Raw genomic sequence first — 105000 nt, 5'->3', positions numbered from 1 at the left:
AAAACTCAATTCTAATCTCAGCAGCTGTGGTTTTACTAAATTACTCTCTTTGCTCTTTAGAAAATTTGTCTGCCTGACAGAATACCAAGCCTTACAAAATATGGACCCAGCTGAGATGACTACACAAATTCAAACTTTAAATCAAAAAGTAGAATTACTAGCTGATGGCCTTAATACCTTGAAGGCCGAGAATGTTGCTCTTAAAGCCTATATTAAAGATTATCTTGAAACTAAAATACATTCACCTGAGCCACAGGTTAGCCTGCCAGAAAAATTCTATGGAGACAGGGCACACTATAGAGATTTTAAGAACGCATGTCTCCTGCTCTTTACATTAAAACCTCAGTCTTATCCTAACGATAGGACTAGAGTTTTAACTATCATTTCTTTCCTTAGAGGGGAACCACGTAGCTGGGCTAATAGTTTTTTTGAGACTAATGAAGCTATACTCAACTCATTGGATCAGTTCCTCCTAGCTATGGGTCAACTCTATGAAGACCCCTTCAAACAACAAACTGCAGAGACCGCACTCAGGGCTTTGAAACAAAAGAAAAGGGTAGTCGAAGACTACATTACAGATTTCAAGAGGTGGGCGAAAGATTCCGAGTGGAACAATTTATCTTTGAGGAATCAGTTCCGTCTGGGTCTTTCAGACGCCGTTAAGGATGAGTTGTCCCGCACGGAGATTCCTCCCACTTTAGAGGAGTTAATTAAACTTAGTATTACTATTGATAGAAGGTTAAGGGAAAGACAACATGAAAGAGCATACCCTGAAACTTATACTAAGAAAAGTACTAGTTGTAATCGAACAACTTCCTCTAACAAATCAAACATTGAACCCATGGAGATTGGATTCATCAAAGGCCCTCTAAGCCCCCAAGAAAAAATCAGACGAAGAGAGAATAACCTGTGTCTCTATTGTGCCTCAAATGAACATTCTGTTAAAGATTGTCCAGTCCTGCTGAAAATTAAGGGTGAGTCAAGTAACTCTACTGTGTGTTGCAGCATTTATGATAAAAAAACATTCTACTGTAAACACTCAATTTCTTTTCAGTGGGATCATCATCGCCTCAACGTACCCGCAATAATTGATTCGGGAGCTACAGCTTCCTACATAGATAAGGACTTTACACTTGTCAATAAAATTCCACTTGTGCACAAAAAATGTCCTGTATTATTAAGGGGTATAGATGGGAGGCCCATATCTTCAGGTTTAGTAGAATATCAAACAATCCCACTGTTAATGGTAACCCCTGAACATCATAGGGAGTACTTATCATTCGATGTCATAGCCTCACCTGTATCTCCAGTCATTTTAGGCTTAAATTGGTTATCTCTACATAATCCACATATTAATTGGTCAAACATGGCTCTCACTTTTGAGTCCAACTATTGCAATACTACATGTTTTCCAATGAACATCATGCTCGCTTCTGCTATACAGTCTGATATACAACTACCTGAACAGTATAGAGATTTTGCTGATGTATTCAGCAAAAGTGAATCAGAGAATCTACCTCCCCACAGGAAATACGACTGCCCTATTGAGTTAGTACCAGGAGCTGAGATACCTTATGGGCATATATTCCCATTATCCAATCCCGAACTTACTCATTTAAAAGTTTATCTTGAGGAAAACTTAAGAAAAGGATTTATTCGCCCCTCCACTTCACCAGCAGGAGCTGGCATATTTTTTGTTAAAAACAAAGACGGTTCTCTACGTCCTATAGTAGACTACAGACAGCTAAATAAAGTAACTGTAAAAAATCGATACCCCTTACCTCTAATCCCCGAACTAATTGAAAGATTAGAAGGGGCTAAATATTTCACCAAATTAGATCTGAGGGGAGCTTATAACCTAATTCGTATAAGAAGTGGAGATGAGTGGCTCACGGCTTTTCGTACACGCTACGGCTTGTACGAATATACCGTGATGCCATTCGGGCTATGTAATGCCCCTGCCACGTTTCAGCATTTAATCAATGATCTTTTCAGAGACTTTCTAGATGTTTTCCTTGTCATTTATCTGGATGACATCTTGATCTATTCAAAAACTTTGCCTGAACACATTCTACACGTGAGACAGGTACTATCTAGATTGAGAAGTAACTCCCTCTATGCTAAACCTGAGAAATGCATCTTTAATACACAAAGCATAAACTTCTTAGGTTATGTAATAACATCCACTGGAATCCACATGGAGGAATCTAAAATTCAGGCCATTCTTGATTGGCCTCCTCCCAAAAACAAAAAAGATGTGCAAAGGTTCCTCGGGTTTGCGAATTTTTACCGTAAATTTATAAAGAACTACTCAAACATATCAAAACCTTTAACTTCATTAACAAAAAATAACACACCCTTTATATGGAATGATGACAAACAAAAGGTTTTTGATATGCTTAAACATCGGTTTACAACTGCACCGATTTTGAGGTTTCCTAATCCTGACTTGCCTTATGTATTAGAGGTGGATGCTTCGGACGTAGCCGTAGGAGCAGTTCTCTCCCAAAGAACAGGCATCAATCAACCTCTACACCCTGTAGCCTTCTTTTCTCGCAGTCTATCCAGTTCGGAACAAAACTACCCTATTGGAGATAAGGAGCTTCTCGCCATTAAAATGTCGTTGGAACATTGGCGCCACTTACTGGAAGGCACCTCAATTCCCACCGTCATATACACGGATCATAGGAACCTACAATACCTGAAAACCACCAGAACACTCTCAGCAAGACAGGTACGCTGGAACCTTTTCTTCTCTAGGTTTAACTACCAGATCGTCTACCGACCAGCAAACAAAAACCATAAGGCTGATGCTCTATCAAGATTACCAATGCACATCCGATCTGAGACTCCCAGAAACACTGTTATTCCTCTCGAGAACTTTGTATCTTTCATTATTGATACTAATTCTCATCTCTCCCGTGAACAAACAATGGATACATCAAAACCAATCTCCCAGTTACAGAAAAAACCTGACGGCTTCTTCTACTTTCAGGACAAATTGTACATTCCCCCTACTCTCAGACAGATTGTACTTCAATCCTCACATGATTCTTTATTCGCAGGACACCCAGGTGTCAAGAAAACACAGGAACTTGTCACGCGTTCTTATTGGTGGCCAAGAATCAGTCAGGATGTTAAAGACTATGTTCTCACCTGTGCAGATTGTACTATTTCCAAAAAGGATAAACATCCACCTTATGGACTTTTGACTCCGCTACCTACTCCCAGTAGACCTTGGCTTGAGATAGCTCTAGATTTTATCGTAGATCTCCCAAATTCAAAAAACAATACAACCATTCTTGTTGTAGTTGATCTTTTTAGCAAGATGTCACATTTCATTCCTTACCATAAACTCCCTTCTGCCTCTGAAACCATTCAACTACTCATTTCTCACGTCTTTAAACATCATGGTCTCCCAAACACCATGCTTACTGACAGAGGTTCCCAATTCACTAGTAAACTTTGGAGTGAATTCTGCAAGGCCTTCTCCATCGACAAACGCCTCAGCACTGCTTATCATCCTCAGACTAACGGCCAGACAGAAAGGTCAAACCAATGGCTTGAGCAATTCCTTAGAACTTATTGCTCTTCACAACCACTTCATTGGTCAGATCATCTTCCTTACGCAGAGTTCTGCTTTAATAACACTATTCACTCTAGCACCAAACAAACTCCATTCTACGTGAACTACGGTTTTCATCCCAGATTTCAGATACTTCCAGACAACCGAAGTAATTCCCCTAACATCTCTGATCTCTCAAATCTTATTGCCTCCAATTTCGCAACTGTTAAAGCAGCAATAGAAGATGCAAAAAGATCTCAGAAATATTACTACGATAAGAAAAGATTGCCTTCTCCACCTTACTCAATTGGTGACTTAGTCTGGTTGTCAACTAGAAATCTAAAATTGAACACTCCCTGTCGAAAATTTACTCCACTATTCATCGGACCTTACCCTGTGATACACATCATCAATCCTAATGCTGTTCGTCTTAAATTACCTGAGTCTATGAAAGTACATCCTACCTTCCATGTCTCTCTGTTGAAACCCTATAGAGCCCTCAGGAACTCTGCCTCCGCTGATTTCATCCCAGATGTAGTAGTGGACCCTAACACGGAGTATGAAGTACATTCCATCCTTGACTCAAGACTTCATCGTGGTAATCTCCAATATCTGATACATTGGAAGGGTTATACACCAGATGATGATTCTTGGGAGCCTGCAGGTAACATCTCCGCTCCTAGATTGGTTAACCTGTTCCATCGAAGGAACCCTGACCGTCCCAGTCCTTGAGCCCCGGAGTTGCTCCTTGAAGGGGGGATTCTGTCAGGATTGTGTGCAGGACTCTCTTTTCCTTAGTGTTATCTAACCACTGTACATTTAAGACAACTTTACATTCACTTCCTGTTCCCTATAAAAGACCATCAGCCCTTTAGTTCATTGCTTGGTATTGAAGCTGTTACACATTTCTAAGCTTACTCTGCAATCCATCCAAGTCTGTGTACGTATTTTGCTAACTTGCTAGGAGCTGCTACAGTTAACATCATTCCGGCCGGATCTATTGGATTCATTCGCGGTGACGTCACACGCCAACTACACGGACTGACCGGTACACATCAGCTCTCTATATCACGGAATACCGCAAACCGGACTGCAAGAACCTCTGTATCTAATATTATAGACAACCACTTCTCTACAGGTATCTTCACTCACTGTCATAATTATAACCAGACTCTAAGTGACTTTAAAACGGATACTCTCATTTAAATTATCAACCTGAATGTTTGGTTCCTAAAATTGATTCAGTTTACCTATCCAGTTATATCTATTGCATATTATCCATGTGATTCCTCATAACACTTTCAGGCATTATTATCCTCATTAGCATCTTATGATTTTTTCCTCTTTTCCATATTTGCAGTTATTTTATTTTTTCTGCTGCACTCTGGTTTCTGAGTTAACGACCTTGCTGCAAATTCAGTGTTTATTCACATGTGGCAGAATCAGGGTTTGTTAATTCAAACTAACCATATATCAAATTGCTTAGTAGTTATTGTGGGACACACTTCGCTTACAAGTAGCACTTGTGTTTATCAGTTACTCCTAAGCTACAAAACTCAATTCTAATCTCAGCAGCTGTGGTTTTACTAAATTACTCTCTTTGCTCTTTAGAAAATTTGTCTGCCTGACAGTTAGTTACCACATTTGGCCAAATGGGACCAGCCCAGGTACCACGAGCTTGTAAGTGAGTGCTGGACTTTCTCTGTGTGCTTTATATATATTAAAACACAGGAGAGCACTCTCAGTTTACAGCTGAACTGCCAGGGTGCTAGTACAGGATAAACAGAAATAACAAAAACTTGCACTCGCTGGTCTTTTAAACACACTCTTTTTACTGTGAAAATAAAGTGACGTTTCGGGGACAAAATATCCCCTTCCTCAGACACAGTGTAATGGCATCTCATACAATATATAGAGCAAACAAACATATATAGTCTTACCATTAGTAAGGTTGGCGCAAACCTTAACTAGCACTGGCACATTATAACGAGTGACCCTACCCTTCCATTTAACAAGTGGCACCACCCTAGAGTGGGATATGAAAGAAATAAAAATCTTAAAGATGCCCTAATGATCACGGACCCTTCTCATTGCTATACTCAACCAAATTGGTTACAATGTAACAAGAAAAATGGTTTCTATAGGTGCGCTGGGTGCACGACCTGCAGCGCTATGATACCGGGCCCGAAGTTTGGCCATCCTTACACTAATAGGAGGTTTCAGATCAGACATTTCATCACGTGCACTACCACTCACGTGGTGTATCTTAATTTTTGTTGTGGTCGTTTTTATGTCGGGAAAACCACTGACGATGCCCGGACAATATTCGCCAACCATAGGTCAGCCATCAGGACGGCCCTAAAGAAAAAGACCAGTGATCAGCCTGTGGCAAGGCATTTCCTTGAGGCCGGCCATACAGTTAATGACCTTAGATTTGTTCTAATTGACCATATCTCTCCGCTGAGACAAGGAGGTGACTGCAACAAGATTCTTCTCCAAACTGAAGCGAGATGGATACACCGTTTAAATACGGTGCAACTCAATGGACTGAATACAGTCGTTGACTGGCATTGCTTTCTTTAATGAGTTGCTCTTGATCCATGTTTCTAAGATGGGAGCTACCTTCTGTTTTTTCTACCCACATGAGAGCCACTTTCTATTTCCAGTAAATTGGATATGTATACTGGGTAATCACGGGAAATCCATCATTGTGGTTTTGACTTGTGCCTTTTTGCTTTTTATAATGATAGGGTGTATTGCACCTTTAGGGCGACCCTTATTATTTGACACCTATGCCTATCGGTATTGCATTAACTTGAGGTTGTTCTTTAGGTTGTTCTATAAGTTTGCTACTGGTTGTTCTGGGTTTTCTATGATAGTATGTTATGTGAGATTAGTCCTTTGCCACTTTTGAGTCTAGTGTATTGGTTGGCTATTGTGGTTGTCAACATGTTTTGCACATTTTCTTCCCCATGGGCCACTATTAGATAACTAGCTCTAGCAAATTTCTCCCCCTGACAGGCTTTTAAATGGAGTTTTGTGTGTCTTAAATGTAATACAATTATAGGGTTGTTAGCGCACTTTGAAGTTTCTGCATATGATTTTCATGATTACCTGAGCCGATAGCCCTTCTCACGAGTAACATAAGTTAAAGATTTCCCTGACTAGTCATTTCTAGTTATAGTGTGCTTGATATATACAATTATTTTATTATACCGATGACATAATTTTGGCCACCTTTTACATCTAAGCCATCTCAATCTTGTTCTTTATGTGATTGAATACATTAGGCAATTTTCCAACTCAGGTTTCAATGTAACAGGCTGGGTACATATATGTAATACTCTGTTTTTGTAGTTTTGTGTAAAGAAGGATTGTGTAAGGTCGTAGCACCGTTTTATATGGTGTTTACATTTCGGGTCACCATGGTAACGTATATCCTATTGTCCTGGTGTTTCCCATTCTGCGCTCCTCCCCTGTACTTCTGGGTTTTTGGCCCCGGTGGAGTTTAGTTTGCGGTGTGCACAATAACAAACAAGGGACATGCTGTCAGTTTGACCCACATCATCAGGTAGCTATATAGGATTATTTTTTAGGATATGTTAGTGGAACAGTGTCTTTCAGTGCCTTAATATGGAGTACGGCTAATGCTGATCCATTACTACGTTACAACATAGGTATCTGCAGGTTTTGCTTGTAACCTTTGAATATGTAAGCTTTAAACATTTTAGTGATTGCCTTATATATGAAATTATGGTTCCATGTTGCTGTTTGGTTACTATAATTTCACTGATTATTTTCACAAAGTCGTTGTATACATTGTCCAGACATGCTAACATTATGATCACTGTTTGTTTATTATTGTCACAAGGTTGTTGACTCCATTTTTAGCGTTTTTTTGGTCTTAATTGGGGGGGAGGGGTTTACTGTGTTTGTTTACTCTATATATTGTATGAGATGCCATTACACTGTGTCTGAGGAAGGGGATATTTTGTCCCTGAAACATCACTATATTTTCATAGTAAAAAAAGTGTGTTTAAAAGACCAGCGAGTTTTTGTTATTTATATATATATATATATATATATATATATATATATATATATATATATATATATATATATATATACATACAATATATATGTATATATATATATATATATATATATATATATATATACACAGTGTATATAGGGTATATACTGTATATTATGATATCCTGATCCCTTGTTACTAGTACTGTAATTGCAGGGAAATGGAACACTAATATATTTTATATTGTGAGGTCGGGTTACCATAGTATTGATGTTCAAGAAATCCGACGTCAGATGGAAGCATTAACACAACATTAACTTTCACCTACATGAAAAGAGCGACTGCATGCAATGCGCAAAATATTTCAATGGTAACCTGGAACAAAAATGGACCCGTAAACTACTTTTAGCTGTTGGCCACTTCAGTAGCTTACGGCTCCATTTTTTTACGGCTCAACGGAAGCAAGCCCTTTGTTCATCCCAGACCCAGTAAAGTTTCCCTTTCTAGGGAGCTATGGGAGATATTTTGCAACCCGCAGGGACAGAACTTTTTTAATAGAATTCCCTAAGAGCTGCCCCTACCACTGTCTGCATGGTTTTTCACCTCTGCAAAAGTTTTAGAATCGGTTTAGAAGATTACATTTTGCCTGAAAATAAAGAAAAATAAGGTTTCATGGGAAACATCTGAATTCTAAACAAGAAATGGTATTACTCATTTGGAAAATACAGAAATGTTCTTACCTTTTTGGAAGAGAAGACAAATATATATTCCTGAGGAGAGAAATTCAAATAACGTTCAGCAATGAGACAAAAGGTCAAACTGGTGAATAACAAAATAAAAAAAAAATAGAAGATTATATTGCTAAAAAATTGATTCAACTAGTAATAATAGTAGGTTTTACAACTGAGGTCAAACTCACAGGCCTGTAGTTACACCTTCCTCCCTACACTCATTTTTTTATAGTGATTAAACCAGGGGCACCCAAATATTTTTGTATGGAGGTCTGGTCCCAATGGCAAGTAATTTTGCATTATAATTATACTAATTGTAAAGATAGCACATCAAAATAAAAGGACAATCACATTTTAGTTCAAATTACAAAGAAAACTACTTACCTATTATACCTATTATACATTTAATCCAATAATCTTCTAAAATTTAAATTTGATGCAAATACACATGCTTTTTATTTCAATATAAGAAATAACATGGACTATATAAAAAAACCTTCATAGGCCAGATGGGGCCAACATGGCACAATTCGGATACCCTGGATTAAACAGATCAGTTAATGTGGTGTAGCTAGTACAGACTAAAGTTTCCTTAAAACTCTTGGATGAATATTATCTGGACCCACAGACATCCAATTTTAAAAAAAAACTTTTTAAAAATCCTATAGCATCACAATTTTAAAATAGAAAACCCTGAAATATAAGAAGATTTATTTACATTTTTAGTTACATGTTGCACTGTTGCCAACATTTGAAAACATTTTCAAGGACACTTTGCAGCAGAGTCACGCCCATTTACATTTTGCATATGTCTGCCCACTCCAGTCCATTCCAAAACAAGCACATAAAATACTAGAAGTATAATTTAGCCTTACTGATTTCTTAAAGTGATAGGAAAGTCAAAATTAAACTGTAACCCCTTAACCCAAAAATAATATATATATATACTTCATGGAGTACTTTGCCTGTCGTACTGCATGACATATATATACATTAGAGCTGCCGGAAGCTCCAGCAGTCTCGGCTGTTAAGTTCCTGAGCTCCAGGCATCTATCGGTGCTCTGGTTCCAGATGAAGGAAGATGCCAGATTGTTACATAAGGTGACACTGTGTGTGTCACAGACTCTAATGATCATCTGCTGGTGCTGGCAGGAGGTGTGGGAGGGAAGCCAGGAGGCGGGTAGGTCAGTCCAGCAGCAGAGGATGAATGGAGGGGGAGGGAGTGGGATGGCCCTACACTGCAGCAAAGACATAAAATAAAGGAAGAGGGAGGGATGTGGAGCTACACTACAGAAAAAAGTGGGGTGGGAGGGCCCTAACTAAAGATTGCCGGAGGGGGGATGTGTGGGACCACTACACTACAGAAGTGTGTTTTATAGGTACTGGAAGGCAGCTGGGAGGGTTAGAGAGCTATTTGGGGGATCAGGGGGGTGGGATGATTGAGAAGGAACACTATACTACAGAAAAAAAATATATTAAAAAAATAATAATAATATTAATAATAATAATTAAAAAAAGAAAAACCTAAACTGCATACTGGAAGACTGTCTGCTAGTACCTAAGATGGTGGTGACCAGTGGGAGGTGAGGGAGGGAAGATAACTGTTTGGGAGTTATCAGGGGGTGGGAAGTGTCAGGTGGAAGGGTAATCTCTACACTAAAGCTAAAATTAACCTTACAAGTTACCTGATTAACCCCATCACTGCCGGGAATAGAAGTCCAGCGCACAGCTGGAATTAGCAGCCTTCTTATTACCAAAAAGCAATGGCTAAGCCATATATGTCTGCTATTTCTGAACAACGAGGATCCCAGAGAAGCTAATACAACAATTTGTGTCATGATTGCACAAGCCATATTTAAATAATTTCAGTGAGAAACCCAAAGTTTGTGAAAAAGTTAACATTTTTTTTTATATAATCTCATTTGGCGGTTAAAAGATGGCATGAAATATATAAAAATGGGCCAAGATCAATACCTTGGGTTGTCTACATAAAAAAATATATAGGTTTGACAGGTAAATAAAAAAAAACAAGGCTCTATTTCTGTTTAAATGGAGTGATAGCAAAAATGCTAAAAAATGTCCAATATTTTTCTCATTCATCATTCATGATACAGCTAGGTTGTGTATTTTTTTAAATTCACTTATATTATGAAATTTAGTTTGTTCTCTTACCTCCTTTACTCTTAAGAACATAACTGACATAGGAAGAATAACTTTACTGCAAGTACCAAAATAAGCAAGTAAAGGTTAAATTATTAACCCTTCAGCATCTGTATAGCAGGACACCACAAAGCACCCTAGTTTATATATACAGCATGAAATTAGACAGTGATATTACCTCAACTTGTTTACAGACATCCCAACCTGCAAAAACTCATTTCAGGGAGGTCGCTTCACCCGCTACTGCGCAACCTCCCCTCCCTCCCAGTTATATATTGGGCACTTTGAAATCCTAAGTAAGATACAGACTTATCATTAAAGTAGCTTCCCACTAAAGTCACATTAAAAAAAGTAGCTTTATTGCACAATCACATACAACAAACCTATTTCTCAGTGATTGTATGCTTGTTGAATGCTTAAATATTTTATAATACGAAGTTTAATTACGTGCAGTAAATAAGGTAGTATTTGTGTTTTATTTTATTAAAATCAGTGGGGGCTTTTTGGTTACTGATGCATGCTTTGAGGATTCTATAACGTCCCAGCAACTAAAGGGATTCCTTAAAGAAACACTTTTCTGGATTTGGGCCACATTGGATCATGGTACTTGGAGTTTCAGGGAAATTGCAATCCATTTGCTGGCATCAGGGAGCTGCTATTACAATCAGGGAGAAGAATATATGTAAATATACTGAGGATTTGTTTGTTTGTATGTTCTCTGAATACCAGCTCCTGCCCACAAAGAAACTGATGTCTTAAGCCCATGCTAAGCAAAGCCTCAGTGAATAAATGGGGGAAATTACACATGTTCTGAATTGTGCAACACTATTGAGATGTCTTGCTCCATCACACTTTGCATTCTACTCACGTAGGTATTGTATATCACATCTCATTTACCCACCTGGCACCTGTCTACACACTGCTAACCTTTAACAGAAGATCACAGTTCAGATTTCTATTTTTTTTTAAATACAATAAGCAATGAGATTGGTAAAGACAATAGATTAAAAAGCCACGGAGACCTCTGTGGTCGGAGTACTGTGCTGCACACAATATTATTAAACTAAACACAGGCTGAACTCAACATGGGGCAGATTTAATAGACAGGGGAAGGAAGCCAAGAAAATAAGCGTCTTTCCCAGGAAAAACGGGACAGTTGGCAACTATTCATGTTGAAGCAAAGCTCTAAAAAAAAGAGTAGATTTAAATTTAAACATTTAAAAGCTTTTTTTTTTCAAGCAGGTTCTAAATGAAAATGTAAGAATCATCAAAAAGCTTATTAGAGACAGCATAGTGGCCATTTTCAGGCCTTAAGGTGATGCTATTACATAATACACTTAAGGAAGTGCTAGAATATTTCCATACTAAACATATACAATACTTCTAAATTTTAGACCTTTTAATATCAATTTATTCTGTAACGCTTACAAATTTTGAAACTGCTGAGTAAGAGGAGACTCTTGATCGTGAGCGAATTTTGCCTTCCATAGATTAAAGAGGTGCAACCTTCCTGCTCCATTAATCTTCAAAGATAATCCATATAGAGTCTTAAATTGGGCTTAAAAAGGAGTGCAGGAAAAAGTAATATGTGATCTCATTTGGCTCACCTACCCCAGTACTTAAAACATTTACTATAAGAATAGGGTAGTGGACTAACAATGTTGTTTTTTTTTTTTAAATCCAGCTTTATTTATACCCTGTTGTAATTAACTATAACCAGAAACAGCCAAGAACCCCATTTTAAAAACAATTGATCAAAGCTGGTTTAAACATTTTAAACAGTTGCCACCCTGAAGCAGATAATGAATAAAACACATTTCTATATCTAAATTTTATATTTCTAACTAACATGCAAATAAAAAAACTTTAATCAACAGTTGTTTAATTGTGCTATATGAGTTATGCAAAATATGCAGGTGTGTATGGGCACCTTTACTTTAAAGGGACACAAAAATCTTTTTTTTTTTTTATTATTATTTCATGATTCAGATAGAGCATGTGATTTTAAACAAATTTCCAATTTACTTCTATTATCTAATTTGTTTTGTTCTCTTGATAGCCTTTATTGAAAAGGATACCTAGGTAGACTCAGGAGCTGCTGATTGGTGTCTGCGCATATATGTCTCATCTTATTGGCTCACACAGTGCATTCAGCTATCTCCCAGTAGTTCACTGCTGCTTCTTATACAAAGGATACCCAGAGAATGAAGTAAATTATATAATAGAAGTACATTGGAAAGTTGTTTAAAATTGAATTCTTTATCGGAATCATGAAATAAATATTTTGGGTTTCATGTTCCTAAGTACCAATATCGGGCCAGATTACAAGTGGCACCACCAGAATTAAACATTTAATGTGCATGCGTTAGAACGCATATTACAAATTGAAAGTAATTTTTTTGTGCACAAGCAAAAGCCGACACGTGCTAACTTCAGGACTTAGGATATCGTGACCACGCTAAGTTCTTTTCCCCATAGACATCAATGGAGAACACAAACTGGAAAAAAAAAACTCTTATTGCTCGTGCGCTATTTTTAAATATATATTTCTATACATATATATGATTAATTGTTAGCATTATATATATATATATATATATATATATATATATATATATATATATATATATATATATATATATATATATATATATATATAGGTATATACATATATATATAGGGATTTCTATTTAAAAATGCATAGGACATTTTATCCTGTATAAATAAAAAATATTTTACTTGTTTTCAGGTATTTGAGTAGAAAGGGCTCCAAAGTATATATACTTATGTATTTATATATATATATATATATATATATATATATATATATATATATATATACACACACACACACACGACTATATACTCATAGAAACATAAATACACATGTATACACATATACACATATGTATATGAATACATTTTATTAAATAGTGTATCTATGAGTGTAACACTTTATTTTAATGTATTTATGTTCAAGGGGGAGGGCATTGGGGGGCAATTCCCACACAAATGAAATGCTGTGCCCCCTCAAAAAATATTGATATGATCATACGCTTTAAAAATAATAAATAAAATAATGAATTGTTATGTAATGCTGCATGCTGGAATTGGAAGTTAGAGACTTTTTGGACTTGTCTTTAACCCTATTAATTTTACCTAACTATCGTGAGTTACTAATTTTCTTAAACAATAGTCCTTGATAAGAATATGATTGTATCATATAAATATAAGTCTATAAATGGCTAGCGGCTTCTAGCGACACCTCAAAAGTGCACTGTGATCTTAGGCCGGTCCTAAGATCACAGTGCACTTTTGAGGTGTTGCTAGAAGGCGGTAGCCATTTATAGACTTATATTTATATGATACAATCATATTCTTATAGGTTCACAGTATATAGGTTGTATTAAGTAGCCTGGTATCCGTTAGTTATTGCGAAACAGGTATAGCTAAATCTAATCTTTAAATTTACTAGTACCTGAAAACCTAGTATCCTCACTGCTATTGCAAACAAAGGGGTTAATTGCATTGGGGGGTTTGGGGTGCATGGCTGTTTAGGGGACATGATTGAGATTTGAGAATAGGTTTAAGGGTTTTGGATCATGGTGATTAAGGGGTGAATTGTTTTTAAGGAGCTATTGCACTGGGGGTCTCAAGTTTAATGGCTCCTTTTTAGTGCACTGCATAGGATTTAGACTTCATTCTTTTACCTAGTGATTACGCACATATTCTCCAAATGCTAATAGTGGGGGATATGTAGGTCTGCTCTTATTTTGACTCTCATACATGCTTTGTAAATGTATGCCCCCTTGTGAAAAAAAAATGCCCCTCCCCCATTTTATTCGTTCTGGAGTCGACCCTTTTTATGTATAATGCATTTATGTTGTGTTTTAGGCAACTTATTTTTAACCCTAACCCTTTACATGAGGTCTTCAGTCACGCTAACCTGACGTGCAAATTTAGTTTGTGCTCCTGCGGTTGCATATACTTTCAACTTGTAATATGCACGCAAGTTAACGCAAGCGCAATATTTTAATGTTTGTTTAGTTTATGTTCATAATATTTTACAGTGGGTTTCAATGGGCCCTGGTATTGTTTAGTGACTATATAGAAGTTGCCATGGTAAAACTACAAAACAAATTGGTTTAATTAGACCAGCTTCCTCTCCAAGTCTGTATGCTGTAAGTGTGTATGTTGTAAGTGTGTATGCTGTAAGTCTGTATGCTGTAAATCTGTATGCTGTAAGTCTGTATGCTGTAAGTATGTATGGTGTAAGTCTGTATGCTGTAAGTCTGTATGCTGTAAGTCTGTATGCTGTAAGTATGTATGCTGTAAGTCTGTATGCTGTAAATCTGTATGCTGTAAGTCTGTATGCTGTAAGTATGTATGCTGTAAGTCTGTATGCTGTAAATCTGTATGCTGTAAGTCTGTATGCTGTAAGTATGTATGGTGTAAGTCTGTATGCTGTAAGTCTGTATGCTGTAAGTCTGTATGCTGTAAGTATGTATGGTGTAAGTCTGTATGCTGTAAGTCTGTATGCTGTAAGTATGTATGGTGTAAGTCTGTATGCTGTAAGTCTGTATGCTGTAAGTATGTATGGTGTAAGTCTGTATGCTGTAAGTCTGTATGCTGTAAGTCTGTATGCTGTAAGTATGTATGCTGTAAATCTGTATGCTGTAAGTATGTATGCTGTAAGTCAGTATGCTGTAAATCTGTATGCTGTAAGTCTGTATGATGTAAGTCTGTATGCTGTAAGTATGTATGCTGTAAGTCTGTATGCTGTAAGTCTGTATGCTGTAAGTATGTATGCTGTAAGTCTGTATGCTGTAAGTCAGTATGCTGTAAATCTGTATGCTGTAAGTCTGTATGCTGTAAGTCTGTATGCTGTAAATCTGTATGCTGTAAATCTGTATGCTGTAAGTCTGTATGCTGTAAATCTGTATGCTGTAAGTCTGTATGCTGTAAGTCTGTATGGTGTAAATCTGTATGGTGTAAGTCTGTATGCTGTAAGTCTGTATGCTGTAAATCTGTATGCTGTAAGTCTGTATTCTGTAAATCTGTATGCTGTAAATCTGTATGCTGTAAGTCTGTATGCTGTAAATCTGTATGCTGTAAGTCTGTATGCTGTAAGTCTGTATGCTGTAAGTCTGTATGGTGTAAATCTGTATGCTCTAAATCTGTATGCTGTAAATCTGTATGCTGTAAGTCTGTATGCTGTAAGTCTGTATGCTGTAAATTTGTATGCTGTAAGTCTGTATGCTGTAAATCTGTATGCTGTAAATCTGTATGCTGTAAATCTGTATGCTGTAAATCTGTATGCTGTAAGTCTGTATGCTGTCACAGGGCGCCAATATTATTTAAATCCAGCACTTCTACTGAACTGCCCTGAAAAAAATCTGTCACAGTTGAATGAAATGACTCACTGATAAATAATATTTTTTTCTTTTGCCAAAGGATTGTTATATTATGCAAAGAGAAGAACGAGAACATACAATATATGGCAATTAAAAAAACATCACAGAGCAGAGATGACAAAAAAGTTTTTTCTTATATTTCTAGTTTGTTTTAGATAGATTTATTTTTTTTTCCATTTGACAACATTTTAAGTTTTTAAACAAAGAATAACAAGATACGGGAAATATACAAGTAATCTTTTTGCAATTGAAATTTGCAGTGTTTGTTAAAAACTGTATGTAATAAAGATATTACTCAAATTTTTTACCCAGTCATCTAGTTTTTGTTTTGGACACTAGAGACTTTGCTCATATAAATTGGAGACAGAACAAATTCTAACAGTTCTGTTTGGGTGGCTGGAAATAAGCATTTCTCTCATATTACATCAACCTGGGTCCAATTCTTTAAAGCTCTCTTTTGGCAAAATAACCTATTAAATTCTGTCTACACTACTAGCTTCCTCACACAATTCTAGAAATAATCATTTTGCTACCTCTATCAATGTCTCAATGATCTAAAGCTCTCTGCTCTAAAGCGATTATCTTTGAGGCCTCAGGACTAGAGATCCCAAAAAGAATTTTAGAAAGGCAAATGTTTGGTTGAGAGCTGTTTGAAGGAGATACATATATATTATAATATATATATATATATATATATAGCTTCCAAAGATATTGCAAGATTCCTCTCCATGCTGGAGAGTTTTTGATCTTCAGGTCCAAAGGGCCCGATAATCTAGAGTGCTCTACATTGGCAAGATTATCTAAGAAGTCTTGTCAGTAATGTAAGGTCCATCAAAAATTTTAGCTTGAGAGATGTTTATCTACCTATATTATGTTCTGGATGGGAAGGAGAGACACATACATTACAATATAATGCTCACGCCCCCCAAAAAATATTATTTTTTTGTGATTTCATTCCCTGCATTTATGGATGTGCTGAACAGCACAGTACAACATAGCACTGCATGATATAAGGGTTCTAATGCATTTATACTTTGTATTTAAATTTATTTTAGTCTTCAGATTTTTGTCCTGTAAGTTTTACCAAACTTTCTACTTTCTATTTTGTGTTTTTAAAGTATCAGTGTATTTACAAATGTGATTTGTTCTCATTCTGACAGTATTTTGAATATTGCTGTGTATGTTTAACAATGATCTTACTTGTACTTATTCTATGCAAAATGAGCCTGACAGTTTCAGGTAGTTTGCGAGACTGGTGTATTTCTTGGGCTGTACAAGGAAGTTCCTTGGGTGTGCCTGAAACACTCTCTTAGACTTTATTGTATTCTCTAAGCTTTTTACACCTGCATATCCCACTGATTTATCTTGCCAGTTGTATACAGGTGAGGGTTTCTCAAAATTTACAATACACTTATTTAACTGACATAAAAGTAATGTGTTCTAAACTAGAAACAAATACAAGTTCAACCACAGTGAATTCATTTTAGTTTCATTTGTGTTTGCTTCAATCTGAGACTATGGGGCCGATTTCCCATCTTTCGGACAGACATGATACGCTGTAGCGATCATGTCCGACCGACATTGCTGAATGCCAACAGCATAAGTTGACGGCATTTAACATTGCACAAGCAGTTCTGGTGTCAATCAACCCGATCATATCCGATCGGGTTGATTACTGTCCGCAGCCTCAGAGGCGGCAGACTAGTTAAGGAGCAGATGTCTTAAGACCGCAGGTTCTTAACTCCTGTATCCGGCGAGCCTGAAGGCTTGTGCAGAAACAGGGCGATTAGACATAATATGGCTGATAATAAATCGGCCCCTATGCATCATAGCCAGTTCACCCTCGCAAATTACTTTCTATGGGAGGCAGCTCACATCTCTGGGACTTTCAGGTTCCTTAGAGAATTCTGTGATGTTAACCCCTGTGAGTTGATTCCTCTCCAAGCTGGAAAGTCTTTTGGAATAGGACCCTTGGACAGAGGATTACACCATCTATGCTTTACTAAGCCTATATTTCTGACCTATATTTAAAGAATGTATTTTGTCTTTCCAATATGTCTTTTCCCACTTGTGGTAATGGACTACTACGGGAAAACAGTAGAAAGAGAACAGTACAATTTTAACAATAACCTCATTTAGAAGTTCTTGAAGGATTAAAAACTTTATACAAGCTTATATATTTAAGAATGTCTATGCATGTGTTTTTCTATTTGCAATACCTACCACACAGTGTTAAGCAGTTTGAAAAATGTTTCCTAATGGTCTTAGATAGCTTTAGTTTTGGAAAAAGGCTAATTTCCCTGTATAAGCCCATGCAAATACTCATTGGTAAGACTGGAATATAGCCCAGTGTATGTCAAAGGAGTTGTTAAAAATGAGACCGACAAAGATGCATTAAAGGTTGCAAGATCTGGGATCTAGGAGTCCTTAGACAGTGGCATTCCTTTTTCAATGTATTATAAAAAGTGGCTTTATTAGGGTTGTCACTTTGACCTTGTTTTTCCCAGACAGCTATGATTTGCACATGCTGCAATTAGGAGGAACATGAGTACCTCTGATAGACTGCACTATTCATATTCCTCCCTTCAAACCCTGCAGCATGTGTAACTTATAGGAAAACATGACCAAAGTGAGAACTCAACATCTCTGCAGTTTCCCTGTAAACACAAATGAACTCTACAAAAGCAACAACTCAAAACTGCAAAGTTTAAAATGGCTGAGTTGCTTTTCAAATCTCTCAGTTTGAAGCAAATACAAATCATAATGATATATTGTTAGCACACTTTAATATACATTTTTTTTGTCGCTTTAGCCCGTTTGTCCTGTATTTTGAGACAGCTTTGCAAGCATAATAATAGCAGTATAGATTTGCAAAGTCTTTTAAAAAATTAAAGTGCTAATCATTACTCTGAGATTTGCAAGAAAACTTCAGCAATGTCAAATGAGCTCCATTTATTAAATGTTAGGCAGACATTTCTGTGAGGGGACAGCATTCACTGTCTGCATTTAACATTGCATAAGCATTTTCGGCCACTAGCAGGGGCTGTCAATCATCCTGACCGTATCGGATCAAGATTATTTTAATCCGCCACCTTTTTTTAAGAACGCTGCTTCTTACCTCTCATTTCAGGCTCACCTGACATGACGAGACTCCGAAACAGCAACCACTGCTTGGTTAATGGAGCCCAACGTCTAAAGTAAATAAATACTGCATTTCTATTGGAAACGAGTTTAAGCAATGGCACTACACTCAGACACACTCCCCAGTATTTCTATAGTGGTCAATAGTGTTTCATTAATGTGAAATCAATCTGTACTATTAGGGGGAGGGGTGCTACCGCACAGCAATAGCATACATACAAAAAGTGGGGGAAAAACATAAACGATTAAAAGCCTAGGATAAAGTAGTCTTGCATATAATACAGTCTATACAAGACTACTTTATCCTAGGCTTTTAATCGTTTATGTTTTTCCCCCTTTTTTCCCCCTTCTCCAATTATTTTAGTCAAATAAATAAAAGTTAAGTTTTACACTCTGGAAGTAAACGCTGTATATGAGGTTAAGACAGTGAGTGCTAAAACCGCATTCTTTTGTGGAAGTGACTCTATCACCTCCACTTTTTGTATGTAAAATACTGCATTTCTGTCTCCTTATACAGAAATGTACAGAAAATCATTGAGTGAGATACAAGGCTTTAAATGTAAACCTTTACTTTTTTGATTACTTGCAGACCTGACAGATCTCACATTTGCAGTTCTTAGTGAAAAAGTTTTAATGAATCCAGACAAGAGTCATTATAGTGCACCTTGGTCCTTAGAGGCAGAGTTGTTAAACATGCCTTTGTCATTATTAATGCTTTGCTTCCACGAGAGACTGAGCCCTTAAATATATCAATATAGTAGTAAACATTTTTAATTTGACCCAGTAAATATAAAACATTGCCAGGGCGGCATTGTTACCCAAGGCAGTACTGTCCTTTATACGTATATTATAAACAACTCATTACACATAACCAGCTTTTTATTATAATCTGTAAAGGGAAGTACCAGATAATGTAGGATATATTTTGCTTTACTGCAAATCTATTACAGGTGTATTTTAAGTTGAAAGTATTTACTAAAAAAACAGCTGGTTTAATTGCAGCCATTCAGACCTATAAAAAAACATTGTTTAGGTGGGATGTCTTATTCTTTAATCTTATGGCTTTTTAAATTAAAAGCATGTGGCAAATACAATGTAGTTTTACACTGATTAGCTATCCTCCTCTCTGATCTGTTTTTCATCACCCACGTGAAGTCATTGTATATAGATTGCAGGGTTAACCCTTTCACAGCTACTGCAACAGAAAACAGGTTACATTGATGACATGGGGGTCACTCTGCCTGCAAAGTAAGTGCAGCAAACAGACTTCCTAATTTTCTCGCCGAGCGACCCAATTGCTCAAATTAAACTACCTCATAGGTTATTGAAAGTTAAATATTACAGAACCAACATTTCAGCCTCTAAAAGCATGCCTATGTATTTTATAAATGTCATAGACCATATCAGATGAGATGAGGATAATATTAATGCAAAATAGTCAAGTAATTGATATTTCCAGCAAACTCTCACAAATTATTACTGTTCATTCCCAATGATGTCAATGGAAATTTTCAGAACATTATAGTTTTTATATTCAGTTTTTACGAATTTGTATGTATGCAAATATTTGGTGGTTTTACTGAAACAAAGGTAAAGTTGTCACCCTTTCAGTTTTTCAGAGGTTGTCTTGATTGTCTTTTATTTCCTGGGGGCCTCCTAGCTGAAGAACTAGTTATGGGATAAGGTACAATTTGTGGGGGTTGTTCACTCTCTTTCATTTCTTGTCGAATTTCACGAAGGGTATCCCCAGGATTGTTGAGCAGGCGCTGGAAGAAGCTCTCACGTGTAACTGGTTTCTCTTGGCATCGGAAAGTCAGAGCTATACCCATCTGGGACTTCATCTCCCTAGAGAAACCATCTGAGGTGCCATCAAAGCATCGCCCAATAGCAATTTCTTTTGCAAGATGTGGGTTCTGATCAGTTACAGTATAGATACCATAGTTATGTCCTAGAGGATCAACAGGAGCCAGCATACTAAATGAACCAGTATCATTTCCTATTGCAAGTGGAGGGTGGCGAGCAAGATACTCTTTTAGGAGGCTGTTGACCTCTGCAACACGGCAACTGCCTTGTGGAGCTACTACAACTAGAGTACGATCAACTAAATTCTGATCATAAAGCATCCCACTGCACTTGAACTCCAGGCAAGCTGCAGATGTGCTTTCCACTTGCAAGTCTCTTACCGTCCTGATGTCCCTCAAGCCATACAGATGACCAGTAGTCCTTGGGTGGCTCCCTCCAATATTGCGGGACCGGACCATGTAATCTTGTGGACCCTGAATCCTCACCTTCATGTAGCAGGCTCGGAATTCTTGAGGGTTAGGCCACCAGGAAAGGTACCCACCAATCCATGAAGTTAAGTCAGACTCATCAAAAGGAACAACATTGTATTCATATTTGTCTTCTTCCACCCGATAGAATCGAAAATGGTTGTCTGAGACTGGTGCTTCTTCACATCCACGAAGGTTTCTATATGAATAAATAGGACCTCTTGTCTCCTCAAAATTGTTTGAGTTTGGCTTTGCAAGATTAACTTTGAAGGCTGTCTTTTTATACGCTGAGTCTTCATGGTCAGTCCTTTCATACCCCAGCTTGGATAAATAGGGTTGAGAAACACCAATAACATTGGGATTCAGTTTAGGTGAAGATGGTGCAGCTTCAAGTTCCTCTCCACCCATTATGGCAGTGACATATGCAGTATAAGCATCTGGTCTCTGAGCATCACAGAAAGCTGGGAGACAAGCCCCATTCCGTCCAGTGATCACACTGTCAAATCGACCCCAAGCTCTTGGGTTAGATGAGAATCCTGGCATAGGCTCTAGGTTTATCAAGGTTATAACAACCCCTTCTAGCTGTTCATTAGGTATAAATTTGTCATTCATATAGGCTCTAACTTTAACAAAACACCGTCTATTTTCAGGCACATCCAAGTTGAACAGACGTCTCTCTTTTATCTCCAGCTGACCAATCAAAAATGTCCTCTCCTCCCTCCTTTTTCTCCGGCTCTCTCTTGCTACTTGGAAATTACTTTCTTCTTCCCAGAGACCAGTCTTTGGGTTCAAGGACCAGAGCTTCATTTCTTTAAGGTGCTTTGGCATCTTAACTTGCTCTGCATTGAGATGTACTTCAACTTTTCCAATCTGGAGCGGGACATTGGTTGCTTCTTCTTTAAAGTCCACTGCAAACATCCCATATGTCCTCAATGGGGATATATCTCCATCTCTGCTTACAAAATTAAGGTCACTTGAGGCTGCAGATGCAGTGCTAATATTCCTTGGATCAAGAAAGGTAACACTTGCCTTAACAGTACCTTTGTAGGATTCACCATTGCTTCTGGTGAAAGAGTTAGGTGATATGACCAGTTCCCCAATAGGGTCTTCTTTCTCTACACTTCCAAGAGAAAGTATATTGGTCAAAGTCGAATCTAGATTTACTGGGTCACTTTTTCTCATCACCTTAACATCTTGGTATACATTACTACCTTTTGAGTCAAAGGGAAATACTTTGATAGTCTCCACAAACTTGTCTTGAGGATCCACAAAAGTGACCACAAACCTTTCTGTGCCAATTGGAACTTCTATTGTAAACTCCCCCTTGTATCCAGTGAAGCCCATGTTCTCCCTGTTCACCAGGATCTGACCAAAACGTAATGGTTCCCCAGTATCATATGTTGTGACTCTTCCTCTTACCAACACCTTAGGCTGAACACATTGACTACAGTTGCAGTCTGACACCACCATGATGGGCAGCATGTATCCAGCGCATTTAACCTCTTTCAATTCCATCCGATTTACTCCACAGCAGTAATCTACTTTATCTTTGCATAGAAGATCTGAGCTCAAGTGGCCAATGCATCTTGTGTTAGGACACTTGCCAGCATTGTAATAGAAAGAACCAGTTTTGGACTGATAGCAGTCTGTGGGAAGTTTAATAAGGTGTTCCTGGGGTAACTTTTCACAACTGGCTTCTCCTTTACCTGTAATAAAAGAAAAATAACTATGATTAATACATTAAATCACAAACTTTGAAGGATGACATAATAGTGTTGTGAGGATTATGATATATATAAAAAGTTTATTTATATTGATTGAAATGCAACAGACTTCACATAGAATGTAATTATACAATCTCACCTATGACAGTCAGTTTGGTCAAAGAAGACTTGATAGTTCCTAGTCCATTACTGGCTTTGCATTGGTATGTCCCTGAGTGGGCTGGATGAATATTTCGTAAGATTAACTGTTTGTTGTATTTAAGTGTCTGTTTGTCCAGTAGTGTCCCATTGTGATACCTGCAGGGGAAATATCAGATCATTCAAGATGTGATGGAATGGCTGCAGTTGCAAATATAACAGCGATAAATAAGTAAATCATTTTATTTAATAGAATTATGATCCTACAAGTAAATGTCACAAAAATGGCAGAACTAAAAGGTGAGCATAGAAGAGTTCAACTCAATATGATTCCTATGTGTATAAAAAAGGGTTAAATACCTGAAAAGGACAACTATTATGAGTTAAAAATAATCACCTAGATTACGAGTTTTGCGTTAACAGGGGTGCGGTGCTAACGAGCAGTTTATGATCACAGCTCACTTACGGACAGCGCTGGTATTACGGGTTTTTACAAACCCGGCGTTAGAGGCAGAAAAGTGAGCGGAGAGCAAAATTTAGCTCCACATCTCACCTCAATACCAGCGCTGCTTACCGTAGCGGTGAGCTGGCTAAACGTGCGTGTGCACGATTTCCCCAAAGGAATCAATGGGGGAGAGCCGCCTGAAAAAAAACCTAACACCTGCAAAAAAGCAGCGTAAAGCTCCTAACGCAGCCCCATTGATTCCTATGGGGAAATAAAAGTTATGTCTACACCTAACACCCTAATATGAACCCCGAATCTAAACACCACTAATCTTACACTTATTAACCCCTAATCTGCCGCCCCTAATATGCTGCTCTAGACACCGCCGCCACCTACATTATATGTATTAACCCCTAATCTGCTGCCCCCAACATCGCCGAACCCTACATTTTATTTATTAACCCCTAAACTGCCGCCACCTACCTACACTTATTAACCCCTAATCTGCCGCCCCCAACGTCGCCGCCACTTTAATAATGTTGTTAACCCCTAAACCTAAGTTTAACCCTAACACTAACCCCCCCCCTAACTTAAATATAATTTAAATAAATCTAAATAAAATTACTATAATTAACTAAATTATTCATATTTAAAACTAAATACTTACCTATAAAATAAACCCTAAGATAGCTACAATATAACTAAGAGTTACATTGTAGCTAGCCTAGGGTTTATTTTTATTTTACAGGCAACCTAAGTTACAATAACACCTAACACTACACTACAATTAAATTAATTCCCTAAATTAACTACAATTAAATACAATAAAATTAAATTATCTAAAGTACGAAAACAAACACTAAATCACTGAAAATAATAAAATAATTACAAGTTTTTTAAACTAATTACACCTAATCTAGTCCCCCTAATAAAATAAAAAAGCCCCCCAAAATAATAAAAAGCCCTACCCTATATTAAATTACAAATAGCCCTTAAAAGGGCCTTTTGCAGGGCATTGCCCCAAAGTAATCAGCTCTTTTACCTGTAAAAAAAAGTACAATACCCCCCCAACATTAAATCCCACCACCCACACACCCAACCCTACTCTAAAACCCACCCAATCTCCCCTTAATAAAACCTAACACTAACCCCTTGAAGACACCCTACCTTGAGAAGTCTTCACCCGTCTGGAGGACCACTTCGCCCGGCTTCGTTGAGGACTTTGGCCCGGTTGGGTGAAGACTTCTCAAGATAGGGTGATCTTAAAGGGGTTAGTGTTAGGTTTTATTAAGGGGGGATTGGGTGGGTTTTAGAGTAGGGTTGGGTGTGTGGGTGGTGGGTTTTAATGTTGGGGGGTATTGTACTTTTCTTACAGGTAAAAGAGCTGATTACTTTGGGGCAATGCCCCGCAAAAGGCCCTTTTAAGGGCTATTTGTAATTTAGTATAGGGTAGGGCTTTTTATTATTTTGGGGGGCTTTTTTATTTTATTAGGGGGATTAGATTAGGTGTAATTAGTTTAAAAAACTTGTAATTATTTTATTATTTTCTGTAATTTAGTGGGGGGGTTTCGTACTTTAGATAATTTTATTTAATTGTATTGAATCGTAGTTAATTTAGGGAATTAATTTAATTGTAGTGTAGTGTTAGGTGTTATTGTAACTTAGGTTAGGTTTTATTTTACAGGTAAATTTGTCTTTATTTTAATTAGGTAGCTATTAAATAGTTAATAACTATTTAATAACTATTCTACCTAGTTAAAATAAATACAAAATGTCCTGTAAAATAAAAATAAATCCTGAGCTAGCTACAATGTAACTATTAGTTATATTGTAGCTATCCTAGGGTTTATTTTATAGGTAAGTATTTAGTTTTAAATAGGAATAATTTAGTTAATTATAGTAATTGTATTTAGATTTATTTTAATTAAATTTAAGTTAGGGGGGGTTAGGGTTAGACTTAGGTTTAAAGGTTAAGAACTTTAATATAGTGGCGGCGACGTTGGGGGCAGCAGATTAGGGGTTAATAAATGTAGGTAGGTGGCGGCAATGTTAGGGACGGCAGATTAGGGGTTAATAAAATGTAACTAATGTTTCCGAGGCGGGCGTGTGGCGGTTTAGGGGTTAATATATTTATTATAGTGGCGGCGATGTCCGTTCAGCAGAATAGGGGTTAAATATTTATTATAGTGTTTGCGATGTGGGGGGCCTCGGTTTAGGGGTTAATAGGTAGTTTATGGGTGTTAGTGTACTTTTTAGCACTTTAGTTAAAGGTTTTATACTACGGCGTTAGATCATAAAACTCTTAACTACTGACTTTTAAATGCGGTACCAGGAATTTTCATCACAGTGCTCTTTGCTCTCACCAGTAATACTTTGTAGGAGCTGGGTTGCCTGTAGCTTCACAACACATTGTAACCTTCTGTCCTACTCTTCGGATCTTGGAGTATGGATGCTGCACCATATATGGCTTTTCTGCGAAAGAAAGGCAAAGTCAATATAAACATTTAAAGGAACATAAAAGTGGAAAAAGAAAATGCTCTAATATGTTAGAGCAAATGAATTAAACATCTAGCTAAAGTCAGATTCAGGGTAGAAATGAACAACTGGGAGCTAAATACATCTGGTGAGCCAATGACAAGAAACAAATTTGTGTAGCTACAAATCACAAGCTATCTCCCAGTAGTGTATTGATATGCACATATGCTTTTCAACAAGGGATACCAAAAGAACAAAGTAAATTTGTTAACAGAAGTGAATTTAAAAGTGTCATAAAACTGCATGCTCTATCTGAATCCTAAAAGTTTAATTTTAACTTTCATGTTTCTTTATCTTCAGGATGAAAATATACAAGTAGGTTAAAAGAGTTAATAACTCTATAGCTAGTTTTACATTGCCCTTATAAAAAGAAAACAGTAATAGTTAAATGTAAGTGGATATTTGTAACCTTCATATGCAGATGGCTGTAACCAGTGGCGTCACTAGGGGGTGCGGGGGGTGCGGGCCGCACCTGGGTGACACCCTCCAGGGGGTGACACCAAAAAATTTTTTTTTTTTTTTTTAAATTTTATTGAAATTCAAAGAAATACAATGTTGAGATGCATAGATTATTTTATTAGAGGCTGGCATTTGTGAACATTAGTGGGACTGGGGAAGTTGTAGACACACAATTTTTTTGCCCCTTGAGCCAGTGCTGCAATTTCAACAAATAGTTTTCCCGGCTGCTTTTGCTTGTTTGTACTTTGCTCCTCCCCTGCCCAATTTCACTATGAATGTTGTGGGTGTGCCGTGGGGCTTGCAAAGTTGCGCTGCTAGCCTAAACCTGCCTGCCTATCTGTGCTCACTGCTCAGTGACATGCGACCCAGGGCTGTGCACTGACAGACTTGGAACAGAGTCAGAGAGCAGAATTTTCATAGTTTGCGCACCTAAACCTTTTCTTCAGTGATTTATTTTAGAGTGCTCTGTTTATCTTTCATTTGATGTTCTGCTGAGCCAGGGAGCAGCTCTAGGCATGAGCTTCATAATTAATGCAGTGCAGTTTACATATTTTGTATGTGTGTGTCTGAGTTTTTGTTTGTCTCAGTGTTTTTGTGTGTCTCAGTGTTTTTGTGTGTGTGTCTGAGTGTGTTTCCGAGTGTTTGTGTGTGCATCTGAGTATGTTTTTAAGTGTGTCTAAGTGTTTGTATGTGTGTTTGCCTGTGTTTTTGTGTGTGTCTGCTTTCTGGGGGGGGGGGGGTGACACCATGACTTACCGCACCGGGTGACACCAACCCTAGTGACACCACTGGCTGTAACTAGCAGAACATAGGATTTATAAAACAGTTCTTAGAGGTTTCAAGCTTCAAGAAACCATTTAAAGAATGTTCTGAGAAGCTTCCAGAATCATCATCACTGTCACTTTCAAATGAAGCAAAAAAATCCCAGCTTTATAGCAAAGCGTTATTTAGTGGGTTAAAAAAAAGGAAGAAAAAGAAATTTGGGGTTTTCAAATAAAACATGTTCACACTCTTATGCTATAAAATGCAACTGACTTCACAAACTTTAGAGGATACGATAGTTGAAAAATGACATGATTTAATTTGTTAGAGAATGTAATTGTTACACTACTGGCCATACAACTATACAGGGAGTGCAGAATTATTAAGCAAATGAGTATTTTGACCACATCCTCCTCTTTATGCATGTTGCCTTACTCCAAGCTGTATAGGCTCGAAAGCCTACTACCAATTAAGCATATTAGGCGATGTGCATCTCTGTAATGAGAAGGGGTGTGGTCTAATGACATCAACACCCTATATCAGGTGTGCATAATTATTAGGCAACTTCCTTTCCTTTGGCAAAATGGGTCAAAAGAAGGACTTGACAGGCTCAGAAAAGTCAAAAATAGTGAGATATCTTGCAGAGGGATGCAGCACTCTTAAAATTGCAAAGCTTCTGAAGCGTGATCATCGAACAATCAAGCGTTTCATTCAAAATAGTCAACAGGGTCGCAAGAAGCGTGTGGAAAAACCAAGGCGCAAAATAACTGCCCATGAACTGAGAAAAGTCAAGCGTGCAGCTGCCAAGATGCCACTTGCCACCAGTTTGGCCATATTTCAGAGCTGCAACATCACTGGAGTGCCCAAAAGCACAAGGTGTGCAATACTCAGAGACATGGCCAAGGTAAGAAAGGCTGAAAGACCACCACCACTGAACAAGACACACAAGCTGAAACGTCAAGACTGGGCCAAGAAATATCTCAAGACTGATTTTTCTAAGGTTTTATGGACTGATAAAATGAGAGTGAGTCTTGATGGGCCAGATGGATGGGCCCGTGGCTGGATTGGTAAAGGGCAGAGAGCTCCAGTCCGACTCAGACGCCAGCAAGGTGGAGGTGGAGTACTGGTTTGGGCTGGTATCATCAAAGATGAGCTTGTGGGGCCTTTTCGGGTTGAGGATGGAGTCAAGCTCAACTCCCAGTCCTACTGCCAGTTTCTGGAAGACACCTTCTTCAAGCAGTGGTACAGGAAGAAGTCTGCATCCTTCAAGAAAAACATGATTTTCATGCAGGACAATGCTCCATCACACGCGTCCAAGTACTCCACAGCGTGGCTGGCAAGAAAGGGCATAAAAGAAGAAAATCTAATGACATGGCCTCCTTGTTCACCTGATCTGAACCCCATTGAGAACCTGTGGTCCATCATCAAATGTGAGATTTACAAGGAGGGAAAACAGTATACCTCTCTGAACAGTGTCTGGGAGGCTGTGGTTGCTGCTGCACGCAATGTTGATGGTGAACAGATCAAAACACTGACAGAATCCATGGATGGCAGGCTTTTGAGTGTCCTTGCAAAGAAAGGTGGCTATATTGGTCACTGATTTGTTTTTGTTTTGTTTTTGAATGTCAGAAATGTATATTTGTGAATGTTGAGATGTTATATTGGTTTCACTGGTAAAAATAAATAATTGAAATGGGTATATATTTGTTTTTTGCTAAGTTGCCTAATAATTATGCACAGTAATAGTCACCTGCACACACAGATATCCCCCTAAAATAGCTATAACTAAAAACAAACTAAAAACTACTTCCAAAACTATTCAGCTTTGATATTAATGAGTTTTTTGGGTTCATTGAGAACATGGTTGTTGTTCAATAATAACATTAATCCTCAAAAATACAACTTGCCTAATAATTCTGCACTCCCTGTATGGCTAAGTTTCCATTGATGTGGCAAATTGTGAAGACTCTTGATAAAAACATTTATCTCCATTAAAGTCTATGTAGAATGTTTACGATACCACTGGTTTCCACCTCAATTGGGAGTCACAGATAGGGTTGCCACCTCAGCCATGTTATCCTGAAAACTTATGAGTTATAGATGCTGCAGGTGCAGGGTGTGCAGGTAGGAACATGAATTTCAGCCCTGGAAAGCACAAACATAGTGACACTGAACAGCACTATTCATGTTCCTCTCTGCACACCCTGCACTGCAGCATGTATAACTCATAAGTGTCCAAGAAAATATGGCTAAGGTGCAACCCTAGTTACAGAGCACTGCAAATCCCAAGCAACAAACAGCTGATGAGCAAATCAGCAGCAGCAGAAGTAGTTGCAAGACACTAACAAAACCTAGCTGTGTTTAACTGTAATGTTTGAGGCCCAATGGGGCCGTATACACCAGTTTCTGCGCAAGCCTTCAGGCTCGCTGGAAACAGGAGTTAAGAAGCAGCGCTCTTAAGACCGCTGCTCCTTAACTCGTCCGCCACCTCTGCAAGGGGCGACATTGCACAAGCATTTCTTGTGAAATGCTTGTGCAATGATAAATTTATTATTAAATTTATTGATGTGGGACGGACATGATCCGCTGCTGCACTTTTATAAATCGGCCCCCATGTGTTTAGCTTACTGCATTGCTACATATTCATCAAAGGACAACACAAGAATGATGATAATAGAAGTAAATCGGAAAGTTGTTTTAAACTGTATGCGCTATCTCACTGGTTTTCACACCTGTCCTCAGACCTCCCTAACAGGCCAGATTTTGAGGATATCTGAACTGGGGCACAGGTGATATAGTCAGCTGATTAATAAACATTGTTATCTTACCTGCTCTCATCCAAGGTAATACAGAAAACCTAGCCTGTTAGGGAGGCCTGAGGACAGGTTTAAAACCAGTGCTCGATCTGAGTCATGAAAGACAATTTTTGGGTTTCATGTACTTTAATTTCATGCCAGACAATGTACTACTCCTACTATCTAATACATGGAGCACTAACCACAAGATTTATAAAAAGCTAAACTATGGGTAATTTTCTAGATGGAATGTCTGATGTATGGAGTGACCTGTATAGTTTAAAAGTGAGCTATAGGGGCCGATTTATGAAAGTGCGAGCGGACATGATATGATGTAGCCGCTGTCAGCATTTATCATTGCACAAGCAGTTCCTGTGAACTGCTTGTGCAATGCCGCCCTCTGCAGATTTGCGGCCAAGTCGACCGCTAGCAGGGGGGTCAATCAGCCACCTCAGCCATGTTTTCCTTGACACTTATGAGTTACACATGCTGCAGGGTGTGCAGGGAGGAACATTTATTGTGTTTCTGCACAACACTATTCATATCCCTCCCTGCACACCCTGCAGCATGTATAACTTATAAGTGTTCTGTATTTTAAGGGACAGGTGGCAACCCTACTTCAGCTCAACAGAGTAAGTGCTCTCAAAGCTGTTATGCTTCATCTACTATTTTTATTATCATATGATCTTGTGGGAGTTCATCAGAATCTCACAAGATTTAGGAGTAAACTTTGTTAAAGTGAGGAGGGAAAAGTGACTGTGCTGCACATGCCAGATGCATGCTCCCTTGCAATTCCCGGAACTAGCATCATGATTGGGTGTTTAATGTCTCTTTACAATCGGATTTGTCCACTGAGGAAATTTTGTGGTAAAATATCTTCCTTTTTTTACAAAGAGGTGTTCATGTAACATTTTCTAGTCTGCTTTTTACAGATATTCTGCATCATTTTCAAGTGATTGAGCATTTGAATAAAATCCCTTTAAAACAAAAGCCACACAAACAGTCAGGATATATAATTTGGATGAGGACATTTTTTTTTCTTTTGAAGAGGTCACGTGGGTTGATATAAATAGATTCCATTATTAGAAAAATCAGAATAGAAAGTGCTTCATGTGTGAAAAGTGATTATCCTGCGTAAAGAAGAGGAAATTTATATTACATAATTCCTTCCCTGCTTAGCTAAGCTTGAAATATGAATGAAATCAGGATAAAACGCTGAATGCATCTGGGTGGAATTTAATCAGGAATTTACTTAGTATCTAGTAAAAGTAAAATGACAAATCAACAATATGTTGTGCTATTTTATATTTATTTCAGTGGTTGTACAGATGGAAATCAAAATATTGGACCGAAAGGAGCAGCCTCAATCGATATATAGATTTTGTTTATATGTGTTAAAGCAATATAAGGCATTGTTAATAACACTGTACAGCATAGGCATCCATAGAAATGTTCCCTGGGGCAGGGGAACTTTGGAATTGAAAGAGTGAATCATCTGAGTGGTTTTGTATATATTGCGGGTAAAGTAAAAAATTGGGTAATCCTGGCATTAACCGGATAAACATGACATTACCCAAGCGACTATGGGTAAAGCCGATGTAACATGAACATTTTTCTCAGAGTGCATTTAGTCCCTGCATCAAACATATATACAATGCACTTTAATTCACACATCTCCACTATCTTTATTGCCTCCGCCCCTTGTAAACCTCATTCCCAAAGGTTCATTTGGGGTGAATGCTAGAGGACGCCTTCCTTGAACCCCCCAGGCAGAGGCAAAACAAATAGTGTAGATGGGGGAATTACATTACATCGGGCTTTACCCACAGCCACTTAGTAATGTCAGGTATACCCGGATGATCCTAGGATTACCTGGATTTGGGGGATGTGGGTGTTTACTGTCTCTTACCCCTCTCTAGATACCCATGCTGTACAAATACCTTGTGCAAAAGAACAAAAATGATACACACTTCCCAATACACTGTGTATACTATAACATATATTGTAAATTTCCTGACTGTGTTCATTCCTCCATTTACTCACAATAATAAAACGCCCAGGTTAGAGAGACTTATCTGTGGATCTATTTGATTCTTTCCAACTTTTAGGAGAGTGGAACATTTCCTTAAATCTCTATGACTTACCTTGTCTTTTTAAAATAGCTTCAATATAAGACAATTTGGAGCCATTTTTTGTGTTCTGCAAAGTTACTGATGAGAAACCATCCATGTGTACAGTGAGATTGATGTGTCCATCTGCACATATCCCTGGTATTCTGAATTGGCCATATGTATCAGAAGTTCCCAGAAGCTTTTCTTTCAGGAACACCTTTGCGTTGGGCAGCACAGATCCATATGAACTAAGGACTTTGCCAAGAAGGATATGACTGGCACAGGTACATGCACTGCAGGCACGGATGGCATTGGCTGTGGTACATAACTGATGGCAGCCTGGAAGAGATAGCAGGGACATTTCAATACGTATGACACAATTGTACTTTAATGGTGGAAACACAAGTATAGAAAACATAAAAAAGTAGTGACAAATAAGCTAGTATACTATTCCCATCCTAAGTATAGACAAAATGTGTGCAATTGTAACAATCACATATCACACAACTACTTCTGGTGGTCAGTTAAAGGGTTCTGAAGCATCCTGGTCAATATTGTAGCAGAGAAAATGCCCAATGGGTCAGCAGCCCTGAATTCTGTCACTCACACCTTAAAGCTATATGTTCAGTTCTCTTCTTTGCTCTCTAACTATTTCTACCAATACTGTGTGGTCCAGTGTCATATTTACTTTTTTTTGTGCTGTCCTAGGTACTGGAATATCTACTCATAATAATGAGCCACATTTGTCAGCACAACCAAATTATAATATATAGAAACTGCAGTGTACATCTAGGGGTAGATTTAAAAAGCAGTGGATGCTGCAATCTACCCCCGTAGTTTCCAGATCACTGGAACCAGGCGTCAAGAAGCAGCGGTCATGAGACCGCTGCTCCTTAACTCGTCCGCCACCTCTGAGGCGGCACACAGCAATCAGCCCGATCCAATATGATTGGGTTGATTGACACCGCCTGCTAACGGCCGATTGACCGGGGGAGGCATTGCACAAGCATTTCACTAGAAATGCTTGTGCAATGATAAATCATGTCCGCCAGCACAATGATAATTCAGCCCCCTAGGGTCCAATCTATTTTGCTTTCAAATTATATATAGCAAATGTGAGCTGTTCAAGAGGAGATCAGTGGTACCTTTCCTAAGTGTCAAAGTGTGAGTTCAACATTATGGGGCCGATTTATCATGGCCAAATACATCTGTTTCCGTGTGCGCCTTCAGGCTCGACAGAAACAGGAGTTAAGAAGCAGCGGTCTTAAGACCGATGCTCCTTAACCCGTATGCCTCTTCGAAGGCGGCAGACATCAAGACGCTCGAACGCATACGATCGGGTTGATTGACACCCCCTGCTAGCGGCAGATTGGCTGCGAATCTGCAGGGAGCGACATTGCACAAGCAGTTTACCAGAACTGCTTGTGCAATGATAAATGCCGACAGCGTATGCTGTCAGCATTTATCGATGTCTGGCGCACATGATCACTAGTGACTACAGTGGATCATGTCCGCCAGACACATGATAAATCGGCCCCTATGACAAAACTAACAGCTAGAGAAAATGTATGTTTCTATACTTTTTTTTAATGCCTGTGAGGTTTTTCACTACACATTTATAAATTCATAGGCGATCTGCTTGTACACATACACACACGTCCTGTTAATTTTAAAGCAAACTGCTTTAATATAACCTTTTTTCATGCAAAAAAATTATAATCATGTGTTAAATATTGCTCTTTCATTTGCCTGTTAGACATTTTTAATGTACTGTGCCTTTAAGCATCGATACTATGCAAAATGTGTAACAATGTTTCTGCACATACACCATGTAATGTTTTATGTTTTTCTAATTAATCAAGAGTTAGCATTTTGTATACTTATCAGGATATGCTCACATTAGCATTCAGCAATGCAGTAGTAATCACCCAGCTACATGCATTTAAAGGGACAGTCTAGTCAAAATTAAAGAACCATTATAGTCATTTCCAAGCAAATCGTTTTTCAAAAGTTCATTATTGTCATAAATGTTCCCCCATATACATGTATTAAATGTTATTTACATTTTCAAAGATATTTACTTTACAAATATTAATTGCTTCCACTGCCCATAAAAATCTGAAATTTCAGATCCAATAACTTGAGTCGGACGACCGACATGTAGGGTCAGAGCCTGCACAGTTAATTGTGTATACAGCTCCACTGCCCCTCTCCTAAGAAATGTAGGCTGCAGCGTTACAGCAACCTGTCACTCTACAGATGATCCGGCCCTCTTTGCGTGTTCATGAGTGAACGCATTTGCAATAGTTGCTATTGCAACAATTGTAGCGTCCTGAGAATGCTGATAATGTTCTGCATAAAAGTTATATGGCAAATTTTATTACATCAAATATACACTAATATTTCTTGATTCGTCGCAGTGACTGTACGTAAAAGCTGTATATAAAATCATTTTAAAAGATAGCTAAACCAATGTTTTACTTACTATTACTATTTGCTGGACTGCTGCAATTTATTTTCATTAAAACCAATGTATTACTTATATTTGTTTTGTAATATTGGAGTAATTATGTCTTTATTAGTCTTCTGGTAAAACAATATCCCTCTATTTTTTCTGTATTGTCATACTTTTTTGCATGATGACAATTATTAACTCTACATCCGAAAATGCTTCACACTATAAAGATTTTTTTCCCCAACTTGACAAAGGGTTAAAATCATTTTGCCTAGACTGACACGCTAGCAGAGCTGATATAAACGTTGCTAAGGGATACCAGTTCCTCTGCTAGCGTGTCAGTTAGAAACCCCTCTGTTTCAGTGTCAGCGTGCTAGGCAATGCGGCTTGGACATGAGAAAAGACAAAAACACCCATTTCTGGGGCGTTTAGGAAAACCTCCATGTGGGACTATTTTACAATAATAAATGTAAGATTTCTATAATGAAATATACTTGTTTTTAAGAAAAAAATATGAAATAATGTTAAATGCACTTTAAGTAATTTAAACATATACAGCATGAGGACGCTTATTATGGACCTTTAAACTTCCATGATTCAGATACAGTTTACAATTTTAAACAACTTTCCAATTTACTTTTATCATCAAATGTGTGTTGTTCTCTTTGTATTCTTTGTGGAAAGCTAAACCTAGATAGGCTAATATGCTTATTTCTAAGCCGTTGAACTGCCTCTTATCTCAGTGCATTTTGACAGTTTTTTACACTGAATGGAGCTTGATGCCCCTGTTTCCGCACGAGCCTTCAGGCTCGCCGGAAACAGCAGTTATGAAGCAGCGGTCTTTAGACTGCTGCTCCACAACTTCTCTGCCTGCTCTGAGACTGCGGACATCAATTCGCCCGATCCTATACGATCGGGCTGATTGACACCCCCTGAATCTGCAGGGGGCGGCATTGCACAAGCAGTTGACTAGAACTACTACATCGTATTATGTCCGTTCGCACTGTCATAAATCTGCCCCTTAGACGGACGGCTAAAATGCAAGTCTGTCAGAAGCAGTGAGTAAAGGGGGCAGTCTGCAGAGTCTTAGATACAAGGTAATCACAGGGGTAAAAAGGTGTATTACTATAACCGTGTTAGTTATGCAAAACTAGGGAATGGGTAATAAATGGATTATCTATCTTTTTAAACAATAACAATTCTGGAGTAGACTGTCCCTTTAATATTTTTTTTTTAAAGTTTTGTGTCAATCATGTAAACATTGACTTAACATAAATATCTATAGTATCTTTTTGTTTTTCAGTTGCTGACTGAAATTCAAACCTCAGAGCTCAACTCAACACTTGACAGTACAGTTAAAGGGACATCTATCACGATTCAGATAGAGCATACAGTTGTAAACAACTTTCCAATTGACTTCATTACCACATTTTCTATATTTTCCTGTTATTTGTTGTAAAGAAGGGATGCAAGCTCAGGAGTGTGCACGTGTCTGCAGCACTATATGGCAGCAGCTTTGCAACAATTTTATACATTAGCGCTAGATGGCAGCACTATTTCCTGTCATGCAGTGCTTCAGGCATTGGGGGGTAGTTATCAAGCCGTCAACCTCAAATACGCTGCAATTCCGCAGCGTATTTGTGGCGAGGCTGATTCGCCTTAGTTATCAAAGGCTAGAGACCGGCAAAAGTAGAATTCTGTGACGTAAGCTTCGATCCGCCGGACTCAGTCCGACACAGATCGATTCTTACGTCACTCCAGATGTTCCGCACACAAGTGCGGCACAATCTGACTACTTTTGCTAGTTATCAAAAAACTAGCAGGTACGCTCGGCACTTTTCCGGCCCAGCGTACCTGGTTTTCAATCCGCCGCCCTGGAGGCGGCGGATCCCATAGGAATCAATGGGAGTCTGACCGTAGCGAAAGTTCATGTTCACTGCTGCCAGACATCCCATTGATTCCTATGGGAGCTGTCTACACCTAACACCCTAACATGTACCCCGAGTCTAAACACCCCTAATCTGCCCCCCCTACACCGCCGCAACTAAATAAAGTTATTACCCCCTAAACCGCCGCTCCTCCCGGAGCCCACCGCAAGCTACTCTATACATATTAACCCCTAAACCGCTGCTCCCTTACCACGCCGCAACTCTTAAAAATGTATTAACCCCTAAACCACCGCTCCTAGACCCCGCCGCAACTCTTATAAATGTATTAACCCCTAAACCGCCGCTCCTAGACCCCGCCGCAACTCTTATAAATGTATTAACACCTAAACCGCTGCTCCCGGACACCGCCGCAACCTACATTATACCTAGTAACCCCTATCCTGCCCCCCCTATACCACCGCCCTCTATAATAAAGTTATTAACCCCTATCCTGCTGATCCCACACCTCGCCGCAACTAAATAAATAGTTTAACCCCTAAACCGCCGCTCCCGGACCCCGCCGCAACCTATATTAATCTTATTAACCCCTAATCTGCCCCCCCTACACCGTCGCCACCTATAATAAATTTATTAACCCCTATCCTGCCCCCCACTACATCGCCGCCACTGTAATAAATTTATTAACCCCTAAACCTAAGTCTAACACTACCCCTAACACCCCGCTAACTTAAATATTAATTAAATAAATCTAAATAATATTTCTCTTATTAACTAAATTAATCCTATTTAAAACTAAATACTTACCTTTAAAATAAACCCTAATATAGCTACAATATAAATAATAATTATATTGTAGCTATCTTAGGATTTATTTTTATTTTACAGGCAAATTTCAATTTATTTTAACTAGGTACAATAGCTATTAAATAGTTATTAACTATTTAATAGCTACCTAGCTAAAATAAAGAGAACTTTACCTGTAAAATAAATCCTAACCTAAGTTACAATTACACCTAACACTACACTATACTTAAATAAATTATTCCTATTTAAAACTAAATACTTACCTGTAAAATAAACCCTAAGATAGCTACAAAGTAATTAATAATTACATTGTAGCTATTTTAGGATTTATATTTATTTTACAGGTAACTTTGTATTTATTTTAGCTAGTTAGAATAGTTATTAAATAGTTATTAACTATTTAATAACTACCTAGCTAAAAGATATACAAAATTACCTGTAAAATAAATCCTAACCTAAGTTACAATTAAACCTAACACTACACTATCATTAACTAAATTAAATAAATTAAATACAAATAACTACAATTAAATACAATTACATAAACTAACTAAAGTACAAAAAATAAAAAAAGCTAAGTTACAAAAAATAAAAAAATAGGTTACAAACATTTAAAAAATATTACAACAATTTTAAGCTAATTACACCTAATCTAAGCCCCCTAATAAAATAACAAAGCCCCCCAAAATAAAAAAATTCCCTACCCTATTCTACATTAAAAAAGTTCAAAGCTCTTTTACCTTACCAGCCCTTAAAAGGGCCTTTTGTGGGGCATGCCCCAAAGAAAACTGCTCTTTTGCCTGTAAAAGAAAAATACAACCCCCCCAACATTAAAACCCACCACCCACATACCCCTAATCTAACCCAAACCCCCCTTAAAATAACCTAACACTAATCCCCTGAAGATCATCCTACCTTGAGTCGTCTTCACTCAGTCGAGCCACCGATGGAACTGAAGAGGAGATCCGGAGCGGCAGAAGTGATCCTCCAAGGGGCGCTGAAGAAATCTTCCATCCGATGAAGTGATCCTCCAGGCGGCGCTGAAGAAGTCTTCCATCCGGGCGATGTCATCTTCCAAGCGGCGCTGAAGAAGTCTTCTATCCGGGCGATGTCATCTTCCAAGCGGCGCTGAAGAAGTCTTCTATCCGGGCGATGTCATCTTCCAAGCGGGATCTTCAATCTTCATCCCGCCGACGTGGAACATCCTTCTTTCCCGACGGACTACCGACGAATGAAAGCTCCTTTAAGGGACGTCATCCAAGATGGCGTCCCTTCAATTCCGATTGGCTGATAGGATTCTATCAGCCAATCGGAATTAAGGTAGGAAAAATCTGATTGGCTGATTGAATCAGCCAATCAGATTGAAGTTCAATCCGATTGGCTGATCCAATCAGCCAATCAGATTGAGCTTGCATTCTATTGGCTGATCTGGTCGGAATTAAGGTAGGAAAAATCTGATTGGCTGATTGAATCAGCCAATCAGATTGAACTTCAATCCGATTGGCTGATCCAATCAGCCAATCAGATTGAGCTTGCATTCTATTGGCTGATCCGGTCAGCCAATAGAATGCGAGCTCAATCTGATTGGCTGATTCAATCAGCCAATCAGATTTTTCCTACCTTAATTCCGATTGGCTGATAGAATCCTATCAGCCAATCGGAATTGAAGGGACGCCATCTTGGATGACGTCCCTTAAAGGAGCCTTCATTCGTCGGTAGTCCGTCGGGAAAGAAGGATGTTCCGCGTCGGCGGGATGAAGATTGAAGATTGAAGACCCCGCTTGGAAGATGACATCGCCCGGATAGAAGACTTCTTCAGCGCCGCTTGGAAGATGACATCGCCCGGATAGAAGACTTCTTCAGCGTCGCTTGGAAGATGACATCGCCCGGATAGAAGACTTCTTCAGTGCCGCTTGGAAGATGACATCGCCCGGATGGAAGACTTCTTCAGCGCCACTTGGAAGATGACATCGCCCGGATGGAAGACTTCTTCAGCGCCGCCTGGAGGATCACTTCATCGGATGGAAGATTTCTTCAGCGCCCCTTGGAGGATCACTTCTGCCGCTCCGGATCTCCTCTTCAGTTCCATCGGTGGCTCGACTGAGTGAAGACGACTCAAGGTAGGATGATCTTCAGGGGATTAGTGTTAGGTTATTTTAAGGGGGGTTTGGGTTAGATTAGGGGTATGTGGGTGGTGGGTTTTAATGTTGGGGGGATTGTATTTTTCTTTTACAGGCAAAAGAGCAGTTTTCTTTGGGGCATGCCCCACAAAAGGCCCTTTTAAGGGCTAGTAAGGTAAAAGAGCTTTGAACTTTTTTAATGTAGAATAGGGTAGGGAATTTTTTTATTTTGGGGGGCTTTGTTATTTTATTAGGGGGCTTAGATTAGGTGTAATTAGCTTAAAATTGTTGTAATATGTTTTAAATGTTTATAACCTATTTTTTTATTTTTTGTAACTTAGCTTTTTTTATTTTTTGTACTTTAGTTAGTTTATGTAATTGTATTTAATTGTAGTTATTTGTATTTAATTTATTTAATTTATTTAATGATAGTGTAGTGCTAGGTTTAATTGTAACTTAGGTTAGGATTTATTTTACAGGTAATTTTGTATTTCTTTTAGCTAGGTAGTTATTAAATAGTTAATAACTATTTAATAACTATTCTAACTAGCTAAAATAAATACAAAGTTACCTGTAAAATAAATATAAATCCTACAGTAGCTACAATGTAATTTTATTTTAAAGGTAAGTTTTTAGTTTTAAATAGGAATAATTTATTTAAGTATAGTGTAGTGTTAGGTGTAATTGTAACTTAGGTTAGGATTTATTTTACAGGTAAATTTCTCTTTATTTTAGCTAGGTAGCTATTAAATAGTTAATAACTATTTAATAGCTATTGTACCTAGTTAAAATAAATTGAAAGTTACCTATAAAATAAAAATAAATCCTAAGATAGCTACAATATAATTATTATTTATATTGTAGCTATATTAGGGTTAATTTTAAAGGTAAGTATTTAGTTTTAAATATGATTAATTTAGTTAATAATAGAAATATTATTTAGATTTATTTAATTAATATTTAAGTAAGGGGGGTGTTAGGGTTAGTGTTAGACTTATGTTTAGGGGTTAATAAATTTATTACAGTGGCGGCGGTGTAGTGGGGGGCAGGATAGGGGTTAATAAATGTATTATAGGTGGCGACGGTGTAGGGGGGGCAGATTAGGGGTTAATAAATTTAATATAGGTTGCGGCAGGGTCCGGGAGCGGCGGTTTAGGGGTTAAACTATTTATTTAGTTGCGGCGAGGTGCGGGATCAGCAGGATAGGGGTTAATAACTTTATTATAGAGGGCGACGGTATAGGGGGGGCAGGATAGGGGTTACTAGGTATAATGTAGGTTGCGGCGGTGTCCGGGAGCAGCGGTTTAGGGGTTAATACATTTATAAGAGTTGCGGCGGGGTCTAGGAGCGGCGGTTTAGGGGTTAATACATTTATAAGAGTTGCGGCGGGGTCTAGGAGCGGCGGTTTAGGGGTTAGTAACTTTATTGATTTGCAGGGGCTCCTGGGGCGCCAGTATAGGGGGTAGAACAGTGTAGTTTAGTGTGGGTGCTTAGTGAAAGGCTAGCAATAAAGCTGTGAAAAAGCCGAAGAGCAGCGAGATCGGATGAGTGATAACTATCACAGTCCGCTGCTCATCGCCCCGTACTTGGTGCGCGGCTTTTTGACAGATTTATTGATAACTTAGGCATATTTTTTCAGGTCCGCGCCGGCGAAGGTAGGCGAGCTTAGGCGGGCGTATTGAACCGGCGAAGGCAGGAAAGTTGACACATTGATAAGTACCCCTCATTATCTCTTTAACAAAGAATAACATCAGAAAGAAGCAAAGTTGATAATAGAAGTCAATGGGAAGCTTTTTTTAAATTGTATTCTCTATCTGAATAATGAAAGAAACATTTTGGGTTTCATGTCCCTTTAAGAAATGTTTAGATCTAGTATATGCAGCCTATGGATATGAGGGAATATCTGATGCCCTAAGCACATGCTTTGTGGACTTGGCATAAATATCCCACTCCCTAAATCATAAAACGAAACATAAAAGTCAAAATGTAACTTTCATGATTCAGATAGAGCATACAATATATATATATATATATATATATATATATATATATATATATATATATATATATATATATATATATACAGTATCCCACAAAAGTGAGTACACCTCTCACATTTTTGCAAATATTTTATTATATCTTTTCATGTGACAACACTGAAGAAATGACACTTTGCTACAATGTAAAGTAGTGAGTGTATAGCCTGTATAACAGTGTAAATTTGCTGTCCCCTCAAAATAACTCAACACACAGCCATTAATGTCTAAACCGTTGGCAACAAAAGTGAGTACACCCCTAAGTTTAAATGTCCAAATTGGGCCCAAATAGCCGTTTTCCCTCCCCGGTGTCATATGACTTGTTAGTGTTACAAGGTCTCAGGTGTGAATGGGGAGCAGGTGTGTTAAATTTGGTGTTATCGCTCTCACACTCTCTCATACTGGTCACTGGAAGTTCAGCGTGGCACCTCATGGCAAAGAACTCTCTGAGGATCTGAAAAAAAGAATTGTTGCTCTACATAAAGATGGCCTATTCTATAAAAAGATTGGCAAGACCCTGAAACTGAGCTGCAGCATGATGGGCAAGACCGTACAGCGGTTTCACAGGACAGGTTCCACTTAGAACAGGCCTCGCCATGGTCGACCAAAGAAGTTGAGTGCACGTGCTCAGCGTCATATCCAGAGGTTGTCTTTGGGAAATAGACATATGAGTGCTGCCAGCATTGCTGCAGAGGTTAAAGGGGTGGGGGTCAACCTGTCAGTGCTCAGACCATATGTTGCACACTGCATCAAATTGGTCTGCATGGCTGTCATCCCAGAAGGAAGCCTCTTCTAAAGATGATGCACAAGAAAGCCTGCAGTTTGCTGAAGACAAGCAGACTAAGGACATGGATTACTGGAACCATGTTCTGTGGTCTGATGAGACCAAGATAAACTTATTTGGTTCAAATGGTGTCAAGCATGTGTGGCGGCTACCAGGTGAGGAATACAAAGACAAGTGTGTCTTGCCTACAGTCAAGCATGGTGGTGGGAGTGTCATGGTCTGGGCCTGCATGAGTGCTGCCGGCACTGGGGAGCTACAGTTCATTGAGGGAACCATAAATGCCAACATGTACTGTGACATACTGAAGCAGAGCATGATCCCTTCCCTTCGGAGACTTGGCCACAGGACAGTATTCCAACATGATAATGACCCCAAACACACCTCCAAGACGACCACTGCCTTGCTAAAGAAGCTGAGGGAAAAGGTGATGGACTGGCTAAGCATGTCTCCAGACCTAAACCCTATTGAGCATCTGTGGGACATCCTCAAACGGAAGGTGGGGGAGCGCAAAGTCTCTAACATCCACCAGCTCTGTGATGTCATCATGGAGGAGTGGAAGAGAACTCCAGTGGCAACCTGTGAAGCTCTGGTGAACTCCATGCCCAAGAGTGTTAAGGTAGTGCTGGAAAATAATGGTGGCCACACAAAATATTGACATTTTGTGCCCAATTTGGACATTTCCACTTAGGGGTGTACTCACTTTTGTTGCCAATGGTTTAGACATTAATGGCTGTGTGTTGAGGAGTTTTGAGGGGCAGCAAATTTACACTTATACAGGCTGTACACTCACTACTTTATATTGTAGCAAAGTGTCATTTCTTCAGTGTTGTCACATGAAAAGATATAATAAAATATTTTAAATTAATTTGATAAATTATCAAATTGTGCACAGTGATATTATGTGCACACTATCTGAGGTACCAGCTCATATTGAGTATGTGCAAGCATCCACAGTGTGTGTATATATATATATATATATATATATATATATATATATATATATATATATATATATATATATATATATATATATATATATATATATATATAAGTCTGTGATTGGCTGGTGGCTGTCACATGACACTGTGTCAGGAAAGGGAAATGAAACTGTGAAATTTGTCTGAAAACAAATCTGTCTCCTTTGAAATTCAGGGTGTTACTGCATTGTATTTTTATTATGCATTTTTGTAAAATGGTCCTTTAAATAATAATTATTTTTTATCCTTTATCTGATTAGTTAATTTTTTTTAGTCATACTTGGAATGTGTAAATAAATAACACAGTTATGGGATTCTCTATACAGAGTCTCTGATTATCTGTAACAACAACAAAATCACATGGTATTTTTGTTATAAGAAATCATACTAACTTCACTTTCTACTCACGCTATCCAACCTCCAGATATTAGCACACCCTAGAATTTGAGCACAAAATTAAAATCCCTATTGATTTCAGTTGTGTGATGTTAGCACACAATAGCGCTAATATATTTGTGCTCCACTAGCCCTACAATCTAGCCCAGGAAAAATCTACACTTAATTGTTGAATTTGCTTCCTCTGATAAAGTTAAATTTAATTGTTGCTTTTATTATTTCTGGTATAAAAAGTTTAAGTATGTTGACTCCCTTTGGTCCAAGGTTATATGTTTCATACATCCATAAAAAACAGATATTTTCTTACATTGTTTCGGCTACTTATGGTGCTGCCGCCAGACATATGCATGCTCCTAAGCTCATCTCAGTGTAAGGGATTTGGACATTTTTCATTATTACATGCACAAATAATTAATCAGTTAATGCATTAGCAATGTGATTTTAGGGAAAATATTGACTTAATTTCAATTTAAACATGATTTTCTTATAAATGACAATAACACCTTAATTTTTCAAGACTACATAATCTTAATGTACATGTTTCTCAATGTCCAATACACTCTGGGAGCATAAAAATACAAGCCACATATGTGTTTGTGTATATATATATATATATATATATATATATATATATATATATATATATATATATATATATATAAAAAATTATATATATATATATATATATATATATATACACACACACACACAATTATATTATACATATATTTATACACATACGCACATATATATACAATCACATACACAGTAACACACACATATATGTGTGTGTGTATGTGTATATATATATATATATATATATATATATATATATATATATATTATTATTATATAATATACCAAGATAATGAAGCAAAATTGATGACAGAAGTAAATTGGAAAGTTGTTTTAAAAAGTTTAATCTATCTGAATTATGAAAGAAAAAAAATGGGTTTCATGTTCCTTTAATAAGTGTCAATACGGCCTTACTGATAAGATTCAAACTAGAACTTTGACACTAAAGAACAGTGTCTAACCATACGGAGCCTGTCCCACAATTGGAAGGTTTTCGATATTGGAGAGCAGTTTTGTCACAACGGAACTGGCCATATGTAATGTTAAGGTGGCTATAACCTTTTAGCAACTTAGAGTGATTTTAACTCGTGGGAGAAGTCCCAAAAAGTTGATCATTTTAGTGTGGTTTTTAATGTGATTTTCAATTTTGCTTTCATCTTATTGTTATTTGTATTTTAGTATGAGATCTGTCTGAATGAATTGTATATATTGCCTGAAATAGTTAATACTAATTAGTCAAATTTAAATTTTGACTAGACTGTCCCTATAATCATTTAAGATGACAAGGTGCTCATCATCTGTTTTCCCCATAGAATGCAGATGCTGTCATCATGCTGTTCTTCTGCTTTTCCACTTTCAACCCCCTAAGTCTCAGCACTCGTAAGTGCTAGAAACCCCAAGACCAATCAATTCTACCAATTAAAAGAAAAGCGCCTAATCTATCAAATGTACTGTACAATACATATGCCTCAATCGCAATCTATCAGGAGCCACATCTATAGCTGTTTTTCGGGGCAAAAAGGCTACATTTCAATTTGGTGTGATCACAATAGAATAGACCAATTGCTAGAAAAAAAATCCTATTTACCCTATTGAGCTGAAAAATGTTCAGCTACCACAATAGGTTTTCGGCTCACTTTTCAAACTTAGGTTAGCTTATCGAATTCAGCAACTCAAGGCACTTGTTAAGTCCATGAAAGGGCTATTAAGGCACCTGGTATTGATTCATTAAAGCTCTGTTCATCTCTATTAGAGAGGCTGCATACAGTCAACGGGGTACACGTTTTTATATATATATATATATATATATATATATATATATATATATATATATATATATATATATATAGGCACATAAATATATGTAAATGTGATTACTATGTGAAATATATAACAGATAACGGAATCAACAGGAAAACTCACTTCAGGACACCTACATCTACAAATAGTGTGATTTCATAATTTGATTGTTTTTCTTTCTTACACTGTCGTGAAAGAAAACCAGGGTTTTTTGTCAGCAAAAAAAAAAAAAATCTGTAGAAGATATGTAAAGATCAAATGACAAAAAAACATTCTTATTTTAAATTGGGTACTTTTTATGAGGGTTTTTGTGTCTATTAAATCTCTAAGATCTTGGGCCCGATCCGATATGCATCGTCGCCCGCAAAAGCCGGCGACGCTGAAATTTGCGCTTGTTTGGTATCCTATATACGGCGTAACCTAGAAGTTACGCTCGTATATTTCTGCCTTCGCCCGTAGTTTTTTGGGCCATAGGCAGGTATACCAAACCAGCGCAGTTTGGTATCCAATATACAGCGTAAGGACTTACGTGGCGAAAATGGAGAAATCTTACTCCATTTTCACCTCGCCACAAAATGCAGCCGTAGTAAGCCTTACGCTGTCTATTGGAGCCCCGTAACTCCCTAAACTACCTGCTAAATGTCTATCTACCTGTCAACCGCGATCCCCCGCCGCAATCCCTAATAAAGTATTTAACCCCTAAACCGCCACACACGGACCCCGCTGCCACCTACAATAAAAGTATAACCCCCTAATGTGATCCCCCTACACCGTCGCCAGCTACATTACATACCCCCTAATGTGAGTCCCCTACACCGCCGCCATCTATCTTACCTACCCCCTAAAGTGAGCCCCTACCCCACCGCCATCTATCTTACCTACCCCCTAAAGTGAGCCCCCTACCCCGCCGCCATCTACCTTACCTACCCCCTAAAGTGAGCCCCTACCCCGCCGCCATCTATCTTACCTACCCCCTAAAGTGAGCCCCCTACACCGCCGCCAGCTATATTAACTATATTAACCCTAATTATATTGGCTGAACCAATCAGCCAATCGGATTGAACTTGAATCTGATTGGCTGATTCAATCAGCCAATCAGATTTTTCTACCTTAATTCCGATTGGCTGATAGAATCCTATCAGCCAATCGGAATTCGACGGACGCCATCTTGGATGACGCCATTTAAAGGTACCTCATTCATCTGGAAGTCGTTGTGCCAGATGGATGCTCCGTGGCGGAGGAGCGAAGAAAGAAGATTGAAGATGCCGCTTTGCTTGAAGACATCGCCGGATGGAAGAAGACATCGCCGGATGGAAGAAGACTTCACTGCCGCTTGATTGAAGACATCGCCGGATGGAAGAAGACTTCACTGCCGCTTGATTGAAGACATCGCCCTGTATGGAAGAAGACTTCACTGCCGCTTGATTGGACATCGCCCGGATGGGATGAAGAGTTTGGCCCGGCTGGGTGAAGACAAGGTAGGGAGATCTTCAGGGGGGTAGTGTTAGGTTTTTTAAGGGGGGTTTGGGTGGGTTTATAATAGGGGTATGTGGGTGGTGGGTTGTAATGTTGGGGGGTGGTACTGTGTTTTTCTTTTACAGGCAAAAGAGCAGAATTCTTTGGGGCATGCCCCGCAAAAGGCCCTTTTAAGGGCTGGTAAGGTAAAAGAGCTTTGAACTTTTTTAATTTATAATAGGGTAGGGAATTTTTTTTATTTTGGGGGGCTTTATTATTTTATTAGGGGGCTTAGAATAGGTGTAATTAGCTTAAAAATCTTGTAATCTTTTTTTTATTTTTTGTAATTTAGTGTTTGTTTTTTTGTAATTTAGTTTAGATTATTTTATTGTATTTTAGTTTAGATATTTGTAGTTTATTTAATTTAGTGATAGTGTAGGTTTATTTGTAATTTAGGTTAGGATTTATTTTACAGGTCAATTGGTAATTATTTTAACTAGGTAGCTATTAAATAGTTATTAACTATTTAATAGCTATTGTACCTAGTTAAAATAAATACCAAGTTACCTGTAAAATAAATATAAACCCTAAAATAGCTACAATGTAATTATTAATTACATTGTAGCTATCTTAGGGTTTATTTTATAGGTAAGTATTTAGATTTAAATAGGAATATTTTAATTAATAATATTAATATTAATTAGATTTATTTTAATAAGAATTTAGTTAGGGATGTTAGAGTTAGATATGGTTATTATACTTTATATATATATATATATATATATATATATATATATATATATATATATATATATATATATATATATATAATATAATAACTATATTAACTATATTAACCCTAATATAATTAGGGTTAATATAGTTAATATAGCTGGCGGCGGTGTAGGGGGATTAAATTAGGGGTTAATATTTTTAAAATAGATGGCGGCGGGGTAGGGGCTCACTTTAGGGGGTTGGTAAGATAGATGGCGGCAGGGTAGGGGGCTCACTTTAGGGGGTAGGTAAGATAGATGGCGGCGGGGTAGGGGGCTCACTTTAGGGGGTAGGTAAGATAGATGGTGGCGAGGTAGGGGCTCACATTAGGGGTAGGTAAGATAGATGGCGGCGGGGTAGGGACTCACTTTAGGCGGTAGGTAAGATAGATGGCGGCGGGGTAGGGGGCTCACTTTAGGGGGTAGGTAAGATAGATGGCGGCGGGGTAGGGGGCTCACTTTAGGGGGTAGGTAAGATAGATGGCGGCGGGGTAGGGGCTCACTTTAGGGGGTAGGTAAGATAGATGGCGGCGGGGTAGGGGGCTCACTTTAGGGGGTAGGTAAGATAGATGGCGGCGGAGTAGGGGCTCACTTTAGGGGGTAGGTAAGATAGATGGCGGCGGGGTAGGGGGCTCACTTTAGGGGGTAGGTAAGATAGATGGCGGCGGGGTAGGGGGCTCACTTTAGGGGGTAGGTAAGATAGATGGTGGCGGGGTAGGGGGCTCACTTTAGGGGGTAGGTAAAATAGATGGCGGCGGGGTAGGGGGCTCACTTTAGGGGGTAGGTAAGATAGATGGCGGCGGGGTAGGGGGCTCACTTTAGGGGGTAGGTAAGATAGATGGCGGCGGGGTAGGGGGGTCACTTTAGGGGGTAGGTAAGATAGATGGCGGCGGGGTAGGGGGCTCACTTTAGGGGGTAGGTAAGATAGATGGCGGCGGGGTAGGGGCTCACATTAGGGGGTTATAGATTTAATATAGCTGGCGGCGGGGTCCAGGAGCGGCGGTTTAGGGGTTAATACATATTTTATTGTTAGGATAGTGAGGGGGGATAGCAGATAGAGGGTTAGACGTGTCGGCTATGTTTGGGAGGCGTGTTAGACAGTACGGGTGATTTTATAACTTTAGTCAGGTTTTGTAGGCGCCGGCAGTTTCTAAAGTGCCGTAAGTCACTGGCGACTCCAGAAATTTGTACTTACGCAGATTTCTGGACATCGCTGGTTTGTGAGACTTATGGCACTTTAGCCTCTGACGGCGCCGTATATAGGATAGCTCGAGTTGCGAGCTGAAACTGCGGGCGGCGGGGGTTCCCTCGCTTGCATCGCAAACTACAATCTTTATCGGATCGTGCCCCTTATCTAGATATTACCTGGGTGTTCACTAGACCTTCAATTTTTAGTCAAAAAAGTGACCATTTCCAAGCATGATTTGTACCTTCACATGATGCACTTCCACACTTCTGAGCTTGGAATGGACTTCCTGAACAAGGAACGTGTTTGCTGATACAGATTCTGCTCCTAACCTTCTTTCCACCGCCACAGGTTTTGGTGCAAGTGCTCCAAGAGCCCCAGTTAGACCATTTGCCTTCCACTTTACCTTGGGTAGAGAAAAATACAAAAATTAACTCATAACAGATAGGGCCTATATATTCAATTTCTACATGAAAATATCCCATGTGTGTCTCACCAGCATAGTCTACTAGCTGTAGAATGTTTTAAATCATACATTTAAAAATGCAAGAATCATATATATTCTAATGTGTTTTTCTCATATTGGGCCAGATTAAAAGTGGAGCATTTTTTAACGCTTCAGCTCGAACGTTAAAGGGACACTAAACCCAAACATTTTCTATCATGATTCAGGTAGAGGATACAATTTTAATCAATATTCCATTTTACTTCTATCTAATTTGCTTCATTCTTTAGATATCCTTTGTTGAAGAAATAGCAATGCATATGGGTGAGCCAATCACATGAGGCATCTATGTGCAGCCACTAATCAGCAACTACTAGATATGCTTTTCAGCAAAGGATATCACGAGAATTAAGCAAATAAGATAATAGATGTAAATTAGAAAGTTGTTTCAAATTACATGTTCTTTCTAAATCATGAAAGAGAAATGTGGGCTTTATGTCCCTTTAATGTCCCTTTAACTGTGCTATAAGTAAGCTTTCTTTCATATAGGTGGCGAGAGTCCACACGCTAGTTACTGATGGGATATACATTCCTACCAGGAGGGGGCAAAGTTTCCCAAACCTCAAATGTCTATAAATACACCTCCCACCTCACTCATGCCTCAGTTTTTCAAACTCCCTTAGGAGATGGTGAAGCATGATGTGCTTGATTTCTTCAGTGAACAGTGCTTCTAAGCATATTGAGGCCCAGTTCCTCTCTAAGTGCAGTGTTTGTCTGAGGGATGTGAAGGGAGTAATGCCTGATAATACCATGTTTTCACCTATGGGAAAGCTTTTCTTAAGGCTCTCTGTAAATCGGTCAAAGGGATTAATCTGCTGCCTCCCTTTATAGATTGACATTATACTCTTGTACCATTACCTCTGCTGATATGTTTCAGTACTGGTTTGGCTGTCTGCTATATATATGTGATGGGTGTCTTACACAGTAAGTATATACTTTTATTATATAAGACACTCTCAGCTATGGATTGGGCACTTTTTAAGTAAAGTTGTTACCTATTGTTTGTATACATGCCTTGAGTCAGTAATTTAGTGCTCTTTTTTAGCAACTTTATTCGGTGGCTAAATATTTGTCAAGGTTGGTAGAGTCTGTGAAACATACAGGGTGTTTTTTGGAGCTAGTAATTTATTTATAAATTAGGATGCTAAGTATTATATTAGTCTCACGGAATGTTGATAATCACATGTTTATGCAGTATAATAGAAGTATCCACTATGCTTTATTTAGGTAAATTTTGTTTTTTAGTGTATACAAACTGAATTCTTACTTGTTTTTGGTTTTTTTGGCCTTGCAACAAGAGCAACAAGATGCTTTTTATGACATCATAATTTTGTGCAAATTTGCCGTTATAAGCTCTACCCCCAGCTCATTCAGTGCTCTCAGAAAATGCTTAGAGAGCTTTCATGCAGCATTGTTTTATGAATCAGTTTTCTTTTTTATAAATATTTGCTCTTTTTCCCATTCTCTCAAACCTGTTATATATATCATATATAGGAGCATAGATACAAATTTGTAAAATTAATTTATTTTTTCATTTTTTTTTTTTTTCATTTATGTCTTAAACTGAACCTGCCTCTGATGTTACCATAGGATTTGAGCTGCCTGAACACGTATCTACCAAAGCTTAGTGTGTTTGTTGTAAAAAAGGTGATCTAAATTCTTCAGCTCAATTATGTGGCTCTTGTTTTGACAAATTGTTAAATTCTGATAATATATCTATGAGTGCAAATGCATCCCATCTCAGTCTAATGTACATGGCATTCCTGCAGAAATTAAAGATGTTATTGCTGCAGCTATAGAGAAGGCAATGACTTCGATTCCGCCTTCAAATAAATGTAAAAGGGTTTTGCAAATTTGCAATATTTTCCTAAACCTAGTGAATTAAGTTCTGACCTTCAGCATACTGATTTATCCTCTACTGATGGGGTTTCCTCTGATTCAGAGGATGCCACATCAGAGGCAGATATATACAAATCTTTTTTATTTAAGATAGAATATATTTGTTCTTTCTTAAAGGAAGTTTTGTTTATCTTGGGTATTGAGGACTCTAAACCTCCTGATGATAAAGCTAGTAATGTCTACATTCTGTATTTAAGACCACTGTTATTACTCCTGAAGTATTTCCTATTTCAGGTGCTATCTCTAATGTGATTATGGTCTAAGCCTGGTACCTCTTTTAACCCTTCTTCTAGGTTTAAGAAATTGTATCCTTTAAATGTAGCCAATTTAGAACTTTGGGTTCCTAAAGTTGATGGGGCAATTTCCACTCTTGCCAAATGTACTACTATTCCTATGGAAGACAGTACTTCTTTTAAGGATCCTTTAAATAGGAAGCTTGAATCTTATCTAAGAAGGGCATATTTACATACTGGCTATATTTTTAGACATGTTATATCTATGGCTGATGTTGCTGCTGCTTTTACTTTTTTGTTGGACAGTTTAGCACAGCAGTTGTCTTCAGATTCTGAATTATCTAACATTATTCTTTTACTTCAACATGAAAATCATTTTATTTGTGGTGCGATATTTGATGTTATGAAGATTAATGTCAAATCCATGTCTTTAGCTATTCTAACTAGAAGAGCTTTATGGCTTAAATATTGGAATGCTGACATGATGCCTAAAACTAGATTATTATCTCTCTCTTTTCAAGGTAAAAATCTTAACCAAATCCTGCCCCTAAACCTACATGAAGGTGTGGCTCTCAAGCCAGTTCTTCTGGTAGGGGGCAGACTAAGCTATTTCAAAGAGATTGGACAGACTCTGTCCAAAATCAGTGGATTCAGAATATAATTTATCAGGGGTATTGAAAAGGATTTAGAATAAGACCTCCCTTGGGAAGATTCTTTTTTTACCCATGGTACTAGTTCAATCTTTTCATTTAGCAGAATCTCACACAAAACAACTTCTGTTGTTTCTTCGAAGACATGGTTGGAGGCTCAATATACCAAAGAGTTTCTTGATTCCTCAGACAAAAGTCACCTTTTTAGGTTTCCAGACAGTGGCGGCTGGTGACTTTTGAAGATGGGGGAGCACTAGCCCCGCCCCTCAGATGGCCCCGCCCATTTTATTGTGTGTGTATGTGTATATATATATATATATATACATATATATATATATATATATATATATACATACACACACATACATACATACACACACACACACTATGCCAGTTACCTTAACACATTCTTGTACAAGGTGAGGGCAGTGTGTTATGTGTATTACTGTGTGTTGTATGTACATAACTAACCTGAAAGACAAGAGCACCACATACACACATACACCCTGCAGTTACTATATATATATATATATATATATATATATATATATATATATATATATATATATACTGGGTACTTGAGTCCTGTCACTGGGGCAGTATAAGGACTTTATAAATATATATATATATATATATATATATATATATATATATATATATATATATATATATATATATATATATATATGTCCTTATACTGCCCCAGTGACAGGACTCAAGTACCCAGTATATATATATATATACACCCAGAGACAAGCAGAATACACTTTTTAATAATGTTTAATACACACACTGTCTGACACTAAAGTAAAGGGGCATTTAATTTATATAGGTATCATTGTTATACCTACTATAAGGGGATCCACTGACATACATACATAGAGATACACACATACATACATACATAGTTACACAGAGATGCACAAACTTATACATACACAGAGATACACACATACATTCATGCAGAGATACACACACACAGATAGGCACCAACACATGCACACAGGCACACACAGATATAAGCAGACATACACTTATATATGCAGGGACAGTCACATGCATGGTAATATTATTTTTACAATACTCTTGGGACTTTTTCTTATTCTAAACTTGAGTTCCAGTCCAGCTCATTTAAATGTTCATAACATACAGCAGTGGTAGTGTATTAATAATCTGAGCTGAGGCTGAGCTAACCTTCTTTGTGCCACAGTACATACAGTATATTAAGTATTTTAGAGCATAAAACTTTAGCAACTAACTCACAGACTGACCTCTATCACATAGTTGCTGCTTCAAGTGCCGTGCAGAAGACAGAGTTGTAAATTTAAACTGGAGCTGTCCTCTCCCTCATGACCTCCTGCCCTGCAGCATGCATAGGAAAACACTGATTCACAATTTAACCCCATGGCTACCAAAAAGGGCTGCAATACACTGCTTAGGAATAAACTGCAGTCCTTTCTGGCAGCCAGGGAGTTAAATTGTGTTCAGCATGTTACGGAGTCTTTTTTTCTATTAGGTATTGGTAATTCAAATGTCAAGGGTGAAGTGTTTACCGGGTGGGTCCCACATTTAAGTACATGATCACAACACTTTCCCTGACAGGCTCAGAAATGATCCGTCAGGTAGGAGGAAGAGACAGACTTAGTAGAACAACAACAAGTAAGGGGACGCAGCACATATTCCACAGCACAGCCATGACTTACCTCCTTCCTTCCTTCCACTTTCTGCATTTGCCGACAGAGCGCTCATACCCCCAGCTCTCCACAGCACACTTGAGCGCGCTCCCGCCCCTCACCTTAAAAAAGTTACAGCTTCAGCCAAGCGTCATCACTCACAGTCACGTGATGATGCTCTACTTTGTCACTGGCTGCTGCCTTTCTCTGTGAATAACACCTCCCACAGATCGCACAGTCTGAAGTGTGCGATACACAAAGTATAGGGATGGGGAGGCTGGGAGCTGCGCAGGCTGCAAATTTAAGATGCGCATAGCACACTGCCATATATCTAGCTACCGCACGTGCGGTTAGTGTATAAATGATAGAATAAAAAATAAAAATAAATTTTTTTCCTTCTTAAACAAACTGTTTGAATTTTTTGGGGGACAAAAAAAATATATAATTTTTACAGTAGGGGGCTATTGGAAAAATTATATTTTTTTTCTTCTGTTTTTTCTTTCTATCTTCTGGGCTTCTTCTGGGCTTCTGAGGGGGGCACGTGCGATTGTGCTCAAATGGAGGAGCCTCCACTGTTTCCAGATAAATTCAGTGTCCATGACTCTATCCCTAACAGTAAAGAGATGTTTGATATTGGTTTCAGCTTGTCTAAACCTTCAGTCTCTATCATTTCCTTCAGTGGCTATGTGCATGGAAGTTTTAGGTCTCATGATTGCACCATCGGACGCGATCCCTTTTGCTCGTTTTCATATGAGACCTCTACAGCTTTGCATGTTGCACCAATGGTGCAGGGATTATACTCAGATATCACAACTGATATACTTAAATCCCAACATTCAACTCTCTCTGACTTGGTGGTTAAACCATCACCTTATTGTTCAAGGGGCCTCATTTGTTCATCCTACCTATGTATTTATGAATAAATAGAACATATTCTGCTATGTGAAGAACATTGGAATGTGAAATATTCATATTTCCATGTCGGGTTAGCACACTTGAAAATATGTGATAGTGTTTGCGAGGGAATTGGGTTTTTGCCCCATTGACTTCTATGGTGGAATACGTTATCCCTTGCGATATTGTAAATTCAGCTTTTTTACACTTGGGAGCGAAAACTGTTTACTTTCAACTCATAATACAAATGCAACCGACGCATGCAAAAACCATAATTTAAGGAAAAGGAAATACACCACGGATGGGCCATCCACCCGCCCCCTGCTGCTGCTCCCACCCACGAACGAGTGGCCTTCTATACATTGGTGGGTAAAAAAGGGTATTGCAGTGATGCCTCAATATCGATAGCGCTTCCAGCGCTTCAAACCCCAGAGGACGTGTCAGGCACGTCCTTGGTCATTAACTGACACCCAAATGAGGACATGCCTGACACGTCCTTGGTCATTAAGGGGTTAAAATGAATATTGCATAAATATGATTTTACATGTTTTCATCTACTTAACAACAACGGGCTCCATTTCCCTTCTTTATATGTCTATATATGTGTACATATGTATTTATGTGTTTATATGTGTATATATGTCTGTAAATACACATATAAATATAAAAATACATATGTACACATATACAGACAGATATGATGTATATGTATGTATCTCTTATTCTGACCTTTTTTTCTAACACCTATTTGATCCCTTATAACTTTTTTGTGCAAATTTTTATTTTTTTTATTAGATGATGTCATTATGAGTGTAACTATACTATGAAATGTATTTTTGATGCGTTTTGTGCAACTTTTTTGTTTCGCAAAACAGTTAACCAAAGCTCTGAGGATGCAGTAATCATTCTAGTGGAAATCACGATTATCGCTCGAGCGTAACTCCACTTGTAATCTGGCCCATAATCAGGGCTTAATTTAAGAAGTGAGTGCAAATAAGGTGCTCTTATTGTAAATTATTTGTCTCTATATCATATATTTTCTAACAATTTGAGCCGTAAAGTGATGTGTAAAGACCTTATCCTGTAAATGAAGTATTATGTATTAATACATATTTTTGTGTAGGTAAGGAATGTGTTTAATCCCCACAATCCTCAGTGCCTGGATAACAAGTGGAATGAAAAGAACCTGAATAACCCTCTGGGTAATGGGCCTCAATGAAAACCTTATAATGAACTAGATTACAAGTGGAGGGCTAATTTATTGCATGCCAGAAAATGGCAAATTTGCCCGTTTGCTGGCGTGCGATAAATAATCAGCCATTACAAATGGTTGGTTATTGCTATCGCAATCTCGCGGTAGCAATTATCACTTATAAAATCTGGTTAATTTTATAAATGTGCCCCAAATGCCCTCAAAATACAGTTGTAGCAATTGTAGCAATTTTTTTTAATAAAAAAACCACACTGGGCAGTTTTTGGGGGCTAAAGTTGGAGGGTGTGGGGTGTTAGAAAAAAGACGGCACTGAAAAGTGCCTTTACATTGCGGTCTATGGGAACTGTGTGTTCCCATTAAATATATATGTGTATGCTTATATACATATATATTTATATACACATATTATCACAAAATATATATTTATATAGTCATATATATTTACAATCTTCTGCCATCCCTGCACTACTTACCCCCTTCACTGCACTAGTTCTCATGCCGTGTCTCACAGCATGAGAACAAGGGTCCCATAGAAGCCTACGGAAGCACGCTCTATTAAGAGCATAGCTTTCTAGCAATGTGAATGTGATGTCATGTTCGTATTGCAGGCCACTTCAAATACCAGCGCGCAATTGCTTTCGCTAGTATTACAAGTGGGTCACAAATATCGCATTTACGAAAGCACAATTTTGTGCTCCACTCGTAATCTGGCCCACTATTTTACTAAATGAACTGTAGAGCACACATGAGTTCACTATACTCTCATCTCAAGTAGGACTTGAGATTCAGAGGAATGAGAAACCTATTACAGCAGACATAAAGAATCTGAAGGTTTAGAGAGGAGGTCAAGTGACTAGAAGCATAACTTAATCAAGGAAACACTGTTGAACTGTGACAGCTAAAGATCATGTTCTCATAAACCAAAACTGGAGCAATAACAAGATATTCATTTGAAAGGGGAGTGGGCTTTGTAAATGCAAACAGGTACCATATATATTACTGTCTCATATGGAGATAAGGGGATCCTCACAAGCACAACCAATTCGTTTTCAAATGTCAATCATAACTGTCCGGTGAAACACCTAGGAGACTAACCATCTTAGGCCTCAGGATACAATGTAGAAAAGGAGAAGGTGGCTCACGGTATGCAGGCTATGCTTTTATTAGGAAGAGCAACGTTGTGGTGCACCTGCCCCTGTCTCATACACTAATATTAATGTTTGTCAATTAGCAATATCCAAAACACTAGTTCCATATAAAAGTCTGTGTTTGATGAAAGATTTTGCAGATTGAACATTGGTTAACTAAATAAACAATGTAAATGAATATGAGGTAATGTAAAGGAGAAATACATTTTTTTATTATGTAAACATATGGATCCAACAAGACCTAAACAATAAATTCAATGTATTATATTTTTGTATCTGTTACTTCTTATATAGTTTCATTTGATACAGTTTTTTTTACTGGTGTCTTGTTCCTTTATAAATATAGCACTGCAGTTTTATACTATTATAATAGTTAAAGGGACAGTAAACAACTTGAGATTTGTGTAAAAAATGTTTAGCTTTATGTAATGAAACGCAATATATTCTCATTAATAATTCTACCCTCTTTTTCATGAAATTTAGCTCTAAAAGTTGTGGAACTTGAAATGTATCTGCTGTCTCGTCAAGGCTAACCCTGCTACACACATGCACCTAATTGGCTTTAATTGAATGCATCTGCTGTCTTTTCAAGGCTAACCCTGCTACACAAATTCACCTTTAATTGATAACAACTGAAAAACAAAGCATTTTATACTAACATTGCAAGATCTCAACAAAGCTAATAATCTTGTGTCGACTATGTTTATCTCAGGGTTTATAGCACTGAGAATTTACCTGTGTCTATACGAGGTTGCTCACCTTTGCATAGGCTCGAGTTGCAAATCCTTCTCTCTGTGGCCTCTCCTACACATTTTTGGAGGTTGTGAATAACCAGAGGCTGGGCATTAATGCAGGAGCGCTGCCTGATCTGTATCGCTCTAGATCCACAGCCAGTCTGAGAGCAGGAACTCCATGTTGACCAATGGGCCCAATACACTTGATCTGTAATTTTATGTAAGTCATATACTAGAATTGTGTTTTGTCCAATATCACTATGTACCACTGTGATTATAATGCAAGATATATTAATAAAACATTGTCACTCTTCATAAATATTTACCCACTTATTGCTATGGTCAACCATTTTCAACTGTAGTTATAGCTATCTTACTGCCAGAATATCTTCAAAATGTTATATGTTCATGGCAGATGTATAGTGTAATGAGAAATATATACACACATTTATAATCTCTGATGTAAAGAAGAGATAACATAGAAGTATATGTTGTAGGTGTGCAAAAAAACAAAGACAATAAAAAAACATTGACAAGATCTTTGGACTCCAAAAATAATTAGCTAAACTGCAGTTTAAAACGTGCTCCTGTATTGTTTTGGTAATTGTGCAATACAGATAGAAAGATCAAACATTTTCAGTGATGCAAATTATAAGATCCATCACAGATACTGGGCAGATTGACTGTGTATGTACCTTACCCCTGTATCCAATGGAAAAAGCTTGGAATGGGGGATGGGGTAGTATTTAAAATGAGAAATAACTTTATAATCAGTTTTGTAATGGTGTTGAAATATATTTCTAATAATCAGGTCCAGCAGGTACAGTGGCACCAGGGCCCAGGTGTGGGTGGGCATAAAGAAGCCAGTCTATACATAGATGTGTGCCTATGTGGTTATTATCTGTGTATAGATACTCATATTATTAACTGCACAGCATACTCATCACAAATTCTCTTAAAATTGCATGTGCTATCTGAACCATGCAAGTTTAATTTTGACTGCCATGTCTTTAAGTTATTTAACTTTGTTTTAATGCATTTTCCTTTATTTGCCTATGACTGAGCCACATACAAATACAACTTAAAATTCAAAATAGCATTTCATTTAAACCAAATCTAAGCTCTGACTCTGCATCACTGTTATTACAGACATCACTTACCCAGTGGGCACTGAAATCTGACATGGTAGTTTGAACAGGTTCTCCCACCCTTCTGCTCCCTGTTAATGCACCAAAAGCCTTTCTCTGGGCTGGAATGAACAATCTCCTTTGTGTCCTCTGGGGCTACCCATTCAGTTGTTCTTGCCTCAATGGCAATCGGCCTTGCACACAAGCGATCACGATAATAAAATCGAACAGCTTCTATGGTCTCATAGTCACCTTCTCCACCTGGGTGGTCGACATTAAACCACGATGTCCACTCAGTTGCACCTGAAAGTGTAGTACACAAGCAAGAGTGTTGGCAAATTAAACCCCAAAAATAAAGAAATAGTGTGAAGGGGTAGCAACAAAGTGGAAGTGGTGGCTGAAAGGGGAAGTGTGAAGGAAGGGAGCCTTTAAATAGGATGGTGGGAGCGGAAGCTGTCAGAATTTATTGAGCAGGAAAATGGAGAATCCCTTCCACTCTTATTGATTGGCTGTTGCAGCGGTGGTGAGGTTCTACCATTGGGCGTGACTTTAAATTCAGGTCAAGCTGGTACCTCCCTGTGTATGGGGAGAGAATCATCCCTGGTGGGTGTGGCTGACTCATAGCCAGTGGAAGGCACATGATGTTTTGGGGAGCAAGCACTTTTGGAAAGTAGAAGTTATATTTGTGGTTAATGTGTTTAATGTTGACAAATGTTTAATACATTTGAGCTTCAGCATTTACACCCCATCATACTTTCTGTGTGTTATTTCTAAGTAAATACATAATGTAGGGTCGTATCAAAATAAGCGGCCCTAGTGTTAGTCCAAAAAGGCAACCACCTAAGGCCTCACTCATGATGGGGTCTCACAGAGGGGCATAAATAAATGTGCTTTTTTTATTTATTTTGTATTGCTTTGGGATATTACTGTTAGTATAGTAGCCCTGCCTATAAATCTTCTCCTGGAACAGCTGGATATTCTAACCCTCATAGCCTCTTACACAACTGCAAGTTCTCTGGCTGTCAAGTGTAGACTCTTCACTTCCCTCCACCTTTTGCCTGCCCCTATGTGGTTCTGTCAGATTACGCATATTTAGCAGGCAGACATAGGCAGCAATAGACATGTAAAAGGTAAAGAGGGGCTGTATTTTAAGCATTTTAACCCTTGCAACCAGAGGTGATACGCTGCTATTAACATTTCTTATATTTTCTCTCTTCCTTCTCTCACATTCTCCCCTCTCATCCTCTTCTTTATTTATTCTTTTCTCTCTCACTCCCCTCTTTTCTTTCTTTCCTTCTTCTCTCTTTCCTCTATTGCCCCTCCTTTGTCTCTCTCTCTCTCCACTCTTTTTCTTATCTTTTTTACTAACTTCACTTTCTTCCCTCTACATTCTCTTACTACTTCTAATCTCTTCTCTTTCTTCTCTGTTCTCAATCTCTCTCCCCCTCCTCTCGTTTCAATCTCCCACTCACCTTTCTCCCATTCTCAATCCTCTCTCTTCCTCCTTCCTCTTCTCTCATCTCTCACTCCATTTTCTCTTCTGACTATTTCTCATTCCCTCTCTCCCCCTCTCTTCTTTTATTTTTCTTTCTACTCTCTGCATTCTCTCCTCTAGACTCTACTCTGTCTCTTGCTGTCCTTGCTCTTACTTTTCTTTTCCCTGCTATCTCTCCTCTTTGTCTCTCACACTCTCTCTCTCCCTTCTCTATCCACTCTCTATTCAATCTTTTCCTTCTATAACCATTTTCTTTATTCTCTTTCCACTGTTTTTTTTCCCTCTTCTTAACACTCTCTTCTCTCTCCTCTTTTTCTCTCTATCTATTTCCTTTCTTTCTCTCTCCTTTCTCTTTTTCATTATTTTTGAGAAATAAGTTACAATGGAAGACCAAAACATGAATTATTATCTAAAAATTAAAGAAAAGTATTGTACACAACCAGGTATACAGTACTTGATAGGTAATAAAAATTAAACATAAAAGAAGACTCACATATGAATTCTGCCTAAGGCCTCACCAACTCTAGAGCTGCCTCTGGTCTAAAAATCAAAATCAAACCTTATAGTAATATCACATAAGAACAAACCAAACACTAAGGGGGGCCTAGCTATCAAGCTCTGTACGGAGCTTGAGGCCCCGTGTTTCTGGCGAGCCTGCAGGCTCGCCAGAAACACCTGTTATGAAGCAGCGGTCTAAAGACCGCTGCTCCATAACCCTGTCCGTCTGCTCTGCTCCGCCTGCTCTGCTGGTGCAATGCTGAATACGGAGAGCGTATTGCTCTCCGTATTCAGCGATGTCTGTCGGACCTGATCCGCACTGTCAGATCAGGTCCAACAGACATTTGTTAAATATGCCTCTAAGCATCTACATTCTAAATATATAAATAAAATATTCAGAAATATGGATATTGATCCAATGTTAAGGCAGTTAAATATTCTTCCTAAGATCCAAGTTCAGGCTGCTCCTAGGATGACAGTCTTTATAACTCACTGTAGAAAAATCTTGTAAAAATATTTTAGATTGTAAAAAAATAAATAAAAACAGGGTTACCACAAGCATAATCCAATTTCAACAATATGTATAGTTAAGTCAGCAAAAGAGTGGTATATTATAAAATATGCAGAAAGCAGCAGAATCACCTGCAGTTCAAATAGTAGCATTTTATCATTGAGTAAATGAATGCATATATGTTGTTGCTATGAATGAATGCAGTATAGACATTTTATTTTACAATAACTCCAATTAGGATGTTAGAGTAAAATTTACAGAGGCCTTTAAAAATATTAATTTAATATATTGGTTAACGTTTATTGTGTTTACTTGTAACAGGAGACTAAACTGGTTTTGAAGCACACTGCACAATAGTGATATACAGATAACAGGCAAATACACAGAATAAGATGACAAACCTGTTAAATCTAGATTTAAGAGTGTTTTTAAGCTCTTTCTAGTAGCATCTTGTCCCATAAGGTTGTGCGGTTTTGTCACATTTTTCCTTTGTGCTCCAACTGTAATAAAATAGAAAATGTTAAATACTTGCCCATTTTTTGACATTCAGCAAAATAAGCATGAAGTCTAAATCATAATTTGCTAGGATACTCTTCACTATTACACGTCTGTTTTTTATATCAGTGACCTTTTGCATTATCTTATATAACATATTTATATATGGAAGAAGTACTCTTGCTAAAAGTATCCTGAATAATTTCTAGAAAACTAGCTTGGTTTGATGGTGCCAGAGATCTTTTTGGAATAATTGGTTTATTCATCTAAAAACCTAAAGCACCTTAATCACCTCAATGTGTGACAAATTACCTGCTCATCTGATGACTTTTGACCAACATGTCATCCAGATACGTTGCTACTTACATAACCTGTGAGCTAATCTTTACTAGATGACATGCTTAAATCATGGAAAATATTACTGGAGCAGTTGGCAAGAAGCAACCCAAAGGGAACAGCCATAAACTGGAAATGAAAAGTGTCCACTGCAAAGCAGAGAAATTTGTAATTATCAGATGTATAGAAACATGAAGTCAAATGTACTAGGTTACAGGGATTCTAAGAAAGAAAAAACCTTGGATGAAGTAGACTGATAAAATCTATTGTGTGTCACTTTGTTCTAGAGCAGTGTTTTTCAACCAGTGTGCCGTGGCACACTAGTGTGCCGTGAGAGATCCTCAGGTGTGCCGCGGCAGACTGACAACAGTGTGGCATATTTTTTAAATTTTGCTTGTTTTTTTACTCTGGGCTGTTTTTTTATTTTGAGTGAGATGATGACTGAGGATAACTGCAGAGGCAGCTCGCCTCCCCGACCCGTGTTCACACTTGGAAGGAACCCCCACAACACGTGCCTAGTGCCGGCTCTACACGCAGCACCACGCAACACTTCAATCCCTCATGCATGCTGGCGCAGCTTTGCTCCTCCTCCAGAACAGCATACCATGCTCCACATATAATCTTGTGCTCCACAGATTTTTCCCAGTTTGCGGGGGGTAGGGGGGGTGGACTTTTCCCAGTGTGGGGGTGTCCCTATTTCAAATTTTGAAATATTGGGAGGTATGTGACAGGCTCATCAGGCATCATTTACAACCATGACATATTGACATTCATTCACAGACAATCATTATGATTGTGAATGAATGTCAATATGTCACGTATAGTTTGTAGGAGGCATGGCAGTACAGTGTGTGTGTGTATATATATATATATATATATATATATATATATATATATATATATATATATATATATATATATATATATATAGCAGAGACACACTGTTGCAAAACTGTGTATATGAGCCATAAGAAATGTAATCACTTAACCTTTTAGCTGTGTGCAACTCAAACAGTCTGTTGTTTTACAAATGGGTTTATAATCTCACATGTATTGTTGCCACAACATGATTAATTGCAGGAATTAAATTGTTACAAAGTTCTTACTTATGACACTCTTGTTTCCAGGTACACATAGAGTCTTAGCTGTATATATATTCAGCTGGGTGAGTTTTACATATACACTGTTAGGTATTATGTTTCTCCTTTGTAGGTATATATATGTTCAGATAACCTCCAAAAATTCCAGTGTTCCAGTATATTATATTGTATCACAAGTAGATAGCATGAAAATATATTGGTGGTATCGAACTAACTTTGTGTGATTGTAAAAACATCAACCCAGGTTACTCACGGTTATCCGGCCCCACTATGCGGGATGTTGGAAAGTGTTCAGGCACTCCTCCTTCTCACCAGATAGCCGTTATCCAGTACAGAACCTGTAGCTTAGAAATCTCTGCGGTGTATCTCACACATCAAAAGGAATCCAGCAATACCACAATGGCGAAAAATAAGCAATCATAGACCGAGCTGAATCATCAACTGTGTATTTATTGTCACATCAAGGAAAACAAAGGTTCCACCACTCCACACACATCAGCTACATCCAACGCGTTTCCTGCTGCTAAACAGCACTTCGTCAGGGATACTCACAGCTGTCTGATTACACCTTTTATTCGGCTCACCACTCATTCCCAAAATTTAAAGGTATACTACCGCTTATACATTTAGCGGCATATTAGTAACCTATAGGCCATTCAATCAGGTGCATCAATATCACATTCCAATATATATAAAATAACAAGCATAAATTTATATGTTACGAGTACATTGTATCTAAAAATATAGTTAGACAATTAACACATTATGGTGGGAAAACCAGCTAGTACTATACAAATAAAATAATTTTGCTGCATCAACATTTTGTATACTACTAAGCTATTTCAGAGGTCACAATATAAGGGCATATTTCCAATATAGATATGAACATGCACTCAGGACTCAGCCACAAAATGATAATTTATTAAGGTACAGTGAATAACCTCTAGTTGTAATTGCACTTAAAATAACCTACCACTTTTGTTTATAGATGGTTTTATTTACATATTAATCCTCCTAGGGAAAAACTAGAATGCTACTACCTACTGATTACATCTCAGTTACCTATGTATAGTTTTACATCTGAATTTTCATTTATGCCCAAAGGACTCCCTGTTTTTAAGGTATAGATCCAGTACACTTCTCTCCTATTTAGCGTCTGAGATCTATTGCCACCTGTATTCAGTTTGGGCACATGATCAATACCTTGAAATGAAAATAAAGTATTGATGTATTTTAATTCACTTTTATCAAAATTATCATTTCTCCTGTGCTGAGCAAAGTGTTTCGCCACTGGTGTCTTCGGCACTTCAGTCTCAAGAGACAACAAATGCTCTCTCACTCTATCCTTGAGCATACGTGTCGTTCTACCAGTGTACTGAAAAAAACAAAGTTTGCAAGTGATAAGATACACTATGTATCTGGAATTACAGTTAAGGTGATGGTTCACCATGTATACATTACCTGTTACTGTAGAGTTGAAAGTATCACTCCTAACAAGGTATTTACATGATTTGCATGGTGTGCCACCACATCTATAATTCCCATTTTTCTTTTTTAACCACATCCTATCATCCTTTTTCTCTTTGATGGAAAAATTTCGTTTAAGACTATTCTCTATAGTTTCTGCTTTCCTTGATACACATCTAATCCCTTTATCTATGACTGTCTTTAGTTTAGGATCATTTTTTAATAGTGGGCTAAATTTCTGAATAATTTTACAAATTTCTGAATATTGCCTACTATATTTAGTAGAGAAAGTTAATTTATCTATATTTCCTGAAATTTTGTCTTGTTTACTTTTATCCTGCAATAAAGATTTCCTATCCATAGCCTTAACTTCTTCCATAGTTATTTCTAGATCTCTTTTCTTATAACCCCTATCCATCAGTCTATTCTTTAAGATGTTTGCTTGGACAGAATAGTTTTCTTCACTACTACAATTACGTTTTAAACGCATAAACTGGCCTTTTGGAATTCCCTTTTTCACACTATAGGGATGGCCAGAATCTGCTCTAAGTATGGTATTGCCTGATGTTTTCTTTCTGAATATTTCTGTTGTAATACATCCTTTACTTGTATCTCCTTTTATTGTCAAGTCTAGATAGTCAACACTGCTCTCTGAACAAAAAAATGTAAACCTCAAATTGTTATTGTTGTCATTTAGATATCCCATAAACTGTTCTATAGTTGAATCACCACTTTTCCAAACTATTTGCAAATCATCTATAAATCTAGTATAGAATAGAATACGATTTTGAAAAGGATTACTAGTAGTAAATATTTTCTTCAGTTCAAAATATCCAAGATATAAGTTAGCATACAAGGGGGCGAATTTCGCCCCCATCGCCGTACCCTGACATTGTACATAAAAGCAGCCCTCAAATAGAAAATAGTTGTGGGTTAAAAGAAATTGAACAATGTCTACAATATAATCAATAAAGCAAGTCTCAAAGTTAGTATACATATGTAACATTTCATTAAGTGCATTAAGTCCCTCTCTATGCGGTATACAAGAATATAACGATTCTACATCTATAGTCAAGAACATAGATTCACTATCCCATCCTAGATCTTCCACCTTACGTAGTAGATGTTTCGTATCCCTTAGGTAACCTGGTAAACTTTTTACTATGGGCTGTAGAAATTCATCAATCCATCTCCCTAGATTTTCTCCTATGGTTCCTATGGTGGAAATTATAGGCCTCCCTGGCGGTCTTAATGCACATTTATGAACTTTGGGGAGATGTTTAAATACAGTTACTGTAGGACTCTCATTTATTAAACATTCTGCCTGTGCTTGTGTCAAATATCCATGGTGAACACCTTCATCTAGCAACATTTTTAGCTCATTATTAAAACGCTCTGTAGGGTTATATGTCAATTTATGATATGTATTTACATCTGATAGTTGCCTTTCAGCTTCCAATACATATGCTTCCCTATCTTGTACCACAATAGTGCCACCCTTGTCAGATTTAGAAACTACTATATTAGTATTGTCCCTAATTTCTTTTAGTGCTTTTCTTTCCTGGTGAGACAAATTATCCCTTTTATTCTTTTTTGTGTATATCTCTTTTACTTTTGTGTTATAAAGTTGTGTCAATTCTTCTTCCACCACTGCGTGAAATACCTCAATTAAATCCCCTCTTGCATGTATAGGATAGAAACTACTTGTATGTCCTATCTTTTGTGTAGAGCTTGGAATGCTTAAATTATTAGGATCATATCTCAAGCTTTCACTACTTAAGATCCTTAAACTATTGGTATCTTCCATTTATGATAGTGAGATAGTGGATACGGGTACTGTTGTGAGTAACATAATGAGCACAGATATAGATTCACTTACATTTAATGAATTGTGTGATACCAATAGTTTAAGGATCTTAAGTAGTGAAAGCTTGAGATATGATCCTAATAATTTAAGCATTCCAAGCTCTACACAAAAGATAGGACATACAAGTAGTTTCTATCCTATACATGCAAGAGGGGATTTAATTGAGGTATTTCACGCAGTGGTGGAAGAAGAATTGACACAACTTTATAACACAAAAGTAAAAGAGATATACACAAAAAAGAATAAAAGGGATAATTTGTCTCACCAGGAAAGAAAAGCACTAAAAGAAATTAGGGACAATACTAATATAGTAGTTTCTAAATCTGACAAGGGTGGCACTATTGTGGTACAAGATAGGGAAGCATATGTATTGGAAGCTGAAAGGCAACTATCAGATGTAAATACATATCATAAATTGACATATAACCCTACAGAGCGTTTTAATAATGAGCTAAAAATGTTGCTAGATGAAGGTGTTCACCATGGATATTTGACACAAGCACAGGCAGAATGTTTAATAAATGAGAGTCCTACAGTAACTGTATTTAAACATCTCCCCAAAGTTCATAAATGTGCATTAAGACCGCCAGGGAGGCCTATAATTTCCACCATAGGAACCATAGGAGAAAATCTAGGGAGATGGATTGATGAATTTCTACAGCCCATAGTAAAAAGTTTACCAGGTTACCTAAGGGATACGAAACATCTACTACGTAAGGTGGAAGATCTAGGATGGGATAGTGAATCTATGTTCTTGACTATAGATGTAGAATCGTTATATTCTTGTATACCGCATAGAGAGGGACTTAATGCACTTAATGAAATGTTACATATGTATACTAACTTTGAGACTTGCTTTATTGATTATATTGTAGACATTGTTCAATTTCTTTTAACCCACAACTATTTTCTATTTGAGGGCTGCTTTTATGTACAATGTCAGGGTACGGCGATGGGGGCGAAATTCGCCCCCTCGTATGCTAACTTATATCTTGGATATTTTGAACTGAAGAAAATATTTACTACTAGTAATCCTTTTCAAAATCGTATTCTATTCTATACTAGATTTATAGATGATTTGCTAATAGTTTGGAAAAGTGGTGATTCAACTATAGAACAGTTTATGGGATATCTAAATGACAACAATAACAATTTGAGGTTTACATTTTTTTGTTCAGAGAGCAGTGTTGACTATCTAGACTTGACAATAAAAGGAGATACAAGTAAAGGATGTATTACAACAGAAATATTCAGAAAGAAAACATCAGGCAATACCATACTTAGAGCAGATTCTGGCCATCCCTATAGTGTGAAAAAGGGAAATCCAAAAGGCCAGTTTATGCGTTTAAAACGTAATTGTAGTAGTGAAGAAAACTATTCTGTCCAAGCAAACATCTTAAAGAATAGACTGATGGATAGGGGTTATAAGAAAAGAGATCTATAAATAACTATGGAAGAAGTTAAGGCTATGGATAGGAAATCTTTATTGCAGGATAAAAGTAAACAAGACAAAATTTCAGGAAATATAGATAAATTAACTTTCTCTACTAAATATAGTAGGCAATATTCAGAAATTTGTAAAATTATTCAGAAATTTAGCCCACTATTAAAAAATGATCCTAAACTAAAGACAGTCATAGATAAAGGGATTAGATGTGTATCAAGGAAAGCAGAAACTAGAGAATAGTCTTAAACGAAATTTTTCCATCAAAGAGAAAAAGGATGATAGGATGTGGTTAAAAAAGAAAAATGGGAATTATAGATGTGGTGGCACACCATGCAAATCATGTAAATACCTTGTTAGGAGTGATACTTTCAACTCTACAGTAACAGGTAATGTATACATGGTGAACCATCACCTTAACTGTAATTCCAGATACATAGTGTATCTTATCACTTGCAAACTTTGTTTTTTTCAGTACACTGGTAGAACGACACGTATGCTCAAGGATAGAGTGAGAGAGCATTTGTTGTCTCTTGAGACAGAAGTGCCGAAGACACCAGTGGCGAAACACTTTGCTCAGCACAGGAGAAATGATAATTTTGATAAAAGTGAATTAAAATACATCAATACTTTATTTTCATTTCAAGGTATTGATCATGTGCCCAAACTGAATACAGGTGGCAATAGATCTCAGACGCTAAATAGGAGAGAAGTGTACTGGATCTATACCTTAAAAACAGGGAGTCCTTTGGGCATAAATGAAAATTCAGATGTAAAACTATACATAGGTAACTGAGATGTAATCAGTAGGTAGTAGCATTCTAGTTTTTCCCTAGGAGGATTAATATGTAAATAAAACCATCTATAAACAAAAGTGGTAGGTTATTTTAAGTGCAATTACAACTAGAGGTTATTCACTGTACCTTAATAAATTATCATTTTGTGGCTGAGTCCTGAGTGCATGTTCATATCTATATTGGAAATATGCCCTTATATTGTGACCTCTGAAATAGCTTAGTAGTATACAAAATGTTGATGCAGCAAAATTATTTTATTTGTATAGTACTAGCTGGTTTTCCCACCATAATGTGTTAATTGTCTAACTATATTTTTAGATACAATGTACTCGTAACATATAAATTTATGCTTGTTATTTTATATATATTGGAATGTGATATTGATGCACCTGATTGAATGGCCTATAGGTTACTAATATGCCGCTAAATGTATAAGCGGTAGTATACCTTTAAATTTTGGGAATGAGTGGTGAGCCGAATAAAAGGTGTAATCAGACAGCTGTGAGTATCCCTGACGAAGTGCTGTTTAGCAGCAGGAAACGCGTTGGATGTAGCTGATGTGTGTGGAGTGGTGGAACCTTTGTTTTCCTTGATGTGACAATAAATACACAGTGATGATTCAGCTCGGTCTATGATTGCTTATTTTTCGCCATTGTGGTATTGCTATATATATATATATATATATATATATATATATATATATATATATATATATATATATATATATATATGCGGTATTAGGCTACAATGTGTGATTTTGTAAAATTTTGGGATGGTGGTGTGCCGCAGGATTTTTAAATGTAAAAAAGTGTGCCACGGCAAAAAATAGGTTGAAGATCACTGTTCTAGAGAAACAATTCTGTGCAAGAAGGCTTTTCCTAAAGAGAAGGACTGTTAGGTAACAGATTAGAGACCTGGGGGGATATTTATCAAAGCCTCAACTATGCTGCATTCGCCGGCACCAATACGCTCGCCTAACATCGCTGCCGCGGACCTGAATACGATCTCCATATTTATTAAAAAAAGCCGGCAAAAAGACGCGCACCAAGTACGGGGCGATAAGCATCAAACTGTTGTTAACTAACAGTCATTGAATTCGCGTCTATTTGGCTTTTTAACAACTTTATTTATAGCCTGTCATTAAATGCCGCCACTATATTATATAAATGTTTAACCCCTATCCCGCCGCTAACGGACCCCACCGCAACCTAAATAAAGTTATTAACCCCTATCCCGCCACTTCCGGACCCCGCCGCAACCGAAATAAATTTATTAACCCCTATCCCACCACTCCCGGACCCGGCCGCAACCTAAATAAAGTTATTAGACCCTAAACCTCTGGCCTCCCACATCACCACCACTAACTAAACATATTAACCCCTAAACTGCCAGCCCCCCACATCGCCATAAACTAAACTAAATTAAGCTATTAACCCCTAAACCTAACAACCTGCTAACTTTAAATTAAAATTACAACATCCCTATCTTAATATAAACTTAAACTTTCCTGTAGAATTAAAATAAACTATTTTTAAACTATTATTAAACCTACCCTAACTATTATACTACAATTAAATTAAACTACCAATTAAATTAACTAAATGACATATTAAAAAAACTTACTCAAATTATTTAAATCTACTATTAAAAATTATTAAAAATTACTAAATTACCAAAAAAATAAACGCTAAATTACAAAAAATAAAAAAACACTAAATTATGAAAAATAAAAAAACACATTATCAAAAATAAAAAAGAATTACACCTAATCTAATAGCCCTATCAAAATAAAAAATAAAAATAAAAAGCCCCCCCCCCCAAATAAAAACCCCTAGCCTACAATAAACTACCAATGGCCCTTAAAAGGACCTTTTGCGGGACATTGCCCCAAAGAAATCAGCTCTTTTACCTGTAAAAAAAAAATACAAACACCCCCCAACAATAAAACCCACCACCCAACCCCCCCAAATAAAAACCCTATCTAAAATAACCTAAGTTCCCCATTGCCTTGAAAAGGGCATTTGTATAGACATTGCCCTCAAAAGGACATTTAGCTCTTTTACCTGCCCAGACCCTAATCTAAAAATAAAACCCACCCCCAAAAATCTTAAATAAACCTAACACTAACCCCCGACGATCCACTTACAGTACTTGAAGTCCCGCTTGAAGGATCCATCCAGCCGGAGAAGTCATCATTCAGGCGGCAAGAAGTCTTCATTCAGGCAACATCTTCTATCTTCATCCAGCCGGCGAAGTCTTCATCCAGACAGCATCTTCTATCTTCATCCATCCAGCGTAGAGCGGGTCCATCCTGAAGACATCCAGATGGCGTCCCTTGCATTCCTATTAGCTGAAAGATTTTAATCAGCCAATAAGATTAGAGCTACTAAAATCCTATTGGCTGTTCCAATCAGCCAATAGGATTTGAGCAGCTCTCATCCTATTGGCTGTTCCAATCAGCCAATAGGATTGAGCTCTCATCCTATTGGCTGATTGGAACAGCCAATAGGATGAGAGCTGCTCAAATCCTATTGGCTGATTGGAACAGCCAATAGGATTTTAGCAGCTCTAATCCTATTGGCTGAATGAAATCTTTTAGCCAGTAGGAATGCAAGGGACGCCATCTTGGATGATGTCACTTGCATTCAAGTTCCAGTTTTAAGGCGGCGACCGTATTGAAGAGGAGCTCCACGCCGGATGTCTTCAGGATGGACCCGCTCCGTGCCGGATGGATGAAGATAGAAGATACCGTCTGGATGAAGACTTTGCCGGCTGTATGAAGATAGAAGAGGACGCCTGGATGAAGACTTCTTGCTGCCTGGATGATGACTTCTCTGGCTGGATGGATCCTTCAAGCGAGACTTCAAGAACTGTAAGTGGATCGTCGGGGGTTAGTGTTAGGTTTATTTAAGGGATTTTTGGGTGGGTTTTATTTTTAGATTAGGGTCTGGACAGTTAAAAGAGCTAAATGCCCTTTTAAGGGCAATGCCCATACAAATACCCTTTTCAGAGCAATGGGGAGCTTAGATTATTTTAGATAGGGTTTTTATTTGGGGGGTTGATTGGTTGGGTGGTGGGTTTTATTGTTGGGGGGTGTTTGTATTTTTTTTACAGGTAAAAGAGCTGATTTCTTTGGGGCAATGCCCCACAAAAGGCCCTTTTAAGGGCCATTGGTAATTTATTGTAGGCTAGGGGTTTTTTTTTATTTTGGGGAAGGGCTTTTTTATTTTGATAGGGCTAATAGATTAGGTGTAATTCTTTTTTTATTTTTGATAATGCGTTTTTTTTCTCGTAATTTAGTGTTTTTTATTTTATGGAACTTAGCGGGTTTTTTGTGTGGTAATTTAGTAATTTGTAATAATGTTTAATTGTATATTTAAATAATGTTAGTAGGGTTAGAGTTTTTTAACATGTACTTTAGTTTATTTATTTGGTAGTTTAATTTAATTGTAGTATAATAGTTAGGGTAGGTTAATTAATAGTTTAAAAATAGTTTATTTTAATTCTACAGGTAAGTTTAAATTTATATTAAGATAGGGATGTTGTAATTTTAATTAAAAGTTAGCGGTTTGTTAGGTTTAGGAGTTAATTGCTTAATTTAGTTTATGGCGATGTGGGGGGCTGGCGGTTTAGGGGTTAATAGGTTTAGTTAGTGGTAGTGATGTGGGAGGCCAGAGGTTTAGGGGTTAATACGTTTATTTAGTGGCGGCGTGGTCCGGGAGTGGCAGGATAGGGGTTAATAAATTTATTTTGGTTGCGGTGGGGTCCAGGGAGCGGTGGAATAGTGGTTAATAACATTATGTAGGTGGCGGCGATGTCAGGGCGGCAGATTAGGGGTGTTTAGACTGGGGGATTATGTTAGGGTGTTAGGTGTAAACGTAACTTGTTTTCAACCATATAAATCAATGGGATATCTGGCAGCATCGAACATAAGCTTTCACTGCTTTCAGACTCCCATTGATTTCTATGGCATTCACAGCCTCCAGGGTGGCGGATTGAAAACCAGGTACGCTGGACCAGAATAGCCGCGAGCGTACCTGTTAGAAAGTTGATAACTTTGAAAAAGTGTCAGATAGAGCCAAATGTGTATTTGGAACATCTTTAATGACGTAAGCATCGATCTGCGTTGGATTGAGACCGGCAGATCGTATGTTACGTCACAAATTTCAACTTTCATTCAGAGAGTGTAGTCTTTTTGGACTTGAGTTTGTGTTTTAATGGCAATGGAGGAATTGACAGTTCTACCCACTTCAAAACCGTGGATAGTAACAGTTACTTAGATTTCTCTAGCAATCATTACTATCCTTGGAAAAGGAATGTCTCATATGGGCAATTTAAAAGAATAAGGAGAAATTGTAGTTTATTAACAGACTATGACAGACAGAGCCTTATTCTCAAAGAAAGATTCAAGGAAAAACACTATCCTATGGAACTTATTGAATCCAGTTACCAAAGAGCTAGAAATGAAAGAAGGGAAAATTATTTTGTCCAGAAAAAGGACAATAAACAAACACAATTAGGAGCTGACAAACCAATGGAGATTAGATTTATAACACAATTTAATAGTAATCATAGGGAAATTAAAAATATATTTCAGAAGCACTGGAGAATTCTTAAGAGAGATCCCATTCTTAATGATTTGATTGGTGATGGTCCATCTATAGTATATAAAAGGGCACCTACCCTGAAAAATATTTTAGCACCCAGTAAGGTTGTTAGACATCAAACCAATAAGACCTGTAAAATCGCGAATAAATCAAATAAGAGTCCAAATAACAGTTGTTCAATTAAGAATAGGGGTGCTTACAAATGTAGGATTTCTAGATGTAAAATGTGTGACCACATTGGTCATGGCACACTCCATTTCCGTTCTCATGTAGACACCAAAACCTATAGAATTACAAGTAGGATGACCTGTGCTTCCAATTACGTTATATACTTAATATCCTGCGAATGTGGGATCCAATATATTGGTCGCACAATTAGACGCCTGAGTCATCGCTGGTCTGAACACTATTGTAGTATTCTTAGAAATAAGAAATCGCATAGTGTTATTAAACACTGCCATAAAAAACATGGAGGAAATCCTAATTGTTACACGATAGTCCCGATAGAGGAGATCGAACCCTCCAACCTATACAGCAGATTCCTGAGGCTGAGGCAGAGAGAGACATACTGGATTCACAAACTGAAGACCATGCACCCTTTGGGTCTCAATCTCAATGTGGATCTAGCAGCATTCTAAGATCCATTTATCTACCATCCGAGGTGTGTCTCTCTCTGCCTCATCCTGCAGGGAATTCATTATTTCAAATTTTGGGTCTAAATTGTTTGGACTGGTGTATTCCCAAATATATACACATTCTGCATTATACATATGTATAATGTACATATGGGGGTCTCTTTAAAGATAATATGACCTCAAAGAAATAATATAAACATCGATAAAAGAAGACCATTACACATTATTTAGGTTAATGACCAAGAAATTGTTTTTAAAAAAAACTTTAGTCATAGTAATAGATACTATCCCGATAATGTAACTTATTAATAAGAGCAATAGAGTAAAGGCATACACCTAATACTAAATTTCAGACATCAGTTACATATACACTTTTCCACTTATATACACTATACCAATTTTTTCTAACCTAGTTATCACAATGCTATATTATTTGGAAATTTCACCATACACTCTAAATCTACTGACACTTACAAGCACAGCAACACCAACTATAAGTTGCATCATTTTTTGACATTATTATTATTTTATTATTCCACCAACACACACCATTTATCAATAGATTTTTGCTACATTCACTATTAGTAGCATTATTATTTTACACTACCCTCACAATAATAATTTTGTTACACTTAGATTTAATTTGCACTAACCTTAGACATTTGCCACGTATAGATTCAATATACAAAGGGCACATTTTTACACAACCCCTTTAACCCTGATTCATTTTAGCACCATATTAGATTCACTATATAGAGGATAGCTTATTAGGAATCCATAGTATCACATTACAGAGTTCCAAACCTTAGTTTAATGTTATTGACTGTATCACAATATTCATTCAAAAACACGGAGGACCAGAAGTTGCAATCAGGATCACGTAGAATTTTGAAATTATATTATTATTATTTTTTAGATCCGAACAACAGAATGTTATTATCTCCTAAATTAAATTGGTACAGATCTTAAATATTTAGAAACATATCGAGATTCATTAAACTTAAAATTGAAAACGAATATCATAATATTTACTCACCACCTCCATGTATTATGTTATCAAGCTGAAACCGTATATGTACAATGCATTGTATCATGTACGCATTAGGTTAATATGTTTTTTCTAATAACTTCAATTATATACGACCCAGTTTTGATAACATTACATATATATATATATTTTTTTTTTTTTTTTTTTTTTTAGGACATCTAGTAATACCACAGTGAGGGTCAAATGTAAACAGAGCATATATATTTAGCGGGGGGGGGACCCCTGAAATTCTAGAATTTATAGGATATTCACCCGTATATTTCATGTCTCGAAAATTCAGACTATTGTATATATGTTGTGTATCAAATATAAGAAGAGTTTTTTCATTATGTTTATCTGTATAATGTTGCTAAAAATGTATGTTAACATATCACTATTTGCAACAATTTGTTATTGACAGCTGAAACACAATTCTGTTAGCTATCCAGTACCTGTGAGAGGCGTAGTACTAAATTGATTAATGCACATGTTATGGTGGGTGTGTAACATGTAAACCATTTCCATTGGTCAACTCAGCCTTTTTAAGACAGCAAGGTAGTTCATTAAATTTATGAGCCTGATGAAACGGCGAGCAGCCGAGAAACGAGTAGCGAAGTTTTAAGATTTTTAATAAAAGTTTTTACATTGTTCTACCTTGCTTTGAACTATTCTTTCTACTGGATATTCGAGAGTAACAGCCACTTTTGTTGGAAGTCAGCCGAACGGCTTTATAAAGTTTCGGTCCGCCCGATATTGCACTGTTTGTGTACACACGCTTGTAAGTATATACATCTACCCACTGTTGTTAGTTCGATATTGGTCAGGGTGATCTGCACCAAAGGTGTCCTATGCTTCATTCCTCTTAGGGGCCTGACTATTGCCGGGAGCATATCGGGAGAGAGAGTCAGCCGAACGGCTCTGAAGCTTCGGCTTGCGGATTATTGCACTGGAAGTGCAAATATCTTTGTGAGTACCAGAATTTCTTCCTTTTGGAAATCTCACTTATTGTTGGGTTTATCTGCACCAGAGTGCCTCTTCTTTTTTGTCATTTCCAGGACCAAGTTTTATCCTCACGCATATTGTGGAGAGAGCCGCTGCTCGTTTTGGGGCCATCTATATCGCCTCCTTAGGAATTGTGGGACTTTCAGTATTTTCAATATATATGGACGTTTTTGTGTTGAATACAAACACCAAGGAATCCATCAAGTATTTGTTATTTATCACTTATTATTGTTGACCATCTATATATAATATCACTGTTGTATTATTGTTGTATTACATCTCACATAAAACACCATAATTAGAAGCTTCATCATAAGAATAGCATAGAATAGGCGCACCTCTTGTTTGAAAGGTTTTACTTTTAAAAAAGTAGAACAGCTCATATTAGAAAATTATTTAGGTTTGCTCTTATAATTCAGGAGAAAAAAAAGGTTTTATCATTACATAGTTGCTAACATTTCAAAATGTTTCCAGGAACATTTTGCAGCAGAGCAAGCAAGCAGGTTACTGGAGTATTGACAACCAACTGTTCAACAGCTCCGCCCCACTCAGTTCTGCGATCAAAACACACACATTTGATAGTAATATAACTTTTCCATTTTTAAAGCCTCTATCTGGATGTGAGTCTTTAACAGGATTACTAATATGTTACCTATTTGCTAAATCTATTGAAAGTGATGAAGCATATCTGTAAAATAACGACAAGCAAATATCACATAAACATATCTGTGTAAAAAAAGGAAGATATTTTACCTCAAAATTTCCTCAGTAACGACATCCTAATGTAGAGGGACTTTAAGCAGCCAATCAGGATCTTAGTCCTGGGACTTGCAAGGGAGAATGCATCTCATATTTGCAGGCACAGTAATGTTATTTTCCTCCTCAGTTTAACCCCTTAACAACCAACAATGTACCCTGTATGTCACTGGTCACTCTATGGGGGCCACTGTTTTAATAATGCAGTCTTGCTGACATTTTAGCAAGCCTGCAGAAGGGAGGGAGTGTCTAATACACTATTATACCCAGACGATCCCTTAACGACCAGCGATGTACAAGGTATGTCGTGGCTGTTAAGGGGTTAAATAAGTTTTAAATCTCATGAGGTTTTGGTGAATTCTCATGAGATCACATGACATCAGCATTAAGCTAATTGGCAGTAGCTGAAGCAAAATTGTTCACATAGCACTTTCTTTTCTGAACTGAAGAAATTTTGAGGTAAACTATCATCAGGTGATATTTTCTTGTCAGCTTTTTACAGATATCCTGCATCACTGATTTAGCATATGGGTAACATGACAGAAAGGTGGCCGACCGAGACTATTTTCATGAATTGCACTTCTGGGCACACATGTCTAATGAATCTCCCTATTAAACATTTCCAGACAGCACAGGATTGCCTTTTTATAAGTGTAGTTATAGTGTTGTTTATTCTGTGGCCTCAGGATCCAGAGAGAGAGCTGTAAAACCAGAAGGTAGCAGTGTGTGTGTGTGGTGTGGGGGGGGGGGGGGGGGGCCCCAGTTTAGCTATGAGGACATCCATTTTGCACACACATCAGCAGGACTCTGACTCTCAATGGTTCAGATTTGAAAAAATGAATTTCATAACATTTAAAAAGAAACAAGAAGTGTTTTTTGTTAGTTATTAATTGTATTAAAATGCACAATATAAAAGGTCAGGCAGCACAGTGAATCCAAAAAATCTCGCTCTTGTATATAAGAAATGACAGAATGTATGTTTTCCTGAAGAATGAAAACTATAGAATTGAATAGAACATCAAATCTAATGAAAGCAGAATCAAGCAGTGATGAGTGGTGAACAGAGGCAGACTGACAACCTGTGGGCCGCTGGGCAAAAAAGGTTAAAGGAACATTTTTTTATTTATGCATTGGAAATTATTTACTGCATCACAACTGATCTGTATACAAAATAAACAAAAAGTATTTAAAAACTATAATTTTCTTAGAAAATATGTATTGTTTTGCAGTTCAAGGACAACCCCCTTTAAAAGACTATTTTATGTTGTGTACCCTTTATATTGTTACCAGTTAGTGGCAGATATAAATGAAGTCATGGACATATAAAAAAAAACAGTGTGCAGTACATAAGAGTGTCAGGGTTCTGCATGCCACATAATTAAATGACCAAAAAAGCAGACAAAATAAATAATGAAAGTACACGACTTAACATGTTAAAGTGATGGTAAATCCTAGCATTTCAAATAAGTTAGGAAAAAAAAATAAAGGCCTCCTTCATTCATCGTTTTTTTTTTTTTAAATGGAAGAAAAGGTGCCTTTATTTTGCCGCGGCTCCACTGCCTAGCCTAGTGGCTCTGACAGCCCACGGCACTGCTCATTTTTTCAATGAGGTGATGTTTCCACTTCTTAGCCATGGGGACCTACAGCATAATACCGAATGGGCAGCCAGAGCCGCAAGGCTTAGTGAAGCCGAAGCTAAATAAAGGAACCTTTTAATCCATTTTTTAAACTGATGAACGAAGGTGGCCTTTATTTTTAGAGATGATAAATCCTAGCATTTTTGAAACACTAGGATTTACCATCACTTTAAGAAGATTGAAATTTGGAGTATACTGTTCCTTTAAGGGCCCACTTCATCCACCAGCCCATACACTTAGAACACACAAAGACACATATTCCCATGCAAATTCACACACACACACATATATATATATATATATATATACACACACACATACATAAAGGCAGCCCTGAATGTAAAAAATAGGAAGAAAGGGCTTTTGACCCAGAGGAAGGCAGACTGCAACATTGTATCATGTTCTGAGGTTAAGGGGAGGTGTTAGTAGTAAGGGGTACTTAAGAAGAGGTTTCAGGAAGTGAAGACCTCTTCATTCTGGGCCAGCAAGTGGAAAGAAGCTGAGCAAGTGGAAAGAAGCTGCTCAAATTTGGGTTACAGTGGACCAGAGGTGTTGCTTGAGTTCTGTGCAAGTTGCCTACCTGATGGACCCCCTCCAGGACCTACTGGCGGCGGCGGCAGCCCTTTCTAAGGAACGTTGGGTTTCATGGCTGTTGTAACAACTTTGGGGAGCAGGAGCTCTCCCGGATCCAGTGGCAGAGGGTGGTCCTCTAGCGCGTTCCTCTAGACCTCAGAGGCAATTGAAGGCTCTGGTGAGGCTGAGCCCTGAGTCATCTGGCCGGCGGTCACGGGGCGGCCCTGGTCCAGCTCCCAGATCACCTGGAGGGAGGAGTCAGAGAGGTGCGGCAGCTAGGAGGTCGCGAGAGACATCACGCCGAGGTCTAGTGGTAGACCCTACATTAGTTTCAGTTTTGTCTGAGGCCCCGGCGCCGGTGATGTCATCATCGCGGGCCAGAAGTGAGGGGAAGGAGCTTTTAAATGCAAATTATGGGCATTTGGCTGGGGGCAATGGCGGTTGTGAGGATCATGACCTCAGGGGACTGTATGGTCGGGAGGGGTTAGGTGAGGCAGCAACAGTATGTTGGGACATCAAGGGCTATTAGATAGATGAGCATGGGTGGCACTGGATGCCTTGTGAGCATAAGGAGGGTCGGATGGGGCAGGGGTATGAGGGGCATTAAGGCTGAGTACTGGCTGTCAAGGTTACGCTACTGCACAGGGTTTCACTATGCAAGGGACTTTGGATGTGTGCCTCTAAAAAAACCCTCCCCCCTCAATTCTCCCTCTCCCCCTTCTTTTCTCCCTTTTTTCTTGCCATCTTTTTATGGGTGGGGCTATGTGAGGAGAGGTTTGATATGTTAGGCTTTGCTCCTTCCCCTTTCTCTTTACCTTTTCTCCCCCCTCTTCTCCTTGCCTTTCTAGGGATGCTTTCTAAGGGTATATTGGCTATGGAAGGGCAGATGCCTTGTGTATGGGTGCATGTGGTAGGCTTTGGGGTAGGGGAGTGAGAGTGTGGGATTTGGCTCATGATTTCTCTTTTTTAGCAGTGGAACAGGTGGTTGCTACTAGCTGGACAGGTGAATCTGCCTATCTGCATGATGACACTGGGGTTGGATTAACACATGATGGGGATTCCATTGTGCTGGAGGATATTTGCAGTGACTTTGATGAAGTGGAACCGGTAGCTGGGACGTCTGCAGGACTTTTTACAACTGGTCAGGTGGGAGAACTTGGCGCAGTTATTGAGTTGTTTAACTCAAAGACAGAGGGGGCAGCATCTGGGTAATGCTGGGCTGCTTGGAGCAGAGGGGACTGTGCAGAGGGATGAACGCAGAAGTAGGAATAGGGACTTGGCGGTTATTGGGTCTGCTGTCTCTTTGTCTTTTCAGGAGCCTACTGCCTCCCGTGGTAGTGGGAGGGCAGCGACAAGTACTGGAGCTGGAACACGGCGAGGGAGGTCACAGTCTCCTGTGTCCAGGCAAGGAAGGTGTGGGGACAGAGGTTCTCCTACTGGGGCAGATTGGACAAGTGTTATAGAGGCAGGAGCAGGGAAGGGCGGCAGCCTACCTCTTCCAGATTGGCTTCACCGCCTCGGAGGTGGAGGTCACAGTTGCCGAGGAGAGACCTGGATTCAAGGGAGGGAGCTTCATCCTCACTGCATGCTACAGAGAGAACGTCAGGACCAGTGACAGAACCTCAGGTGGCAGATGAGGTGGTCTCGAGGGGTGGGGGGGATGTTTCCAATGTTGCATTGAATGCCGGTATGGGGGCTTTGTTGCAAGCTTGAAATAATGAATTGCTTTGTTTGAGAGTAGGATATCTGGTGGTAGTGGGGGAGGTGCCAAGGCAGCAGGTGCGTGGTTATGTCAGGACGGTGGTGGTTCAGGTAGCAGGGAAGTTGGGGAAGTGCAGACGGGGGTAGGGCCTGCCACAGTTTTTGGGTCAAGGGGTGGTGCAGGCTGACCCGGCTGCGGACTTGCCCACTGTGGCCACCATAGGGGCTCCTTTAGTTGGCGGAGCTCTGAAAGTGTCAGAGGAGTCCTTTAGATGCCCATGCCTATGTTCCATTGGACCTCTGAGGTTGCATTTGACACAGGAGGTAAAGGACATGGTTTGAAAGTGGGAATTCTTTGAGATATTTTCATTGTTACCTGTTGATCAGTTTGTTGAGGTTAAGGAGGATTCCAAGGGGGAAACAGAAAAAAAAGTAAAAAAGAGGATAGGAAGAAGCGGTATAGGAAGCTGCCTAAAACTTAACTGGTCAAGGGCCTTTTGCATCTTGGCCAGTGTAATTACTGAAAAATTCCCGGAGCAGGGGTCAGCTCTGTTTTGTTATTTGGACGAAATTTCATCGGCTTACCACACATATGGTGGGCTAGCTTGTTGGCGTTATGAAGAGCAATTCCGGCAGCGGATTGCCGTGCGTCCAAGTATGCATTGGGATATGGCTAGAGAGCATGACTCCTTTGAGGTCGGGGCAGTCCTTTCAAAATGGGGTGGCCTCCACCAGTGGGGGCACTGGTGCCAGTACCGCTGTCTCAATGTGAAAAGGTTTGTGTTTTCAGTTTAACAAGAGCCAATGCCAATTCGGGTTTTCCTGTAAATATAAACATGAGTGCTCGGGTTGTGGAGGTTTGCACTCCTTCGCAAAATGTTTTAAAAAGGGCAGATCAGGGTTCAGAGCAGAAGAGGTGGCTGTATCGGGGCAAGACGCAGGTGAATGTAGTAAAGATGGTGCAGTGGCTAAGGCAATATGCTAAGGTCTGGGGAAAAGCGAAGAATGAGGTTTTGTTGTTGTCTGGGTTAAGTTCCGGGTTTCGTATTCCGTTGTGATGGCGGGTTCACAGGTTTCTAAAAACTTGATATCAGCTAAGGAACATCAGGGGATTGTGCGAGATAAGTTATAGAAGGAAGTGGCGTTGGGTAGAATTGCTGGTCCCTTTCGTGCCTTGCCATTGAAGAACTTGAGGGTCTCTCCTTTAGGAGTTGTGCCTAAAAAGGTTCCTGGACAATTACGCATGATACACAATTTATCTTATCCGAAAGGGGCTTCTATTAATGATGGGATTGATGAGGGGTTGTCAGCGGTTACCTATGCTTCTTATGATAAGGCGGTGGCGTTGGTTTGCGCGGCTGGGGAAGGAGCTCTCATGGCTAAGGTGGATGTTGAGGTGGTTTTCCGCCTCCTTCCGGTACATCCCACATGTCGTCATCTGCTGGGGTGTTATTTTGAAGGGAAGTACTTTGTGGACCTTTGCCTCCCTAAGGGGTGCTCCATATCATGTTCCTTCTTCGAGAAGTTCAGCTGTTTCGTTGAATGGGTGGTTCGGCAGCATTATGGTTTGTCATCCATGGTCCATTATTTGGACAATTTTTTGTTCGTCGTACCGGGTGATTCTGTGGTTTGTAAGGAACTGATGAGACATTTTGATGAAGTGGCGGAGGAATTTGGAATCCCGATTGCTAGGGATAAGACTGAGGGTCCGTGTGTTTCCCTGAGTTTTCTGGGGGTTCAGATTGACTCCTGCTTTTTGGAGTGTTCCCTTCCATGTGAGAAGGTAGTGGATTTGGAGGCTATGCTTCAGGGGGTGGGTATGAGAACAAAATTGAAATTGAGAGAATTGCAATCCATTCTGGGAAAGCTTAATTTAGGACATTACAAAGTTTTTTATGGTTCGAATGGCGGGTAAGAGTTTGTGTAGGGGCCAGAAACAGAAGGATGGCAGGAGGCCAGTTGTTTTTGCAGTTCTGTTAAAAGTTGTTGGAGTGCTCCCAAGGGTCTGTTTGGGAGAGTATTAGGTTTTTCTGTTTTGTACAGCTTTTGTTCTTTGGTTTTTTTTTGCGGTTTTCCGCATATCAGAGATTGTGGCTAAGAACAAGCGGGATCTTGGGGGGTGTTCAGATGTCAGATGTTGTTGAAGGTAATCAAGTTTTCATCTGGTTACAGAAATCTAAGACAGATCAGCAGGGGAAGGGCCAGATGATTTGTCTGCGGGTCATTGGGGGGGGGGGGAGGGATTATTGCCCGGTGGGTACAGTGAGGCAATTTTTTAGATTGCGACCTGTGGTTGGGGGGCCTTTGTTAATACATGTGAATGGCGATTCTTTATCCAATTTTCAATTTTTGGCAATCTTTCGCAAGGCATTAGAAATCTTGGGTTTACCAGTAGTTGATATCAGTTCCCATTCCTTTCGTATAGGGGCAGCCACTGAAGCGAGAATGTTGGCAATGTGTGATGCGAGCATTAAGGGAATTAGGAGGTGGTCTTCAGGTCAGTTTAGATCGTATGTGCGACAGCATTTGGTGTTGTAACATGTTTTTTCTTGTTCTTGATATTTTGTAGATTTCTTGGTTTGTTGGACATTCATATACTTATTGAGCAAGGAGAGCTGCTGGTGTCAAGGAAGCTGGGTGTCAACTGAGTTTTGCAGCTGAGGAGATAACCATGCGCTGGTTGGGTGTTAGAGGCATGAAGTGGGACCAGGTGCTGCGGAAGGTAATTGACTTTGCAGGATTGTTTGGCCCTCCAGAGATTCTGGTGCTACATGCTGGGGGGAATGATTTAGGTTATGTGAGTCAGAAGGATCTAATTGCTAGGATGAAGAGTGATGTGGAGAGGCTGTTGGAACTTTTTCCACGTTTATGTATAGTTTGGTCTGAGATTATTATACAGCTAAATTGGAGGGCTGCCTGGGACAATAAAAAGCTGGATGGCGCAAGGAAAAAGGTTAATAGAGTGATGAGTAATTTTGAGAGGCATCATGGGGGGGTTGCCATTTTTCAGGCAAGATGTGGTACATTTAAACAAGGTTGGTCCTCACTTCTTTAACTTTAACTTGAAGGAGGGGGTTTTAAAGGCAGTTGGGGTTGGCGGGGCTCGGCCTGGGTCCGGGCCTGTGGCGGAATGCTTGCCTGTGTTCGAGGATAATTTCTGAAGTCGGTACCTCCTGGTGGGTCAGGAGAGGTTTGAGTAGAGGTTTGGGGTAGCACTTAAGGAAGTATTACTGGGCAAGCATTGTGGGGTTAAAAAGATGTTTAGTGTTGTATTTATACAGTTATTTATTATGTTGTAGCTAATAAAATAGCTGCAGCCTTTATAACCCAAGTTAATTGTGTGGTTGTCCTTTTTTTATCTCAATGGTTTAAGGATGGAAGGTATTGCCTAATTATGGAGTCAACATTTATACCCACACATACATATACACATACACATATACATATGGACACACACATATACAAGCATACATACACACACATACATATACACATACACACATATATTTACACATATTCATATACATATGCGTACATATATACAAAACACACACACTCTTACACATCAACACGCATGCACACAAATACAGTAGTACACACAGTACATAACACTCATTCATACATACAGATACATACACATGCACGCACATATCCACACATTCTGTTTTACAGAATGTGGCACACATTATGCAAACTAACTTTTGTAGGAATCACACATAAATGTAAGATATTCCCTAACCTCCCATAACCAATTGTATTTCAGGTTTTTTTGTTATGGAAAATGGATGGTCTACATTTGAAATAAAATAGTTTTAGGTATTCTTTTGACTCATTTCAATAGTGCTCTTTCATATGAGTGGTTGAAATTGTTTTGCGTTTAATCTTCCATCTCCCTTTGCAAATCAAAATATCACTGCTACATATTACATTCAGCATTTCTGCTTCCATCAATTTACCACAATATTCTAAGCTGTCAATTCACCTGAATCATTTTCCTTTATTTGTCTAAGTATCGGAAACTTGACAAAAATGCCAAGCGTATATAAATAGTAAATTAAACTAAGGCTTGGATAAAGTAAACATAATCTGGTTTCTCATTACTAAAGCAATGTTTTGATTTTTGGTATGTTGAAATCTATGTTTAAAATTTAAAGCTCTAATTTTAAATTACTGGACTTATCATTATGTTGACTCTCATATTTTATTCCTTTGGTGCGCCTGTTGGCCAAATTGGAACAGAAATTGTTGAGGCATGTAGAACACTGAAAGTCATTCAACCATTATCCCATTTAGAAGAAGTTATGCAGAATGTAAGACTTGTGGGTATAATAAATGGAAGATGTCCCACATTTTACAACAGAACTGGGCAACCAAACAGATAAACATGGGTCTCACATTACCTTATTATAAACTTTGTTGTGTGGATCATGGAGGATTTACAAAACTTGAATAGAAACTTGGCAGTTACATTCAATCTTGATAATCCATTACATTTTTAAACTATTAATATAATGAAATTCAGAATTTTAAATGGAGCAAATATTCCAATATGTTGACAGAACAATTGACTTAAATTTTGCGGTCAGTCACTTTCAGTTTTGTTTGATGAAAGGAAGAAAATGAGAGATTATATTCTTTCTTCCAGCAGATGGCAAAATAAAGGAAAATATACAATTTTGTTTAACAGATTTACAAAGAGCCATTCAAAATGAAGATTAATAAACAAATGTATTTTCTTAGGCTATGTAAATGTGGGCCCCTTTATCTAAGTCTAATCTTTATGTGTCAGTGTGTGCGCGTGCAAGCTTAAAGGGACATGAAACCCAAAAGTTTTCTTTCATGATTTAGGTAGAACATACAATTAAAAACAACATTCCAATTTATTTCTATTATCAAATTTGCTTCATCCTCTTGGTATCATTTGTTGAAGGAGCAGCAATGCACTAATGGTTTCTAACTGAACAGATAGGTGAGCCAATGACAATCAGTATATATATACAGTCACCAATCAGCAGATAAAACCTAGGTTCTTTGCTGCTCCTGAGCTTTTCCAGATAAACCTTTTAGCAAAGGATAACAAGAGAAGGAAGCAAATAAAAAAAATAGAAGTAAACTGGAAAGTTGTTTAAATTGTATGCTCTGTCTAAATCATGAAAGAACATTTTTGGGTTTCATGTCTCTTTAAGGGACATGAATAAATTCAACATTTTTCTTCCATAATTCAGATAGAGCATACACTTTTAAAAAAAATTATAGTTTACTTCTATTATAACATTTCCTTTGTTTCTTTTGGTATCTTTTGTTGAGAAGCAGGGATGTAAGCTCAGGAGCGTGCACGTGCATGGAACACTATATGGCAGCAGTTTTGCAAGAATGTTATTCATTTGCAAGAGCACTAGTAGTAGCGCTCCAGACACCTACACAGGTATCTCTTCAACAAAGAACACCATGAGAAAGAAACAAATTTGATAATAGAAGTAAATTGGAAACCTTTTTTTGAAATTGTTTTGTCTGAATCACAGGAATATTTTTGAGTTTCATATCCCTTTAAAGAGATATTAAAGTAAATATTTATATATTAGAAAATATTTACTACATTGCAACTGTTTATTAAACATAATTAAACAGTTTAAGTGAAATTAAATATGAGTTGAATATCCATTTAAAGAGACATTAAAGGAACATGAAACCCAAAAAGTCTCTGGTTTCAGACATAGCTTACATTTCTAACCAACTTCCCAATTAACTTCTTTTATCAATTCTGCTTCATTCTCTTGGTATTCTTTCTTGAATGAGCAGTAATGCACTACTGAACCTACCTAGGTATAGTTTTAAGCAAAGGATACTAAGAGAACAAAACAAATTAGATAAAAGAAGTAAACTGGAAAGATGTTTAAAATTATATGTTCTATCTGAATCATGAAAGAAAAAAGTGGGTTTCCTGTCCCTTTTAAGCATCTCTTGTGTTGTGATTTGTCTGACACTCCCTAAACAAAATAATCTGGCCTAGATTTAGAGTTGGGCGGTAGCCGTCAAAACCAGCGTTAGAGGCTCCTAACGCTGGTTTTAGGCTACCGCCGGTATTTGGAGTCAGTCAGGAAAGGGTCTAACGCTCACTTTGCAGCCGCGACTTTTCCATACCGCAGATCCCCTTACGTCAATTGCGTATCCTATCTTTTCAATGGGATCTTTGTAACTCCGGTATTTAGAGTCGTGTCTGAAGTGAGCGTTAGAAATCTAACGACAAAACTCCAGCCGCAGAAAAAAGTGAGTAGTTAAGAGCTTTCTGTGCTAACGCCGGTTTATAAAGCTCTTAACTACTGTGCTCTAAAGTACACTAACACCCATAAACTACCTATGTACCCCTAAACCGAGGCCCCCCCCCCCCACATCGCCGCCACTCTATAAAAAATTTTTAACCCCTAATCTTCCGCTCCGTACACTGCCGCCAACTACGTTATCCCTATGTACCCCTAATCTGCTGCCCCTAACACCGCCGACCCCTATATTATATTTATTAACCCCTAATCTGCCCCCCACAACGTCGCCTCCACCTGCCTACACTTATTAACCCCTAATCTGCCGTCCGCACGCCGCCGCCAGCTACATTATAGCTATGTACCCCTAATCTGCTGCCCCTAACACCGCCGACCCCTATATTATATTTATTAACCCCTAATCTGCCCCCCACAACGTCGCCTCCACCTGCCTACACTTATTAACCCCTAATCTGCCGAGCGGACCGCACCGCTATTATAATAAAGTTATTAACCCCTAATCCGCCTCACTCCCGCCTCAATAACCCTATAATAAATAGTATTAACCCCTAATCTGCCCTCCCTAACATCGCCGACACCTTACTTCAATTATTAACCCCTAATCTGCCGATCGGAGCTCACTGCTACTCTAATACATTTTTTAACCCCTAAAGCTAATTTTAGCCCTAACCCTAACACCCCCCTAAGTTAAATATAATTTTAAAAGTACAAAGAGGAGACACAGCAGCACTAATGCAAGGAAATCCAGGGCCAAAAAAAGTAAAACAAAATTTACCTTTATTAGAACGGTTTACATAAGTACACAAAAGAGCTTCCCTGACTAGTTTCGTGCTCACCAGAGCACTTAATCATAGGTAAACCCTATGATTAAGTGCTCTGGTGAGCACGAAACTAGTCAGAGTGCTCTGGTGAGCACGAAACTAGTCAGGGAAGCTCTTTTGTGTACTTATGTAAACCGTTCTAATAAAGGTAAATTTTGTTTTACTTTTTTTGGCCCTGGATTTCCTTGCATCAGTGCTGCTGTGTCTCCTCTTTGTACTTTTATGCTTTTTTCGGCTACACCGGCCGCTATCTAACAGCATGCACCCCCTGTGACCTGTGTATTATTTGTATCACTCCGCCTCTGCCTCAGCTCACGGACCCAGCCGGAACTACCGCATTTGCAGCGGCTTGTCTCTTTGTGCTCATTTAAATATAATTTTATTCTAACGAAATAAATTAACTCTTATTAAATAAATTATTCCTATTTAAATCTAAATACTTACCTGTAAAATAAACCCTAATATAGCTACAATATAAATTATAATTATATTATAGCTATTTTAGGATTAATATTTATTTTACAGGCAACTTTGTATTTATTTTAACCAGGTACAATAGCTATTAAATAGTTAAGAACTATTTAATAGCTAAAATAGTTAAAATAATTACAAAATTATCTGTAAAATAAATCCTAACCTAAGTTACAATTAAACCTAACACTACACTATCAATAAATTAATTAAATACAATACCTACAATTATCTACAATTAAACCTAACACTACACTATCAATAAATTAATTAAATACAATATCTACAATTATCTACAATTAAACCTAACACTACACTATCAATAAATTATTTAAATAAAATATCTACAAATAAATACAATGAAATAAACTAACTAAAGTACGAAAAATAAAAAAGAACTAAGTTACAAAAAAAAAAAAAAATATTTACAAACAGAAAAATATTACAACAATTTTAAACTAATTACACCTACTCTAAGCCCCCTAATAAAATAACAAAGCCCCCCCAAAATAAAAAATGCCCTACCCTATTCTAAATTACAAAAGTTCAAAGCTCTTTTACCTTACCAGCCCTGAACAGGGCCCTTTGCGGGGCATGCCCCAAAGAATTCAGCTCTTTTGCCTGTAAAAAAAACACATACAATACCCCCCCCCCCAACATTACAACCCACCACCCACATACCCCTAATCTAACCCAAACCCCTCTTAAATAAACCTAACACTAAGCCCCTGAAGATCTTCCTACCTTATCTTCACCTCGCCGGGTTCACCGATCGATCCAGAAGAGCCTCCGATGTCTTGATCCAAGCCCAAGCGGGGGGCTGAAGATGTCCATGATCCGGCTGAAGTCTTCATCCAAGCGGGAGCTGAAGAGGTCCATGATCCGGCTGAAGTCTTCTATCAACGGCATCTTCAATCTTCTTTCTTCCGGATCCATGTTCATCCCGCCGACGCGGAACATCCATCTTCACCGGCGACTTCCCGACGAATGACGGTTCCTTTAAGGGACGTCATCCAAGATGGCGTCCCTCGAATTCCGATTGGCTGATAGGATTCTATCAGCCAATCGGAATTAAGGTAGGAAAATTCTGATTGGCTGATGGAATCAGCCAATCAAAATCAAGTTCAATCCGATTGGCTGATCCGATCAGCCAATCAGATTGAGCTCGCATTCTATTGGCTGATTGGAACAGCCAATAGAATGCGAGCTCAATCTGATTGGCTGAATGAATCAGCCAATCGGATTGAACTTGATTCTGATTGGCTGATTCCATCAGCCAATAAGAATTTTCCTACCTTAATTCCGATTGGCTGATAGAATCCTATCAGCCAATCGGAATTCTAGGGACGCCATCTTGGATGACATCCCTTAAAGGAACCGTCATTCGTCGGGAAGTCGTCGGTGAAGACGGATGTTCTGTGTCGGCGGGATGAACATGGATCCGGAAGAAAGAAGATTGAAGATGCCGTTGATAGAAGACTTCAGCCAGATCATGGACCTCTTCAGCTCCCGCTTGGATGAAGACTTCAGCCAGATCATGGACATCTTCAGCCCCCCGCTTGGGCTTGGATCAAGACATCGGAGGCTCTTCTGGATCGATCGGTGAACCCGGCGAGGTGAAGATAAGGTAGGAAGATCTTCAGGGGCTTAGTGTTAGGTTTATTTAAGGGGGGTTTGGGTTAGATTAGGGGTATGTGGGTGGTGGGTTGTAATGTTGGGGGGGTATTGTATGTTTTTATTTACAGGCAAAAGAGCTGAATTCTTTGGGGCATGCCCCACAAAAGGTCCTTTTAAGGGCTGGTAAGGTAAAAGAGCTTTGAACTTTTGTAATTTAGAATAGGGTAGGGCATTTTTTTATTTTGGGGGTCTTTGTTATTTTATTAGGGGGCTTAGAGTAGGTGCAATTAGTTTAAAATTGTTGTAATATTTTTCTAATGTTTGTAAATATTTTTTTATTTTTTGTAACTTAGTTCTTTTTTATTTTTTGTACTTTAGTTAGTTTATTTAATTGTATTTATTTGTAGGAATTGTATTTAATTTATTTATTGATAGTGTAGTGTTAGGTTTAATTGTAGATAATTGTAGGTAGTTTATTTAATTTATTTATTGATAGTGTAGTGTTAGGTTTAATTGTAACTTAGGTTAGGATTTATTTTACAGGTAATTTGTAATTATTTTAACTATTTTAGCTATTAAATAGTTCTTAACTATTTAATAGCTATTGTACCTGGTTAATATAATTACAAAGTTGCCTGTAAAATAAATATTAATCCTAAAATAGCTATAATATAATTATAATTTATATTGTAGCTATATTAGGGTTTATTTTACAGGTAAGTATTTAGCTTTAAATAGGAATAATTTATTTAATAAGAGTTAATTTATTTAGTTAGATTTAAATTATATTTAATTTAGGGGGGTGTTAGTGTTAGGGTTAGACTTAGCTTTAGGGGTTAATCCATTTATTACAGTAGCGGCGAGATTCGGTCGGCAGATTAGGGGTTAATAATTGAAGTTAGGTGTCGGCGATGTTAGGGAGGGCAGATTAGGGGTTAATACTATTTATTATAGGGTTATTGAGGCGGGAGTGAGGCGGATTAGGGGTTAATAACTTTATTATAATAGCGGTGCGGTCCGCTCGGCAGATTAGGGGTTAATTAGTGTAGGTAGCTGGCGGCGACGTTGTGGGGGGCAGATTAGGGGTTAATAAATATAATATAGGGGTTGGCGGTGTTAGGGGCAGCAGATTAGGGGTACATAGCTATAATGTAGGTGGCGGGGGTGTACGGAGTGGCAGATTAGGGGTTAATAATAATATGCAGGTGTCAGCGATAGCGGGGGCGGCAGAATAGGGGTTAATAAGTGTAAGGTTAGGGGTGTTTAGACTCGGGGTACATGTTAGAATGTTAGGTGCAGACGTAGGAAGTGTTTCCCCATAGAAAACAATGGGGCTGTGTTAGGAGCTGAACGCAGCTTTTTTGCAGGTGTTAGCTCAAACAGCCCCATTGTTTTCTATGGGGGAATCGTGCACGAGCACGTTTTTGAAGCTGGCCGCTTCCGTAAGCACCGCTGGTATCGAGAGTTGCAGTCCCGTTAAATTATGCTCTACGCTTCCTTTTTGGAGCCTAACGCACTGAAAAGCCAGCCCTTCTGTGAACTCTAAATACCAGCAGTATTTAAAAGGTGCGGACAGAAAAAAGCAAGCGTAGCTAACGCACCCCTTTGGCCGCAAAACTCTAAATCTAGGCGTCTGTGATTTAGGTTTTAAAAATACTGCAAACTGCTTAGAACAGGTATTGATTTACAGCATTTTCAGGTTACAGATTTTGCTTTTTGGCCTCACTAAGAAGTGTGAGACAAGCACAGTTTGTATACAAAAGCAATAGGTGTTAATTGTCCTTCTAATACTGAATACTGACATTTGGATTATGAAAGACATACAGACACATTTCAATAAGAGAGAATAAATCAATTCCCAATGCATTCTTGTGGGGGAAAAGCTCTCCAGGGACTGGTCTGAAACTAAGTCAGATTTTTAAAACCCAAAGTCAGGGCACCTCATAAATGTTGAGGGGGTGGTATTGATTCAGGACAGATTGGGACAACTGAACAATTGGTGACAGACTTTTCAAATTTGTGACTGTCCTGAAAAATTGGGATGTCCTGTCACTTAAACTTTAACAATTAAGGACCAGATAACGAGTCTAGCGGTATTTAGCGCTCCCACTCGCACGCTAACTCCACTAGAAGTAAGCTTTTTGCCGCATTGGTTAGCTAACCCGGTGTGCGCAAAAGGCTGAAGTTAGAATATCAGGACCGTGTTAACATAATTACCCATAGAAGTCAATGTAGCTAAAAAAGTGGAAAAAACCTTAAAGGGACATTAAACCCAAATATTTTCTTTCATGATTCAGGTAGAAAATACAATTTTAAACAACATTCAAATTTACTTCTATTATCTAATTTGCTTCATTCTTTAGATATCCTTTGTTGAATAAATAGAAATGCACATTGGTGAGCCAATCACACAAGTCATCTATATGCAGTGACCAATCAGTAGCTACTGAGCCTATCTAGATATGCTTTTCAGCAAAGAATATCAAGAGAATGAAGCAAGTTAGATAATAGAAGTAAATTAGAAAGTTTTTTGAAATTGCATTCTCTTTCTAAACCATGAAATACATTTTTTGGGTTTATTGTCCCTTTAACACCCTACTCGCGCAAAAGTGCGCTAACCCGACATGAAAATATTTCACATCCCATTGTTCTTTACATAGCATAATATGCTCTACTTATTCATAAATACATATATCTACATATATCTGATTGCAGTTTGGTACAATATATATATATATATATATATATATACACATGATTATATACAAGTATAAATATATACAGATATATATAGGAATACCTCTATCTCTATGTGACAGCCCTTTGCCTTTTTTTATCGTAACACCTGAGACCTCATATCTTTGAGCCCTTATATTTTTTTTAATTATTTTTGTTAGTGTTATTTTGAACGTAACTGTACTTTTAAAAATGTATTGTTGATGTATTTTGTGACACTTTTTTGTTTCGCAAAACAGTTAACCGGAGCTCTGAGGTTGCGCTATCCCTACGTGCGTTAAATTCAATTGCGCTCAATCGATTTACATTTACTTTCAGCTTGTTATACAAGCACTACATCGGAAGTGTGTAACTGTTAGCGCTCCACTCGTAATCCCCTTAATCCCCTTAATGGGGATAACACAAAATCTTAATACTTTCATTTCTGAAAGCCTGCAGGTTTATAGCATATTCCCTTCTTTTAGCAATTGTCACATATATACTGTATATATTATTTCTCTCATGACTAGTTCTGACCAATTCTAAGATTGTTCTGTTAGTGCTACAGTGTAAAGTGATAATAGATTGAATAAATGGACTTAAATGGACAATAAAGTCATTTTTAATATAGCCATAGAGGCAGATTTCTCATTGCCCAGACAAACAAGGTTCACAGTAATGAACCTGTCCACCCGGAATTGTAAATTTATCATTGCACAAGGGGATGCTTAACAATTACCTGGTCTCATCAGTCCAGAGTGACTTAAATCCACCACCATGAGGTGCCAGAGTGGGATTAGCAATCAGTGGTTTAAACTGCTGCTTCATAAATATCAGTTGCAATTAAGGGGATTTCCCCTTTGATAAATATTACATATAGTATATCATCAAAATAAACCAACCAAACACTTCCCTGCAAAAGATTGATAGCAAATGTGTCACTATTTTGCAACCCTAGGATACACCACTTGAAAATCCCCTTAAGAATGTTTATTTTATCGCTTTGCTTTGTAGCATGTCGCAGGGTGCAATTTGGAGATGCTAAATAATTTACAACAATCTCTCTGGGGGAAAAAGAAACATTTAAAATTACAGGAAGTGGGGTAAAAATAATGAGAGGACATAGCAAAGTTATTTTTTTATTACAGTGCATATTTATACCTTGTATTTATTTAAATAATCAGGTTCCACTGAACAAAATAGAATAAAAGATTTATTTAACTTTCTATAATATTAATACAGATTATTTTTTTATCATTCACACATGCAGAACCTATATTAGTAATTTCAAAAGTTATAAGACCACACATTGAAAGAAAATGTATTGATCCACTTACCAGTGATGGCAGAGACATGTAGGAAGATTGATAAGAGCAGAGTAGACTGGCAGGCTGGCATATCTCTCCCTAGTGTCAGACACTCTCAGTCAGAAGCTAAGCAGCTATGCAAGATGCTGCATATAAAGCCCCCTCCTGGCCAGAGGTAAGGCATCTATTTGCAATAGGAGACAGAGGAGGGGTGTGAGCCGAGCTTAGGGTGTAAAACTACACTATAGTGTATGAGTCCCTCTCTAGCATAATGCTTTGTTTTTTTCTTTCATTCCTCTTTTTCAGTTTGTCTGTTTTGTTGCATCTGTTTTTGTCTTCTCTTTTTTTTCCATCTGCATCTGCCAGTTCCTCTCTGCCAGTCTCTTTCCATCTCTCAGCTTGTTTTTTACTTTGTCTTTGCCAGTTTTTCATTCTATTTCAGCCAGCTTGTCTGGTTTGGTTTGTTCACCACAGTTGTTATGTTATCTCTGCCATTCTGACCATCAAACAGACTGTAAGAGTTATCCAATGAGGTAAAAAAAAGGGAAAACAAATGAATCATTATAATGTAAGTTTGTGTGATTTATTAAAGGGAAATTAAAACCAATTTGTTTTCTTTCTTGATTTACATAGAGCATACAATTTAATTATATTATCTTATTTGATTCATTCTCTTGGTATCCTTTGTTGAAGGAGCAGCAATGCACAGCTGGATGCATTGGGTGAACCAATAACAGGAGGCATTTATACCTAGCTATCTTTTTCAGCAACGTATAGAAAATTAGTTATTAGGAGTAAATTGTAAAGTTGTTTAAATCACATGATCTATCACATGATCTATCTGAATCATGAAAAAAAAATTGGGCTTCATGTCCCTTTAAGAATTTTGGAGATGCCTTACACTTTAGTAAGTCAGCTCCCTAGGGTTATATGGGAACTAGAGGTATTTTCTTCAGTGAGATAGACAAAGTAATATATTTAGTCTCAGCTCAGGAAACTTCAAGTCAGTTATAGTGACAATGAGCTTTACTCATAGATGCTGTATTTAAAAAGCAGAAATGTAAATTTTAGGTGAAAGCTCATTTTAGGTTCAGAACCCTGGATATTGCATGCTTATTGGTGGCTACATTTAGCCACCAATAAGCAAGTGTAACCTAGGTTCTGAAACAAAAATGGGCCGGCTCCTAAGCATTACATTCCTGCTTTTTAAATAAGGATAGCAAGAAAACAAAGAAAAAAAATGCTAATAGGAGTAAATTAGAAAGTTGCTTACAATTGCATGCTCTATCTGAATCATGAAAGGAAAAATTTGGGTTTAGTATCCCTTTAAAATTGTATGCTCTGTCTAAATCACAGAAAGCTGGGTGGCATGATGAGTAGCCGGGTGGGAGCAGTGTAATATGTTCTAATATTAAATCATTTTCTGATATCCAAAGCACAATTTAACATAAATGTATTTAATGATAATGTGTGCAATAAAAAATTTAACATTTTTAATATTAGCTAATTTTAGATTAATATTGACTAAAATTAGTCGGGTGGTACACCCATTAAAAAGGTCCTGGGGAGAACATTGCTATTGCTAAGCAGTGAAAACAATCACAACAACTTAGGAAATAAAGTTAATGTAAAAGTAAGTGTGAAATCTATCGCCTAGATTACGAGTCTTGCCTTAAAAAGCAGCGTTAACAGGTCCTAGCGCTGCTTTTTAACGCCCGCTGGTATTACGAGTCAGGCAGGTACAGGTGTACCACTCACTTTTTTTCCGCGATTTTAGCATACCGTAAATCCCCTTACGTCAATTGTGTATCCTATCTTTTTAATGGGATTTGCCTAACGCCGGTATTACGATCGCTGGAAAAAGTGAGCGGTAGACCCTCTCCTGTCCAGACTCCTAACGCATTTTAAAGTCAGTAGTTAAGAGTTTTATGGGCTAACGCCGGAACATAAGGCTCTTAACTAAAGTGCTAAAAAGTACACTAACACCCATAAACTACCTATTAACCCCTAAACCGAGCCCCCCCCCCACATCGCAAACACTATAATAAAATTATTTAACCCCTAATCTGCCGACCGGAAATCACCGCCACTTTAATAAATGTATTAACCCCTAAACCGCTGCACTCCTGCCTCGCAAACACTAGTTACATTTTATTAACCCTTAATCTGCTGTCCCTAACATCGCCGACACCTACCTACATTTATTAACCCCTAATCTGCCGACCCCAACGTCGCCGCCACTATACTTAATTTATTAACCCTAAATCTAAATCTAACCCTAACCCTAACCCCCCCAAACTTAAATATAATTTATTTAAAACGAAATTAAATTACTACAATTAAATAAATCCTATTTAAAACTAAATACTTACCTATAAAATAAACCATAAGATAGCTACAATATAATTAATTACATTGTAGCCATCTTATGGTTTATTTTTATTTTACAGGCAACTTTGTATTTATTTTAACTAGGTACAATAGTTTTTAAATAGTTATTAACTATTTAATAACTACCTAGCTAAAATAAAGACAAATTACCTGTAAAATAAATCCTAACCTAAATTACAATTACACCTAACACTACACTATAATTAAATTAATTACCTAAACTACCTACAATTAATTACAATTAAATTAAATAAACTAAATTACGAAAAAAAACAAACACTAAATTACAGAAAATATAAAAAGAATTACAAGAATTTTAAACTAATTACACCTAATCTAATCCCCCTAATAAAATAAAAAAGCCCCCTAAAATAATAAAATTCCCTACCCTATACTAAATTACAAATAGCCCTTAAAAGGGCCTTTTGCAGGGCATTGCCCTAAAGTAATTAGCTCTTTCACCTGTAAAAAAAAATACAATACCCCCCCAACATTAAAACCCACCACCCACACACCAACCCTACTCTAAAACCCACCCAATCCTCCCTTAAAAAACCTAACACTAACCCCTTGAAGATCACCCTACCTTGAGACATCTTCACCCAGCCAGGCACAAGTGGTCCTCCAGACGGTCCGAAGTCTTCATCCGATCTGGCCAGAAGAGGACATCCAGACAGGCAGAAGTCTTCATTCAGGCGGCATCTTCTATCTTCATCCTTCCGGAGCGGAGCGGGTCCATCTTCAAGACATCCGATGCGGAGCATCCTCTTCATCCGACGGCCGATGACTGGTCCTTTAAGTGACGTCATCCAAGATGGCGTCCCTTGAATTCCGATTGGCTGATAGAATCCTATCAGTCAATCGGAATTAAGGTAGGAAAAATCCTATTGGCTGATGCAATCAGCCAATAGGATTGAAGTTCAATCCGATTGGCTGATCCAATCAGCCAATAGGATTGAGCTTGCATTCTATTGGCCAATAGAATGCATCAGCCAATAGGATTTTTCCTACCTTAATTCCGATTGGTTGAAAGGATTCAATCGGCCAATCTAAATTCAAGGGACGCCATCTTGGATGACGTCACTTAAAGGACCAGTCATTCAGTCGTCGGCCGTCGGATGAAGAGGATGCTCCACGTCGGATGTCTTGAAGATGGACCCGCTCCGCTCCGGAAGGATGAAGATAGAAGATGCCACCTGGATGAAGACTTCTGCCGGTCTGGATGTCCTCTTCTGGCCGGATCAGATGAAGACTTCGGACCATCTGGAGGACCACTTGTGCCCGGCTGGGTGAAGACGTCTCAAGGTAGGGTGATCTTCAAGGGGGTAGTGTTAGGTTTTTTTTAAGGGGGGATTGGATGGGTTTTAGAGTAGGGTTGGGTGTGTGGGTGGTGGGTTTTAATGTTGGGGGGGTATTGTATTTTTTTTTACAGGTGAAAGAGCTGATTACTTTGGGGCAATGCCCCGCAAAAGGACCTTTTAAGGGCTGTAATTTAGTATAGGGTAGGGATTTTATTATTTTGGGGGGCTTTTTTATTTTATTAGGGGGATTAGATTAGGTGTAATTAGTATAAAAAAAATTTAATTCTTTTTTTTATTTTCTGTAATTTAGTGCTTTTTTCATAATTTAGTTTATTTAATTTAATTGTGGGTAGTTTAGCTAATTGGTTTAATTATAGTGTAGTGTTAGGTGTAATTGAAACTTAGGTTAGGGTTTATTTTACAGGTACTTTTGTACTTATTTTAGCTAGGTAGTTATTAAATAGTTAATAACTATTTCATAACTATTGTACCTAGTTAAAATAAATACAAAGTTGCCTGTAAAATAAAAATAAACCCTAAGATGGCTACAATGTAATTATTAATTATATTGTAGCTATCTTATGGTTTATTTTATAGCTAAGTATTTAGTTTTAAATAGGATTTATGTATTTAACTGTAGTAATTTAATTTTGTTTTATTTAAATTATATTTAAGTTAGGGGGAGGTTAGGGTTAGGGTTAGACTTAGGTTTAGGGGTTAATAAATGTATTATAGTGGCGGCGACGTTGGCGACGGCAGATTAAGGGTTAATAAATGTAATATAGTTGCCGCAACATTGAGGGCGGTAGATTAGGAGTTAATAAGTATAATATAAGTGTCAGCGATGTTGGGGGCAGCAGATTAGGGGTTAATAAGTGTAATATTAGGGGTGTTTAGACTCAGTGTTCCTGTTAGGGTGTTAGGTGTATACATAGATTTATTTCCCCATAGGAAACAATGGGGCTGCGTTAGGAGCTGAACGCTGCTTTTTTGCTGCTTTGTTTTTTTTTTCAGCCAGCTCAGCCCAATTATTTCCTATGGGGAAATCGTGCACGATTACGTTCAGCCATCTTACCGCTGACTTAAGCAACGCTGTTATTGAGGTGAGATGTGGAGCTAAATTTTGCTCAACGCTCACTTTTCTGAGGCTATTGCCGGCTTGCAGAAAACTCATAATACCAGCGTTGTCTTAAGTGAGCGGTGAGAAAAAACTGAGCGTTAGCACCGCACACCATTACCGACAAAAACTCATAATCTAGTCGTATATATCCTGAAGACTAGAACACAAGGTGTATCAGAGACCTAACAGACATGAATTAAAAGGGCTGACTATTGGCATTCTAGGTCATGTGTCAGGGTTTTTTCCCTGCTGTGTTTGCCATGTGCTGCTGGCAGCCATTTTACTCACCTCTCTTTCTGACTCTGGTGCATACTGTGTGATGCTCCTCATTTCCTGCACTTCCTTTTATGGCCAGACTAGTGTACATCATCCGTGTGAGACAGGATGCAGTCTCAGAATTGTGATGTCATCAATTATTATTTAAAAAGTCTCTGTTCAGTGTGCTTTGCCCTTGCGTTGTCTCAGACCTGTTTGTGAGAGCTCCTGTGTATTACCTGGCTGTCTGACGTCCCTCCTCGTTCCTGATCCCTGGCCTGTTCCTGACTCTGCTGTTCTCCTTGTTCCTGATTCCGGCTCGTCTGACTACTCGCTTTGGCTCCTGACTCAGCTCGTCTGACTACCAGCTCTGGTTTTAATTCCTGGCTTGTTATTTGACTTGTGGACGTTTTATTATTTTTTGCTATTAATAAAGGTGCGATTATTTTTGCACTTCTCGTCTCAGTCTGATTCCTGGCACCCTGACATTACGCAAGGGCCATCAATCCTGATGGTGCTAATAATCCACCTTTACCTGCCATAATTTCCAGGATAGGTGAACAGGATCACCACTTGGATCAATTTGCACTAGCCCTGCAAACCCTGCTGTCTCGCACTGCACATTTAGACCAAAGTGTTCCGCAAGTTATGACTGCTCCTGTTTCCTCTGCTGCACCTAGTCCTACCAGGAGCATGTCCGGTTCTGCACCTCTACCTCAGCGATATGGAGGCGATCCTAATCAGTGCAGAGGGTTTTTGAACCAGATGGGCATTTACTTTGAGATGTTACCTCAGGCGTTTCCCTCTGACAGAGCTAAGGTGGGATTTCTCATCTCGTTACTCTTTGACATAGCTCTTGCCTGGGCTAATCCCTTGTGGGAGACTAATAAACCTGTGATTTCAAATTACCCTGAATTTGTGGCCTCCTTTTGAAGGATATTTGATGTTCCGGCTCGCTCCTCCTCTGCTGCTAAACGACTCATGTCCATTCAGCAAGGTACAAGATCTGTTGCTCAGTATGCCATTGAGTTCCGTATGTTTGCCGCAGAGGTAGTTTGGAACAATGAAGCTCTTGTTGCCACCTCCTTTCATGGGCTCTTTGATGCGATTAAAGACGAAGTTGCTGCCAGAGATTTACCAGAAGATCTCGAGGCATTTGTGTCTTTTTTTATCCTAGTTGACATCAGACTAATTGAGAGGCCCTCTTTCAAGGAGCGCTTGCGGAAGCCTCCTGTTCCGTTGTCTTCTACGTGTTCGTTCCCACCTATGCCTCCCTCTCCTACCATGCCTCCTGGTCCCAAGTCACCAGGTACTGCTGAGCTGATGCAGTTTGGATTCACGTGTCTCTCTGCGGTGGAGAGGGCCTTTAGGAGGAGGGAGGGGCTTTGCCTCTATTGTGGGTTACAGGGCCACCTTTTGAAGTCTTGTCCTACACGGCCGGGAAACGCTCACACCTAAGGTCCTGTCGGGGGCAGACCTTGGGTGGTATATCCTCGTCCCTGGAACCGCTAAAGGAGAAACCTTTAGTCACGGTTGTCCTTTCCTGGGTGGACTCCTCCATAGTCACCCAGGCTCTTGTTGACTCCAGTGCTGCGGGCTATTTCATTGACAGTGCTTTTGTATCAAAGCACTCCATTCCTGTTTTACCTCAGTCCGTTCCACTTGCTATTGAGGCCATTGATGGAAGGCCCCTTCAGCCTGCACTCGTTACTCACAAAACTGCTCCGATATCCATGGCTGTTGGGGCTCTCCATTTTGAAACCCTCCAGTTCCAGGTGATAAACTCTCCGCATTTTCCGGTTATTCTGGGTTATCCCTGGCTCCAAAAGCACACTCCCAGTCTCGACTGGCTCAAGTCCGAATTTTGTCGTGGTCTCCGCAATGTATTTCCACTTGTCTTCGGAAACCAGTTAAAGTCTTGTGCACGTCTTCGGTATCTCAATTGCCAGAGGAGTACTGAGAGTTCCTAGACGTTTTTGACAAGGTGCATGGTGGTATGTTGCTTCCTCACCGGTCTTACAATTGTGCCATAGACCTGCAACCCAGAGCCATTCCTCCTTGGGGCCGGGTTTACCCTCTGTCTGTTGCAGAGAATTGTGCTATGGAGGAGTATGTTGCCGATACTCTGTCACGGGGGATCATCCACAAATCCTGCTCTCCTGCAGGGGCTGGCTTCTTCTTTGTGAAGAAGAAGGGTGGCGAGTTAAGACCATGCATCGATTATAGGGGTCTTAATCATCTTGCCATTAAGAATGCTTACCCTATTCCGCTCATTAAGGAAATCTTTGACTGCCTCAAGGGAGCTACAGTCTTTACTAAACCTGATTTGAGAGGAGCGTACAATCTCGTTAGGATCAAGGAGGGCCACGAATGGAGAACAGATTTAACACCAGGACCGGGCATTATGAGTATCTTGTAATGCCTTTTGGCCTATGTAATGCTCCTGCTGTTTTCCAGGAATTTATTAATGATGTCCTACGAGATATGTTGCAACAGTGTGTTGTGGTGTACTTAGACGACATCCTCATACACTCACCCACACTTGAGGCTCATCGTTCTAATGTTACACGGGTTCTTCAGAGACTATGTGAGAACAGCCATATTTGCAAACTCGAGAAATGTGAGTTCCATCAGACTTAAGTAACCTTCCTAGGTTATGTTATCTCCGTTGCAGGATTCTCCATGGATCCTGAAAGGTTATCTGCAGTGGCCTCGCCCAGTTGGTCTTCAGTCTATTCAACGTTTTTTGGGGTTCGCCAATTACTATAGAAAGTTTATTAAAAACTTTCCTTCTTTGATCAAACCTATCACAGACATGACCCGTAAAGAGATTGATCCACTCCATTGGTCACCTACTGCCATTAAGGCCTTTGATAGTCTTAAGACTGCCTTTGCTGCCGCTCCAGTTCTGGCTCATCCTAACCCTGTCCTGCCTTTCGTTCTTGAGGTCAATGCATCTGAGACTGGAGTAGGTGCCCTCTTGTCTCAACGTCCTACGCCTGACGGTTCCTTGCATCCATGTGGTTTCTTTTCTAAGAAATTGTCTCCAGCGGAGTGCAATTATGAAATTGGCGACAGGGAATTACTGGTCATAATTTTGGCACTCAAGGAATGGAGGCATTTTCTCGAGGGTACTAGCATGCCAGTGCTCATTCTTACTGACCACAAGAATTTAACTTATCTATCTGAAGCAAAATGTTTGTCGCCCCGACAGGCCAGATGGGCACTATTTTTGTCTCGGTGTAATTATGTGGTCTCCTACCTGCCTGGTAGTAAGAATGTTAGGGCTGATGCCCTCTCTCAACAATTTTCGCCTTTGTCCAAGGAGGAGTCTGTACCTACTCCAGTTATACCTCCTGACCATATTTTGGCTACCATACATATTAATTTGACTTTTCCCTTGGGGAAGGAGATCCTGGCTGCACAAACCAATGCACCTCCTGAGAAACCTAGTGGTAAGTGTTTTGTTCCTGAGAATCTTCAAACTAAACTTTTGCACACTTACCACTATCCTAAAGCTGCAGGTCACCCAGGCAAGAACCAAATGATTCACTCGACAATTCTGGTGGCCAGGTCTTCGTTCTGATGTTGCTGCATATGTTGCCTCCTGCTCAGTTTGTGCACAGAATAAGACTCCTCAACGTCTTCCTGTGGGTCTTCTTCAACCTATTGCTAATGGTGAACGTCCTTGGACACATCTTTCCATGGACTTCATTGTCAAGCTCCCTGTTTCCAATGGCAATACTGTTATCCTTATGGTGGTTGACCGTTTTTCTAAAATCTCACATTGCATTCCCTTGAAGAAGTTGCCTAACGCTCAGGAGCTTGTTTCATTTTTTGGCCGGGAGGTCTTCCGTTTACATGGGTTACCCAAGGAGATAGTGTCGGACCGGGGTAGCCAGTTTGTCTCCAGATTTTGGTGTTCCTTTGGTGCTCAAATGGGGATCCAGCTTTCCTACTCCTCGGCATATCACCCTCAAACCAATGGGGCTGCAGAACGTTCTAATCAAGCTCTGGAACAGTTCCTCCGTTGCTATGTCTCAGATCACCACAATAATTGGTATGAACTGTTACCTTGGGCAGAGTTTGCTCGTAATAGTGCAATTAATGCTTCCTCCAAGTTATCCCCGTTCATGGCAAATTATGGGTTTCAACCATCCTTGTTGTCCGATTCATTCATGTCTCAGGGTATTCCGGCTTTGGAGGAGCATCTCCAGCAACTCTGTTCCACGTGGGTCCAGATTCAGGATTGTCTTAATCGTTCTATGCAGCTCCAAAAGTTCCAGGCTGATCACAGGCGTCTGCCCGCGCCGTCCTACCAGGTTGGTGAGACAGTTTGGCTGTCCTCCCACAACTTGAACCTTCGTGTGCCTTCCAATAATCTGGCTCCCCATTATGTTGGTCCTTTTCGAATACTCAGACGGCTCAATCCTGTGGCCTACGCTCTTGACCTTCCTCCTGCAATGCGCATCTCCAATGTTTTTCATGTCTCCCTCTTGAAACCATTGGTTTGCTGTTCTCCTTGTTCCTGATTCCGGCTCGTCTGACTACTCGCTTTGGCTCCTGACTCGGCTCGTCTGACTACCAGCTCTGGTTTTGATTCCTGGCTTGTTATTTGACTTGTGGGCTTTTTATTATTTTTTGCTATTAATAAAGGTGTGATTATTTTTGCACTTCTCGTCTCAGTCTGATTCCTGGAACCCTGACAGCATGTCACCTACATTAACACCCGTAGTGTGGAATTCATAAACATTTTATTTCTCATGTATTTCTTCTCGTTGTCTCTATATTTCAAAGCTAAAAGCTCATTTTTTCCCATTTTTTTCCCTTTAAGGGGATTTGAAACCCAAACATTTTCTTTTGTGATTCAGACAGAGCATACCATTTAAAAAAAGGTTTTATAAAATAGAGCCCCTTGGACGCAGCGATAATAGCAATTGATGCCGAGAAGGCATTCGATCGAGTTAGCCATGATCATATTTTCAATACACTGAAACAATATGGTTTTCAAGACAAATTCTTGGTAAATAATCTATGTACTCAGGCATCATCAAAACTAGTCATGCACGGGCAAGAGTCAAAGAGCAGGGTACGAGACAGGGCTGCCCGCTTTCCCCGCTCTTGTTCGATCTGGCGATAGAACCTTTAGCCATAAAAATTAGAAAACACATCGAAGGCATCAAAATCTATAACCAGGAGCTGAAAGTGGCTCTTTACGCGGATGATCTGCTAGTATATGTATCCAATACTTCTAGGAATATTCCAAAATTGCTCAATATAATTGAACAATTTGGCCATTTTGCTGGATACAGAATGAATAAACAAAAATCAGAACTACTCTGGCTAAGAAAGACCGACGCCTCACAATTAAATAACCCACTCAAGACAGTTCTAGAATCATTTAGATACTTGGGGATTATAGTCTCAGCCAATCCTCAAGAGTGGTACTCCCTAAATATCACCCCAACGATTGCACACGCTATTACACTAATGAGAGACTGGCAGAATCTGCCTCTCTCTCTTTCAGGGCGTATTGCTCTATACAAAATGGTAATTTTACCAAAGATATTATATATTCTTCAAAATCTCCCGCTACTTGTAAAAGTACAAGATATCAAGAAACTCAACCAGGCGCTCCGAAAATTTATATGGCAGTCAAGGAAACCC

The 105000-nt window shown here is 38.5% G+C and overlaps 1 protein-coding gene across 1 annotated transcript; it reads right to left on the bottom strand.

The window, feature by feature from the left end:
• Positions 1–19905: 19905 nt before the first annotated feature.
• CILP2 (cartilage intermediate layer protein 2) lies at positions 19906–94424 on the bottom strand. The gene is made up of 9 exons (XM_053702927.1): positions 94297–94424; positions 62015–62113; positions 59143–59412; positions 58008–58190; positions 49278–49439; positions 32317–32622; positions 25985–26093; positions 23178–23335; positions 19906–23020 (listed from the first exon to the last, which is right to left on the bottom strand). Exons 1-9 carry the CDS (start codon positions 94355–94357, stop codon positions 20652–20654), a joined length of 3717 nt encoding a protein of 1238 aa, XP_053558902.1. The 5' UTR covers positions 94358–94424; the 3' UTR covers positions 19906–20651.
• Positions 94425–105000: the final 10576 nt, after the last annotated feature.

Source organism: Bombina bombina, chromosome 2 (genome assembly GCF_027579735.1).
Source record: "Bombina bombina isolate aBomBom1 chromosome 2, aBomBom1.pri, whole genome shotgun sequence".
Classification (NCBI taxonomy): Eukaryota; Metazoa; Chordata; class Amphibia; order Anura; family Bombinatoridae; genus Bombina; species Bombina bombina.
Note: the sequence above shows the minus strand (reverse complement) of the source record. Positions and strands in the feature narration are given on the sequence as shown.

Excerpts from the sequence above, each read along its gene's own strand:
- CILP2 (XM_053702927.1), bottom strand. The coding sequence starts at position 94,357 with ATGCCAGCCTGCCAGTCTACTCTGCTCTTATCAATCTTCCTACATGTC. Across the intron at positions 62,114-94,296 it reads ACATGTCTCTGCCATCACTG|TTGGAGCACAAAGGAAAAAT; the intron begins GTAAGTGGATCA and ends ATTTTATTACAG. Across the intron at positions 26,094-32,316 it reads AGCTATTTTAAAAAGACAAG|AAAAGCCATATATGGTGCAG; the intron begins GTAAGTCATAGA and ends TTTCTTTCGCAG.